The 144,179-nt window shown below is 42.9% G+C and overlaps 3 protein-coding genes across 5 annotated transcripts; 2 read left to right on the top strand and 1 right to left on the bottom strand.

The window, feature by feature from the left end:
• Window positions 1-36,887: 36,887 nt before the first annotated feature.
• Window positions 36,888-88,364, bottom strand: PTDSS1 (phosphatidylserine synthase 1). The gene is made up of 13 exons (XM_067536864.1): window positions 88,173-88,364; window positions 83,096-83,187; window positions 73,529-73,573; window positions 65,505-65,629; window positions 63,247-63,405; window positions 59,339-59,490; window positions 57,766-57,907; window positions 55,915-56,027; window positions 53,802-53,867; window positions 46,557-46,656; window positions 45,083-45,148; window positions 44,586-44,655; window positions 36,888-42,600 (listed from the first exon to the last, which is right to left on the bottom strand). Exons 1-13 carry the CDS (start codon window positions 88,349-88,351, stop codon window positions 42,491-42,493), a joined length of 1,419 nt encoding a protein of 472 aa, XP_067392965.1. The 5' UTR covers window positions 88,352-88,364; the 3' UTR covers window positions 36,888-42,490.
• A 289-nt stretch (window positions 88,365-88,653) lies between these two features.
• On the top strand, window positions 88,654-123,625 carry MTERF3 (mitochondrial transcription termination factor 3). Of its 3 annotated transcripts, none has more exons than XM_067536874.1 (8): window positions 88,654-88,782; window positions 90,278-90,629; window positions 98,001-98,153; window positions 99,571-99,760; window positions 109,151-109,298; window positions 110,577-110,648; window positions 118,769-118,930; window positions 123,085-123,625. In XM_067536874.1, the coding sequence occupies exons 2-8, from the start codon at window positions 90,299-90,301 to the stop codon at window positions 123,277-123,279; spliced, it is 1,251 nt and encodes a 416-aa protein (XP_067392975.1). In that variant the 5' UTR covers window positions 88,654-88,782; window positions 90,278-90,298; the 3' UTR covers window positions 123,280-123,625. The 3 variants fall into 3 exon arrangements, with proteins under 3 accessions (XP_067392975.1, XP_067392986.1, XP_067392993.1); XM_067536885.1 differs by having other exon boundaries at window positions 88,695-88,782; window positions 90,275-90,629; XM_067536892.1 differs by lacking the exons at window positions 88,654-88,782; window positions 90,278-90,629 and adding an exon at window positions 92,751-92,915 and having other exon boundaries at window positions 123,085-123,617.
• A 3,260-nt stretch (window positions 123,626-126,885) lies between these two features.
• Window positions 126,886-138,170, top strand: UQCRB (ubiquinol-cytochrome c reductase binding protein). Its single transcript, XM_067536855.1, has 4 exons — window positions 126,886-126,968; window positions 130,354-130,425; window positions 133,195-133,361; window positions 137,937-138,170. The coding sequence occupies exons 1-4, from the start codon at window positions 126,950-126,952 to the stop codon at window positions 138,012-138,014; spliced, it is 336 nt and encodes a 111-aa protein (XP_067392956.1). The 5' UTR covers window positions 126,886-126,949; the 3' UTR covers window positions 138,015-138,170.
• The last annotated feature ends 6,009 nt before the right edge of the window (window positions 138,171-144,179 follow it).

Raw genomic sequence — 144,179 nt, 5'->3', positions numbered from 1 at the left:
ATAGTGCTCACACATCAAAAGCATGGCATTGCAATTACATTTTCATTTCAAGTTTAAGGAGAGAAATGATTTTCATATTCTGATATGTTTAACATTTACAAACGAGTCAATATTCAGCATTGGGTTCACTCAGTAGTAGTTCTTGGAGCCAAAAGAATATTATCCTGGTGATGTTTTCCATACACGAAGTACAATCATATATTTTCAGTCTAAATGACCTATTTTAGATTAAGGGAAAACAGCAACAAACAAGAAAGATGAAGAGTAACATCTCCAGGAAGGAGCCTAGTGTCCTCCCACCCTCCTCAGTAGCATTCTGTGTCTGAACACAAAAGGAAAGTGCCTTTGGGAGACAGCAGACTCATTTTAAAGGTGCTGTTCAAAGAAAACAAGTTCCAGAGGGTAGCCGTGTTAGTCTGTATACAGCAAAAACAATCAGAGTCCTGTAGCCCCTTAAAGACTAATAAATTTCTGCGGGCACAAGCTTTCATGGGCTGCAACCCACTTCGTCAGATGCATGAAGTGGAAATCACAGATAGGAGGTATATACGTACATCCAAGGGTAAGAAACAACAATGGGGAGGGAAAGTGCTAACAAAGTCAATTCAGTTAGTGTAGATGAGGCCTGTTCACAACCGTTATACCCACCACAATCCTGATTTATATAGATCATGCAGAGCTTACTTTTGAGAGAGATATATATATATATAGATATATAGAGATATATATATGTATAAAAGGCACAGTCTCTCCTTACTTAATGGCGTTGTATTAAACTAACTTAGCAAAATAAGTTATTTTTGACATGGCAGCTTTTTATGGCTCATGTGTATTTGAATGGTAAAACCTCCAAAAGACAATGGTCATTCCAATGTCAATTTACCTAAATCCATTTCCTCTTCAAGGACTAAAAAATAGTAACTACTGTTTTCCACTGTATACATTTTCTCCTTCTGATTTTTAAGGGACCTAATCCAAACTCCTGGAGGGAATTTAGCACATGTACAAGTGATTCCAGACATGCCAGAAGTTAGAGGAAATTTCGTTTCCTTCTTGTGGGACTCAGTCATCTAAAATTTCCTAGCTTTAATGGAAGCTGCACATACATATTTTTCAGTCTGTTCCCAGTCTGTTCTGAGCTTCCCATTAACATTCTGGCAGTTGGGAAAGCAAATCAGCTGGGTCAGCAATGAAGAGAAAGAGTCTTTCAGTGAGGCAGTTTTTCCTCCTCATTATTTGGTTTTTGAGGTGTTTTGAGCGCAGTGGTTAAAATTAGAGCCACAAAACCAACATTGCTTTGCATAACCAGAAAAAAAAACACACGACGAGGTGCACCCCAGCACTGTATCAGCTACTAGTAGCACTCTGATTCCTCCCTATCAAGCAACTGTTTTACAGAATTTCCTGTACACTGTGAGACCGACCGGACTTTCCAGGCCCCAGCCTGGCTCAGTGCACCACTCCAGACACCTGTTTGGTGGAAAACAATCAGATTAACTTCTGTCACACACCCTCCTCCGGGGGAACAATTACACTGAACCTTTTTCCAGTGTTTGTGCATCAGCAAAATGCTGAGGTATAGGCACTCACACAGGGAACACTATTCTGGATAGTTAGTGTGACACTTTTCAGGGCTAACCAAAGTATCTGGGTGAATCACTGCCACATCCTTACAGCAGGAGGGAGTCTTGTCTAGGCCCACAGAGGGAAGTTCTCCCTAACAGTGCTGGCTTTACATATTCTGCCGCCCTAGGCAAAATAAAAATGTGCACCCTCCCCAGCAGAAAAATTTGAGCAGGGGATGTCTTTCTTGTCAATTTCACTGCTCTGAGCCTGCCTCCTGGCTGGGAGCAGAAACAGCCCCCCACCTCCCTGCTGGGACCAGGAGGGAGGTAGGCGGCTGCCCCTGTGTCCTGGCTATGCCCCATGACCTGGCGGGAGGTGGGGGGCTGCAACCCAGCAGCCGCCCTTTACTTTTTGCCGCACTAGGCAATTAGCTATTTTGCCTAATGGTAAGGCCGGGCCTGCTCCCTAAGCTACAAGCTGCAGACAACATAAGCACTCCTCTCTACGCTATCAGAAGCCCCGCTTCAGGTTAGCAATTTACTCTCCCCACCTTTTTACACCTGAATGCCCAGTCCCTTGGCTTCTGGACACTTGCAGTATACACCTCAGTTTACTGGCTTCAGCTCAGTTCAACGCCCTCCTTCGCACAAGACGCTTTAGACGTGTCTACAGAAAAACCACATTGAAATTTATTTAACAGAGCTTGAATGAAAGATTCAAATAAAAGCAAGCAAAAGGATTTGGAAACATAAGGTTATAGGTAAAGGAAAAACATACCATGCAATCTATAGACTATACTTAATAAATTACTTTCCTGTCTAATAAGGTATTTAGGTATCACCTAAAAGTCAGTCCATTCCCTGTTCGTCTACCTATCGGAGAGCTGGGATCCACTTTTCATTAGACACTCACCCTAGCATTGTGTCCTCTCCATAAAGGATGCCATCTTGTGCCCCTTTTTCTTCTCTCATACAGACCAGACTTTTGCCTCTTTTTATAATCAGGACATTTCATTAACTTCAGCTAGGTCCTAATGTTCCCCTCTTCAGAGGCTTTCCTTGGGTTCTTTTGTCTTTGTCAATGCCCAAGTCTGGATTTGGTTCAGGCAGTAAACAAAGGCTGGGCTGGGTTGAGGGATGTCAGTTGTTTTCATTGTTGATTAAGTCAGCTCTGAGATCCACCCGGCCCCAAGTGACATTTCGTTTCCAAAAGTTTTTGGAACCCAATGATCTACTTGTTACATAACTCTAAAATGTTTCTCATGCAAACATCCCACAATAACCATGATAACTAGCTAGTTCTTAGCTTTCGATAGACATCCCACACAACCCTCTTCAGTGAAATATTGGGAGGATGGTCAGACACAGGTGTAATACACCTGCCTGGATAATGTACCTGTGTCACAGTTAGTTATAGAGGACTCAGGAGCGAAAAAAAAATGCAGAAATGAGGCAAATCTTTAATATATTTTTGGTTTAAAAAAAGAAAGAGAAAACTAATGAACTTAGCGTAGGTATCAACGTGAAGGGTTTATTAGAGTCAGAATATGGGTCCCTACACTGAGTGGAGAGATGGGCTGGAAAGGAACAGAACTGTGCAGTGAATGGATTCTTAAACTGTAAGTTTTCTGCACTGGGACTGACAGTTTGTTCTGTGCTTGCATAGCACCTAGCACAATGGGGTCCTGATCCATGACTAGGGATCCTAGGTGCAACGGTAATACAAATAAGAATTATAATGTTGGTTCCCAAACCAATAGTAGACAGGGAGTGGAGCCAACATAGCACCCCAGAAAACCCCTCCATGAGACCATATTATGGCTGGACGGCCATGGCTTTTGTGCTGCTATGTTGGGTCAGAAGAAGTTGGAGACCTGGGAGGGCAAGAGAGGCATGTACAGTGGCTATACACAGCATCAGCCATTGGCAATCCCATGGAAATGCCACTGGGCATGAGCATGGCTTATTGCTGCACTAATATCTGCTCCAGGCCCAATGCCCATCTGTCAGAGGAGGTGAGTAGGGTGCATGTGCACATTGAGCAAATGACTGGAGTCTAATTCCTGAATAAGCTATCTTGCCAAAGCTAAGTTCTGTTCTATTCTATCCAGGTATGTATACCACATTCCTCATTGTAGTGTCTGAGCACCTTCCAGTAGTGCATTAAACCATGGGACTAACATCTGTCAGGTGTTTGCTCTCTTATCCTCTCTCCAGGAGGACACCTTAGGGGGGTCCTGGGGAGCAGTGAGGGGGCACAGATCCTGTGTGTGGGTGCCTTATGAATCCTTAGGCTCCATGAAGCCGGACAGCCACATCCCCCTGCTTTCTCTGTGGATCGCAAGGAAAATCCAGAGCAAATCATACAGAGCCTTCCTAGTAAATTTCCCTTCCTTGGTGCATATGGGCTCAGAAGGAGAGACTGGACCCTATATTGTTCAAAGGACACTCGCAAGGTGGGCCTGACTTTCGACATATTTCGTATATTCATTTTCAACAGCTACATAAACTTGTGTGTGGAATTTTTCTTTCTCACAGCATAATGTTTATCTGTGTGTTCCCTAGCATTCACAAATACCCCTCAATAACAAACGAATGGTTGGGTCCTGCTCACATAGACACTTACGTATGTATCTAACTTTACCCAGGTAAGATTATACACATGCTTACATTGCTACAAGATCAGAGCCTAGAGGAATGAAAACAAGAGTGGAAGAAAACAATTCCATGTGATGCTTCCAGGGGACTAGTGTAAAGAATAGCGAGAGGAAATACATCACTGATTATGAACATTTCCTGGGAAGTGGCCTTTCAAAAATAAGATCTTTCTAAAAAAATAACTGGAGCTTTTTCATAACTCTTAAATTCTAATACATCTTTTCATTTGCTAGTTCATGGATTTAATTAATTTTATGACAAAGAAATAAAAAGGTTTGCCTGAAATTCTGGGGTGAAAACTTGTGCACTGAGGATCTGATCTAGCTCCCATTAAATTCCAGAGAAAAACTCCCATTATTATATTAATTATTAGATTGCTATTGTGGTAATATCCACAGGACTCACTCAGAACCAGAGTCCCATTGTACTGGGTACTGTATACACTCATAGGAATGCACAGGGCCAAATTCACTAGTGCTCTACACCTGGAGGAGCCATTTACACTACAGCAAAGTAGATGTAGAACGCTACCATTTTGACTAAATATCATTTAACTCCTAATTTACACAGGAGTAAGGCCCAGATCCCCAAAGGTGTTTAGACACCTAACTCCCAATGGGCCTAAATGACTATTCATGGCAGAGGATAATGGTGAACTGGGCTCACAATCTCTGCCCAGAAACCTTACAATCTAAGGCACTGAATCCTGGTATGAGATCTGCATGGGAGTGTCATTGCTCTATAGAGCTTGTGGAGGAATTACTGCCCAATGGTGCCCCTGGAGGGGCAGTGATCCATCAGTGCAGATCAGATTGCTTTAGCAGGGCCTACTTGACTTTAGTGGGTTGGGCCTCAATGGACAAATGCTGTGAAGTTCCAGTACTTCCTGTGAAGTGCTGAGCATCCCAACCTCCTAGTGACAGCAGGGCAAGACGAGGGCACTCAGCACTTCCAATGATGAAGCTTTACATTTCATCCCAATATGTTGTGTAACGCTCACATTATAAACTCTTATAATGGCACGGCTGGCAGCACTGCTGGATGCCAATGGAGCAGGGAAGCTGCTGCCCTGTGTAAAAATACACTGAAAGAAATACATAGAAGAGGTATCTTTTAATTACGTTCATGAATTTAAGCTACAGAAATAAACATTCCTGGGGATAAAAAGCTCCATGCCAGATGGGATGACATTCTTTACACTCACATCAGATCCCATCCCTAGAGAAAGCATGGCTAGAAAGAGCCCTCACATCTGGAAAACAGCTGATGATAACTCAAGGGACTTAATCCAAATATCCTGGAAGAATTTTTTTTGCCAAAGCACAGACAATATTATTGAGGCACAGCTGGGATCTGATCTCTCTCATGTGAATATGAAATCCACCTCATACTGGGAGCTTTCTTTCCCCTCTGTGTGTGTAAAGAAAAAATGGAAGCAGTAATTCCTCCTTTTTCGGACAATAAAAATAAACGCAAACTAATATCTCCATGTTTAGATAGGTCAGCACATCTCATACTTGGGCGATGGAGTCACACACTTGGCAGCAGTGACCTTTTGTTTGTAGAAACAAAAATAGAATTTGAATAACCCTTGAATTCAATGCTTCCATCAGATGGAACTTGGTAGGAATATAAAAGGACAGCATGATCCAAAGCTCACTGAAGACCACGTTAAAATCAAGCCCTTTAAAAAGATGCAGAAATGACTTGTTTTCAGCATGGGGGGCTCAGTTGTTTTTGCACACCTGCCAAAGGCCTCTGATTTCCTCAGACCCCCTTGCTTTTCAATCCTGCACCTTGGATGGCCCAGGTTACGGCCAATATTCTTCAGCCAAAGGAAGGCTGGAAGGGAATCGCTTTGGAGCCCACCAGCATTGCATCTGTTCAGTCAGAGAGGCTGCTGTTGAATGATATAAGGCTGCACTTCCATTCCCACTCAGGCTGAATGCTAGGGTCTGAATGCTCATTTCTCGCCTTGCAGTGCAAAGCAATAACACTGGGCTGTCTGGCAAAAATAAGTGCATCTTCTATTAGTAGCACAGAGCTCAGCTGTGCCTTTAACAGCCCGGTGCTGAGGAAGGTGTGGAAGTGCCTGCCCCTGGGGGAGCACCACCAGGAGACATTCTGAGTGTTTACCAGAGCTCACTGATGTAAAGGAAGAGGAGGGGGGAATCTCTGCCACTACACCCCTTGACAGAGTGCAGCATGTTCCCTTCCTTTATGCACTAGTCTGACCCTGCAGGCCAAACTGGAGGGGCAGAGATCATGGTGCTGTCTCCTGAGCACTCTCTCCTGCCCTGTTGGAGCACTAGGCATCCACAGGGAAGGACAGAAGTAGCAGCCCTTGCACTGCTCTGAGCAGTGGATGGTCCTTGGATGGGCTGTGCCTGGGTGGAGGAGGCATATGCCTAAGGGCCAGGCCCAATCTAGTTTACAGTGACTATGGAAGGAGGACTGGGCTGAGGAAAGACCTAGGAACTGGGAACCCCAGTGTTCTATTTCCAGCTCTGATCTAGATATTCCCTGTCTTGCCCAAGGACACATTTAACTTAACTACCAAATCTTTCTTAGGAACCTGTATTATCACCAATCACAGCTGTGTGTGTGTGTGTGTGTGTGTGTGTGTGGGGGGGGGGGGGGGAGAGGGAGAGGAGGAAATACTCTCAGTGGGTGGTAGCATTAAGCACAGTGAAGTGTCTGCCCTCATTGGGAGCCTATATTCTTGGCCTTGGGTCACTTGATTGACCTTCAGAAGGTGCAAAGAAACTATCCTTTTTCATGAACAAAATTGGGGCCCCAGCTGGAGACCTACATGTATGGAAGAAGTTCTTTGCAAGGTTCTCATCAAGGTATTCTCCTAAGCCCTGAGTTCTGGTTCTGATAAGGAATAAATCCATCTGAATGGAATGTTGGCTCCTGGCTGGAGATCAATGGGGCACTTTAGGGGCTATGCAGAGTAAAATATCAGCATTCCTTTTATCAAATACATCCGTAAACTCTTGAGATGTTGCAGGGATTAATGAGCCATTGGCTCCTTGAATCTGCTGGACACAGAAGGCAGTGGACATCTCAGTCCTGGTTCATGTTTCTTTGGCCCCTAATTTGGCTAAACATGAATATTAGCAGCAGCTCAACTCAAATCACGTCTCAAGCATCTTCTATGAGATGTTTGGATCATGTATTGAGAACCAGGGAATATCTTGGAGCACGATTGGAAAGTGTGGTGACTTAATTAAATTAAACTGCATTGTCTTTAGGAGATCTTGGATTTCAACCTGGAGAGGTACAGTTTCATGGGTAACTGGTCCAGAAGAGAAGATGCTACCATTAATTGTTTCCACTAGATCTGATGTGGGCTTCCTTTGCACCAGAAGTTGATTAGCCTTAGTGAATCCAGCATCCCTGAAATTACTAGAGGCACCAGAATCCACTATCACAAGCTGGGTGCAATTCACCTCAGGTCTCAGAGAGGAAGCTTTTGATACAGTCTCCCACAGTATTCTTATCAGCAAATTAAAGAAGTATGGGTTGGATGAGTGGACTATAAAATGGATAGTGATCTGGCTAGATCATCGGGCTCTGTTGGTAATGATCAATTGCTCGATGTCTAACTGGAAGCAGGTAACAAGTTGAGTGTCCCAGGGGTCGGTCCTGGGGCTGGTTTTATTCAACATCTTCATTAATGTTCTGGAAGATGGGGTAGATTGCACCCTCAGCAAGTTTGCAGATGACATTAAGCTAGGGGGAGTGGTAGATACCCTGGAAGGTAGGGATAGGATACAGAGTGACCTAGACAAATTGGAGGATTGGGCCAAAAGAAATCTGATGAGGTTCAACAAGGACAAATGCAGAGTCCTGCACTCAGGATGGAAGAATTCCATGCACGGCTACAGACTGGGGACCGAAGGGCTAGGCAGCAGTTCTGCAGAAAAGGACCTGGGTGTTACAGTGGATAAGAAGCTGGATATGAGTCAGCAGTGTGTCCTGGTTGCCAAGAAGGCTAATAGCGTATTGGGCTGCATTAGTAAGGAGCATTGCCAGCAAATCGAGGGAAGTGATTATTCCCCTCTATTCGGCATTGGTGAGGCTGTATTTAGAGTATTGTGTCCAGTTTTGGGCCCCCCACTACAAAAAAGATGTGGACAAGTTGAGTCCAGCGGAGGGCAACAAAAATGATTAGGGTGCTAGAGCACAAGATTTATGAGGAGAGGCTGAGGGAACTAGGCTTGTTTAGTCTGCAAAAGAGAAGAATGAGAGGGGATTTGATAGCAGCCTTTAACTACCTGAAAGGGGGTTCCAGGGAGGATGGAGCTAGGCTGTTCTCAATGGTGGTAGATGACAGAACAAGGAGCAATGATCTCAAGTTTCAGTGGGGTAGGTCTAGATTGGATATTACGAGACTGTTTTTCACTAGGAGGGTGGTGAAGCACTGGAATGGGTTACCTAGGGAGGTGGTTGAATCTCCATCTTTTGAGGTTTTTAAGTTGCAGCTTGACAAAGCCCTGGCTGGGATGATTTAGCTGAGGCTAGTCCTGCTTTCGGCAGGGGGTTGGACTTGATGAGCTCCTGAGGTCCCTTCCAACTCTATGGTTCTATGATTCTATGATAAGAGGGTAGTTGGGATCCTGGAAGGGAGCAAGACCTGCAGGTGTGGCTACCAAGATACATGTGAGCAGAAAAGGGGTCCTGGTTGGAGGACTTGACTCTGATGTTACATCCAGCTGCAAATCCTGTAACGGGGCTGGACATGATCATTTCCCCAGGTCCATCGAGGGTCTGGATTTAAGGGGGCACTCAGTGGCAAAGTGTAGCTGACCAGGACATGGGCAGTTATGCCTACTGGTTTGAGCTGGGTCCAATGTGAGCAAAATCCAGGAAACAAGCTGAGGGTCAGAGGGACAGAAGCCAAATGTCAGAGCTGGAGGGTAATTTGGAGCTGCAAGCCAGTGCCAGGGATTGAAGCCAGTAGTCCAAAGCTGGAGAGGAGCAGGAGCTGGAGCAGAACAGGAGCAGAGATTGGAAGCAGGCTGGAGCAGGATCTGAACAAGGGCTGGAAAAAAGCAAGAGCAGGGACTGAAATGAAGTCAAATGCAGCTGCGGGCATGGTACACATTGAGCAGACACTGATCTGCTATGGGGCCAGGCTTATAAACAGGGCTGTTAAACCAGCGGCTAGTCAGGGTCTGTGGCCACTCTTGTCAGTTCCTAGGCAGTGCAGATGGGCTCATTGGTTGCCTAGCAGTTGAGTTAAGTCAGGAGCAGGTAAGTAGTTGGTCATAGGTGGTCTGGTCCCCGACACAAAGTGGCCCTGGCTCCCCACAGTACAGGCAAAGACCGTTCTGCTGCCAATATGCCTTCTGATCCATGAGAAATCTTCACATCATATCCGTCTGCGTAGGTTCCAGCCCTGGGATAGCTTGAGGGGACGGCTGGAATGAAACAGGACAAGGCTGGAGTTGTGGGTAAGACCTCTTTTCTTGGCGTCATTCAAACAAATGGCTGTCAATCTGGAGGCACAGTTTGATGTATGAGTCCAAACTAGTGGGAGGTTCAACCCGTGCCAATTCATGTTTTGTGTTGTTGATCAGATCCGACTGAAAGAGTAAATCTGTGCTGCCTCGTGCCACGCTGTATTGGCGACGAGGCACTGAAAACAGGTAACATAGGCTGAGACAGGCGGACAGCCTTGCTGGAGAAACAGCAGGCCGGCTTTGGCGGTACAGGTGTGATTCGGACCATCAGATATTATAGAAAAGGCATGGATGAACTTGTCAAAGTTATTGAGAATTGGACTGGCCCATTCCGGGAGCTGCGAGGCCCAGTCCAGGGCATCCCTGGTCAATATACTGATATTAAGCCCCATCTTGGTCTGATCATCGGGATATATCACAGGAGTCATCAGGAATAAAAGGCGACACTGTTTAAGAAAACCATGGAACTCCTGGTGATTTCCATCAAATCTTTCCAGCATTGGAACCTTTGGGCTGGATTCTAATGGTACCATGGTTGGCTGTCCCGGGGTTACCAAGACAGCTGGGATCTGTGGGCGAAGGGAGGGATTCTCCAGATGCAACTTGATCCCGAAGGCTGTGGACCAGATCTGTCATCTCAATAATGGACCTTCCAGGGGTCTCCATCTCCACTACTGGAGCAGGGCAGACTGCTCAATCTATCAGAAACTGAGAAGTGGATTGCCAGCCCTTATGGCTGAAGTACCAGTGGTCACAGGGACCAGAACCAGGGGTCCGAGCAGGAATCAGGAACCAAGAATGGGGTTGGAACAAGGCTGGAGCAGAAAGTAGACATAGTCTGCTAGAACCATCAAGTGGCAGGCGATGCTCCCAATAAGGTAATGACATTGAGCAGACTTAAGTGGCCACGCTCATTGGGAGCCTATATATGGGGGCCCTAGGGTCATTGGGGGTGCTGGGGTCACCTGGTTATACCTTCATCTGTGGATTGGCTGAACCCTGGTTGATTGACATGAAGCCCTCATGTAATCAGGCTCAGGGATGACCGCACAGGCTCAGAGATGACTCATTACAGTAGATGCTTTGAAGCAGTGGTTCTCAACCAAGGGTACGTGTACCATGGGGGTATGCAGATGTCTTCCAGGGGGTGCCTCAACTCATCTAGAGATTTGTCTCGTTTTACAACAGGCTACATAAAAAAGCATTATTGAAGCCAGTACAAATTAAAATTTCATGCAGATAATGACTTGTTTATACTACTCTATATATTCCTAAACCTCAGTTTTCTCTAGCCCTTTTCTTGTATGTTTTCTGGGATATTTGCTCACTTGTTTTAAATTTCAAAAGAGAAAATCAATGGACCCATCAGCTTCAAAATCAATGTTTTTTCTGTGTGATATTTTCCTAATTCATCTTGTGGGAAGCAGCTGCTATTGCCATCTCTTGTGCTCTTCTCCATGGAAGCTTTTTTTCCCTCAAGGTTGTTTTAGTTAAACATAGTCATGGAATTAAGTGCGGTGTTTTCAAGGTGAGTCAGATAATTTCATTTGGTGGCTTGATCTCAGCAGCAGGTGTGCTCAGCTCCACCAATTCCTGGCAAATTAAAACCACCATATTCCAGTTTGTTGGCTCCTTCCCACAGCAGCCCAGGCTCTTTGGATGGCTCTTCCCACAGCCAGACCCTGGTTTCTGGACTGGCCAGGGGGAGGGGCCTCAGGTGAAAGAGGCGGAGCGGGGGTGGAGCCTCATTAGAGGGGATAGCTAAGGCCTACCTCAGTCTCTCCTCTCCCCATCCACCAGGTAGAGGCTGGCTCTACCCCTGAGCAGGCACGGAGTGGCGCTGCAGGGAATCTGTGACAAATGCTGTCCCAGAGTCATTCAGCCTGGGACCAGGACTTGAACTCTGCATTTTGGGACTGTCCCACTCAATTCGAGAGAGGTGTCACCCTAAGCTACATCAGCAAAGCTGTTCTAGAACAGATTAGTGTAAAATAAATAAAATAAGCCCAATTATGCCACCCCAAGATATTAAAGGTCAGTAAATTAGCCTTTAATTGGCACCAGGTAATGTGAATCAATAGGACTTCAGTCTCCAGTGCTGTCTATTATTATTTATTATTTGTTTTAGAGTAATGAGATTGGGGCTCCATTGTTTTAGGCACTGTACAAACCAGCAGTGAAGGATAGTCCTTGTCATGGAGATCTTAAAGTCTAAATTGATAAGACAAACGAGGAGAGGGTAGGTAAATAGAGGCACAGAGAGGCAAATTAACTTGCCCAACGTCATACTGCAGGTCAATGGCAGAGTTGGGAAGAGAGCACAGGTGTTCTCACTAGAGTTGTGTGAATAACAGAGTGTTTTGGTTCGTTGGTAATTCAAAATAAAAATTATTATTATTAAGAATAATTAATAAACTAATTTGTGGCCTAACAAAAAAGTATTTAAAAAAATTTGGAGGAATCAAAAAGTTGAAAAAAAGTTAATTTTGGGTCAACCTGAATGTTTTGTTTTAAAGGCTTTTAACTGTATTTTTAAAAGTAAAATGGAAGGAAATTTTGAAATAAAAGTTGTTTTGAACTGAAAAATGAGAACCCTGATTAAATCAAAAGGCAGTAGGCCTGACTGAAGAAAGCCCAAGGGCTGAGTTAAAACAGAGAAAAGAATCCCACAGAAATAAAGGCAAGTAAATCTAGGATAATATGAATAACTCTGGGCACAGTAAAAAACATGGCTTCACTTTCAGTTTGCATTAATTATTATTAAATGTCAATGGAGCCATTATGGAAATGTGTGTGAGCCACATGAAATACTTATATTGAAAGTTGGTGTGGTAGATTCCAAATGTGTTCTTAATGAATGGACACCTGTGTGTTACTGAAAATGCTTCTGCTGCTGTCCAGGCCTCATTGGCTTTCTACAAGCCTCTACCCTGTAATATACTAACTGGTTTGGAATGGATAAGAATGGAAAGCAAATTTGGAAAATACGCTGCACATTAGAAATACAGTACCTATAATGATTACTAAGGCACTTTTTAAGGGAGAGGAATTTTGAAACACAAGTCTGTATTAATATTTTATTTAAACACTTTAAAAAAAAAAGATTGTTCTCCAAGAAAGTTGTACTAAATTAAGTCTGTTTTAACCAGGTGTGAGGCTAGGCAACTGAAGGCATTCATATTGCATATGGTGCATGCAATAAATATGAAGCAAATATTAAATTCTACAGATAGAAATTACAAGTGGAGGCAGTTTTAGTTTTTTCATAGCCTACGTGTTACCTTCATGTTATACAACAAATGAGAGGCTCCCCTCACACATGGTAGTGACAGGATCACTTTATCATATTTCAGGCTGCTAGCAGGCAGGGAGGGTGGCCCAGTGGTTAAAGCACTAGCCTGAGACCCAGGAGACCTCAGTTCAGTCTCTTGTTCCACTGCAGACTTTTCCTGGGCGGGTCACTTAGCTCTTCTATGCTTGAATTCCCCATCTATAAAATGGGGAAATAGCACTGCCCTGCTTCACAGAAATGTTGTGAGGCTAAACACACTGAAGATTATGAGGTGCTCAGTTATTATGGCAATGGGGGGCCATAACAGTACATCAGATAAAGTAACGGTCCCTTTATGTCATGGGTAGGCCAATGTCATTACAAAAGAGCAGAAAGTGGGTTAAAATGTAAAGCTGACTTTAGTTAACATGAAATATTAGAGCAAGAATTCAAGTGCATTAATTAATTCTTCCAGCTTAATATTTTGAAGTAGAGGATCTTAAAGAAAGTAGCTTCATGAGGCCTAAAATAATAACACGCAAACATTCCGTTTCATAATCTCCACTCATATTTCTTCTCTCTCTAGATAGCAAACATCATCTATCTGTTTTTCTTTGATGTGAACGAGACCATCATTGCCTTGCTACCATTTGTGATAACAAAGTTTGTATTCGGCTCTGCCTTCTGACCAGGTATAGGCCTGGAGATTAGTAAATACATGAACCTGCTAAAATCCCAAGGGCAATGTTACCGGGAGAAATATTGATAAGCCTGTGGCCTTTATCTGGTGAAGGCAAACTTAGACCACTGTGTTAAGTGCTGTTGTGTACTGTTCCCTTATTTCCAGTTAACTTGAGGTCAATTCTCTGTAAAGTCCCTTCTCTTGATTACCCCATTTGTTTGTCATGTGCTCAAAAAGAGTTCCTTTTTAACTCTCGGTAATACTAGGCCAATTGAAAATGTAAAATGTTTTTCAAGGGTAAAATCTGTGTGGGCAGATTCAAAGGGATTAAGGGACCATAGGGATTATGATACAGAGTTTTGAAATCATTCTTTTATTCACATATGGGTATTTCTATGTATTAAATACAACAAAATGGGCATCCCCCACCCCAACAGTTTGTATCCATGAACGAAAATTACAAAAGTCCCTCCAAGTAATGAACTTAAATAGCAATTGAGAGCATTAACTTGATGGTGTCAATGGTTCCTTATGTAAAGGGCATTAATATATAATAATAATAATACAATAATAATACTAATATATGTTATTATATAGTGCTTTACAAGGAAGATCAGTATCATTATCCCCATTTAACAAATGAGAAAACTGAGGCACAGCGGGGATATGAGCAGAGCAGTGGAAGAACTGAGACTAGAACGCAACTCTTTTGAGTTCCACACCAGTGCTCACGCCACTAGGCACTGCTTCCCCCATGCCATTGGTATGTAAAATTAATTAGACACATGAAGATGAAAAAGTATAAACTTAGAAAACCTTATGCCAGCTGCCCAGCTGGTATATATGGCACTGAAGTTCAGGCATGCAGAGATGGCTCACAGTGTGAAATTCAGCTGAGGACTTTCCTAAAATCCCAGGCTGTTTGGCTCTGGAGTTGTGGCTTGGGCTTGCTACACCTAAAAGCAAAAATGTTAAAATTAAATATAGTATTCAATAATATAACAATGTTTTTCTTTAAAGTAAGAGACACAGTAAATCACATTTCTTTGTAGTCAGGTCTGCCTTCACTTCCTGACTGATGGTGGTTTTATTTACGGCTTGGATTGGGAAGAGGATGGAATTTTTCTGTTTCCTGCAGAGTGTTGAAGGACTGAATGGGCAAGAAGAATGAATGTCCATTTCCCCCCTGAAGTTTGGGTCAGGTTTGAGGCACGGTGATGAAGGGAGAGGAATCTTGTACTGCCACTTCCTATTGTCCACCTTATTTCTGTGGCTAGAGGATGCCAGAGTCCTGATTAAAGCTGGCTGTCAAAATTTTTAACTGGAAAATGGCTTTTTGATTAAATGGACATTTGTGGGGAAAAATTAATCTGTTGCTGTTGAAAATTGTCAGGGTTTTCAGTTTTGATGAAAAACTGAAACATTTCAACAAAAATTTTGACAAGAACAAAAAAATCATTTCCCAAATCCTTCTAGTCCTGTTTCCACACTGCCATGCACCTGGTGTAGTCACTTACTGTTGTAAAATGTGGGAACAAAAAACACCCTGAGAGTCAGGCCTCAGGGCTTTTAATCTGATACCTTTCATGAGCACTAGATTGAAAGAATTTAAAAAGATAAAAATAAACTGTCACCTTGGGTCATAATTTACTGCCTTAGAATTTTATTGGATGGCCCTTGGCGTCCATCTTATGCAAAAGAATTATGCGGGGATCATCAGTTCCCACAATTCTCTTCATGATATCAAAAGCCAGTTTCACACTAATGCTTCTCCTTTCTAGAAAATGGCTTGGAATGTATTATTTAAGAAGAGAGTGTATGGTACACAACCTTGCCAGTCAGATGCCACTATGTATTAGAGAAGCAGCTGCAGAAGAAAAAAGCTGCAACAACGATTATGTTTTCCATTGACAACTGAACAGCTAATCACTGAAATTAAAACCAAATGAAGTGAATGAAGGTCTGTTCCCTGCTGCAGAGGAGTTTCAAATGTTCTTGTTAAGTATACCTAGCGGAATTGCAGTCCCTCTATGCCCACAAGAAACAAAAACCCTAATCAAATGCCAAGAAGGCTCAACATTCTGTTCCCGCTCCCCTCTGCCACACCCTGACATTTTCCCTGCATGAGAACAGATCCTCTGGCCAGACTCCTGAAGTCTCTGTTTTCCTACTGTCCTGTATTTCTCAGCCCATTACAAAGCCAAATTGTGATCTCACTTACATTCCCTTCAATCCAGCTGACTGCAGTGGGGAATGAGTGGGGTGTAAGTCAATGTAGAATTTGGACGACAACGTCCATCCTTCATTTCTTTTTGGTTTTACGGAAGTTGTAAATTGCCATTGTCTCAAACTTCTTCTCCTCTTGGCTTCCCTTAGGTTTCAAGCTTCTTTCTGCATCATAGTCTCATTTCCAGAGAATAAATTCGATACCATCTTCAAGTCCTGCTTGACAACTGACCCACAGTTGGAGACAGTCAGAAATAATATTGGCGAACAGTCAAACCATTGGGCATTTTTAATTGCTTTGATAATGCTCAACCAAAGTCTGTAAAAGGATTTAACCGAAAGATCAATGAAAAGATCTGTGCATATTGCAAATCCCGTAATCAGGATAAATTTAGTTTGTTTAAACTTAGGCAAGAGCCAAGGTAAACTCTCTAAAGAAATTGGACAGATTTCTGAGGCTAACAGCAGAGCAACAAATAATAGAAAGATGTACATGGTACCTGTTACAGTAAGAGAACTTAACCTCTGGGTATTGATTTGAGGTGATTCTAGCCTCTGCATGAATAAATGTCTGCAAGTGAATTTATTTATTTTAAAAAAGTTAACTAGAAAGGTATTAAATCCATATAAGAACTGAGATGAAATGGTCATCTGGACTACATTAGGCCAATCTGTGATACAAAGCAAGGAAAGCATGCACCATTTGATCCAATCATGCAGAATTGAAATGAAAGAAAATGAGCAAATCCTACTAAACAATTGGAAAAAGTTTGTAACATGTGTAACTAAGAATGAGCCTGGAACATTGCATTTTGGGAGAGCTTCTACAGCATGTGAACTAAGCATAAAGTTAATTGAGTCTACTTTCTTTTTTAATCACTCATTGGGAGTTATTGGTGCCCAGCAATTCTTACGATCACTACCTTAAGAAGAGGCATATAAACAAATCTGTTCCCTTTTACATCAGAACAATGAGTTCAAAATACCACCATCTCTAGTACCAAGCTTTTTTATGCTTCTAAGACAATCCAGAATTTATCTAGGTTGATAATATGTCCAGGACCCTGTACATGTTGCAAATCCACATATGTGGAATATGTCTCCTACTGCAGAATTGTGCTTCATATTCTATGCTTTGGTTTAAAAAGGAATCATATTTCTAGCCCCCATGGTTGCAAAGTAACTTTAAAAAGGTGAACTGAGGTCTTGTCTATCTGGGAAAATAGAATAGCAATTTTAGAAGTTCTACACTTGTGGATGCTTTAGTCCAGAATAACAGTGATTTTTATCCAAAATAATTATTCCACTATGGAAATGTACTAATCATTCTGGAATAAAGTGATTTTATTTCAGAACAATGTCCACATGGGGAGCAATTGTGCAATAGTTTATTTCAAAATAACTACGCTGGTCAATTTCCTCATGTAGACAAGTCCCAACTGTGAATGGGTGCAGTGATGGCTGAGTCTGCAGACATTGATTCAGAGGGGGAAATGACCCCTTTTCATTCTAATGGAATGTTAGCTCTGCAATCTAACAGTGACAATTCAAACATTAATGTACTCCTAAACTGCCTCCCATGCTTCCCCAGGAACTGGAGACTCCAGCTTCCCACAGCTCTGCTATGATGCAGTCACATGTTGTCGGTAACGACACATCACACTGAAAATGTGGGGACAAGATAAAATAAACTGTGGCTAATATCCAATAATCAACAGAGAGGCTACTGTATTGACCATATTGTTCATTTCCATTGTTAATTTAGAGAAGCCCTCCATTCTTTGAGATTTAAAAGGAAGCTATCATAGAATTTCCCGAGCACTGTGGAAAAGGAGATTCGCTGTACAGGATGCAGGGCCTCGACTAAAGCCAACCATAGAGGTGGCTAGACAGCCAGTGGGAAAGGAAAGAAGGGACCATTATAATTACTTTTAACCCTTAAAGGAAGAGACAGAGATTTAATCTTATCATCCTGAATCACATAACTCATTTGGTTACTATGTAAGGACTTGTCATGGGATTTTCAGAAGCACCTAAGAGTTAGGTGTCTACAGCCCTTTGGCTTTCAAAATTTGGGTGCCTGGATCCCTTAGGCACTTTTGAAAATTTCACCCTTGATTCTGACAGGTATTGAGCACATGCCACCTCCATTGACTTCATGACCCCCATGATCAGGTCCTAAGGCTCTAAAGCAGTAGATGAGAAAATCCCTGTAATCACATTTCTCACCCTAGAGATATGGGTATTGTTCGAGGCTGATGTGCACAACGTTGTCTGCGACCATTTAAGAACACACTTCTAGACTCAGGGCTGGTGTGCAGTAGAGTTAAGTTAGTTTAACTACATCACTGAGGGCTGTCAAAAATGTCATGACCTGTGCAAATTAAGCCAACCTAAGTCCCAGCCTAGAGACCCTTAGGCTGATGGAAGAATTCTTCCATTGACCTAGATACTGCCTCTGAGAGAGGTGGAATTACTACAGCAACAGAAGAACCCCTCCCATAGCTGTAGTGCATGACTATGCTACAGTACTACCACGGCACAGCTGCAGTACTCTGGCTGTGCCGCTGGAGTGTTTCTAGTGTAGACATGCGCTAAGAATCAACAACAAATGGAGGAAAGAAAGATCTCTCCTGTATCCAAACAAATAATTTTTCAACATCCCAGTTAAGTGCCAACTTCTTGAATAGGTTTTCCATTGGTCTAGCTTGTTTCTCAGACTAGACTCTATAGCGTCATTGTGGATGGTTCTCTGAAAACATCTACTCAGACTGCAGCAGCGGTCAAAAAAGCTAACAGAATGTTAGGAACCATTCGGAAAGGGATAGATAATAAGGCAGTAAATATCATTGTACCACTATATAAATCCATGGTATGCCCACACCTTGAATACTGTGTGCAGTTCTGGTTGCCTCATCGCAAAAAAGATACATTAGCAATTGAAAAAGTAGAGTAGGGCTACAAAAATGATTAGGGGATTAATTTGGAAAAGCTTCCATATGTGAAACGATTAAAAAGACTGGGACTGTTCAGCCTGGAAAAAGGATGACTAAGGGGATATGGTGGAAATCTGTAAAATCATGACTGGTCTGGAGAAAGTGAATAAGGAAGTGTGAGTTACCCCTTCACATAACACAAGAACCAGGAGTCAGCCAATGTAATTAATAGGCAGCAGGTTTAAAACAAACAAAAGGAAGTATTTCTTCATGCAATGCACAGTCAACCTGTGGAACTCATTGGCAGGGGATATTGTGAATGCTACACATATAACTGGGTTAAAAAAAAATTAGATAAGTTCATGGTGGACAGATCCATCAATGGCTATTAGTCAAGATGGTCATGGACAAACTCCATTCTTTGGGTTTCCCTAAGCCTCTGACTGCCAGAAGCTGGGACTAGATGACAGGGGTTGGATCACTTAATAATTACCTGCTCTGTTCATGCTCTCTGAATCATCTGGAACCAGCCACTCTGAGCTAGATGGACCATTGGTCTGCCCCAGTAGGGCCATTCTTATGATTAAACCCATGTGTTTAACACAATGAGATTTGGAATCCATAGCCTGTAAAATCAGCTGGTTTTGCATGGGGCAGAGCAGGTTGAATAATATTCTTTGTAAAAATTTTCAACTTCTGATCACAATATTTTTGAATAAATTGTTTTCCAGTTTTTTTAATATTTATGACTATCAACACATTTTTGACATTTCACCATCAAATAATCATCTATAATGTTTTCCCATTTGCCCAGCTCAGACAAAGAGTAGTCTGTATGACCAGTGTTATTCAGTTCACTTGACCATTCTTACACGATATGGAAGATGATTTCAGAAAAGGGGGGGTGCAGTGTGGAGTCTCTATACTAAAAATAATTAGAACCCCATTAATTTTTCTAAATAAATTTTTGGGTTTGATTTTTGCGAATTTCATTTTATTCTCTCTGGTGGGGATGAGTTCTGCCTCCAGGGGCTGGATGGCCGTGGGGTGGGGACAGGAAAGTGAGCCCACCTGGCCCAGGGAGGAGGGGAATCCACAGTGGGGCAGGGCCTGGAGAGTGACTCCAGGTGTTGCGACCTGGTGTGTGGTGTCACAAAGCTACTCAGGTTTGGCCCAGCCAACATTCTGTCATGAAGCAGGGGGTACGGTGGTGTTGCTGGGCCAGAACTGAGCAACGTTGTGGTCCTGTGTACCAGGATGCAATTGCTGGAGAACGGGACTGGGCCCAGGCCTGAAAGTAGGCGCTGCTGCTACAGAGTGAGTGCATTTTATTTCATTTTGATAACTGGTTTTCATTTGATTGTGAGTATTCTGGTATTTATGAGTTTTCATAGATTCTTACCAACAAGTGCAGCGATTTCTAGGATGTTTATAACAATTTAGCTTTTATATACGAAAGCCAAAGGTGTCAGCAACAGCAGCAGCACACAACAGAGCAGAGATGGGGCACCCTTTTAAAGTGGCTGCTGGGTAGGTAGAAAAGTTTCAAGCCAGCGATAAATAGATCTAGACTGATAAATTAGTCAGTCAACTTCCTGGAGCAAGAGCTGGAGGAACAAACTAGGGGCTGTGCTTCCTTGACCTACTGCTCACAAACAGGGAAGATTTGGTAGGGGAAGTAGAAGTGGGTGGGAACCTGGGCAGCAATGACCTTGAGATAGTCAAGCTGAGGATCCTGACAAAAGGAAGAAAGGACAACAGCAGAATATGGATCCTGGACTTCAGAAAAGCAGATTTTGACTCCCTCAGGGAACTGATGGGCAGGATCCCCTGGGAGTCTAATATGAGGGGGAAAGGAGTTCAAGAGAGCTGGCTGTATTTTAAAGAAACCTTACTGAGGGCACAGGAACAGAAAGATGTGCAGAAAGAATAGCAAATACGGCAAGCAACCAGCTTGTCTTAACAGAGAAATCTTTGGTGAGCTTAAGCACAAAAAGGAAGCTTACAAGAAATGGAAGCTTGGACAGATGACTCGGGAGAAGTATAAAAATATTGTTCAAGCATCTAGGAGTGAAATTAGGGAGGCTAAAGCACAATTGGAGTTGTAGCTAGCAAAGAACGTGAATGGTAGCAAGGATTTCTACAGCTATGTTAGCAACAAAAAGGCCAGAAAAGTGTGGGCCCCTTACTGAATAGGGGAGGCAACCTAGTGACAGATGATGTAGAAAAAAATAGGGTTACTTACCAGTAACTGTTGTTCTTCGAGATGTGTTGCTCATATCCATTCCAATATAGGTGAGTGCGCGCCACCGTGCACTGGTTCCTGGAACTTTTTTCCCCTTAGCAAGCCTCAAAGGGTTGGCTTAGGCGCCCCCTGGAGTACCGCGCTCATGCCGTGGTATATGAGGCACCGCCGACCCTGAGGGCCCTCAGTCCCTTCTTTCTGCTGACTCCGGCAGTGGGGATGGAGGGTGGGTGTGGAATGGATATGAGCAACGCATCTTGAAGAACAACAGTTACTGGTAAGTAACCCTGTTTTCTACTTCAAGTGATTGCTCATATCCATTCCAATATAGGTGATTACATAGCCATACCTTGGAGGTGGGCAGGAGTCATTGGCGAGCTGCTCTCAACAGTATGGCCCTGCCGAAGCCCGTGTCCTCTCTTGCCTGCTGCACGATGGCATAGTGGGACATGAAGGTGTGCACCGACAACCAGGTAGCTGCTTTGTAGATATCCTGCAGCGGCACTCTTTCCAGGAAGGCTGCCGACGAGGCCTGGGCTTTGGTTGAGTGCGCTGAAACAGCTCCTGGAAGCGGCACCTTCGCCTGCTCGTAGCAGCACCTGATGCAGGCAGTGATCCAGGCAGAGATGCATTGGGTGGAGACAGGTGAGCCCTTCATCCGGTCTGCCACTGCCACGAACAGCTGTGTCTACTTCCTGAACGGCCGCGTATGCTCGATGTAGTAGGCGGGGGCTCATCTCACGTCCAGCGAGTGCCATCTCCGCTCCTCCTCCGACCCATGCGGTTTAGGAAAGGACATGGGGAGGAAGATATCCTGGTTATAATGAAACTGGGACACCACCTTAGGCAAGAAGGCTGGGTGGGGTCTCAGCCGCACCTTGTCCTTATAGAAAACAGTGTAGGGGGGGCTCTGAGGTTAACGCCCTTATCTCGGACACTCTCCTAGCCGATGTAATGGCCACCAGGAAGGCTACCTTCCATGATAGGACGAGCAGCAGGCATGTAGCCATGGGCTCGAAGGGGGGTCCCGTCAGTCTGGCGAGGACCAGGTTCAAGTCCCAGGGAGGCACCAGGTCACGGACCTGCAGGTATAGCCTCTCCATCCCTTTAAGGAACCTAACTGACATGGGGTGTGATAATAATGACCTCCCTTCCATCGGCTGGTGGAAGGCCGAGATGGCCGCCAGGTGCACCTTTAGGGAGGCCAGCGCTAAACCCTGGAGCTTCAGGTGGAGCAGGTACTCCAGAATCACCTGTATGGGTGAGCAGTTCGGTGGGATGCCGCGGGACTCCGCCCAACAGGTAAACCGCTTCCACTTGGCCCGGTACACCACCTGAGTGGAGGGTTTTCTGCTGCCCAGCAGAACCTGTTGGACCTGCACCTGTAGGCTCTCTCTCCCTCTGTCAGCCACAGAGTCTCCATGGCGTCAGGTGGAGGGAGTCCAGGTCCAGGTGCAGCAGGCAACCCTGGTCCTGGGAGAGCAGGTCATAATGCCTCGGGAGCGGCACTGGCGGGGTGATGGACAGGTCCAGCAACATACTGAAGCACTGCTGTCTCGGCCAGGCTGGGGCGATTAATATGACATCCGCTTTGTCCCTCTTGATCTTCAAGAGGACTTTGGGCAGCCGTGGAATGGGTGGAAATGCATACATCAGGGTCCCTGTCCAGTCTATGAGGAACGTGTCAGAGATGGAGCCCAGCTTGCGATCCCAGAGCGAGCAGGACCTCGGGTATTTCCTGTTCCAGGATGACGCGAACAGGTCCATTTGGGGAACACCCCACTTGCGGAAGATAAAACTTAGCACCTCCGGGTGTAGCGACCAGTCGTGTCAGGGTAGAAACGACCTGCTGAGGCAGACTGCCTCATCGTTCCTGACCCCAGGAGGTGAGAGGCAGATACGTGAAAGTCGTGCCTCACCACAAAATCCCAAAGCCGAATGGCCTCCTGGCAAAGGGCCGAGGAGCACTCTCCCCCCCTGCCTGTTCATATAGAACATGGCCGCCATGTTGTCCGTGAGGACCTGCACCATCCTGCCCCTCAGGAATCTGAGGAACACCCTGTAGGCCAGGCGGACTGCACTGAGCTCTGGGATGTTGATATGGAGGCTCCTCTCCTCCTCCGACAAGAGCCCCTGGGTGCTTAGGTCGCTGCTGATGTGGGTCCCTCACCCCACATCCGAAGCATCCGTAATGAGGGTGACCAATGGGGCCAAGTCTCGGAATGGAACCCCCCTCAGTACTTCTTCAGGAGTCCTCCACCAGTTCAGGGAGGTCAGGACCTGTGTGGGAACCGTGACCACCCTGTTCAAGGAGTGCCTGGCTGGTGCATATACTGAGGTTAACCACGCCTGGAGAGGCCTGAGCTTGAGGCGAGCCAGCCTCACCACATACGTACAGGCCGCCATGTGTCTCAATAGCTGCAGGCAGTGCCTGGCTGTTGTTGTGGGGGACCTGTGGAGATGGTCAATTATGGCGGCCATTGCCTCAAAGCGAGGCTGTGGAAGGAAGGCTCTGGCCTGAGTGGCATCCAGGGTGGCCCCGATAAAGTCTATGCGCTGCATCCAGAAGAGAGTGGACTTCTGCTAATTGATGAGCAGCCCCAGTCTGGTGCATATCGCACAGGTGAGCTCCAGGCTGTTCCTCACGTGGGCCCTGGACCTGCCCCAGATCAGCCAGTCGTCCAGATAGGGGAAGATCTGGACCCCTCTGTGGTGTAGGTGGACCACCACCACTGCCATACATTTTGTGAAGACCCTGGAGGCAGACAGGAGGCCAAAGGGCAGGGCCGAGAATTGGTAGTGGCAGCCAGCTACCATAAACCGGAGGAAGTGCCTGTGTCTGGGAAGGATGGAAATATGAAAATACGCATCCTTTAGGTTGAGGGCAGTGTACCAGTCTCCTGGATCCAGTGCGGGAGTGATGGAGGCTAGGGAAATCATACGGAACCTGAGACGTCTGATGAATTTGTTCAGACGGCGAAGATCTAATATGGGTCTCAGGCCCTCCTTTGCCTTGGGGATGAGGAAATACCTGGAGTAGAATCCCCTCCCTATTTCCTGTGGAGGGACTGCTTCCACAGCCCCGAGGAGGAGGATGGAATTCAGCTCCTGCAACAGGAGTTCCTCGTGAGAGGGGTCCCTGAAGAGGGACGGGGTGTGGGAGGAGTCCGGGGAGAAGGCCGTAAACTGAAGGGCATAACCCCAGAGAACTACGCCGAGGACCCAATGGTCTGATGTAATCCTTTGCCACTCGGTGTAGTAGGGCCTGAGCCTTTCTGAAAACGGAAGGGACGGATCCAGGTGAAGGGTAACTGGCGCTTATTGTTGTTGGGCCCCTTGGCTGGACCCTGTTGGGAGGCCGCAGATGTCCCTGATCGGTAGCAGTGGTCAAAGCCTCTGTTTCTGTCACGGCCCCTCCGGGGCTGGAAGGACCTGGGCAGCAGCCTGGGGTGTGGCTGGGTCTGGAGCTGTGGCCGAGACTGGCGCCTCGAGGCCTGCGGGGTGTACAGCCCCAGTGATCTGAGGGTGGCCCTAGGGTCCTTCAGGGCATGCAGTTTTTCGTCAGTCTTATCCGAAAAGAGGCCTGCCCCATCAAAGGGCAGGTCCTGGATAGACTGCTGTACTTCCTGGGATAACCCAGACGACTGCAGCCATGAACACCTCCACATGGCAATAGCCGAGGCCATGGCTTTGCTGGCGGTGTCCGCGGCGTCACTAGCAGTCTCTAAGGCCACCCCTGCCACAGCAGTGCCCTCCTCTAGGACCATTGTAAAGTCCGCTGCCTGGTCCTGGGACAGCCCCTCTGCGAACCTCTGCACGGAGGTCCAGAGGTTGAGGTTGTAGCAGCCGAGGAGCACCTGGTAGTTTGCGATCCTCAGTTGCAGGGCCCCAGTAGAGTAGACCTTGCGGCCGAACAGGTCCAGTTTTTTATTGTCTTTATTTTTGGGCGTGTTGCCTGGGCCGCCCTGTCTGTCCCGCTGGTTGGCCGCGTCCACCACTAGGGTCCCGGGGGCTGGGTGGGTGTACAGGAACTCAAACCCCTCTGAGGGGACATAGTACTTTTTCTTGGCGCCCTTCGAGGTGGGGGCAACCGAGGCAGGGGTTTGCCAGAGAGCCTTGGCCAGCTTTAGTACTCTCTCGTGCACAGGCAGGGCCACTCTGGACAGCCCTGCTGACCCAGCCACCCCAAAGAGGGGGTCCTCCTCCTCAGAGAACTCCTTTAGTTCAAGATTGATGTTGCTAGCCACCCCCTTAAGGAGCTCCTAGTGTGCTTTAAAATCTGGCAGGGGCGACCTCTGGTCGCGGGCAGTCGCCTCGTCAGGGGAGGAGGAGGAGAACTGTGGGAGGGACCCAGTGGAGGGTCCCTCCTCAGGGTCCAATTCCTCCTCCAAGGAATGGCCCTTGGCTGGCTGGCTAGGTGGGGGGCGGGGTGCCGGTTGAGCCACTGACGATGGGACAGAGATGGTGCCCTGTCCCATCTGCACCCCCCAGGACCCCCTTGTGGCCATTCCGGTGCCGGCCTGAGTCACTGGAGTGGTGCTGGCAGTGTCTGCAGCTCCTGTCTACCTTCGTAGAGGACCTGCTCCGCGATGATGTTGACGAAGACGAGGAGCGCTGGTGCTGTCACGCATGGTGCCGGGGGGGAGGCATGCGGCTCGATGAGCTGGAGTACGACCTCCATCTCGGTGCCGAGGTTTTGTGCTGAATCCGACTCCGAGGAGCACAAGCGGTGGCATGGTGCTGATGTCTGCGCAGCCGGTGCCGAGTCCTTCGGTACCGGGATCCACGCCGGACTATGGTCCATGGATCGGGGCCAGTGCTGTGTATGTCTCCGTGCTGATGTTGGTGCCGCTTCCTCTGGCACTGGGATCCGCGCTGGACTGCGGTCTGGGGATCGAGACCGGTGCCGTGGCGAGGGACTCAGTGCCAGGGTGCAGAAGCTGCACACCTCGCGCGAGACAAAACTGTAGCAGCATCGCCTCAAGCACGAAACCTCCAGTGCCCTGGACCATCCTCGGTGCTGTGGTGCGGAGGAGCTCGAAGACCCGGAGTCGGAGCTGTGAGGGGAGTCCGCACGCTCTACCCTCTCTGACTGTCTGGGGGAAGACTTGGATTGTGGTCTCGACCACCCACCGGGGGCACCCAGTGCGGATTTACCGAGACGCTGGTCCCTGCACCCTCGGCCAAGGGGGGGACGGAGGTGTGGGCATGGCCATGAGGGCGCATGCTGCATGAAATGCCTGTGGCATCGATGGCCCTTGCAGGGGCGCTCCCGCACCCCCAGGAATCGGGCGAGGCTCCTTGCATGGAGATGCAGGTGCCGGAGTAAACTCAACGGCCTGTGGCTGGTGCATCTCCTGACTCCCCCCAGGCCACGCAGGTGGTGTGGGGAGTCCTGGCGCTCGGTGCCCTGGCGCTTCTTCCTCTTCGGCATCGGTGACTGGTCGACTCTGGTGCCGGAGGAGCGCGGACTCCATCAGGATAGCCTTCAAGCACGCATCTCGTTCTTTCTGTGTCCTCGGCTTGAAGGCCTTGCAGATCCTGCACTTGTCCTTTCTGTGCTGCGGAGGAAGCGGTCATCAGAGTCACCTACTGGAAAGGACTTGCCGCAAGCGGCGCAGGACTTAAACCCAGTTGTGCCAGGCATGGCCCAACCCTAAGCCCTTAAGGGCATCTTATCTAATCTAACGCTAACTACTATATTTACAACTAACAACTATACTTAACTACTTAACTCTAATTAACAACTACAAAGAACAAGAAGAGTTCAAAACGGGGAGTGCTACTTGCTACAGAGCAAGAGGCAGACGTTCCATCAACCATCACGGGCGGAAAGAAGGAACTGAGAGCCCGCTGGGTCGGTGGCGCCTCATATACCACGGCATGAGCGCGGCACTCCAGGCTTGCTAAGGGGAAAAAAGTTCCGGGAACCAGTGCACAGTGGCGTGCACTCACCTATATTGGAATGGATATGAGCAATCACTCGAAGTAGAAGCTGAAGTACTCAATTCTTTTTTTGCCTCTGTCTTCACAGACAAGGTCAGCTCCCAGACTACTGCACTGGGCAGCACAATATGGGAAGAAGATGACCAGACCTCAGTGGTGAAAGAACAGGTTCAGGATTATTTAGAAAAAGCTGGACATGCACAAGTCCCTGGGGCCAGATGCAATGCAGCCAAGGGTGCTAAGGGAGTTGGCTGATGTGGTTGCAGAGCTATTGGCCATTTTCTTTGGAAACTCATGGTGATTGGGGGAGGTCCCAGACGATTGGGAAAAGGCAAATATAGTGCTCATCTTTAAAAAAGGGAAGGAGGAGGATCCGGGGAACTACAGACCAGTCAGCCTCATCTCAGTCCCTGAAAAAATCATGGAGCAGGTCCTCAAGGAATCCATTTTGAATTCCTTGGAGGAGAGGAAGGAGATCAGGAACAGTCAACATGGATTCACCAAGGGCAAGTCATTCTTGATCAACCTGATTGCCTTCTATGATGAGATGACTGGCTCTGTGGATGTGGGGAAAGCATGGACGTGATATACCTTGACTTTAGCAAAGCTTTTGATACAGTCTCCCATAGTATTCTTGCCAACAAGTTACTGAAATGTGGGTTGGATGAATGGACTATAAGATGGATAGAAAACTGACTAGACCATCAGGCTTAACGGGTAGTGATCAAAGACTTGATGTCTAATTGGCAGCCAGTAACAAGTGGAGTTCCCCAGGGGTCAGTGCTGGGGCCAGTTTTGTTGAACATATTCATTAATGATCTGGAGAATGAGGTCAATTGCAGCTCAGCAAGTTTGCAAATGACACTAAGGGATAGGATACAGAGTGACCTTGACAAATTGGAGCATTGGGCCAAAAGAAATCTAATGAGGTTCAACAAGGAGAAGTGCAGAGTCCTGCACTTAAGGAGAAAGGATCCCATGCATTGATACAGACTGGTGACTGACTGGCTAGGCAGCAGTTCTGCAGAAAAGGACCTGGGAGTTACGGTGGACAAGAAGCTGGATATGAGTCAACAGTGTGCCCTTGTGACCAAGACAAATGACATATTGAGCTGCATTATTAGTAGGAGCATTGTCCGCAGATTGAGGGAAGTGATTATTCCCCTCTATTTGGCACTAGTGAGGCCACATCTGGAGTAGTATGTCCAGTTTTGGGGCCCCCACTACAGAAAAGATGTGGAAAAATTGGAGTGAGTCCAGCAGAGGGAAACAAAAATGATTAGGGGGCTGGAGCACATGACATAAGAGGAGACACTGAGGGAACTGGTCTCCTTTCGTCTGTATAAGAGAAGAATGAGGGTGGATTTGATAGTTGCCTTCAACTATCTGAAAGTGGATTCCAGGGAGGATGGAGCTAATCTGTTCTCAGTGGTGGCAGATGACAGAACGAGGACTAAGGGTCTCACACTGCAGTGGGGGGAGGTCTAGGTTGGATATTAGGAAAATCTTTTTCTCTAGGAGGGTGGTGAAGCACTGGAATGGGTTACCTAGGGAGGTGGTGGAAATTCCATCCTTAGAGATTTTCAAGGCCCATCTTGACAAAGCCCTGGCTGGGATGATATAGCTGAGGTTAGTCCTGCTTTGAGCAGGGGGTTGGACTAGATGACCTCCTGAGGTCCCTTCCATCCCATATCTTCTATGATTCTATGATCGTGAATAACCAAAGTCATGTTAGTGCTATTCCAGAATATTCCTTACATCTGACACCATTGATAATCTATTTTTTATCTGTGTGCAGAATCTCTGATTGTTACATAGACGTGAGAATTGCATATTAAATGGAAGTGGAATGATGGATTTATGTTGAGAATGAATTATTACTCTACTGCTTTCTTATAGTATATGCAAAATCTGAGTTTATTAGTATACATGATACTATGGGAGGGTTCCAATCTCTTTTGCAACTACCACATGATAACATCTTCCATGTAGAAGGGGAAAAGATTTAAGATACAATTTTTTTTAACTGCATAATGAAGCAATATATGTTTGTTAATCTTTCTCAGGGATCTAACTATTGCCAGTGCGTGCTGCTTGGGCTAGAAAAGGGTTAAATCATGTCACAATAAAGCAGATAATTTTATCATAGCTAAATAGGATTAATTCTGGCATAATCCCTGTACAAAAGCTACTTGTCTTACAACTCCAGTTCACAAAAATAAATAAAAAAAAAGGATTGGCTCAAAGATATTATTCTCACATCTAATTCTAGAACAATAACCATATTAACTAATTAAAATGTTCACCTTAAAAGTGTGTAAAGAAAGACTGGTGGAAGAGATATGTGAGGTGCTTAATTGTTTACTTTAGTTAATTTACAGTACACCCAGCATGGGATCCTTTAGAATTTTTTAAATTTGAAAATATTTTGTTGCTGTGTAAGTCACAGCAGGTGGACAGAAGTGGGGCAAAGTGGGCAAGGAAGAAAGAAAATGTGATACCTTTTTATTGACTGAACATATGGTATAGTTTATAACAAAGAATTTCAGGAGAAAAAAAAGTGCCTTCTGCAAACACTGCCAGGATTTTGTTTTTTCTTTTATGTGGATTTAAATTTTCTCAATAGGGTGAGTGAACTTTGTGAAACCGTTCTCTAACACTAGTGTTGTTTTTATTGTAAAGCCTAGAAGCCCATTGTGCTAGGCACTGTACAGATATATAACAAAGACAGTCCCTGTTCTGGCGCACTTGCACTCCGAGTATAAAATGAGAGGCAGCAGGTGGATGCAACATTGAGGTCATTTACGATCAACATACCCCTACATATTAGCCTCTCTGGGACTTACCCAAATCTAAGGTTTAGAGTGCGGCAGCTGCAGAGGACTCAGCCTCCTGGAAAATAAATTCTTCATTGCTTTTCCTTTCATAGTGGAACAGCAATGGTATGGCCACTGATGAGTCCATCTCAATATGAAAAGGAATGTGCAGGGACTGATTTTTATTTGCCTTTCCCCTGCTGACTCTTTGTGCACCCCAAATTAGGGGCAGGGTCAGAGTACGTGCACTGCCGGTGGACCCCTTGAGCAGCCCCTAGAAGGGGAATTCCACCTTCATTGGAAGACTCTTGTGTATCAATTAGTGAAGAATTGATGTCTTCTTTGCTTTTGGACAAGAGTCTAATGAAATCCAGTTCCACCTGATCACAAAATAATTAGGGTTGTCAAACAATTAAAAAAATTAATCATGATTAATCGTGCGATTAAAAAAATAGTCACAATAAATTGCAGTTTTAATCACTCAGTTAAACAATTATAACATATCAATTTAAATGTATGTAGTTATTTTATTATTTATTATTATTATTTATTAAATTATATTATATTAATTTAAATAGTTAGGGACGATTTTCTACATTTTCAAATACATTAATATAAATACAACATAGAATACAAAGTGCACAATGCTCACTGTATATTATTTATTATAATAAATATTTGCCCTGTAAAAAAGATAAATAAAAGTCAAAGCATTAAGGGGCATATGAATGTGTAGCATATCTGGCACATAAATACCTTGCAATGCCAGCTACAACAGTGCCATGAGAACACCTGTTCTCACTTTTAGGTGACGTAAATAAGAAGCAGGCACATAATCTCCATTAAATGTAAACAAACTTGTTTGTCTTAGCGATTGTCTGAACAAGAAGTAGGACTGAGTAAACTTGCAGACTCTGAAGTTTTACATGGAAAAAAAATTCTACATTTGTAAATTGCACTTTCACGAGAAAGAGATTACATTACAGTACCTATATAAGGTAAATTGAAAAATACTATTTCTTTTTATCAGTTTTAGAATGCAACTATTTGTAATAAAAAATAATAAAGAGAGCACTGTTCACTTTGTATTGTGTTGTAATTGAAATTAATATATTTGAAAATGTAGAAAAACACCCAAAAATATTTATTAGAAATTTAAATTGCTATTCTATTATTAACAGTGCAATTAAAACTGTGATTAGTAGTCACAACAAATTTTTTAATCAAGTTAATTTGTTTTGAGTTAATCACCTGAGTTAACTGACTATTTGATAGCCCTAAAAATAATCAAAAACTTATTTTTGACTATCTCATAGTTAGAAAAAATAAATACACAGATGTAAGATGTCTGAAGTTAGTTGAATTACACCAAGAATGATTTGTCCCATTAACTTGAAACTTAATTTATTTAACACCAAGACTTCTTAGGCTAATCATGATATATTTACATAGTTATTTTAAAAAAAAATATCTAAAAAGATGCCTACATGGGAGATCGAGGCACCATGAAGCTTACTTTATATTACAGCATAATACCACTGGCTGGATTAATGCTAACATTCAGCAGGAATGGAAAAAAACCAACTCAGTGAGCTACCTGTTGTAGAAAAACTTTCCACCCATCTCCACTTTTGCCCTGCGACATGCCTTCACCCCGCCACAAAAATCTAATAAATTAGATGGCATTTACTGTATGTCCAGAAAGCCACTAATTCAGGCCATTTCTGACCAAGGGAGAGCAAGTACCAGAGCCCAGGGCCTGCCAGAAAACTTCTATCATCAGCCCTCCCCTGTCTTATGATGAGGTGCTTCCAGCAGTATGTGGTACATTCAATGGCACAGTCTTACATGTTTTCCTCTAAAGCAGGAGCTCTCAAACTTTGCCTTAATGGAGACAATTTGTCTTGTGGATCCCATACCTTCCCATTCACCTTCTTCAAACCCTCTTAGTAACGCTATGACGCATTTCACAGAGTTTAAGGCCAGAAGGGACCATCAGATAATCTACTCTGATGTCCTGTGTGTCACAGGCTGTTACATTTCACTCAAATACTCCTGTATTAAACACAAAGACTTCAGTTAGACCAAAGCATTTCAGTTCTCAGGACACTAGGGAATGAACAGAACTGAGCAATTTATTGAGCATTCCACCCCGTCATCCAGTCCCAGCTTCTGGCAGTGAAAGAGGGGGCGGGGAAGAAACTGCTCTTCAGAAGAATTTTTATGAGGTCATGAAAGGATGAAAAAAGTCTCTCAAACTTTTTGACCTCGCAGAGAGTCATCTGGTTCCTCTTTGCCTCAATTAACTTAGCTGTATTGTTAGGTAAATGGAAGACACCAGGAAAGATCATATGGTGCATGAGGTCAGATCAGCTGATTAATTAAAAAAAAATAGAAAGCCAAGAAACATGGAAGGTCTTAAATAATTTGTATTTATGGTGGAGGCACGATTGTGGCCCGACTGTAGACAGATGCATAGTTTACTGTAAGCAGACACTAGAAGAAAATGTGTTCCCATGCATACAAAATCAAACATAATTCTGCAAACAGGATGCACATCTCTGTGACATGATGGAGTTGGTTGTAAAAGGGGAATAATTCATGCAGTTTTTAAAACACAATGGCCAGAATCCAGGAGATCCTTAGCTTTGAGGTCTGAGATTAAAATGGCTTTTTAGGAGTGGCAAACGCAGTTCCAGTGCTCTACATTATTTGTGGGATTGTATTTACCAAGTTAGTAGTTATCCAGAAGTGCTGTGTAACATGGGCCAAGGAGTCATGGTACCGCAGCACAAAAAAGAGAGAAAAGAAAGGAAAAAAAAAGAGCATGATGGCAGTGACTGTCTTTTTGTTCTGTTTGCACAAGGAGGTCCTGGTACGTGGCTAAGGCTCCTAGGCGCTATGGTAACATAAAATGAGAACAAAAAATTGGCTGGAAGGGAATATCAGGCTCTGCTGAAATCAGGATCCAAGCAGCAGGAAAGAGATATAGGAGGAGCCTGTTGGGGCCTTGCTGACTCACCTAAGCATGGTGTCTTCTCTCAGAAAGGCTCTTTGGAGTCAGGCTGGAGAATGAAGTCGGAGGGTCAAGCAGGTAAAAATCATAGAGCTAGTTGAGACCACCAGGCAGGCTCAAAGCAGGAGTGAGGGTCCTAGCAGGGAGGACGCTCCAGTCAATCGTGAGACAAAAGGGAGCTGGGTGGTTTTGGCTCTGCCAAACTGGTGACAGAGGAAAGCAGACGTGAATTAACTCAAACCCCAAGAATTGAGGTTATGAGCATTTCCACGGAGGCTAAGCCTGAGAATAGAGTTGTTGTAGAGTTGTATTATTGTCTTATTGTTTCCTTTGTCCCCTCTCCCACCCGTCTGTATCCATCTGTTGTGTCTTGTCTTATACTTAGATGGTAAGCTCTTTGGGGCAGGGACAGTCCTTTTGTTCTGCATTTGTGCAGTGCCTCATACAATGGGATCCTGGTCCATGAAGGAGACTCCAAGCACTGCGGTAATATGAATAAATAATAATACTAATAAAATACAAATGAAAAGTTTGCAGGGTAGGACATCTATTCATGCAGGCATATAGGTAAGCAGTGAGGAACACAGGAGACTGAAAAAAAAGTGTGGAAATTTAAAGTTCCAAATTACTGTTTTTCAGGTATTTGGGATTCATAGTGGATATTACACATCAAAAGGGATAAGATTTCTGTATGAAGCTGTTTCAGACTCAAAAGCATCGTAAGAATCCTACCACCAGACTCCAGATGATGTTAATTCTGTAGCACTGATTCACAGTCAGTAGCCTTTAGAAAGGTTGAGCTATGAAAAACTCGCAAGAATGCTGGTACAATCTTCTCATCTTTGCAGTCTGCTTGCTTAGAATCGAGGGAAGTCCAAGTATCCCAGTTCCATGGTTTTTCTCATTAAAACGTTTAGAACGCCTACACTTTATTCAGAGAGACGGTGATCTGACACGCTTTATGGGAATGAAAAAGTGCAAATCATTCTGAAAAGGCAAGATGACAGGGATAACCATCTTCTAGCTAGAAGAAAGGATGCTTAAAACAGAATCTGACATTCTCTCTCCTTCCCTCCCCAGATCTAAGCTGACCAGATACCTTTATAAAGTCATTAATCATTTTAAAACAATATAAATTAAGTGCACATGGAAGTTAATTGACACAACCTTGCTTAATACAACTGACTGAATTGGGAAAATAATCTGGTGGGCACCTCTCTCCCTCCTTCCTTTTTAGATATTGCAAGATGTTTCTGTTTTAGTATTAAATAGAAGCAAACAATACTCCTTTGTTTTCTTTAAAAGGGTTAAAAAAATAAGTCCCAAGATGGTCTTGTGGTTCAAGCATGGGATATGGGGGCCCTGGATTCTATTCCTCTCTCTGCTTCCGGCTTCCGTTGCTACCTTAGTCCTACTTTCCAATCTATCAATATATTACTCACCAACATTGCAGAGCTAGTTGTGAGGCCTAATTCATTTGTTTCGGGGTAAAATGCTTCAAGATCCTCAGATGGAAGGTCTGTATAAAAGTGCACTTTATTGCATTAAAAAGCAATTTCATTATTCACAATGGCATTGCCTGGAAAAGCAAGACTATACATTTAATTACATAGTGCTTTGCAGGCTCACATTTTGATGTATGTACTACATGAAGTATGGATCTTTTGTACATTTAAAAAGTGGAATACCAAGACTGGTGGGGTATTCTGGGGTAATTGAAACTGGCTGCAGAGCATAATCTCCGTGAGATTGATACAAAGATAGAGGAAAACAGAGGAAAAACATTGTGTTGCGGCTCATTCATTCCTCATCCTCCAATCTCCTCCTCACACGCCCCCCAAAAAGATTATCCAAGCAACTGCAAACCTACCAGCATCATTTTTTTTTATCACAACTGCAGTATTTCTATTGCTCCTCAGCTTTTTCCAATCTGTTTCCCTGCGACTCTTTAAACTTATTCTAAATGTGGGCAAATGGAATGCGCTGATCCCAGCAAACTTGTGATACAAATGTGGCAAAACAAGCTGACATGCAGAACTAAATATATATAAACATTTAATGGCAACATTCTGTGGTTCGGGACACCTACTGTTCTTCCAGCACCATATAGAGGAAAGAAACCACATAATCTTAACTAATTTAATAAAAGGTACATCCAGTTTTGGCAGAGCACTTTTTTGGTTAACAAAAATATACCTTCGTTAGTTCCTTCAACTGAGCTTTTTTTCTCCTCCATGCGGGGCTCTGTGAGAATAAATGCCGAAAGCCAGGTTAAAACCAAAATGGAACACTATACGTTTTCGGCTATGATGTAGCAATATAGAACAATTAGGGACAATGCGGTCCTGGTTTTCCTTTTCTCAGAACCGTGAGCTACTGATTCTTTAGTCAGCTTATGAAATACCTGACCATCTATCAATCATAACTGGAATGGATTTCTAAACTGCTAGGATCATCTAGACATTAATAGTGGACTTGCTGTGATACTAGCTCCATGGCATACTCCCCCACAAGGGGGAGGGAGGGAGAGGGGACACTTGTATTTAAAGAAAAGTTATCCAACTATATTCTAACTATACTCAAACTACTAACAAAAACATTTATTTTCTTTTCTCTTTCTCTAGCTATGCAGGTTTGAAGGAGGAGAAGAGGGACGTTCCAACTCTAGCCATGGGGCGGTAAGAGGAAAACTGAGGGAGTGCCAGGAGCCTGCAGCGGATCATGTGGATCTCAGAAGGCACACGGGTTAACGAGCACGGTTCCTAACAGTTCTGGCTCTGGTGCATGGCATGCATGTGCACCCACGATGGAATCTACATAGGGACCCTCACTCAAAGCAGCAGCAGCTGTCATTGATAACAACTACCCATGTTGAGGTCTCTATTATAAATAGCATTTTCAAAATCTTTAACAAACTTCAACACATCTTGGCTTTTGCTGGAAAAAATAGATATTATTTAGCAGCGTGAGAAGATCTAAATGTTGCTAGGATGTAGTGACTTCTCACCCAACTTCACAGCACATAATAGAGGAAGAAATAATATCTTGTATTTAATTGTCTCAATTTCCCCAACAAGACCAGAGATGTGAGAATAAGAGAGGGATTTGAGCAAACAAGCTTGCAGCCTCATTACCACATCTGGAGACGCAGGCTCCTGTGAAAGAGCACAAGGCATTGTGGGTGATGGCATGGCACAGTATGGAGAATAGGCCTTGTGGGAGTTTACCTCAGCAAAACTGAATAGCCTTTTCAAACAGCGGTCATCCCCATAGCTCCACATCCCACCCAGGGAGTGCTGGTAATGGAAGGGAAGTCAGGACTCTGCCCACAGATCCCCTCCCAAAGGGCTGCTGGAGTGATCTGTATTCCCTTCCAACAGGAAAGATATTTGGACAACAAACTGGTGGTTGTGGCGGAGTTCTGGAAACTCAGTAGAAGTCTCTCTCCAAAGACTATTTTTAAGCCATCAAGGCCAAAACTACCATTTAATGTTTTAATTAAAATGCTTCCAAAAGCTATTCATTTGTGTGGGTTTTACATTTGTTCTTTTTCAGTAAGCAGAACATTCTTTGAGAACAGTAATAATTTGTAGGTTTGTGTGTACAGTACACGTAACTGAAGTCAATGGGAGCTGCCGATTCCTCTGACACATCAGGATGGGGGGCGGCGGCGGGGGGGAAGAGGGAGGAGGGTGAATGAAGTTGGCCACCCAAAATTATAAAGCAACTTTTGAAAATTCAGGCCTTATTTTGTGTTATGACATCACTGAGAGGCCCCACCCGAGACTGGAGCCCCCTTGTGCCAGGCACCATTCATTTACACAGAAGGGATACCATGCCCTTGAAGAGCCAACAATTCAAGCTGGTATCAAGCATTTTGATAAAATGGGATATTTAGATGAAATTATGCAGAGTTTATCAGTTTGTCAAGTCACCAAGCACTTAAACTCCTCCCCCCCACACCTGATTTAATATCTGTTTACACAATGAGCTTTAGATAAATTCCATACAAGTACTGTGGCTTTAAAAAACAAAAACAGAATGCCCACACAAAATAAGTCACCAGGACATTTTATTTTTATCCGTAACCTTAGAAGTATGAAAAAATACTAAAATTAAATCCATATGTACACTGCCATATAGTCTGGCGCTTGCATTATTGCTGATTATAGGAATTCAGTGTTTATAATTTGCATTCTTTCCCAGGCTTTTCCTTTTTTTGAAGTGAAGAGCTGAGGTTTATGCCTATGCCAGGTCATAAATCAGACTCTAGAACACACTGGGAGCTAAAGACTGCCCCCTTGTGTGAGCAGTCATGTTCCCAAGCTTGAGGAGACCAGGCCAGCAGCCTGAGGACAGAATCACTAAGATAAGGTCCACAATGGAGAACAAAAGCCTATGACAAAGGGATCTTGAAACACCTTAAAAGATCATGCAACTGAGTTCAACATGGAACCGCATTCTATGTATTAAAGTATAAGGAAATTCAGGATTTATTACACAAATACTATTGAGAATGAATCCAGTTGTCAGTAAAGAACCAACATTTGAAGAACAGTGAAAATACCAGTGCAACCATCTAAACGAAACAGAGCTGAGCTCACTAGAGTGTATTGCTTTCAAGAAGGGAATGGAAGAATCAAGTTAAAAATAAGTTTCCTCTCCAATTTCCAGTGAATGTGCCTATAAAATATAGAATCAGTCCACAGTACAAGCTGTGAAAGTGGAGAGGATGTACCAAAATGTCCATTGTTCTAGAGATTATTCAGTAAGGGCCAAATCCTCCTCCCACTGGAGTCAATGGCATCCATTACCCATTTTGCGGTGAACTGAGTGGTTTTATGTTTTGAAATCTTTTGGGGGCAGTGCTCTGAGCCCCTTCTGACCTGTTATTAACGTATTATAAAAGCATTTTACATATCTGAGAATGCAACTCTTTTTGCTTTTCTACTTTTAAATATTTACTTCTTTTTAGCATTGAAAACCTCTCCTGTTCCTGAGAAAAGACACACAGTTAAACCAGCAGAGCTGCACATATTGTTTGTATTCACTATCCGGAAGCAGCAGCGCACATGGCTGGTTGTAAATTACAGGTCCTGTCTCACATGTAAAACAGGCCATGGTTTGCAGACCATGAATATCAGCATTACAAGTATGTTTTTGAGAAAGCTTCTCATGATAGAACATAGGCTTCAATTTGTGGCTGCAAATGTCTAGACCAGAGGTCCACAAACTGTGGGGCACACTTCCTAGGGGGGCACAGAGGAACATTCGGGGGGGGCATGGTGGGGCCTGGGTCTGCCCCAGGGAATAAAGAAGTGAAGAGCTTCCCACTCCCGCTCTGCCTCTGAGCCTTGGGGCTGCAGCTCTGGCCGTGGCACCCCGGTTTCCAGCTCAGGCCATGGCCCTGCTCCTGCCCCAAGCACCTGGACTGCAGCTCCAGCCATGGCTCGGGCTTCTGGCCCCATGTTTGGCCACTGCCTCGCTCTGGGCCTCTGGCCCTAGCTGGAGCTTGGCGCTGAACTCCCGGTCCTGGTCACGGCCCCTGACCATGGCTTTGGCCCCACTCCTGGCCTGGGGTGTGGACCAGGTAAGAGCGAGGCATGACGCAAAAAGTTTGGGGACCACTGGTCTAGACATTTTGCTGCCTGGTGTTTTTAGCGTATTTCAATAGCAAATAAAAACTACATTTAACACTCAGATTTTACACAGTATAAGAACAGTGCAGCTGCAGCAACTACATCAGCTGGGAAAGCTAACCCTAAGTATTCCTGTTATCCAAATGTTGCTCTTGTACTTCGCTGATAGTTGTATGAGCATAAGCGCACCTGCTAATAACCTATGTCTTCCGCTTCCTCTACGAGAAAAACTTTCTGTTTGCCTTTGAAGGTCTGCAATCAAAGCCACTTTAGAACAACAGTTCTTCCATATCTACATGGTCTGCAATAATAGAAAACATATCCAAAATGCAAAATGAATAGCTAGATTTACTAGAACTGCGATAAACCTGAGAAGTAGTGTCAGAAGCAATAGAAAGCTGTGATATTACTTATGTAGTTTAAAAGTCTGCTCTCCTTCCAAGTGGCAGATTGCAGTGAGACCAAAGAGTGCTAGCGCCTTGGATGATTCTGTGATGGAAGTGGATGAATGTGTCAGTCTGCAATTAGTAGTATAAAAATTAATAGCTTCTAACAAGTGATCACATGCTGTGCTCTGTTGTATATAAATGACAAACACATAGTGGTGACATGGGTTGTTTTACTGTGCTACTGCAAAATTCGATACTTTGCAATCAGTATAGAGCAATTCTATTGAAAACAATGCTAAATACACGGTAATTCCTGTGTCATCTTCTGATAAATGTAACAAATACCAAGGCTTTAACAGATGAAACAGCAAACTATTCTCTTCACAAATGGGTTACAAAAGAACAGCAGAAATCAAACTCCTTCCTGTATTTGATTTACACAGCTCCCCACCCAGCTTTAATACTGGCAGCTAGTAGTCAGGTTCAGTTCTGGTGGCTTCTGGTTCATTTTATGCCCTCCTGGCATTCTCCATTTTGAAAACTGTCTATTGCTATTAAATCCACTCAATGTTGTAAAGTGTTGCCACTACCCTCTGCTTATGCCATGCTGTACTGAATTCGCCCCCCTTCAATGACTGACATTAAGTACCGTCTCTGGAGGGCAAATTCAGTCCTTTCAATGGCAGAGGATAGCTTATAATAAAATAAAAACTGGTGGATAGAATAATAGGAGAAAAGAATAAAAAGAAGGTGAGATGAGAAGACATGGAAGGACAAAAAATAGTTAAAAAGGGACAGTGCATTTATAATAGTAACAAATACTGACTATTCAAGCAGCAGAGTTCTTGATACAAGGAAGTTAGTTAATATAACAACTCAAGTTATTCGTCACTTACTGGCCACTGCACACGAATTGTATATGGAGTTCAGCAGTAAGGGGGGAAATGATAATTACTTCAGATTTACAGCAGTGATCAATCCTATTTGTGCCAATCCAAGGGCCATTGCCATGGAAAATGGAGTAGAAATGGCACTTGTCAACCAGCGTATGAATTGTCAGAACACTTGTCAGTCGCAGCCAGGATTGCTGGCAGAGTGCAGAAAGTGCCATTTTTCAAACACTTAAAAGAATCTACTTAATTTCCCCCGCTTTCCCCTTTAGTTTTTAAAGAAGTAAAAACAAAAACATTAGGGGAAACACATAAAAAATGTTTTTCTGGACATTTCCTTTTTCACAGACATTATGAGTTGAAGGTCCTGACATGTTTTACGGGTCTGACCTGTGCTCTTATAACAGAATACAGAAGTCATGAACTTTCAACAGATGACTTTCTTCACATTCCCTTTTTAAATTTTTAGGGTCCAATTCACAAATGTGAGCACCAAATCTGCACTTGAAAAATGTTTGCATACACCCACTGTGTGGGGAAATGGGTAACTGTATACACAAGTACCAGTTACACAAGCAAAGGTGAGTTTTATATGTACAATGCAAGTGTGCACATATTTTGCAAGTACAAAACAGGTTCTCACTTTGAAAACTGTGTTTCTTAAAATTAAAACAATACATCTAAAATACAAAATGTAAATACAATGTTAAACGTCAACTTCTTGCTTTGGTATTGAATCAATAGGAAAAACAATTCACAATGCCATTCTCAGTCTTTCAGTGACAATTATAAACCAGCGAAACATAAAAGCAACAGATTTGAATAGCCAAACAAACTTGCAAATACATTCAGCAATATGCATGCTAAGAACAAACAGAGATGCCACAGACCACAGCACTGGTAATATAAATGAAAACAGAATGTTTGTAGAAAAATCCAAGTCTTCCAGACATTTTTTCCTGTAAAATTTAACAGTTACAGCAAAAATGATATAGCCACTTTCAATACTAATTAGGTCTTAAGTTGTACATTTGTGTTCAATTGAGAAAATAAAAAGGGCTTCCAATGAGTTAGGCAGCAACATAAGTGCATTCAAAATGTTGATAATCTGTGGCACATAAGGAGTCATGGAAAACATAGGATGGTTTTCCTATTTATAGTATCATACACTTGTATGATGAAGTCTTTATAGCATTTTATAGTACATAACCTGTGGCAAATCATAGTAACATTTCTCAGAAATTAAATCTTAGTTATTATAAGGCCTAGTGGCTCATAGATGTTATTTATTTTTCTTAACCTGTCTGCTTTGCTGAGCTCTCCAGAGTTATATGCTCCACAACCCAGTTGGCGCGCGCGCACGCGCACACGCGCACACACACACACCTGATAATTTAGTACAGGAATGGATTGATCTTGCAGGTTTACTTAAAGATGAATCATTATGCTAGCTGCAGTTTGAGGGAATCACCCACTCTGAGGTCATAATTAGAATGGATGTTTCAAATATGTGGCTTATTTGCTGTTTGCTATTTGGTAGCATGTTAGGAAATAGCAAAACATTGCATAAACACAAAAATATTGTGTTACTCCTTCGACTCTGAGGAACACATTGAGTCTTTACAAATGATTGTAAACCCCCACCCCAGTAAGCTACAGTACTTCCTGAAGAAGCTGCCTTATCACCAGAGTGGGTGGGTATCAAAGCCTTCAAGAAGCCTCTTACATGAATCTTATTTAAAACTTGAGATAATCTGGTTACATTTGAAATGTAGACAAATCAAGGGGCAAGTATTTTACGAAGTATGACACAAAAAGAGCAACGCCGACTGGTATTCTACACATAACACTACATGCAGCTAATGGCCATGAATACACAGTGGTAAAAAGTGGGGGGTAAACTGAACTACACTACATCTGTCCCTGGAGTCAGCAGGTACAGCTCTTTCGACTGTGTAACAGGTTTCATAAATGCATTTGAAGTAGACTAGAACAAAAGAGATAGGGAACAGAATCAGAAACAAGGAAACATATTTAAAATTAACTCTGCAACCTTTATAAGAAAACTGGACATGTTCCCCAGTTGGTAAAACCCTGCCACTGAGTGGTGGAGTGTCATTAAATAAAAATAAGCAACTGGATACAAGTATGGAATTTTTTTAAACACTTTTTAAGAAAACAAACATTAACATGGAAAAATTTAGTTGTCAGATTAAGAATGAAGGGCAGAGTTGCTTTTAATCAAAAGATTGCATATGTTTCGAAACAAAGAAACTAATCAAAACAAAGACAAAAACAACCAACCAACCTCCCAACCCACTCTCCTCCCTGCTGCCATAAGCAAAACCCCCAAAACATCTGGTTATCATCCATTAACCTTTGGGTTAATGTTCTCCACTAAGAAAGATATTAAAAATGCAAATCATGATACCTGAACATAAACCATCACATGCCTGCCAAGAGCAAACTATTTTTCCTTTTAACATTACTACTACTTGTTTCTGAGTGCCAAGTGCTGAAGAAATTAGACAAAGTCAGTGAATGGCACGTGGCAACAGGCAATGATGTGCAATACACAGATGGCTATATCTTAAAAGGTACTAGACCCTTCGGTTGCTGCAAACGTTTTCCCACATCTTCCTTCTGTTTTCTTATTAACCTTCTAATAGGGAATTCAGAACCAGGTCCAGTTTTCCTTCTCATTTCTAGGCACACTCTGGAACAGATTTAGAGACTGATCTTATTTCTTGCCAATTCCATTGGTTACTTTTGTTTTGGAATGACGATTCCTTCTTCTAGTTGAATGGCTCTCGATGTTGCCTGAATGTTTTGGTGGACTATCTTCAGTACCTACAAAGAAATCAAAATTCATTTGAGATTTGGAGCTGACTATTGAAAGCGGTTCTTCATATTTTAGTGTTTAAGGTTTCCTAGGGTATGTCTATACTAACAGTGGCAAAGTCGCCACCACCAGATCGATCTTTTTGGATCGACTGAGCAGTCGCAGTGTAGACCCGCTCAATCGATCAGGAAGTCGACTGAGTAAATCCACCCCCTCAAGTAGCGTAGCACTGCATTGATGGGAACGCTGTTCCCGTCGGTGCTGTGCAGTGAACACGGCGCGCAGAAGAGAAGCACAGCAGTTGACGTGAGTTACGCAAGCTACACTGCGTAGTTTGCGTAACTCACGTCGACGGCTGCCAAATCTCAGATAAGTGTAGACCAGGGCCTAGAGATGTAACATTTAAACTAATTATTTCAGGCTGATCCGATGTTTTTGATACTAGTACTCCATCTAGTGGCCAAATTAAAACATTTATTCTGCCAGTTTCCACAAGAAAACATCTTTCTCCAGACAACAATTTTGTCAAAAATGTAACAAATGAAAATGTGATAATGAAGTGTCCCTCAATTAAACTAACGTCATTCATTTCAATCCACATTTAAATTTGGCATACCTTCATTCATGCGGTTTTCAATTATTTACATTAGAAAATAAAAACCGTGAAACTGAGGTTCCAGAGAGCTATGGAATGAATCCTCACATTACCAGTTTCCTGCTTGTCCATTATCTCTCATTTTGGATCTCTGTCTCACACTGTCCCACATTGGACCCATGCAGATGGAGAGGTCTGATGATGAAATACCCACTGACATTAACCTCTTGCACACTTTGCTCTAGCAGAAAGTTTGCTACTGAACAGATCATTCTGCTAAAGTCAGAGGACACAGTCAAAATTGTCAGACCAACAATTAGAGTTTTTTCTCTTTATACGCTTGAAAAATCTATTTGAATGTATGTATTTTTTAAATAAATCAATCTAATGCACTTCTTTAAATAATAAACCAAGAAGAAATGAACACCAGTAACCTAAGAAATCTGTGCATGCAATTGAAGAAAAACATGTGTAAGTGCTTTAAATGTCAGGACTCCAGGAAGTTATAATGAACAGAAAATATTGTTTTAATGATGTAAATACACCTGAAGTGTAACCTCTGAGTGGTAGTTTCCAGATGCTAGTCTTGTCCTTTTCCACAGGAAGGTCCTCACTGAAGTGTCAGGAGGAGAAAAGAGGATCCCTAGTTGACCCTCATTGCAGTAAAAAGGAAAAGAGGAAAACTGGCTGACGAGGCTCAAGACATAGATGAATGTCTGCTATCAGCTCTGCACTGACTAGGGGCTCGTCTACATGAACAGTACATTTGTGGCACGCTGTCGTATGAATCTACCTCACACTAACCTGCTGACTAACTGTCCACGTAGCACCTGCTGATGCATATTAATTCCATTACTGTGCTTTGATCTAGTTCTCTTTCGAACAAAATGCACGTCATTAGAGTCCACATGGACAGCTAGCCCGTGGCAGACTGGCACTCCAATTTGCCATGAAAGAAATGTTCATATAGTCAATTCCTGGGTAAATGTCAGTAGGAACATAAGCTCCTGGGCACATTCCTCCCTGCTTACTAACAAGCAGGCATAAAAGCACACTTCACATTCAGATGATCACTTGAAGCCATAGAGGGGATGTTCAGAAAACCTGCTCAACCAGGTTATGAAATGCATGAAATTCTCCAATCTTAAACATTCATGGTCAGGAAGGAATAGATCAGCAACAGGAGGAGGAGCCATTTGTTCACATTCTAACAAAACAAAGAAAATCAGTGGGGAAAAATAAAAGTGGCTTTGCAGCCTATTTCTATGTGCACCTGAATTTTGGGGGTGAGAGAGTAAATCAAATAATCTGTACTACAGGCTTCTCAAGCCACATTTGTTAGGACTGAGCTGATTTCCCCGTGATGCAATACTGAATGTACGAGCAAAGCAGCAATACCTTTAGTGAATTTAGAATGAAGCCATGAGGCATCTGGGCTGTATGGGCTGTCCTCACTTTCTGACAAGGTCTGTAAAAACAAGAGGGACACATGTCATTGGGATGCTGAATCAATGTTTCTCTTTTCCACTACATTTTCTGTTAGGACTTGTAGCATTAAAGCTCCTAGGTGGTCTGTCCTTTAACAAAGCTCTCCTCAATATTTTTAATATTCTACTGGCAGTGGTGACATTAGTTATTTATTATTCCAGTGTTCGATAAAGTTCTAGCCCTATTTCACATGGCTATGATTACAGTGCTCCTTGGAGACTACAATGCACTTTGGGCTGGCTCCAAAGTCTACTGCCTTCAATGGAAGTTTTTCCACTTGACTTCAAAGGACTCTGGATCATGCCCTTGATTCCTGTGTCAGAGTTCTCTTTACAAGAACTTATACACGTGGCTGTTTTGCAGTTTAATTCCGGTTTAAAATAAAAATTGAGTTCCCACCAAAGTACCTTTTCTCGGCCATAGTGGTCTGCATACCAAACCATTCCATATAAACACAGGAAAGTCGTAAAAGCCTACAAGGGGTGGAAAAAACAACATAAAAAACTGTTTACAGAACTTTGGGCCAAACTCTCTACTGGTTTAATTACACTGAGTCAATGCAGCTACTCCATTTGAGAGAGTTTGGCCCTTTGTTTCTTAGAATATTAGTAATCCAATTTGTTTTTTAAAGAAAAAAGTATTTACAAATGCATAGTACCGTCAATAATTTTAAGAGTCTTAAGGGCCCACATCTGCAACACTTACTGGGTTACGTAGTTTTTGTTTAATGAATTCAGCAGGAGTTCTTGTATATGTACAGACTACTCGTGTACATAAGGTTTGCATGATCGAGGCCTCAATATAGTAATTTTTTCCTCTGCAGTATTGTATGAGGAGCAGTCAGGACTGGGAAGAAGAATTAGGGCTGGATCGTGTGTTTCATTTTGAGTTGCTATGGGCCCCAGTTCAGCAAAACTCTTAAAAACATGTGCTTCAGTTCCACTGAAATCAATAGGAATTACACATGTGCTTAAGTGCTTTGCTGAACGGGGGGGCCTTTGTAAATCAAACCAAACTCTGAGAATGGAGTAAGCTGGACTCCGAACCTATTTGGGTAACCTGTTTTTATAGCAAGATTCTGCCCACAGCACTATTAAAAATGTCATATTTCACACAGGTTGTATCAAAAAACATATAGGTTTGCCATCATACCTGTGAATTACAAGTTAGTCAAGGCAAGCACACATTTGATGTCAAAATGGTTATTTAAAGCTGCACTTGCACTGATCCATATAGAAAGACAGAAAGTTGCTGGATGACCAAGTGTGACTATTGAAAATGATTTTAACCTTCACTGTGCAATAGTATACATTATTTATTACTACTATTCATTTGAGGCTGTTTCAGTGCAAACTTAGGAACCATCAGAGAGATCTCTCACACACAGTTACTGACATTTTCACTTATAAAGAGGGAAAAAATAAAACTGGTGCCTGATTCACAGCTACCTTCTAAAGTGTTAATGGCATGGATATATTCTATATGTCACAGACTGAATAAAAGATTAGTCCAGCCTTTCAGAAATAAATTTTATATTATCTCACATTTACTCCGCCTTGGACTCTTCCTCACTGCAGAGCTCTTCACCACCCTTTTCCCCACACCCTGATTCCCTTAAGCATCTGCCTTTGCACAGAGGGGTTGTGTGGCAGGAAGCAGGTAGGGTTATCACCTACACTTTTTATAACATGCCCCATGATGTCTAAGTAATGAGGAGGTATCATCCTGTCAATTTCAGCCAAATCTGTGAAGTTTCATGCTTTGAGTGAGATGCGTGTCAGATTCAACATTCTTTAAGGTAGCTTTTAGTGTGTGAGATTATTTCAAGGCTGTCAAGACATTGCTAGGCATTGTGTTTCATGAAGGAGAATTCTCACTTACCACACAAAGAAACCAAAACACAACATACAATATTTGTGTTTTGGAGAAGAGCTCTTGACCAAACTTTATGCACACAATAGCTTCAAGGAAACCAATGACCCTGTGGGCAGAGAAAGAAAAAAGGTGAGGTTATAAACACTGATGAGGTGAAGGGTCTGGACTCCGTCAGCTCTAAATAAGCAGTAGCTTTGGCCATATCTCTGCTGAGCACACCTTCTTTTTCAGCAGTGTTAGTGCAGAATACATGAAGAATGCTGGGCTGACAGCCCTCAGGGCTGAAATTCTCTGCTTATCCATGGAATGGGCACAAAAGGTTCAATGGCAATGAAAGCTTCCCGACACTCTCTGCTAATGCGTCTCAGTCTTCACATAGAGGGATAAGATGATCATTCCATTTCTATGTCCATTCAACCCATGGGTTCTCTGTTGAGACAGTCAACAACGAGGCAACTGTAATGTGGACACCTGTCTACTCTATACTGGACTGACACCACCAACTCATTTCATGTAGGCCAAACAGCCATTAGATGATAGATGGTAGCTACTTTACTGCCCCAGAATGGTTTCAGCTGGGGAGTCATTCCCCCAATTGCCTGAGCCACCCTTTCACTCTGGGTGAGTTCCAGGGGTGCTGCTCCAGTTGTTAGGTTTGATAGACATGTGAAGGTTCTGGTGCCTCCCTCAAATTCTCCTCCGAGCAGTAATATGGAAGAGAAGGGGAGATGGAGTAGAAGGGGTAGACCTGCCTGTCACTCAGCCAGCCAGCCTCCCTCACAGCTAATATGCATTGGTACATGAGCAGTAGCCACACACAGCTGAGAATATGCCTTCCTGGCAGAAGGAGAGAGTCCAGAATTTTGGACGCAAGTGCGCACATGAAAGACATTTAATATTATGGGTCAGATCCTCAATAAATCAGTGCAGTTCCACTGCAGTCAAGAGAGCTGTACTCATTTATAACACATGAAGAGCTGGTCCTGTAAGTTTGAAAATACAGAGAAACAACCGTAATTTTATAAATGTGAAGAGATTGGCTCTTATATTTATGATAAAACAGACATATTTAGACATCCCAGGAAACAGAGCTTCCATACTTGCTAAGTAACAGGTGCACAGTATCACTGGCATACATGACTAATTCATGGATTAGGCCCTAATGTGAAAGAATATTGGGGCACTAAGACAGCACGAGGTAAAGTAAATTTGAAGACAGAAAACAGAGCTTTGAAAAGGTGATTTTTTTTTGTTTGTTCTTTACTGGAACATACCATGTAGGTGAATATGAAAGCTGTAGGACAACAATGCAATATTTAATTTTATACCTTGGGGTGCAATTTTTCTTTTGAGAACTCTTATAATAATTTGCATGTATAATTCGCAGCACTTTACACATGTAAAATATTGTTTAATCCAAGCTAAACTGAATATTTTACATTTATAAATACAAATCCAATTTAGGCACAGCAATAAACCCATGTACTTTGTTATAAGTCAAAGGATCAAGTACTGACTGTATCAGACATAATGAAACATACTTTTAAAAGGCTGCAGGAACAAAGACTTTTTCAAGTACCATTCTTATACAAAAATATTCTTCACAAAGGCTGTGAATTTAAAATAGGTGACTAATTATCAAAGACATCTATTTTAGTCAGTTTATAATTAAATCTTTAAAAGCTCATGGGAACTTGCTGAGAAACTACTGTGACCTGTCTGTGCCTAGGGTAGACCACCTGAAAATGCCAAGGTGAGGGCAGGCTGCAAAAGGAGAGCAGATTCTTTCATCACTAGTTGATGACACTGAAGTCAGACTTCCCAACCAGCCACAAACAATGCTTCTGATTCCCCACACTGGTTATCAAGAAGCTAAAACAAAAATAAACACAGCCCCCTATACTGCATTTCAGTCTCTTGCTCCCAATCAGCCACTAGGTCCAGTAAAAAGACCAGTTATTTAAAACTCTATGCTCTTTAACAAAAAGGTTCTTCTGACCCCAAAGGGTCAGCCACATTACCAGATCAATATAAGTTTGGATCTTACCCAAAATACCACTCTGCCAGCCAATCCTTTAGTAACTAAAACTAAAAGTTTATTATAAAAGGAAAGAAACAAACTATAAGAGAAATGTTAAATGATTAAAGCAATCAGATACATACAAATGATTGGAAAGTTCATATATATCAGGTTTCCAGTAGAATTGTGGAGTTTGCAGGCTTGTATAGTCCCTCTGCTGTACATCCAGTACCTGGATGAGTCTCAGTCCTTTGCTTCACAGCTTCAGTGGTAGATGAAAAGTTCCAGAGAGGTAGCTCATGTTAGTCTGTATACAGCAAAAACAGCAAGAGTCCTGTAGCACTTTAAAGACTAACAAATTTCTGCAGGCATAAGCTTTCTTGGGCTGCAACCCACGAAATGCAACTGACGAAGTGGGATGCAGCCCATGAAAGCTTATGCCTGCAGAAATTTGTTAGTCTTTAAAGTTGTAGATAAGTAGTTGATCCAGAGGTAGGTGAAGACTGAAGACAAAATGGATGTGGGTGGTGCTGGTATAGCTGCCTTTTATGTCCCTTGGCCTTTGCCATGCTGCTTGTGGAAATTTACAGGAATAAGATGGAGTCCATGGTCACATGAGTAAGTCCTGGTAACTCATCAGGTGTATCCCTGGCTACTCCCACTGGGCCCACTGTACCTATCAGTTTCCATTAAGCAGACTAGGGCTGCAGCCATCCTGTCTGGGGTGTTGCCCAGAAACACAGGAGAAATTGAAATACAGATACATCGAACATATCTATAACTTCCAACACAATATGACACATACACATAAACAATATCACCACATTTAGCAAATTTTAACCTTTCTAAGGGTACCTGACATGGCCTATCTCATATGAATTATTTGTAATTTTGACATATTGATGTTAAATCACATTATAAATGGTCCCCCTAATCCAGCAGGCGTCACAACTACTGTAAGGGGTATATCAACATCTTCATTAATGATCTAGATGATGGGGTGGATTGCACCCTCAGCAAGTTTGCAGATGATACTAAGCTGGGGGTGGTGGTAGATATGCTGGATGATAGGGATAGGATGCAAAATGATCTAGACAAATTGAAGGAGTGGGCTAAAAGAAATTGGATGAGGTTCAACAAGGACAAGTGCAGAGTTCTGCATTTAGGATGAAAGAATCCCATGCACCACTACAGACTGGGGACCAACTGACTAGGCAGCAGTTCTGCAGAAAAGGACCAGGGGGTTACAGTGGATAAGAAGCTGGATAAGAGTCAACAGCATGCCCTTATTGCCAAGAAGGTTAACGGCATATTGGGTTGCATTAGTAGGACCATTGCCAGCAGATTGAGGGAAGTGATTATTCCCCTCTATTCAGCACTGGTGAGGCCACATCTGGAGTATTGTGTCCAGTTTTGGGCCCCCCAGTACAGAAAGGATGTGGACAAATAGGAGAGAGTCCAACAGGGGGCAACAAAAATTATTAGGGGGCTGGAACACATGACTTATGAGGAGAGGCTAAGGGAACTGAGCTTAGTCAGTCTGCAGAAGAGAAGAGTGAGGGGGGATTTGATAGCAGCCTTCAACTACCTGAAGGGAGATTCCAGGGAGAATGGAGCTAGGCTGTTCTCAATGGTAGCAGATGACAGAACAAGGAGCAAATGTCTCAAGTTACAGTGGGGGAACTCTAGTTTGATATTAGGAAAATCTTTTTCACTAGGAGGGTGGTGAAGCACTGGAATGGGTTACCTAGGGAGGTGGAGGAATCTCTATCCTTAGAGGTTTTTAAGGTGTGGCTTGACAAAGCTTTGGCTGGGATGATTTAGTTGGGATTGGTCCTGCTTTGAGCAGGGGGTTGGACTAGATGACCTCCTGAGGTCCCTTCTTGCCCTAATCATCTATGATTCAATGATCCAACTTCAGTTTGAGAATTACCTAAAGAATTGGGGGCGGAGAGGAAGAAGGCCCACATTAGGGTTGATCCCTAATTCAAAGGGAAGGCATCAATTAATGAGTTAATGAGCCTGAACTGAGACCCATTCGAGAGCAAAATCGACTGCATTTCTTGTTGTCTTTTGTTGCAAACAAGTTGATCATCGGAATGTCCCATTCTCTGAAAACGGACCTCAGCACACTGTTGTTCATGGCCACTCATGACTTCAGGAGAAACATCTACTGAGTTGATCGGCCAGCCAGTTCTGAGGCCTTGGTAACTGTACAGCTATGGGAATGTCTTCCTTGATGCAAAAGTGCCAAAACTTTATTGCTTCCTTACAAAGCTGGTTGGAGCAGGCTCTTCCCTGCTGTTCACATAATACATTGGGGTGATATTGCTGGTAAGTATGTGAACCACTGTGCCCCGATCTGATCCCAAAACGATCAACACCGTAAATGGCTTGCGAATCCAGGATGTTGATATGAAAGGATGCTTCCTGTTCCAACCACAAACCCTGAATTTTCCATTATTCCTAAAGTAGCTCTTCAACCTATTGTGTAGGCATCAGTGACTACAATCCTGGTTGGTGGAGGACAAGCAAAGGGTGCAGTCTGGCATGCACTGATCTGTTTTGTCCACCACCTTATAGAGTCCAGAATTGCTGAAGGCATTCAGACAAGAATGTCCAATGACTGACAATTCAGATGTTAGACCAGCTTCAACAATGATTGAAGAGGACAAGACACAATCTTGCATGCTGGACTATATAAGAACATGCAGTCATATGGCCTAGTAACTTCAGATACACATGGACCGTGATTGAAGATTGAGATTGGAAGTCCAGACATTGGTGTCAAATTGCTTAGAATCGCTCATGCAGAAGATAAACCCTACAACTCAGAGTCTAGTAGAGCCCCAATTAACTTGATTTTTTATTTTCCTTTGACTTTGTTTTGACAATGTTCTGATTTTGTTTTGTTCAAAATCAACCCTAGTCAATTGACGATATCCAGTGTGAACTGAAAGTGTGACTGAGGACTGGTTCTTCAGATCTGCCCCTCACTAACCAATCATCTAAGTATGGGAAAACATTAACTCCCCTCCTCCTGAGATAAGGTATCATCACTGACATGCATTTGGTAAAGACACGTGGGGTTGATGACAAGCAAAAGGGGAGAAATGTATACTGATAATGCTCACCTCCAACCAGGAATCTCAGACACTTCCTGTGGCTTGGGAAAACTAGCAAATGGGAATAGGCACCTTGGAGACTGCGAGCAGCAAACCAGTCGTGATTCAAGCTACAGGAAGGAGGAATGGATAGAAATTGGATGGCGTAACCCAACTGCACAGTGCTCAGGACCCACCCGTCTGAGGTTACTGAACCTCAAGCTTGGCGGAAGAGGGACAGCCTACCCAAGGTAATTTCCACACCATTTGTGAAGTTGATGACTGGTGTCTTGCCTTTGAAGGGACGGTCAAATTGGCTGCTTGCTACTAGTTGATGGGTAAAGTGCCGGCTGGCTGAAGTTCTCTCTCCTGTGCAACTTCTGTCTCCTCTTGGAGAAGTCCTGTTATCTTGCAGGACAAGCGAGCAGCCTGAAATACTGTTGGGAGTACTGGTGGAATTGTTGCTAATCCCCATAACATCTTTTAACTGTTGGGGTATAAACCCCAAAGGACCGTAAAGTGGCCCTGGAGTCCTTAAAAGAATGTAATGTCTCATCAGTCTTTTCAGAAAACAAAGATATAGCCAAGTCTGTAGCCAAGAAGCTCTTCTCATTGTTACAGCTGAAGCCATAATCCTAGATGGGGTGTCTGCCACATCGAATGCTGATTGCAGTGACTTCTTAGCCACTAGTTGGCTCTCTGCCAGAAAAGCCTTAAATTCTTCCTTGGCATCTTCAGGCAATTTATCTGCATATTGTGTCCCAATTTACAAAGTCATATTTAGATAAAAGCATCTGCTGATTAGCAACACGCATATGTAAGGCAGACATAGAATAAACTTCTCCCCTCATTAAATCCAATCTCTTGGCCTCTTTTTCTTTAGGCATGCACTATCTGTCCTGTCACATTCTCTCATTGCGGCAGTCACTGCAAGCAAATCAGGAAGTGGATGCAAGTAGAAACTCAAATCCTTGCATGGGGACATATTATCGCTTGTTGATTCACTTGGGAGCAGGAGGCAAGGATGTTGGCATGTGTCATAGGGATTTTGCAAGCTCCAAGACAGCATCATTTACAGGAAGGACTACCCTTCCCAAGGCTGAAGGTTGCAGAATGTCCATTAATTTATGGGCATTCTCTTGGACAAATTCAGGTTGAGTTCCCAGGGCTGCAGCCATCCTCCTTAAAGATCTAGGCAAGACAAAGTCTTCCGGAACAGGAGAAGCTGAGTCTGAGACAGTACAATCAGCCAGTGAAGAAGATTACGAAGGTGGTGGAGCAAGAACCTCGTTCTGAGGCAAAACTTGCTCCTGTTGCTGTATTGTAGATTCAGTAGGAACAATATCAGTTTGTCTCTCCCATCTAAATAAGGCGGGAGGTGAAACAACTGGAGAATTCAGTGATCTCTGTTTAGAATGGGCAGTTGACTGGGATCTTGAAGAATGTGGGACACTCCACAGATTCCAAGGAGGCCAGTGTGGAAAGGAATATGGTACCAGAGACCAGGAAGTTCCAGCCCAAGCACTTGCGTCCCCTGATCAAACTTGGTATTGATGTCAGTTGTCCATAGGAGGTCTAGCTGAGTTGCCAGGCCAGCCCCGGTAAGGAGACTAGGAGGAAGAAGTTGACCCTGAACTTGAGAATGAGTCATCCCCCAAATAGTCTATATGTAACAGAGGGACTAAACCTGCTGGAGCTACCACATACCCTGATCTGTCAGAAATCCAGTGCTGCATCAACATTGCAGACAGTACCATACATGGTGACGACGCAGGCTGAAAGCTTGAAGCTGTGCTAAAATTTGGTACCAGCACTGGTACTAGGGTTGAAGTTGGTACTAGAGTCGATGTCAATAACAGAGCACACATTGTTCCTTTCTTTAACCGGTAGCACCTATAACACTCCCTCCCCGTCTCCACCCCCCCAAGTTAAGATTTTGTTCTCCTCTTGGGCTTCCCTTAAGGAAACTTTTTTGTGCCTGTCTTTTAGACTGAAAGCAATTTGGGACAAGGACTGGCTTCATAGCATCCCTAGTACCGCACTGAGCACACTGCCAACACCTAAAAAACAACAAAAACAGAACATAACCTCATGTTTGTAAAATTTCCAACAGATGAGAACACTTACCCGAACACCCAGCACTGAGTTCCTACTCTTTTGCACTGTGTGTCTGTGAGATAGGCGTAGTATTGCCTGGAAAGAGAAACAACAAATGAAAATTATTTAATGCAGTCCAAAGCTTCTGAAATACATTTATACTTTTAAGGAATGATTAACATTCTGTTCTCTATAGTAAAAGTGGAGCATTTGGGCTTACATCGTGCATTAAGTTAAAACATGATGAAGGCCTACTGGATGGCTTCAGTTTTACTAGGACTAATCATCACATGGGGAAAAATCAACCAGAGGCTAAAAAAGTCTTAGAAGAGCAAATGTGATTAAAAAAATTATCTATGCTCTAAGGTTTAAAGTTATTTTTCATTTTAAGTTTTTGTAGTTCCTGAGTGTGCACTTAGATCCTGGGAGGTGCCATTTGACAGTCTTGGTGAAAAAACAGTCTAAGGAAACGAAGGCTCCCTTTCGGATGTTGGTCTAAGTGGGAATGGAACATAGTTTACATGACTATACTGACAGCCCTGGTGACTGTTATCCTCCATTCACAGAACACACACAGCACAGGCAGCAGCATAATGCAAGGTTTCTCATAATCTGCCAACCTGTATCAGCACTGACCTGGAGAGATCATTGCTAGGGGTGGGGGATAATTCAGTTTCCAAGCCATTCAATTCATGGGTTTTCTGCAGAGACTGCCAACAAAGGATACTAGTTGTGACAGTATTTGTATTTTGAGGGTAGCACATTAACAGCTATTTAATGTGACTGGAAGGTAGAGCAATATCTGTGATATGATAATTAGGGAAGATGCCATTTGCCAGCATAGTGGGGAACACAATATCAAAATTATTTTCTTTCTATCCTTTCACAAATACAAAGGAAATGAAATGGAAAAGTCTTATGTTGCTGAAACATCAGGGTTGAGAATTTAAACAGAGGAAGATAACGGGGAAGGATGGTCCAGTGATTTGGGGTGTTAAGCTGCAACTCTGGAGACCTAGATTCAATTCCCTGCTTTGCCCCAGACTTCCTGTGTGACTTTGGACAAGTCAAGTATAGTATGCTCCAGCCCAAGTGGGAACGTCTACACTGCTATTTTTAACCCACTAGCACGAGCCCCACAAGACCAAGTCAATTGACCCGGGCTCTGAGACTCGCTGCCATGGGCTTTTTTTTTTTTTTTTTTTTTTTTTTTTTTTTTTTTGCAGTGTAGACATACCCTTTGTTTCTTTGTGTTTCTGTTCCCCATCAGTAAAAGGAGGATAATAGCACTTCCCTACTCACAAGAGTGTTATGAGGATAAATACACTAATGACCGTTAGGCACACAGATACTATGGTAATGGGGTCCATATAAGTACCTAAGAGAGACAGAACACACAATATTGAAAAGTTATGGTTCCTACACAAACAATTTTCACATACAAACTAATATATATATTTACCAGAACTCCACCCAAAAAACAACCAGCCAAACTCAAATACAATATATGCTGATGGAATCTTGACTTTTCAATTTGGATGTAAACAGAACCTGGTGCAAGACATTCTGGTTGCTTCAATAAATTTAATAGAATAATTTTGTGAGGTGACTGTGGATTGATTAGTCCTCAAGTCTGGTCATAATTCATATTTTGTAGCTCCACTAATTATTTAAAACAAGGACCTAGCACTTTTCCTTATAATACATTGTGGTACATGGGTATAAATAGGTAGCTAAAGGCAGGTGTCGTGGAAAGATTCACAGGTGTAAATTTCCTAACCTGCATGCTGTCATGATCATATGGCTCTTGTCACAACAAAAGAACCTTACATGAAATTACAGATGACTGCATCTGGGTCTAAACCACCCAACATAGGCAAATGCTGTGCAATCAAGAGAGAGAATGATGGATTCTTATCAAATGCAGATTTCCACACAAATCTCACCATTAAGTAGCATACACCCAGACTGCTAATTTTATCCTTAGTCTTATGCTTAGTAATGTAAAAATAATATGTTTGCCCTTTTTGGAGACTTAAATTTTTTTCACATATCGTACATATTTATAAAGTCTGCACACTATTTTATGGTGTCTCTAAGGGTCAGACCTACGGTACAATTAGAAAAAAATACAATAAGTTACCTGACAGTGGGTGCCGTGATAATTCCAATGAAGAGAATTCTACCCCAGCTTAAAGGATGGCTTGCTTGGAACACAAAGATATGTTTCAAAAAGAATGTGTTCAACTCAGTCAGCTGGAAATAAAAAAGTCAAGTTAATAAGGTTCTATTTTATACGACAGACACATGCACATGTAACTCTTCTCAGAGACAGAGACAGAAAAATGTTGTTACAATTAATACAATAATTAAAATGCACAAGAAGGAATGATTTATGGTTTACTGCAGCTCAGTCACTAGCTCTGCTGCTTGAATTAAGAACTAAAAGCTCCTAAAATACCTTCTTCAGAACAGGCAAAGTTGCATACCAAGTCAACAAACCAAAAAGTTCCCCATTTGTACCTGTTTAGTTTAAAAAGTTGTGTTTCAAACTAAATCACTTAAAAAGATCTAAAGTTAGTGTAAATTTAGGGCAAGTGGCTGAAATATGCACAAACATGTTCATACCAGCATATTTATGCTCTTACCTCCATCCTCAACAAAACCACAAATGATGAAACTAGTCTATCACTTTTAAAAAAATAGCTGACGTCGTGCATGAAAATCTGGTATTGGAGGTGCTCCCTTGAAACAGGTACTACTCCTCTTTAACCTTATTGAACTTTTTAATCCCTTAAGAATTCTCATCAGTGAAAAATGAAGTGAGGATATGACTACTCTGTGTGATCATTTGTTATTTTAGATAGTGTCCCCTACACTGTATTGTACCAAAGTAAGGATTGTCGGATTGTTGTCCCACTGGGACCCACAACAAAACAAGATGCATCTCTCAGAAAGGAAGTGAATTAAGAAACTTGCAAGTGAATTGCATGCTATCTTGGGGGTGAATTTTCTAAAATGCTAGAATAATTATATTCAAACATCTTTGTGGACATTGCAGAAATTATTCTTTTCCCATAAAACCTAGGCTTCCTTCTACCCCCTTTTACATTCACGGCATTTGTTCCCTTCTTTTTTGCATTGAAGTAAAAGCCTTTGGCGGCAGCAATATGACTGGAGCCAGCCACCAATGACTGTAAGTAGTTTGCAATAGCTCAGTAATGCAATGCTTTCTTGCTGTATCTCCTTCTGACCAAGAATAGTTTAATTTCAACCAGTAATTCCCAAGCTTTCAGGGCAACTATACCAGTTTAACAGAGTTGCATGAGGCAGTGCTTGCTAACTCAGGCAGATTACAGACTGCACCACTGAATGAGAGGCAGGTAGCAGTAGCACATAAGTGCCCAGAAAACAGGGCCATTACTAAGGGCTATGTCATTAAGGGCTATTATGGGCTTCTCTTAAGCAAAATCGCCACTTGTATTAAATTTTGCCTGACTGGGCACAGATTAAGGGCAATGGGATTAGATTCCTAAAGCAGAGAGCATATCCCTGAGTACCATGACAAACAATTTAAGGTATTTCCGCAAATGCCTAACTTTAAGCACAAGTAATCCCATTAAAGTCATACGCACTTAGTTAGGCACGTGTTGAAGAACCTTGGTGAATTGGGGACTGAATTCTGAATATCCCACCTGTGCATGCACCTGCAGCTGGGAACAACCTACCCATCCGTTTCTTCAGTTCTTATAATTACCCATTCTGTACAGTAACCTCACACCTTGTACATCAATCTGCAGCCACTTGCTTCTTTCAGATACTGTAATTTCACTCCTAAACTGTAGTCCAGATGAGTAGCAGTGTCCAGATGAGTTTGTGGTATCAGTTCATTTAATTGACAGACTAAGATAAGAATGTAATTCTTCTAACCAAACTCAGCCAGTAAGTAAACTGAGTTGATATTAGCTTTGATTTCAAAAAAGTTATTTCTTACCTGCCAGATGATCATGAAAAGGTATATTCCAGCCACTCTTTGAAATGAAGACTTGGGGTCAAACCAGCGAACATAGGTCCAACTTGCTGGAGTGAACTGTAATACAGCTCTTTTGATTTTCCCTGTGGTAGTATGAATGTCCCTGAAAGAAAAGAAGGTTGCATTAAAGACAAGGAAGAGATTTGGGGGAAGGAGAGAGGAAGTGATACTGCATTTTATTTTTTCTATAACAAATCACTATACAGTGCTCTTTCCCATAAATCTGTACTTGAAGGCCATGGGTTGTGTGTATGTGTGTTACAGTGAAGGCTGTGTTTAAGAGGCAGAATTTATTGAATGTTTCAGTGAAGAGTCAAACAGCTATTATTAGAAATAGCCTTATTGTAGCAGGGCTATATATAGGACTTCAGTCTGTAGCAAAAGAGCAAAAACTAGAAAACACTGAAATCAAATTCCCAGTGCTATCCAAAGTATAGTTATTCAGTTTGAGTTTCAAAGCATTATTTTTTTCCCTGAAGGAAAAAAGATCAAGAGGAATGGTGTTCTGCAGGTTCCACAGAAACCTCATTATCTCCTTATTTTAGAGCTTAACTGTCCTTATTAAGGAGGTGCAGATAGAGATACTCTTCTATAGATCATCAACGCCACTCCCTAAAAGACCAGTCAGATTTCACTATTTAGAAAGGGGGTGGGCAGTAATTTTCACAGAGGGACCACTTCACGAATTTTGGTAAGTTGTCACGGGTCAGTCTTCCTGGTTCTGGTCACTGAAGTTCGGGAAAGTCACCAGCCAAGAAACTAAGCTGCCCGACGCTCTAGTTGCCAAGGGCAACTTAGTGATTATCAGCTGGTCGCTTCCCGAACTTCCTGCTTCTGGTCACATGGCCGGAAACAGGACGTTTGCTGTGCACCTGTGTGGAGGAAGATTAGTTTCCTCAATTGCCAGGAGTCATGGTGGGCCAGACGCAAATGTTAGACAGGCCGGATCCAGCCTGCGGGCCGTATTTTGCCCACCCCTAATTTAGTAATACGGAACTCCTACTAACTTATTCTGCAATTGCGTCCACTGATATTAACGGAACCACCTGTGGAGTAAGGTATTACACAACACAAGTTTATCAGAACCTGGTCTTATATATCTGTTAGGTATTGTTAGTATTATTATTGGGTCACCACACTAGAGCATAACAGTCTCAACCCAAAGGATTTAATGAGACAAACAGTTCAGATGTATTTGTGTATTTGGTTCCTTTTTTCTTCAAACAATGATTTGCTGTCATGAATTAAAAAAGATTAAAAATGCAAATATCATTTCCTTATGCTATTTTGTACTCTATTCTTAAAAATTCAATTACAATCTGGAACACAATTCATACAAAAGTATTGACACAAGATGGTGCCCTAATGTTATTAATCATATTTATAGCACTGTAAATGTACAAGGATTACACTCTATTTCTATAGCACATGTATTTTGCATACATAAAGACATTTCCCAAGGAGCTAATAATTCAGAATTTTACACTGCAATATTTTAAACATAAAAGGTTATTGGCTTTTACTATAGACCTACTTGAAACTTGCCCAGTGATAGGTCCTCATCTCCAAGAAACGACAAACTACCATGCCCAACCAGATGCCACCCCCGTTACATAGCAGGATGTCCAAAATCACTTGATCCCACCAGCATTCAGCAAAATTAGGCAGAAGATGCATGAAGAACAGCTACAGAATACAGCAAAAAGATTATGGGTGAGGAACAACACAGAATTCATACATTTCAGTGTATAGTAGAGCGTTATAAACAAGGCATTGTCTGTATGAAATTTTAGTTTGTACTGACTTTGCTAGTGCTTTTTATGTAGCTTGTTGTAAAACCAGGCTAATATCTAGATGAGCTGATGTACCCCATGAGGTACACAGGTCTTCCAGGAGGTACATGTACCCCTGGTTGAGAATCACTGCTCTAGTGGACTTTGGATCAGGTCCTACAAGGCTTCAGAGGTTTTCTTACTCTCACCTTATCCCTCTGGTGCTATATTATCTATAGGAATCAAGTGCAGAGTTTTGACCCCTCAGACATAATTCAATGTTATAACATAGGACCCTGGCAAAAATGCAGTGAGCATACAGAACAACTGCATTTCTTTGAGGGAATGGAAGGTGGTTTTGTGCTTGTCTAAAATCTGCTACATTTTAAAGGGAACCTTCTTTGTTATTTAGTATTAAACTGTCTGTTCTATGAACAATCAACAATACGGAATCAGCAGATGGTGTTTACTTCTTAATCATGAGCATCAATAATAAAGCAAGTTGAAATGTGTCATTTTTAAGACTTCTAACTTAACACATTTCAGGAACTTAATTTTTTTTGTTAATGACATTTTTGGGGAATTTACTGCTTATAAAAGGTTATAGGGCTGACAACCTATAAGATGCAATTTTTCTATTCATGGATAGATACAGCTCAGACAGCGGAAGTGCAAGCTTTAACCTATCAAACAGTCTTCACCCTTGACCTGGAGGGGCCTAGGAGAAAGAGGATATTTCACTCTCCATGTGCATTCAATCCCTTACCTCTCTGCTAACTGCCAACTGAGAAAATGCTTTTATGGTGCTATTATAAAGAAGACTGAGACCAGCAACTTATTTCACAGAGGGCAGAAAAGATAATAATGACTTTCAATCACTCTCAATACACCATATTGAGTGAGAGAGGCAGAATGGTGGGACTGAAACATTTTAAGTAAAACACAAATCTGACTCATTCAGGACTAGAAATAGACTGCTCCACTTAAGTGAAAACAAATTTTGATCTCCATTACAACTTCTCTCCCCCTACCCAAAGGCTTGAAATTGGGTAACATTTAACAATTCATCAAACAAGATGCATGTTAAGCAGTCCCTGTGGTATGTTCAAGATGGTGCGAAGTAAAACAGATAATCCTCACAGTATTCTATATTTTATTCTATTAAACGCTCACAAATGCAAAAGCAATTGTCTTGTGTAATCTCCTGTATGCTACCAGAATTTCACTTGAAAACATCTTTTCATTGCCAGAAGCATGCAGAAAAATGTTATAGGTAGTGTGAGGGAGGGGCAAGGAGTGCCTCATGGACAGAGGAAGAAAGAATGCTGGTCATTGTTAAAGGAGTTACAGTGCTCTATATTGATAGTGATGCCTTCCCTCCAGGATAACTGCAGAAACAGAACTGTTTAAACAACTTTATTTTCCCTGCACTAAAGCTGTGGGCCAGTTTTAATATGAAAACAAATAACTTTAAATTCTTCTCCAGAACCAAAGTTGAATACCTGATTTATACTTTAATAGTGGTTTAAAATCAATCATCTTACTTTGTAAAGTTTTTGGATAAGTCTAGTGTGAAATGGGCATTATATCCATTTCTCGTATTGTGTTTAACTCTCTTAAGTATTTGATAGTCTTATGTACTGCAGTATATTTGCCCAAACACACTTCAGATTACAGCTGAAGTGGCAGAGTGTAAACAGAGTAAAGATGTTTGCATACTAACAATTTTAGTATCGGTGGTGCTCAGCACATAGAATCAAAGATACATTTGAATCCCAACTTTAAGAAGATAGTATTCAGCATGTGTGAACATCCAGTTTTGGTATGAGGATTTAGCCAGCTGACATCCATCAATGTTAACAGGAGAGGCACAACAACTAGATCCCTAAATAACTTCCCTGATAACTACTGCGGGTTTCTAATGACTCTTCTGAATTACTTAATACACTAAAAATCCATTTGAGTGGCAACAACCTACCTATACGGTAAGCTTTCCCCTAAACACATTGTCTGTTCCAATACTCTGCCCTTCACTAACAGGGAATACCGATCATATGATGTCAAGTTGTGCATGGTGGCTTTGTAATGATCATTAGGGATGATAAGAGTCACTTTAATTTGTGAGCTGAGTCAGGATTTCAACCTGCTCTCCAAAAGTGAAGACTAGTGCATTAACTCACTGTGCCATCTAATGCCCATGAGAATTGAAATTCACTTTTAATTTTAAATAATACAGTTGTAAGAGGGGTCTGGAAAAAGTAGAACCCATGAATACCTAAGAATAACAGCACACATTAGTAGAAGGAGATGTTAGGGCCAATATTTTCAAACTGAAGGTTCTTAAATCCGTACTTAGTTTCTAAAACATGTAGATTGATTTTCATAAGGCCCAAGCATCCTCAAAGTCCAATGAAGTCAAGAAGATCTGCTGCTTTAAAAATTAGGCCACTAAGTTGAGTGTCCTAAATATGGATTTAAGAACCTAAATTTAGATATCCAAGTCTCCAAATTTTGTCCTAAATCTTTTTGGCTTGTAAAAACTAGAGCTTTCCTTGTCTGAATTGCTCAATAACTGAAAGCAAGTTTCAGAAAGTCTCTCCCATTGTAGCTTCTAGAACATCAGCTTCCTCGCAACTGGCATACTCCATACCATGATCATTCAGGTGTTATAAAACTGAATTAATTTTTTTACAGAAACATGGCCTCAGGAGTTTAGGTAGGTAACATTCTACTAATTAAATTATAGGTTAGATAAGATAAAAGTTGGATAAAATGAGGTTATTTGGGGTAACGAGTATTCAACTTAATCATCACAACACATCTAACAATAGGCTACTGCACAGACTGCTCTCCCTACTGGCCAACTCAACCTAAATGACAGCAAGCACATGTGTTATCAAGCACAAAGAGGGCTTGAGAATGAGAGTCAGGCTGCAGAAGTGAGCTAGTGTGTGCGTGCGCCCACATACAGAGAGAATTCATTTAATGTCATAGGACAGAGATTAGTCAGTTATCCTTAAAGTAATATGACAATGTTTTAAGATAACAATTCAAAACACTGCTGTAGGCTGGGGTAATATTATGTAGGTTACTGTTGCATATGTGGAAAAGTATGGGCAAGCACTGCAGAACTAGTCTAACCTAAGGCTTTGTCTATGCTACAGAATAGTTCCCACCTGGCAACTGGTGCCCAGCAATTCGTGCTGATCCCTTACTGTGGACAGGGGCAAGCCCGGGTTTGCACCAGTTGAGTTGATGGAGGTTTACTGGTGCTTGAAATAGTAGTAAACTATGACAAATATAATTGCAAGCAACAGTAAACCTCCAACTCAACTGGTGCAAACCCTGGCTTGCCTGTCCCCTTTAAGAATCAGTGCTAGGGCACCTGCACCAATTACTGAGGTGGAGAAATATCCAAAGTATAGACTGAACTGCTAGGACTAAATAGAAGGACTAAATATCTATTCTCACAGTCTAATTTTATTTGGTGTAGCCTATTTGGTCTTCACATTCCTTCTTGAAATTATTATAGCATATGCTTTTTGTAATTTACTTTGTATGCCTACTGGTATTTAGTTACTGCTGAAGTAAAATTGCCGATCCTCTTTCCTGTACGCTCTGAGCAATACACAGTACCATCAGCCTGCTCAAGGTTAACACATTAACCTACCTCAGTGAGCTCCCAGGTGATGCTAATAGTCCAACATAGCCCATAGCTGCGGATCAACAAGGCCTTCATTGCCCAGCCCCAGAAATGCCCAAAAGCAAATATGTCAAAATGGCTGAGGATTCTCTCCCAGGTGATAACATGGCAGTTCACAGCATATTCCTGTTAACAAAACAAAAACAGATCCTTAGCGAGGCTTTACATCTGGAAACACCAGAACAGAAGGACATTTTTAGCTCAGCATAAACCGAAAGACCAAAACTAAAAGATATTTTGGATTTGGAATCCATGTTACTATTCCCACCAACATTAGAAATGCCCTCTTCCTTCTTCTCTGAGCCCAGGCAATTAGGTTAGAAAAAGGGTCACTGGGAGACTGAACAGTGAACACGAATACAGAAAGGATTTTGCTCCATCAGCTGTGCATCTCTATTATTTTTTATTTCTTTAAGCAGAAGCTGATTGTTATAATTTCTGGTAATTATGGGGCAAATTCGGTCCTCAGTGCATAGCCTCAAGTACATACATTGTATGCTGGTTTTATGCAGGGTGTGGACTGGGCGCAGAATGCCCTTCTTGGGCCATAGAGCTATCCAGAATGGATTCACTGTACCCTGCTCCCTATCTGTACAGAACTGCACCAATGCTGCTGCAATCAGGACCTCACATGCAAGGGAGAGAGGACTGGACACTATGTGAAAGTTTATATTTTGCCACCTCTTTTTTTTTAATTAATCAAAAAGATGGAAGCAAATATGTTGTGCTCTTCCATAAACAATAAATCTGAGATGGACAGTAGAACAGGGACAGAGAGAAGAAATCTAAAGAAATAGCTATGTGAAATAATGTTTCTGCCCATCCCTCAATGCTCTTTCCCATGTTTTATCCGTAACGCTGGAGTAATCAAGAATAGGATAATACTGATATTATCATGGTACAACTGAATTTAAAAGGGGTGGAGATAGCCTTTGCAGCCTTCGGAGTGAATGCTGCACATATGACTAAAGGACAGAAGTAGCAGTAAAGAGAAAAAAATATGGAAAATACATGTTAAATGCCAGTACAGCAGATCAAGGAAAAAAAAAAAAAGCTATATATAAGGGATCATGGTTCTCTTGCTTTAATGTTGTCCTGAAGGTCTGGTTTTCAGAGGAGCTCGACAGTGATACATCCTCAGTACAATGCTGGAAGTTGTTTCACAGACAAGTTGCAGATCTAACTCCCATTGACTTCCAATGCAAACAAAACAATCAGAATATCTACTTAGTTCTTTAATTGTTGACCACAGATGGGTATCCATCCTAGGGCATACCCTAAACTCTTCCCAGTTCTGGCCACAGAAGACCTGAGGTGTATGAGCTTTATGGGTTTTTGGGAGAAGACCAAAGAGGGAGAATACAGTTGCCTTCTGCTTTGCTACTTCTTTTTCTACATACATATATGCAGAAAACAGGGTCCAAATTGAAGCCACAAAGCTGTAAAGTTAAATTAAGTTGATTTCCCAATTTGTATAATGACCTACATGCATATGCAATTTTTATAACTATTCTGTTTTATTTCTTGAACAAAAACATAAAATGAATTGTTTGTCTAAAGGAGATTGTAAATTCCTAACAAGGGCAGGGTGTTGTAGTTTTGAATATTGTAGGCACAATGATAATACTCAAATAAATTATTAAACGCACAAGACTTTCCCGGCAGCAGGATTCTCCAGAAAGAGGTCTTATTGTTCCTGGAACTGCAACTGCAGCTCTGCCACCTAGCAGCGGGTGCCACTTGCACTCTCCTTTGTGTCAAGAGGAGATAGAGCCATAGCTCTGGATTTAGCTATGCATTTGTTCAAACAAGTCACCTACTATAGCTATTTGTAAGTGAGATGAGAGAAATTAAGTCTGTGCAAAAGCACAAAAGGAACAAAGTTCCATTGCTTCATACTGTCATGAGAATTCCCATATTCCCCATTAAATTTGGTCTGATAGCAATGGTAGACCTCCCTATTCTGACTTGATTCCCAGTTGCTCAGATATGGTCCAGATACGACAACGATGGATATCCTTCAGATATCTAGTATCACTTCCATGATTAACAAAACCCAAAACCACAACACAAATATTTCTAATATGCCCATTAGATCAATTTTTACGACCTTCAATCAGAAAGAATAATAAAAAAGAACTTATTTGCTGGTTAATTCAAATGTAGAGATCTGAGAGTTAACACCAAGTAGCTGTAACTTGCACTGAGGTGCTAAGTATACATACCATGATGTCTGCTTCCCTTGTGGCATATCGAAGATTAGGATCTAGCCAATACATCACTGCTTTGACCTGCTCCAAGTTAAGGAACAGCACGAACACCAGAAACAGGAAATAGAGAACGCTGAGACCTATTGGAGGTAGAATCATATTCATATGCAATGTTTACTGAGGAAATTCCTTGGGCCAAATAGTCAAAAGTTGGTTCCAAAGTGGTGCCCCAAAACCTGTCCACACAGTGCTTAATTGCACACAGAAGTGGCAATTTACACACATGTAGGTTCTATGCAAACAATAGCTGTACATAAAAATTTTGCAACCACAAATCATGTGGCAATCTTTGAAAAAAAAAAACCCAGCCTTTCATACCACTGTCTATTTCACATTATATTACGTAGACATGACTGAGCAAACAGAACACCTAAAACAGAGACACTGGGACTGGACTCTCCCTGCTCCCATTTCATGCTCTCCTGTTCTCACTAATATAGCCTTCTAAACCAGCGGTTCTCAACCGGTGGTACGCGTACCACCGGTGGTACTTACGAGAAGGCTGGGTGGTATGCGAGCCGTACCGCGCCGCCGAATCCGCCGCCGGGAGTGCCCTCCCGCCCGCCCTTGCGAAACTTTGCCGCCGAAAATGGGCAAACGGCGGAAGGGTTTCGGCAGCGGGTATTGTTTCCCCCATGTCTCTCCCCGCCGCTGCGAAACCCCGCCGCTGCCGCACGTCCCCTCCCTTTTTTTCCTGAGTGGTACTCGGGTCGGGTACAGTCAGGTCAAGTGGTACTTGACCTGACTGTACCTGTCCCGAGTGGTACTCGGGAAAAGAAGGTTGAGAACCGCTGTTCTAAACCAATAATTACATATTAAGGGACAGATTCACCTGCTTTGGGTGCTTTGATCTGCTCTGGAAATGCAAAGGTAGCTGCAATCCTAGCTTAACTGGTTAGTGCACTGTAGCTGCTTTAATGTGCTGGAGATTGTCATTAAAAGTTTAATTCTAAAAAAAAAACCTAAGGAAATTCAAAGCCACAAAACTCCATTAAGATGCAGTTAAGACTGAGAGTACATATCAATAACGTAAGGATAAAAAAACATTATAGGGATGTTTTAATGCTTGATTTTTGGCATAATTACAATTCCAGGAAATTCAGTTACACTTAAGAGAAATCTAAACATGTCAAGGTAAGAAATAAACAGTTAGATGCTCGGACAACCTTAACTCTATCTTCTAGCAATGCCACGAGGGTGAAAAAAATATGGACATCATCTTAATTTGCCTTTAAAATCAGTTTAATTTGGACAAACACTAATATGCCTTAACCATAATAATGGGGTTATTGCATGATGTAACTATATATTAAGAACCAAATCCCGTCCAGAGGTATAGAACAGGGGTCCCCAAACCACGGCCCGCATCCTTCCCGCCGACACATTTTGACCAGTCCAGTCAGTGTAGTGGCATTACAATTACGTGAAGCCCTTCATAACATAACACAGGGGTTGGCAACTTTTCACAAGTGGCATGCCAAGTCTTCGTTCCCCTCTCCCAGCCCTGCCCCTTCCCCCCCAGCCCCACCCCTCTCCTATGTGATGTGCGCCCAGCACCCTGGCCAGGAGCTGCTCCCGGCCATAAGCAGCGCCACACAGCAGCCGCTATTCCCCCTCCCCCGTCCCTCTCCCATGTGATGTGAGCCCAGCACCCTGGCCAGGAGGATATGCTCCAACCCAACATAAGAGCAAGACTGAATGATGTGGCCCTGGCAGCTGAAAGTTTGGGGACCCCTGGTATAGAATGTGGGGAGTGGAAGACGTGCAGAGAGCCTCCCTTCCCCAGGGCACCTGTGCAACATCAAGGCAAGATAGATACCCATCTAGTTACTAGACAAGGTGTGGTCCACTGATCAGGAGCTGGGATGAAATATATGCTTCCTGACTATGGGTGAGACTCCATTTTGGAGCTGCAGTTAGGTGCACCCCTCAGAGACATCCTGCTCTATCTGCATCTACTGAAGAGCTCTAAGACTTTAAATGTAGTCATGCCAGGGGAAGCAGAATCACACTAGAGCAGGATTATGCCCTAATTATGCATACACACTCTCTCTCCAATAGTACAGTGGGTCAAGTTCTGGGCCTGTCAACTTTGAGAGCATCCTCTGAACTTTTAACCATTGTATCCCAAGACTGTACAGCAAAAGTCAGGTTATCCAAGCTTCTCAGTTAGCTGAATTCTCAAACTTTTATAGCTAATCAGAAGTGCCCCCTTAATGTCAACAGATGAATAATCAGCTACTTTGGGAAGCTGGATATTTTTAGCTACATAAAAAAACCCAACAGAGGCATGGTCAGTATCTTTTGAACTGATTTATTCTTATCAGACTCAATTCTATAAAACTATTTTCAAGATCTGATTTATGCTCCATGAACCTCCAAGTACTTTGAGTTGAATTTTGCATATTTTTGCCATGTATTTCATATTGTTTTAAGGAATAGAATTTCACTGAGTAATTCCTGCAGTGGACGGCATTATTCAGCCTGGCTATGTAAGTGAATACTATTCCGATCAATTTACGTACTCGGGTTAAAAGTTTTTCAATTAGACACCACATTTAGATACCACACTGAAGGTCAAAAATACTTAGATAAAATTATGCTGGCACATGTGATTTAATGGGACCCAAACTGCTTCCCAATAATGCAAGTGTGAAATAGGAGTGGCTTCAACTGCACCCCCAGAAATCACGAAACCCAGGGTGCAAAACCAGGCAAACACACACTTCTCCTGGCCTGGTGCACAGGGGAGACCTGGGGAAGGGATTTGGGTTTGAGAGCAAGCCCGCCCTGCACTTACCTCACAGTGGCAGCTCCTATCCCTCAGGTTTGGGCCCAACTGTCTGCTACAGGCATTGTGACCTGGTGCACTGGGTCACAGTGCCACTCAGATCTGGTCTGGATGCAGATGCTGCAACCCTCATGCAACAGATCATGCCACTCAATCAAATTTGGTCCAGCTGCCTCTCTGTCATGATGAAGAGGCAGCCAGGCCAATCCCAATTGATTTTGTGACCACATGCACAGGTCACAATGCCTGGAACAGGGCGTTGGGCCTAGTCCCATGGGACAGGAGCCACCATTGTGGGTGAATCCAGTGTAGGGTCGCTCTCTAGCCACTTCCCGGCACCGCCAGGCCCGGGATTATGGTTGTGGTGCCAGGGTGGTCAGTGCTCCCTCAGCAGTTCAGTATAGTGCATCCATTGCATCAGCTGCTACAACCGCCCCGGTGTGAAAACAGGAGGAAATTCATTGTCTACCACAACGGATTGTGAACTTCACATTCTACATACATATATGTAACATATTACTTAATTAACGGAAAACGCTGTTTTGAAGATTTATGACGAGGCAGCAGTTCACTTCCCACATGGCACTATCCAGTTGTCTCATTTTTGTCATCTTGTAACTAAATGGGCAACTTTCAAATTACATGTAACACTTTTTCTGTGTGTTACAATGAGAATTTCCCATTCTGAATTTTTACGTTTATTTCTCAGCAAATTAAGATACTCTTTAGAAGTAAAATGTTTTAAAATATTTGAAAACTGCTTTTCTTGAAACATGAAAATGTTTTTTTCTCGCAGCCCCCAGGCTTCCAGAATGAATGCGCAGTGTCTGGGAGAGATCTTAAATTCATCAGCCTCCTTAACAAATGACTTATAAATAAGCAAAGCTTCTAAATTTGCGGTTCTTTTCAGTATATATTTCCTAAAAACCTATTCTCAGTTTTTTGCTTCAGTGGAATTGATCATTTTAAGCAAAACTTGAAGTGCTAACTGTAAAACATTTTGGAATACTACAGATCATCCCTGCATCTGTAAAAACAGAGCAGCATCCCCCCACACCCTGCCAGGTTAGAGTACAGGAACAATGCCTAAATAAAATATTTGTCAATGAATTAATGAAAAAAATACACAAAACAGCTTATACCAGGAATAAAACAATTACTAAGACTGCTATTTTCTTAGGGAGCTTACTTATTAGCTTGAAAATGAAATTTAGTTGGCTCTCCCAGGCTCCTGGCTCTACAGAGGGAGCCTGGGAATCCCAGAGAGCCTCTGTGGGTTTCAGGCTCTGGGTCCATGACTGGGAGATCTACGAAGAAAGGCAGCCAACAGGGAAGTTTCAGAGTGAACTGAGAGGAGGGAATGTAAGAGGCTTTTCTTCCAGGTTCAGCACTACGTGTGATATCAAGATGCCCAGCAATGGGACAGTTGTGTTGACTTGTAATGGATGTACCATGTTCTCTTTCTTGCCTGAAGACAGAAGGGATTTCATGTGCATTAAGTGCAAGTTGGTCGCTGTGCTGGAAGAAAAGATTCTTGGCTTGGAGGAGCAAGAAGAGATGTTACTGAGAATCAGAGAAGCTGAGGAGTTCCTAAAGAGCCAGGTTCAGGAAACACCAGTATCCCAGATTCAAGGAAGAATGGAGCTAGCTACAAATGAATCAAAGAGAGAAAGTCACAGAGGAGGCCTGGCAAGTTCATAACCACCAAAGGCAAGAATCATGGTGGCATTTTACATGGCTGGAGACAGATGAGGATGGGCAGGCTGTGGCCACGAAAGAGAAGAGGATTGGGAGGAATACCACACAGCTCGAAATTTCATATCAATACCAGATCCTCAATGTGGAAACTTTGGAAGACATCTCTCAAGATCCACCAAATCCAAGGGAATGGAGAGATTAAGGGACACACATGTGGCTTGCAGGTCAGCCCAACATTTAAGAAAATCAAGCAAAGAGTTCTCCAATCATTCAACGAAGACAGAGGATCCTTGTTGGAGTTTTAACACTCAGAAGAATCAAAAGAACATTCTGCAAGCAACAAGCAGACAGCAGGACGGTGTGCTGCCTTCCTGGCGCCAAGACACAAGATGTCACTAAGACTAGATAGATTTCTGAAACTGACAGGCAAGGATTGGTGCTGGTTCATATTGACACTATTGAAACTATGTTGCAGAATATCTCACAGATAATCGATAACTTCAGGGAACTCGGAAATGTGCTGAAAAAGAATGTCCATGCAATCTTATCGGAGGGTATGCCTACACTGCCAGGGCTGCATGGATCGATGTAGTGGGATCGAATCAGTGCTCAGTGGAGACCTGTTCAACTGATCCCAGAAGTGCTCTCCGGTTGACGCAATAAATCCACACCCCGGAAAGGAGTAAGGCTGCTTCAACGGGAGGGCATCTCCCATCAACGCAGTGCAGTGGAGATGCCACGGTACAGCAACGTAAGTGAGTTGATGGGAGACAGCTTGCGTATCTCCTGTCAACGATCCTGCAGCAGTGTAAACCAGGCCTGAGCTTCTTCCTGTCCCATGAGCTGCATAATCCCAGGGCATTTCAATCTGAATGACATATGCTGGAGGTCGTACGCTGCCAATACTAAAACATCCTTGGAATTTCTAACCATTATAGATGATAATTTTCAATACAAAAAGTGCTGCAGTAAACATGGAGAAATTCTTTATTAAACCTTGTCCTTACAAATAAAGAGGAACTGATCACAAAGTAAAAATTAACAGTCAAGTGATTGCGACAATCACATTTATAATGTGCAAGCAAAATAAAATCCAGACTAATAATAGGTTTTTAATAGGGCCAATTTCACAAAGTTAAAAACAGTTACGAGCCAAATCAACTGGGAGGAAGAATTTAATCAGAAAAGTGTGAATCATAATTGGGATTAATTTAAGAACACCTTACTAGATGCCCAAAAAGCCATAAACCCACAACTGAGGAAGAAGACTGCGCTGTTTAAAAAAAATGATCTGGTTTAGAGGGGAAGTGAAGGCAGATATAAAATTTTGGTTTATATATATATAAATAAAATGGAAGAAAAGGGAAGCTGATAGTAATGAATATAAATCAGAAATCAATTTTCTGCAATTCCTGAGAAGGGAAGAAAAGGGGCACAAGGAGAAATCTACGGCCAGCAGAGTTAAGGACTACAATGATTTTTTAAAATATTTTAAGAATAAAAAGAATCCTGACAACAGTATTTGTCCCCTACTAGATGATAAATCTACTGTTTCCAAGAGTAATGCAAAAAGGCAGAAGTGTTCAAAAATATTTCTGTTGTGTATTTGAGGAAAAACATATATGTTCTCATCATATGGTGATAACACTCTTTCCATTCCACTAGTATCTCTGGAGGATGTTAAAGAGAAGCAACAAAAGTTAGACATTTTTAAATCAGCAGGTCCAGATAACTAGCCTCCAAAAGTTTTAAAAGAGCTGGCTAAGTTGCTCACTGGACCATTAATGTTGATTTTCAGTAAGTTTTGGAGCACTGGAGAAGTTGCAAAAGACTGGAAGAAAGCTAATGTTGTGTCAATTTTTAAAAAGGGTAAACGGGATGACACAGGTAATTATAGTGCTGTCAGCCTGACATCAATCCGTTTCAAGATAATGGAGTGGCTGATGCAGGACTCGATTAATAAAGAATTAAAGAAGGGTAATGAATTAATGCAAATCAACACAGGTTTATGGAAAACAGATCCTGTCAAACAAACTATGTCTTTTTTTTTTTTAAAACGAGATTACAAGTTTGGTTGATAAAGGTAATAGCGTTGGCATAATATACTTAGACTTCTCTAAGGCATTTGACTTGGTACCACACAACATTTTGATTAAGACATCAGAAAGATATAACACTAACATGGCACACTCTACATGGATTAAAAACTTGCTAACTGATAGATCTCAAAATGTAATTATAAACAGGGAATCGTCATCGAGCAGACCTGTTTCCAGCAGGATGCTACAGGGATTGGTTCTTGGCCCTAAGGTATTTAACATTTTTATCAATCTCTTGGGAAGAAAACTTAAAATCATCACTGACAAAGGTGGCAGATGACCCAAAAATTGGGGGAGTGGTAAACAATGAAGAGGACAGGTCACTGATTCAGGGTGATCTGTATTGCTTGGTACTGGGCACATGCAAACAATATGTATTTTAATACAGCTAAATGTAAATGTATACATCTGGGAACAAAGAATGTAGGCCATACTAACAGGATGGGGAACCCTATCCTAGAAAGCAGTAACTCTAAAAAAAGATTTGGGGTCATGGTGGATAATGAACTGAACATGAGCTCCCAGGGTGATGCTGTGGCCAAGAGAACTAATGTGACCCTGGGATGCATAAACAGAGGAATCTTGAGTAGGAGCTGAGAGGTTATTTTATCTCCGCATGTGGCACTGGTGCAACCTCTGCTGGAATACTGTGTCCAGTTCTGGTGCCCACAATTCCAGAAGAATGTTGGTTAATTGGAGAGGATTCAGAGAAGATCCATGAGTATAAGCAAAGAATTAGAAAACATGCCTTACAGCGAGGAACTCAAAGAGCTCAATCCAACTAGCTTAACAAAGAGATGGTTATGGGGTGACTTGATTAGAGTCTATATGTACCTACGTGGGGAACAAATATTTAATAATAGGGCTCTTCAATCTAGCAGAGAAAGGCAAAACATGATCCAATGGTTGGAAATTTAAGTTCAACAAATTCAGATTGGAAATAAAGTGTAAATTTCTAACAGTGGGAGTTGCAACATTTTACCAAGGGTCATGGAGAACTCTCCATCACTGACAATTTGGATACTGGATGTTTTTCTAAAAGATATGCCCTAGGAATTATTCTGGGAAAGTTCTATAGCTTGTGTTATACAGGAATCTCAGACTAGATGATCACAATGGTCCCTTCAGCCCTTGGAATCTATTAACCTTGCCATGGTGGGACTCTCCAGGAGCTGCAGATCATGCCAGCATTAGGCCTGTTGGCCCGTGGCAGACAGCATGGCAGGGCTGCCTAGCCACGCACCAGGCAAGCTGGCAGGGAGTCTAGCATGTGATTTGGTGAAGTTTGTTGAACCCAGTTTGCTTTCTTGAAAAATCTCAGGGTCAGTGAACCAATATTTTCCAATGAAACTGAATACAAAAAACAAACAAACAAACAAAAAATAACTTACCAAAAACCATCCGCCATATCGCTGGATGTGGGCGAGTAAAAGGCCCTGCGAATAGAAATGTTTGTTAGATGATAGTGAATTGATTACAAAGAGTAAAACCACAGCATATTATTTCTAAGACTTGGTTCAGGGGGATATCAAGCATCAGTAAAAGTTAAGAAGCAAAGATCAGTTTTCCTTCATGCTTTCTAATATACTTGAATGTATGGCTTGCAGCCTCTGTTGTATTTAAAAAAAACAAGTTCACTGTTAATTGATTCAAGGATTTGAAAAAATTTTGGTGATTACTGGGGCATAGAAGAAATATACAATTACTTTTCATTGACATTCTCTGTAGGAAGGTAAGAAGATGGCGGGTATTTTGGATGCGTATTGCTGAGGTGTCAGCTGCTGCTATTTTTAACAGGCTGATTTCTTGATTTGCTTTATAGAATACATTTGTTCTGTGTCTTTTTACAGTTGCAGGTATGTTTCATTTTGGGAATGAAAAAGGAATCAAGTACAAGTTTCTGCAGGTTAGCAATGAAACTGGGGGTACCGACTCTCCAGAATGCCATCAAACGTTACCAGGCAGGACCCCTAAAACTTCTAACAGACTTAGTATCAGATAGCACCCATGATATCAGGCATGTGTCACACAGAGGTTGGATTTGTGTGGGGGAAAAAATCAGCCCTTCTGGTACAAAATTGAAATCTTTAAAAAAAACCACTAAGATCAAAAACAAATCCTGATTAAACACATAGCTTACAAGGGCTTAACTTCAAGATATTTCAGGACTTCTTTAAAGATCTCAAGAGCCTGGATTCCTGAGAATGTGTCCCCTCTTTTTATGGCTTCTGTTTTAGATTTATTTATTTTGCAGCTAGAGATTGACTTCCTTTATTAGATTAAAATGCCATGCTAGAGCAAAACAAGTAGTGGAGATAAGGGCCACCTTTGTCTAGTAGAGCTGAAAAGTGTCTAAATATAAGCCATCATTCTAGACTGCAGGAAAAGGCTGAAAACATAGGTCTTTAATACACATTATGGATTGCTCTTTGAAACCCATATGTAAATAGCTATGCTTATTTCACTGTATAAGGGTTTTTTTCTACATCCATAATAGAACAATAGTCATCTGCAGAGTTTGTGATTTGGGTGATTACATCAAGCAACCTTCTTAGCATATCCAAATTTGTTCTTCCCAGTAGGAAATCTGTTTGGTCTGTGTGTGATACATAATTCGTAGGGAAAGGGAGATTACCTTGATGAGATTTTATAGCATGTACCCATGGAACAGGCACACTGGGTTAAACCCTTGCCTTCTTTTGTCAACAGCATGATCGTGGCTGATGCTAATTTGGAGGGAGTTATTTTGAAATTAAGTTTTGTGTGAGTAATCCCTGTATTTGTAAGGAGAGATGTATTTGCTCCAGAAAGATTTGGGAAAAATTTAAAACCACTTATGGATTATGAATCAGAGTTTTCTATGAGATTTAATGAAAGTTAACATAGTCACTCAAGCCCCCCGCCCCCTTCCTAGCACTCCAATCTTTCTGTTATCTAAGCAAACTTAAAAATACTTAGTTCCATCCATAATTTTTCAATAAATGCATTAAGGTCATAGCTCCTATCAGGAAACTCACATCAGCAACATTTTTATTAGAAAGATATACTGTAGGTCAAAAGGAATTATTTGGGGGAGGAGGCAGGGGAGTTCAATGGCATGTGTTACACAAGAGATCAGACAAGATGCTCACAGTGGTCCCTTTTGGCCTTGGAATCTATGAAGCTGTTTTTTGGCAGCCTTTACATCTGATGAGAGGAGACATGATCTTTAATGTATCTAATCATACTCTTGTGTGTCCCTTCAAGACTGAAGAAACATTTGCTGCTGAAGACAGAGTTGATCACCAGGAGTTTATGCTCCTTTTCGTGCCAGAAGTTTTGACATTTATATTTGAGATGAGTGTGGTGGCATCAGGACTTCTCGAATCAGGTGCTGAATAAAAAACAGCTGCCTCATCCAGAATGCACTATTCATATTGTGCCATTGTGCACTCCAAAATAAAAACTTTCATGGAGATGTTGATATGTGTAATACAACTTGGAAATCAGTTTCTTGCACATACACACTTGTCAATTAAAAGTCCCATGTCACCAAAAAAAAACAAAACTACATACTATAAAAAACTAAAAATTGTATCCTATAGGTGCTGGAAGCATACGAATATAGAGCCATGTCAGAAACCAATGGGAGGTTTAGGGGTCTATTGAAAATATGAAAGCTAGAGATACTTGCACAAACTTCCTGCATTTTCCATCTCTCCATCCAATTAATCATTTCTGAGAGCATGTTATGAAAACTACCCATAACTGAAGTTCAAGGAGGAGCTAGATAGCATCATAAGACAAAGCTCTAGTGAGTCCTTTTAAAATGTTCCCCTTTAAAGCTGCAAAATTTGTCCTGATCAGAACTATTGCTCATCTATTGCTGAACAGAGACAGCCTGGCAACATTTGAAATGGGAGAAGGCAAAACTGGCCAATAAATGTATGGTCAAAGCCAGTCTACAGCAGCAAACAAAAATCACACAATATCTAACTTAAAACAGGGTAACACTTCCCCTGCAGTCTCCAGTGTCACCAAAGCATTATTCTTTTCAACTTCCATCATTAGTAGAACATGGCAATACAAATATTTTGAATCACTTCACAGCCCCACTTGCAATCATTGAAAAACTCTTTCTAGTTTCTTTTTTTTATGGTTTGGAGATGAAGTAGAACTACTCTACTGTTACGTAACAGCAAAGGTTAGATTTGGGTCTAGGCCCAGCTCTGCCACTAGCCTGATGTGTGACCTTCAGCAAGTCACTTCCCTTCCCTGAATCTGTTTTCCCATCTATGAAGTGTGGCTAATATTGACCTCCTTTGCAAAGGACTTTGACATTTACTGAAGTAAAGCACTATATAAGAGCCAGGTATTATTATGAACCAATTTAAACCCTAGATATGCTGAAAAAGCTGACATTTCCATTTTCAGTGGCCTATGGTTCTCCAGTGAGACCATGCAAAACATAAATAACCTGTATTTTGTTGGTATTTCAGCTCAATGATATTACAATTGATTTATACACTTGCTTAATTTAATGCAAAGACAGTAAATAATGTCTAAATTTAAATGCAGTTTAAATTTAACCATCTCAGAAGGTGCATGGTTGTGACAAAGCTCTTCCTCTACCTTGGTGGGTGCAGCGCTTCCTTCTAGTGGTAGGTCAGGGAATTGCGTCACCCTTTAGTGTTCTTCCACCCTCTAGTGGTGGGGGAGGGCAATACAGCCTCCCTAAGATGGCTGCTCCCTGCTGGCTCCCAATCCTGTCTCTGGTTCTCACAAGCCCTTGTCTCTTCACTGGGGCTCTTGCCCCTCCAGTGAATGGCGGGTGGGGTCCCACCCTTGACTCCAAGCCCCAACCCAGGGACCCTACAAGTAGCAGCCTCGCACTGTGGCTTCAAGAAAGCTGCTAGCTTCCCCAGGTTACTTCCCTATGCCCCTTAACTTAATATCCATACCCTGCTCGGACAGGGGTCCTTCCTGGCCTCCTTGCCAGGAAAGGCTCTTGACCCCTGACAGCCCCACGGGCATGGTAGTGCCAAATCAAATGTTCAGTTCTATCTTTCTCTTCTGGCAGGGTCTCTTCCCTTAGGCCTCCAGGCCTGGGAAAGGTCCTTTGCCCTCTTCGGGCAGCGCTTTTCCCTGCCCCAGTCTTTGTACCTATAGGGCTCTCCTCTGCCAGGGTTCTGCTCCTTCTCCTAAACCCTCCTGGCTCCTGACAGCATCTTGCCTGCTCACACTCCCTGGTAGCTCACCTCGCTGTCAACTCCAGCCACACCCTTTCTCTGGAGGGGAGATTTTTAACAAGTCCTAGGCGGACCTTGATTGGCTCCAGGTGTGTTAATTAGCCTGGAATAACCCCTCCTTACCTACCAGCAAAAAGGGACTTGCTGCTCCTGGTACGGATACACTGGCCCTCGAGCTAGCACTCTTGTGGGGGCCAGCTCCCCTGCACTCCTTCTTGCTGCTGCTGTTGGGGGGCCCTGCTCACCTGTCTCTCACTAGGGAACGAGTGGCCCCACCATTGCTGCCACCACCTGTGTGGGGCCCTACCTGGCTGGCTAGTCTCTGCTGCTGCTGCCACCTGGGAGCTTGTTGCTGCTCTTGCTGCTGCCTGTGCGGAGAAGGAAGACCACCGCTGCTGGGGGAGTGCTCAGGACTGCTCCAGGATGCACGCTGTAGAGGCGGTTTGCTCATTGTTGGACTGAGTGACTGTACTATCTCTGGTCTTGTGGTGGTGGGGGAAGTTGCTGTTGTTGTAGGGAGAGGGGGGAGCGGCGTGGTGCCCTCCCCTCCTGCTGATCCACCTACTCCCCACCCCAGCACCACCGCCACCCCCTCCATCACAGCCAGCTACCATCTACACTGCCTTCTCACCTCTCAACTCAGCCGCTCGTTCCATGTATCATCTGGACTGTTGCTGCAGCAGCTAGGACTTTACCACCACCCAGGCACACGTACAGTTCTCCCCCGCCCCCTCGGGACCTTCCCCTCCTCCCCTCCCCTCCCCAGCTACATTTGGCCAGAGGTCTCCCCTCACCCTCCACTTTGCCCTCCAGCCATCCACTTTACCCCCTCCTTTCTCCTTACAGCCTGCCCCACCCGCCCCTTGCCGCCCACTGTGTCCCCCCACCTATTGTTCCCTGGGTTCCTTTAGAGTTTGTTTAGTCTCCTGCCCTGCCACAGCCTCTGAGTGTTTATTGCTTTCCCTGCCCCACTCCCGTGCCTGGGAGCTCTCCGTCTCTCCCTACCCCACCCTTGGCTAGTGTCAGACCGGCTTCTGGCAAGGTGGCCCCCGTGGTGGCGGAGGACGACTCTGGCTCCATCTTTGAGAAGATCGAATCCCTGGGTCTGAACCAGGTCACCCCCTGCCCGCCACTGTGGCTATGGGCACCGAGTTCACCATGGTACCTGGGCTTAGCGTCAGCGAAGGCTCTTCCCATATCCATGCCCAACCCGTGATGGGTCAAATGGTGCCGCACCCCGGTGGCTTGACTACTGGGACTCCTGATCCCAACCCCGCCCCAGCCTCTATCCCTGCCACTGCCTTGCCCCGATCCCAATCCCACCCTTGATAAGACCCCCCGTCCCTTCCCTGTCCACCCCTTGTACTGCTGCTGCCTCTGGGACCCAGCCAGAGGACAGCTGGGATTCTTTGACCCCAGACCCACTTGCACTGTGGGACGAGCTGCGCGCTTTCCTGGTCAACATCCATGGGGCTAGGGATAGGGTGCGGCTCGCCCTGCAGCGCTGGGTGGACTTCCACCTCCTCCTCCAGACCATGAGGACTATACTGAGGGAGGGCAAAGGGACTGGGAGGCAGGACGCCGCATCCTACCAGTGGGGGCTGCCGGTGCTCCTGCCCGTGAGGATCCTCCCCAGCCCTCATCATGGCCCCAATCATCTTTGCCACTTTAAACGCCTGGGGCTGTAGGATGGGTCTCTGCAGGTGCCAGGTGCTCTCCTTCCTTCGGGAGGGAGAGTACTCTGTGGTGCTCCTGCAAGGGACCCAAATGGATCCAGCCGCCAAGGCCAGCCGGCAGCTGGAGTGGGGGGGACAGGGTGTTTTTAGTCATCTCTCCGCCCATGTGGGCGGAATGGCCACCTTGTTCTCCCCCGACCTACAGCCCAAGGTGCTGGGGATTGCTGAGGTTGCGCCAGGTCACCTGCTGCACCTCCAGGTCCACATGGAGGGGCTAGTATTGAATCTGGTCAATGTCTACACCCTGAGTATGGGCCCAGAGTGGGTGCATTTCTTTCTGCAGGCATCCACCTTCCTCGGCACCTTGGATCCTCACGAATGACTTGTCCTGGGTGGGGACTTTACCACTACCCTCGAGGAATGGGATCGCACAGGACCCGAGCAGTGCCAGGCCGCCATAGATGACCTCTGGGAGATCATCAACCATCACTCCCTTGTGGACAATTGGCGCAACCACCACCTGGACGATGTCTCCACCTTCACCTTTGTCCGGGTACAGGAAGATCAGTCGCGCCACCCCCGGTTGGACCAAATCTATTTCTCCCGTCACCATCTCTCGCGGGCCCACTCCTCCAGCATCTGGCCGGCCCCATTCTTGGATCACCATATGGTGACCGTGACAGCCTCTCTTACTGCGGAGTGGCCAGGGCCGGCCTACTGGCATTTCAACAATAGCTTGCTGGAGGACGTGGGCTTCATGGCATCCCTCCGGGAGTTCTGGCTGGCCTGGCAGGGGCAGAGGTGCGCCCTTCCCTCAGCACGGCGCTAGTGAGATGTGGGGAAGATGCGTGCCCGGCTCTTCTGCTGCGACTACACTCAGGGGGCCAGCCGGCGGAGGGATGCAGGGACAGAGCAGCTGGATTGGGAGGTCTTAGAGCTGGAGAGGCATCTCGCTGCCAGCCCCGAGGATCCATCCCTCTGCAGAGCATGCCGGAAGAAGCAGGAGGAGCTCCAGGCCCTGGAAGAGCTTCAAGCTCAGGGCACCTTTGTTCAATCCTGCATCCGTCTCCTTTGGGAGATGGATCACGACTCCCGTTTCTTCTATGCCCTGGAGAAACGGAGGGGGCTAAAAAGCATATCACCTGACTTTTGGAAGAAGACAGCACCCCACTCATGGATCCGGCAAAGATGCATGAAAGGGCCAGGGCCTTCTACATTAGCCTCTTCTCCCCATATCCAACCAAAGTCACTGCCTGGAGGGTGCTCTGGAATGAGCTTCTCATGGTCAGCAGGGTGACCGGGACCGGCTGGAGCTACCACTCACTCTGGCTGAGTTCTTGGAAGCCTTCTGTCTTATGCTCACCAATCAATCTCCAGGCATGGACGGGATGACCGTGGAGTTCTACTGTATGTTCTGGGCCACCAGCTGGGCTGAGTCCAAAGGCAGCGGAGTGCCCCCCCTCTCGTGCCGGCGAACCATGCTTGCCTTGCTGCTGAAGAAGGGGGACCTCCATGACCTTCAGAACTGGCGTCCCGTCTCGCTTCTCCAAACGGACTATAAAATCATAGCCAAGGCCATCTCGCTGAGGCTGAGGTCCGTGCTGAAGGACGTGGTCTATCCCCACCAGAACTACACCATCCCAGGCCATACCATTTTCAACAACCTCTATTTGGTCTGGAATTTCTTGGAGCTTGGGTGTAGGGATGGTCTGTTGTTCGTCCTCCTGGCCCTGGGCCAGGAGAAGGCATTCGACCAGACGGACCACGGGTATTTCCTGGGCACCCTGCAGGCGTTCGGCTTCGGGCCCCGTTTCGTGGGCCTTCTCTAGGTGCTGTACGCCTTCGCAGAGTGTCTGGTCAGGCTCAACTGGATCCTGACCAAACCGGTCAGCTTCGGGTGAGAAGTGGGTCAAGGCTGTCCGCTCTCAGGCCAGCTGTACGCTCTGGCCATCGAGCCCTTCCTCTGTCTCCTCCGCCAGAAGTTGACGGGGTTGGTGCTCCACGAGCTAGAGCTGAGGCTGGTCCTGTCAGCTTATGCTGACCATGTACTCCTCGTGGTCCACGACCCAGGCGACCTGGCGTGGTTGGAGGCCTGCCAGGCTGTCTACTCAGCAGCCTCCTCCACCTGAGTCAACTGGGTCAAGAGCTCTGGCTTAATGGTAGGGGCCGGGTGGCAGACGAGCTCCCTCCCACCAGCGCTTCAAGCCATCCACTGAAGCGCAGGTCTGCTGCTCTATCTGGGCATTTACCTTTCTGCCACCCATCCCCCGCCGGCAGAGAACTGGCACGATTTAGAAGGCAGGGTGCCTGAGCAGCTGCGGAAGTGGACAGGACTACTCCGGTACCTTTCCCTTCGGGGGAGGGCACCATGCTCAACCAGCTAGTCCTGTCCATGCTCTGGCACCGGCTCAACACCCTGGTCCTGCCCCCAAGGTTCCTGGCCTATCTCCAAAAGACAATTCTGGAGTTCTTTTGGCCAGGACTGCACTGGGTCTCTGCAGGGATCCTGAATCTCCTCCTGGAGGAAGGAGGGCAGGGTCTGTGCTGCCTCCACAGCCAGGTCCACACCTTCTGTCTCCACACCCTGCAGAGACTCCTTTATAGTGCAAGTAGTCTGGTGTGGAGCCACTTGGCGCACACCTTCTCTGCCGTCTCCGAAGGCTCTGATATGACTAGCAGTTCTTCTATCTCCATCCGAGAGGTGTTCTGCGAGACCTTTCCAAGCTGCCAGTTTTCTACCAGGACCTCCTCTGGACCTGGAGGCTGGTCTCATCTTCCAGGCCCATCGCAGTCGCCAAGGGGAAGGACCTCCTTGCGGAGCCTCTGCTACACAACCCTCAACTCCATGTGCAGGTGACGGAGGCCCCCGCGGTGCGATGGAGGATGGTCCTGGCAGGTGTCACCAGGATCAGAGACTTCCTGGACTACGACGGGGGAGGGGAGACGGGGCGGGGGGACTGGGTGGATCCCCAGGTGCTGGCTTGGCACATGGGGCTCTCCAGCCTTTGAACCCCCCAGTGCATACTCCAGGAGGTGAGGACAGCCTTGCCCCCCGCTGGTTGGGTTTACCTTGAGTGGGTCCTGCGAGAGGATGCTCCCCACCCCTCAGTCCTAGCTCTCTGGAGCTTTTCATCAGGTCCTGGCCTTGCGTGGCCCCCCAGCCGCCCTCTCCCCATACACCGAGCTGGCCCGCACCCAGGGACCATCTGTACATACTCATGCTCCATATCCTCCATTTGCTCGCCCTTGTGTCCCTCCCAGACACCACATGGCTGTACCTGATACCAACTGTGGAGGGCGAGGACCCCCGGTGAGCCAGTCTCTATTCCACCCTGACCCCGCAGCCCCCAGGGGACATCAGTTGGCAGCTCCTTCACGGAGCTGTGAGCATGGGCGCGTACTTGGCACGGTTCACCCCTCGTCCCAAAACCTGTCCCTTCCGCAGTGTGAGGCAGACCCTGGTGCACATCTACCTTGAGTAAAACAGGCTGCAGCCCGTTCCAGCTCCTCCAGAACCTCCTGCTGAGGTCTGGCTGCACTTCTCCCCACACCTGTTCCTCTATGCACACCCCATCTGGGGCCCCACAAAGCCAAGGGACTTTCTTGTCAACCTCCTCCTAGCGCTGACTAGGGTGGCCATCTATACTACCAGGGAGAGGAGACTGGCTGAGGGGGTGCTCTGCTACTGTGGGGCCTATTTTTGTTCCTCCATCTGGACAGAGTTCCTCTGGGCAGCATCCGCTGGCTCCCTAGACGCCTTCCGGGAGCAGTGGGCGCTGTCCAGGGTTCTCTGCTTGGTGCCCTCTTCGTTTGACCCTTTGACCCTCACACCCCTTCTTGTTTTCTCATTAGTTGTCCCCCAAAATCAATTGAGTCCCGGATCCAGTGGCTCCTCCCCTTAGGCTGGGAGAGGGGCCTTTAGCAGTGGGCGGGCGCAAACCGGAATCTTAAATAGTAGCACTCTCTGGTAGCTGTCTAGTCTGACCCTGTCACAATGGCAACAAGTGAGAAGAAATATGCACATGAAATAAAGGTAAAGCAAAAATATACCTACCATTTGGAAAAGCTAGAACACTAATGATTAGAAAGAAGAAAACCACGGAGAGGATACCCTTCCAAATATTATCTTCTGGCACAGAATCATTCCTGAAAAGACAGGCATCATCAAGTTAGTAACATGACTTTTGGGAGGACAATGACAAAAGGCTCTCTAGGTGCCAGGTTAATGAAATACATTTGGAAATAAGCACTGGAAATCAATGGTGGTTCACAACCAATAAGGGATGTAACTTAGTAATGTCACTGAATGGTTTCATTGGACACCTTTGCACATCCATTTATACAAGACCAAAGTGAAACATAAAACCAGCATACACAGACCATGAGCACAGTTTCTAGTCACTGTCAGAACTGACTGCAAAATTAAAATAATGCTTAAAGTATTTCTCTTTTAGGAAAGGTTGTTATATTATAGCCAAAGGAGAGACCTAAACATCCAGTACAAATATCTAGACAGGAAATCCTGGTAAGCCTGATGTATCTGTTTTTCCTTCTCAGATAGAGAGTAAACCATCTAGTTTACATGGGAGATCCACCCGTTTCAGAATAGATTTGGCTTTTGAAAATAAGTTCTTTTCTTCAGTAAGCTTCTAGCAGCCTTAAACAACAAAATCATTATGTGAAACCACCAGTTATGAGCAACTCAAATACAAGCATAGTTGACATAGCATATCTAAATCAGCACTATTAAGATTAAAATCATATTGCTTATATCTAATTATTTTTAATGTATTCATCATGAACTTATCTAGGTACCAATATACAATGCACAGTAATATATTCCATTATTTCTTCCCTTCCTTTTGGTGTCAAATTTTTTATTTTAGTTTTACAATGGACTAAGCTATGCACAGTGGAGTAAGGGTACCTTATTTCAGAATGGCTCAAAAATGAATGTGCAGCAGTATAGTTTGTTCCACATTAATTGCCATGATGGGATCAGCGAGGAAATTGTACTGTACGTTGGAGTTTGCACTAAAATATGGCCTCAGACGGATGATAACAACATAGGACATATAATTTTCCCTCTTTCTAAAGTGCTGCATAATCTCCTACTTAGATTGTAAATTCTTTGGGGCAGGAAGCATCTTTTTGTTTTGTATACCAGACTTAGCACATTAGGGTCTTGGTCTAGGACTATGGCTCCTAAGTGCAATGGTAATACAAATAAATAATTATAATAATACATTGCATCATAATGGAGCTCCATAGCAGCCTTTCCTACCCATGAAGCTTCTAAGCCCTGGAGAGAAGTTCAGGTCTACTACACTGGATGGGAAGGCTGTTGCCATGTGAAGCTCCCAAGCTGCATAGGAGTAAAACTCTCACCAACAGAAGTTGGTTCGATAAAAGACATTACCTCATCCACCTTGTCTCTCTAAAGCGCTTCATGGCAGTGACCTGTCTCTAATCCTCCCCCTATTCCATTCAGTTTCCCTAGTGTCAGTTTCCTGGATACAGTGCCACCTATGCATATCTTAGACTCATTCCATGACTAGCTAAAGAACAGTTCCAGAGGGTAGCCACGTTAGTCTGCATACAGCAAAAACAACAAGAGTCCTGTAGCACCTTAAAGACTCACACATTTCTCCGGGCATAAGCTTCAGTGTCAGACGAAGTGGGTTGCAGCCCACGAAAGCTTATTCCTCACAGAAATGTGTTAGTCTTTAAGGTGCTACAGGACTCTCATTGTTTTAGCTAAAGAACAGGAATTCCACCCTAGCATCGGGCTCCCTGGGCGGGCTCCTCCAGGAGCTCCACCTTGACCAGAGCTGCTGCCCTATCTCTTCCAGCCAACCCACAGGTTCACAGTGGCTCAGCATGCAGAGGTGGTATTCCTTTGCTACAATACACATAGTAGAGTATATTTATTATTTTCACTTAGTAATGCCTGGTGGAATGTTTTCCATTAAAATGAAAGCTACTGAATGATTTAATAATCAAGTGACATTGCAGCATAATTCAATGCAAGTCAGCCACATACGTTAAAGAAGAGTGGACCAAGTCACATAAGTTAGGCCTAATGTAGCAGAAAATATATTTGGCTTTGTACACATCAAGATTTCTGAATGCCTTATAGAACATTTTGTTTGCTTTTTGGGTCACTACATGAATAGACCAGCTTCTTCCAGAGACCCTTCTGAGACCCTAAGTATTGTGGTTAATCTTTAACATTTTTCTCTCTGTACGTCCTCTTTACTTATTTGCCTACTAGATAGTCAGTCTTATTTAAAATAGCCAAAAGTTACAGCTTAGTTAGTTCATTTTGGGATTAATACAGTGACACTTTAAAAATGATGTTTATCCTGTCCTCTTGCCAGAGGCAAGTAAAAAGAAATGTGAGTCACAGCTTAGTTAGTGCTTCTGAGCTAGAAGACAGACTATAGCATTTGCTCAGAAGAGGTGTTGCTGGGAATCTGTAGATGAAGGTGCAGCCACAGGGAAAATGACTGTCGGGTGACAAGGGTCATTACAACAAAACATAATCAAGAAAACGTGGTTAATCATATTAAGTCAATGAAAATCTGCAGCCTTAGGGACTTCTGTGCTGACTCTGAAAGCTAGTAACTGCACTCTCACTTTGTGAGAGTTTAATGCCTGTGTATTGGAAATGAATTTCCTCTATTTACACACATTTTCTTGCCACCTTCTCAAGACCACAGCCTAAATGAACAGAAAGACAGAACAGAAGCGTAAATTCCATCCTCTTCACGGCCCAATGTAAAACATTACAAAACTGTCCAAAAACAAATCAATGCAAGTTACTGAATTGCAATTATAATGAGGAAAGCTGAGGTTACTTTGACTTTGAACTAAAAAAGCAGCTGTAACCTCATACAAAACCAAAACAGGAACCCAGATGTAGGATGCCCCAGATATGTTGGTTTAACCAGCAGTGTTCCACTGTTTTGAGGGGGTGGAAATGTTTTAAGTGGGTGGAGGTAGTGGGAGAACACAGTGCTACATTCTATTCCTGCTTTATTAAAACACCCTTGGAGCTCCCAGCCTGTCACTTCCATTAGTGCTGTTACGTGTGCTTCAAGCAGCCATCCCTCAGCTGCTATTTGCTGCCTTGCTGGTTGCCTCTCAACTAACTGAAAGCCGTAACCTCCTCCCCAAAGGAGGAAAGGGAAACAGTGGGGCACAGTCAACAGGAATCCCAGCTATAGCAATAGATTTGGAGCTGGGAATCCAGAGACCAGCTTATCCAACAAGTAAAACAAGGCAGCTGCAGCAGTTGCCCTGAATATTTGGTTGACAGATACATTAGAAAAGCCTAAAATAGGCAAATTAGGCAATTAAACACACATTCAAATGTACTTTGTTGGCTTTCCACATTGAAGCCCCTCTCTGAAGTCTAGCTCAACCCCAGTCTGCCAACTGCAGGACTGTGACCTCTGTCTCCTGAGAGACCCTAATGAAGAACCACTACCAGGTTCCCAAAACTGAGGATGGATCTGGCTGCTGAATCCAACAGAAGATCTTTTCCTTGGTTCATCTGAGATCCTTAAATTTCTGGCATAGAAGGAATGGTGGAAGAGGCAAAAGAGAGGCTTTCCAGGGTTGAGACAGCCCATCTTGGTCTTAAAAATAAACTTGAACTAATAATCACACTATTAAGTGTATCCGACAACATTCCTGAATTTTGGGTTACCTGCGTGCATTGCACATGGGAATTTGTCAAGGCCTAAGCCTTCACATTACCAGTGGGGTCTCTATAAATGACTGCATGAAACAATGGTGTTCAATAAGCAAAAGATGTGATACTATACAGGAAATGGCCTAGCTGATTACTTTTTTATTTAATAAAAACAAGTCCCAGATGACTGCTTGAGAAATATGTTGACTTCGATGAAGATTTCAATTGAGGATCACAAAATGATCACAAAACTAATACTGACAAAAATCACACAGATTTAGACTTCACGATATTGAGAACAAGCTTTTTTGTTTGTTTTTGAAAAAAAGATATCAATCATTTCTAGTGCCTGATATTCTATATCTTGCTAGATATAATACTTTCTAAAACTCACTGTATTTTGATTAAGCTCTTTGAAAAAGCCAAAACAAAGTTTTACTTGACACTACTGCTAGACCAAATTCTGATGACACAGCTGTGGTTTGATAAGATCTGTTAAAACTCACTTTCCCTAACCCTGAAGAAATTTACCAGTGAGTATGGTAACAAAACAACCCCTCACTGTACACTACCTTCTCCATCAAGAAATAGGAAAAAGAAATGTACAACTGACTTAACAACACAGTCTTCTGTCATTACAAAAGGACTGATATCACTACCACCAGAGATGCCTTCTCTTTAGCTACAGTATCAGCACTTAAAATAATCTGAATTTGAGAGGTTGACACAAAATATGTATCCAGTAATGAAGATCTCAGGTACATAACCAATCATACAGCGCACCCAAATGATTGCACTTCAGAATTACACCATGCATAATAAACACCAGGCAAAGTGAATGAATGCCAGTTTGAATAAAGCCCTAGCATGATGGTGTAGGCTGCATCCTCCTGCTGCAGTCTGGTGCTTTCAAAGGCAAAAAATAGTTCGTCTTCATGGGTACTTTTACAAGCCCAGAACAGAAGTAATCCTTGGTAGGGATGCCTTGAGAGCATCCAGAGTGGGGGACAAACGCCAGCAGTGGTGCAGAACCCCAAGCCCTCTGGCCATGTTCAAAATAACAGCTCAATTTTAAAAATAAAACCCTGCGCACGGTGGGGACACACCCATCTAGGTGTGACTGTCCCCCAGCTGGGCTGCACCTCCACAAGCCATAGAGCTACTGGCCTGTCGCCTAGCCTGGCAACCTTCACGCCTAGCCAGGTAACCTTCCTGGCTTTCTCTTCATTGCCTTCCCTCCCATCTCTCCCCCAGTTCATTCTGCCCTTCTCCTTCCTGCCCTCCAGCCCCACCTCCCTCAAGTCATCTGCACCGCTCCTCGTCCCCCCCATTCATTCTGGTCCTCTGCTCCCTCCCTCCCACGCACCCACCGTCCGCCTCCCCATCCCCCTCATTCATTCTGGACCCCCCACTTGCCCCCAGCCCCGCGCACCGGGTGAAGGCGAAGGCCATGAGGCTGAGGGTGGTGAAGCTCAGCAGGGTGATGGTGTGAGGCCGGTAGAAGAACTCCAGGGTGATGTCCTCCACCTGCTGCTCATTGATCATGCGGAAGTGCAGCCGGTAATTCACGTCGTCCTTGCTCAGGGTCCGGCTCCCCACGCAGGACGCCATCTCCCCGCGCAGCGCAGCGCGGCCCGGCCCAGGCGGCCCCGGCCGCTGCTCCGCTCCGCTCCGCTCCTCCCTCGAGTGACTGGCCGCCCGCCCGGCCGGCCAGGCAGGCAGGCGCGCGCTGAGGCAGGCGCAGGGAGTGGTTGTGGTGTGGGGGCAGCTCTCCTCCGAGGGGGGCGGAATGGAAGCTGCAGGCCGGGCCGGGCCGCCCCCGAGGGGGGAGAAAGCGTCACCCGCCGCTGGTCTGGCCCCGGCAGGAAGCAGCAGCGCCGCCGCCGCCTCTGCAACAAGCCGAGGGAGGGGGCGGGGCAGCTCGCTCGTCGCTGAGCTGCGTGCGTGCGTGTCGCAGACAGACAGACAGACAGAGACGGCGGGAGGTGGCGACGGCGCGGGAACCGCGCGACAGGAGCCGAGCGGCACCAGCCAGGCTTCAGGTGAGGGAGAGCGGGTAAGACGCGCCCCGCCCTGCCCCGCGGTTGGAGCTCAGCGACCTCCCGGTCGGCGGGAAGGGGCGGGCTATGGGCTCTGGGAGCGGGGCAGGCTGCGGGCCCGCGGCCGGGGTCAGTGCCGGGCCCAGGCTGTGCTGCGTCGGTTCCCTCCGCCCAGGGCTTCTTCCGGCGGGGCCGCCTTAAACTGCCCCACTTCGGTCCTTCCGACGCCCAGCGCCGCCGGAGCTGTGTCGGGGGGCGGGCCAGCAGTGCCTCCCGTCAGCCCAGCACCTCGCAGGGATAGGCTCACGGGGGGAGGGCAGCCCTTCTTCCCCTCCAAGGCATGGTCCTCAGGGTCTCGCTCCCCCCACCCCCAGTCCTAGGGTGTTTTGGCTTTTAATTACTTGTATGAAGCCTTTTGTCTCACCTAAAAGCAGCGACAATAACTATAATGAGCGAACAGTTGCGCGTGATTCTGTAATAAAAGAAATCGTGAATTGTCTGATTCCTGTGCATGGCAATTTACTTTGACTGGGGTTATGTTAGACCCCTGGCTTTTTTCAGACCACTTTAAGCGCTGCATTATTTTTAGGCCTGCTGGGTACTCCTGGTTCTTGTGTCCCTGGGGGCCGAGTGTCCTTGGCATGGTCTTAGCTCCGGGATCGCTCTGAGTGCAGCAGCACAGAGTGTAGTGTGTCGCACTCTATGGCTGTGTCTACCCTACCAATTACATTGCTCAGGAGTGTGAATAAGCCACCCCTGAGTAACATAAATTAAACCGATTTAAGCGCTGGTCTGGACAGCACTATGTCTGTGGAAGAGCTTCCTCCTCCTACATAGCTGCCATTGCTCCTTGGGGTGGATTAAGTAAGTCAATGGGTCCCATCAGTTTAGAGAGCTCCAGTAGAGCGTTTACAGCGGCACAGCTGCATCCGTGCAGCTTCACCACTGTAAGCTCTCTAGTGGTGCCATAGCTGAAGAGAGCAATGTATCTGTTGGTCTAGAGGGGGTTGGGGTGCCTTTCAAGATACAATATTTCTAGAATGCTCATAATCAGACCAAATATGTGGCTATTATAATTAATTTATATGTATTAGCATAGCATCTAGGACGCTAGTTGTAGACCTGGACCCCCCTATGCTAGGTGCTGTACAAACACAGAACCAAAGGAAGGTCTGTCAGTATCCCATCAAGAGACTTGACATTGTGGTGCCCTGATTCTCTCTCTCTTTCATGAACAGATTATTAAGAATTAACACACTTAATGCAAACAATTTCAGTTCAAGATTTTTAAATACTTTTTATTGTGTTCAGTTATGTTTTCTATGATATCACATGTGTAAATTCCCAAGGCAGCTGAATAACATTAACAATAACTTCTGCTTTAATTTTGACAAAGCTGATTCCTAAACTTTCTACCTAGTGTGTGTGAACAGTGAGATGCATTGATTTATTCCTGACAGATTTCTCTCTATAATTAAATGCTCTTTTTCCTCAGCAGGGAACTCTATTTATGTAGAAGATGGCTTTTTGGGCTCGGCAGATATGTGTATGGTGCTCATCAGTGAAAACATGTAGTGTTGCTAATTCTATTCAGCGACTGAGAAAAACTCACAGAACGTGGATGCAGTTGCATCAGCATTCAGCTCTATCTTTGCTGTGCTCTGATAATCACTTCCTTCAATGTGGACTGAAGACCAACAGATCTGTATCTTTGGGGAGCCATTTGCAGTCCACCAACTCAAGTAATGGACAAATACGTTCTTCAGAAAATAACTTACTTTCTCCTGTTAACGACTGCCAGCAGCAAGCAGAAATAATACCCAGCTCAGATACAAAAACATTGTATGAAGGTAAGAAACTTTAACTGCAACTTGTCCCATCAGTCGGGAACATAGCTCTTTGTCTCCAAGCATTCTTGTCAGTTGCGTCTAACAAGCTGACACCAATTTTCTTCATGTCCTCCTTCAGCATCTCAGATCACCTTTTTCTAGGTTCTCCTCATGTCCCACAGCTACTAGTTCATATGCTCTCTAGCCAACATATCCCACATCTTGTCTCACATGACCCGGTCATCTCAGTTGATACTTCCCCCACTTTTCCTTAATGACGGCTCATACCGTTTCGTTGTGTAGCCTGTCAGCTCTCTTACCTGTCGTCCACCTAAGCATTCTCATTTTGGCAGTATGATGTAGGAACTTCCCTTGTTCTGTACTGAAAATCCTGCTTTGAACATTACTTTTGGCTTTTAACTCATTCAATCCTGCTCATGCTGGCGTATTTGGACTGTCTTTACACATTTTACTCAGTTTGAACCCTACCATTAATATAGGGTTTCTGTAATATGAAACAAGTATTTGCTCCCATAAACCTTGCTGGTTGCTTTTAAATCTAAGTAGTGTAGTCTACTTATCAGAATATCAGACTTGTAGTAGGGAGACCTGGATTCTCTTCTCCATTGTGCCACAAACTCATTGTGTGACTTTGGGCAAGCCACTGAAACTCTGTACCCTAAATTTTAAATAACCATAAAAATATCAACCTCCAAAAAGGACTTTTAATATATATGGAGGAAAATTGCTATAGAAATAGAGTATTAGAATTACTAGTACTTAAGTATTAGAATTTTATACTTAATTCTTAATAGCATTTGCCTGCATCTGTGAAATAAGATATTGGAGATTAAGACCTCTAACACTTGATATTACTCATAACAATGTATATTTAAACTATTGTTTAAACACTGATCATTTAAATTGTTTTAGATACTGTTTACAGGCCTTTCTTCCACAGTACCAGGAGCCAGGAAACTGAGTTTTAGTCTGGTTCTGGCAAAGACTCCTCCTGTGTCCTTCGGCAAACCATTTTCCCCTTCCACAAATGGGGGATGCTAGAAAAAGTTTTGAACAGTGATTTTCCTAAACATTGTTGATCATGACTTTTCTGGCCTACATTTACAGCTAATCCCATGTACAACTAAGAAAGGCAGGTCCTCTGTGACTGTAGTATAAAGTGGGTGTAAATCTGGTTTAGATGAGTTGGTCTGAATCCAGACAAAGTATATTAAAGCAGATTTTGCAATCAGAGATGCAAATAGGTGGAAGTGTAGGAAGCTGTGTAGTGACGCATACAATGTGCAACTCACATATGTGTTCTCAAGCAACAGGTAATTTTTTTAGTGTAGACCAAGGTTGTGTATTTTGTAGACATTTAATTAAGCCTTACAACCCTTCTGTGAGGTACTCCAACTTCCATGGAGTTTTGTCTGCTTATGCCAGGGCTGAACTGGTCCCAGAAGTGCAGACTAGTGTATTATGATGAATTGGAGAAGAGAGAAACTTCTGCTGGAAAATCATCTAAAACTTTATAACACTGACAGCTCTGTATAGATTCTGGAATAGAAATATTAGAGGCCATGTCTCAACTTTTAGGGCATTTAAAACTAGATTCTACAAAGTATGGGAAAACATGAGGAACAATTTTGCTGTGACAGTGGCAGATGGATGATGTGAATTTTACTGTATCCAGCCACACTGGATATGTACAGTACCTGGATGTTTCTGCTAAACTGTCAGTATTGAAAAATCAAAATGGTGATATATAAACCCTTGTTAGAGGGTGTAACATGCTGTATCCCCATGTACATCCTTATGGAGTGATTGTGTATAATTCATGTTCACCCTTATAGAGCAACTGTGCATTGTTTAATGCAAAGTATGTCATGTAAGGTGTGTTTGGAATGCTCATGACATGCTGAACATTATTGTTATGATAGCATGCTTCTTGCTGTGTCACATGCGTGGTTATGAAGCTCTGTTATGGAATATTCCCAAATGTGTGTCTCACATGGCTTGAATAGATCCAGGCAAACACAAAGCAGAGTGAGATTTCACGCCTTGCTGAGGCATGCATACAGGAACAATGGACTGGCCTGAGCATCTGATAAGACGATGCTCATTTGATTCAAGTGGAGGAAGCCATGCTGGACATTGCCGGTCACCTGAATCCCTTAAAATGAGAGGCATTTTGGTGTCAGGAGCTCTCTTGCATTCCAAGTGCGTTACAAAACAACACCAAGCAACTGAAAGACAGTTCACAGGGAAAGGGCCTGTCTGAAGGAATCCGCCAGGAATCTTATGGTAAGATAACGTCAAAGACTGTAAAGCTACTGAAGTGTTAAGTTTAGTTTAGAATGCTATTTGCTTTAACTTCTTCATGATCAAATCTGATTTATATTATTCTGGTTTAGAATCACTTAAAATCTTTCTGTACTTACTAAACTTATTTGTTTATCTAAATCAGTGTATGTGGTTTGAGTGTGTGTAGAGACCTCATTTAGAGAGACAGAGCTGGTGCATATCAATTTCTTTGGTAAATTGACTAACCAATGAGCTTGCAGAGTCCAGTGGGCAGCATTGAACTTTGTAAGATGGCAGTTCCTAGGGTTGCATCTGGGACTGGGGATATTGGGTGCGTGGGGAGGGTCACACCATTGCATAATCACATGAGTGGCTAGCCAGAGGCTCTCACTCACTAAGGTAAGAGACACTGGCTTGCAGGAGGCTGTGCGTGAGCTGACCCAGGAGTGGGTTGTTCACACAGAGGAGCAAATGCTAGTCGGGCTCTGGGAGTGAGGGATTGGGGTGACAGCAATATGCCAGTCCAGATTGCAGAGGGGAATGTCACAGAGGGACACCGTCAACTTCATATCTAGTAAATTAATTTTTTTTTAAAGATACAATTTCTGGGACTTCATCTGTCCTGAGTGTTCCAGCCAGTTTTTGTGGCTTTTTAATTTTCCTTTAAAAACAAACAAAGAAATTTCTCTCTTACTGCTGTGTGAAAGACTCTCACAACTGGGGAAACTTTGAAACGGAGTATGTGGGAAATGCTGATGAGTACAAAATGGAAAAAGGAGAAAAAAAGTGTGTTTCTAACCTGTTTCAGTGCAACCCCAAAGTAACAAGTAGGTTTTAAAAAAAATCAGACAGAAGTGAGGAAGATTGTCTTGTGGTTACGGCAATAGCCTGGGAATCAAGAGGTACAGGTTAGTTCCAGTTGTGCTATAGACTTTCTGTGCAGTCTTGGGCAAGTCACTATTTCTGTATCTAAGTTCCTGATTTGTTAAGCAGAGATGATAGTATTTCTCTACCTTACAGGGCTGTTGCAAAGAGATGTGCTAATATTCTTCAGGTCTTTATCAAATTTAAATGTCTCAATTGATGTGGCTTTCACCACATCCCTTGTATGACTACTACATAACTCAATAGATCTCACTATTAGGAAGCTTTTTGGTGATATTGATACAGCAGCATCAATCTAAGGACCTCAAAGGTACATTCCAGCTATTAATTGTGCTTCACCAGCTAGGGATCTGGTATTATCCCCATTTGATGGGGAAACTGAAGCAAAGATTGAGGGTATGTCTACACTGCGGAGTGAAGTCAATTTATTTTAAATCAACTTTCACCCACCAAACTTTAAAAGTCGGAGGAGCGTGATCACACCACACTCATTGCATCGGGGGATTGCGTCCTCACTAACCATGCTTGGGTCGACAATCAAAGCACTGCACCATGGGTCACTATCCCACAGTGCAACTAGCCACAGAGGCTTTTGGGAAGGTAGTCCTTCTATGATGCAACGTCCTCCCTCCCCCTCCCTTCTTGTCCCAAACAGACTAACACTTTTTTGCGCCATTTTTCTAAACCCGTCAGTCGCTGCCGTGTGCACGCCATTGCTGGAGAGGCATGGAGCCCGCTCAGGTCTGCACTATCTTTGTGAGCATCACAAACACTTCATGTTTTATCCTGCAGTATTTTCAAGGGTGAGACGGGCCGCAGCGCTGAAAATTGTGATGTTACTCAAGACGCCCTACTACAAGCCATAGAACAAAACAATTCCCATGTGCTGCTGGCTGTCATGCACCATCTACAGTTGGTGGAGCGTGCTTCTGATCCTGGGAAACAATCAGTGACTGGTGGGATTGCATCGTTATGAAGGTGTGAGACGATGAGCAGTGGCTGCAGAACTTCTGTATGCGAAAGGCCACTTTCTTTGAACTCTGTGCAGAGCTGTCTCGAGCTCTGAAATGCATGAACATTCACTTGAGACCAGCTCTGACAGTGGAGAAGCAGGTGGCCATCGCTCTGTGGAAACTAGCAACACCAGACTGCTACCGGTCAGTTGGGAATCAATTTGGAGTTGGTAAATCCACCGTGGGAGCTGCTGTAATACAAGTTTGCCAGGCTGTTAACAGACTTCTGCTAAGAACAGTAGTGACTTCGGGAAACATGCAGGACATAGTGGATGGGTTTTCCGCAATGGGGTTCCCAAACTGGAAGGTGTGGGGGGCAATAGGGATATGTGTACCATCTATCTTAGCACTGGACCACCTAGCCACAGAGTACATTAATTGAAAGGGATACTTCTCAATGGTGTTGCAGGCCCATGTGAATCACAAGGGATGCTTCACCAACATCTGTGTGGGGTAGTCTGGATCCTTGGAGACACTGTGTACCCATTGCTCCCCTGGCTGATGAAGCTGTACACCAGGACAGTGAGAAGGAGCGGTTCAATAAAAGGCTCGGCAAGTGCAGAGAAGGTCATGGAATGTGCATTTGGATGTTTAAAGGCTTGCTGGTGCAGTTTATTCACTAGGGTAGACCTCAGTGGAAAAAAAATCCCAGCAGTTATCTCTGCATGCTGTGTGCTCCATAATGTCTTTGAGACAAAGGGGGAGAAGTTCCCTTTGGGTTGGGTTGTGGAGGCAGATAGGCTGGCTACCAATTTTGAGCAGCCAGAGAGCATCTCGTCCTGTGCAGCATCTCGTCCTGCATTGCATGCTCACATTCTTGGCCGCCTTCCTTTTCTCCATGTCCATGTCCGTTTTCTCCAATTATGAAATCCTCCAGACTCTTAGCTCTGTCAGCAGCCACAGAGGCGTTCGTTATCTCAGTGAACATGTCATCCCAAGTTTGTCTTTTTTTTCGCCTTCTAATCTGTGACAGGCAATCAGTGGGAGTAGTAGATGCTGAGCTGAAGGCTGCGCTGTCCACTGAAAGGCAAGCATATCACAAGGTATCCATTGTTAGCCGGCTCCATGGATGAAAAGCAATGTTACAATGTAAAAATAACTCACCTTTATATTCCCAAGGGAACGGCAGACCGGCATACCGATAGCAATACCAATACCAGCCATGGTAAGTAAGGGGCTGGTGCATCCATTTCAGAGAAATCCCCATAGTGCATGCTGCATAAGTCCATAGTTCCCCAACCAACAGGATTGTTGTGCCCCCCTGACCCGCCCAAAAATTGTTTTTTGAAAAGGCGGTTCAGAGGGTGTGTGGGCAGGGGGTGGGGTGGAATTCCCCTGGGCGAAACCATATGTGGGCACCTGTCTTGCAACCCCTAAGATTCATTGCAGTCACATGCTGTCTTGTAACTTGCTGTTTATGTATCCCAAAAAATCTCCCATGACAGAGGGGGAAAAAAAACGATTGTATGGAGCGGGTACTGCAAATTTATGCCATCTTCCCTAGGTGACCATGAGTGATATCAGTCTCCTGAGGGCAACAGAGGTGGAAAGGGAGGATTTACTGCAAGCATCTGGGTACAGGCCTGGCCCTTATGCTGCTATGCTGTATTCCACAATGATGCCTGCACAATTAATAAAAGAGTAGCAGAGGAAAATGTCCTATCGCGGTGGAAGAAATAAGGCTGCTCTCCCAGAAACTTTCTGCAAAGGATCACAGAGTACCTAAATGAAAGTTTCCTGGAGATATCCATGGAGGATTCTCGGAGCATCCCTGTACACATAAACATTCTTTTGCTTAGGTGAACTAACAACAAGGAAGCCCATCCTCCCCCACCACACTATTTTTTTCCCTGTTATGACAAGAAGCTGGACTGGGGAGATAACCATAGAAATGAGATTTGCAGTACATACTCACCAGATGTGCCTTCCCCAGCATCTTGGTTGCTCACGCTGTCCTGCATCCAGCTGAGCTGTTCTGGGGTTACAAACAGCTCCTGGCTTTCAGGGAGAATGGATTCTCCAGTCATCTGGCCCCTGTTCTCCTCCTCCTCATCCACAGCGTCCTCCTCGTTCATCCTGGATTCCCCTGAGGTATCCATGCTGCGCAGTGGTACAGTGGTGGGGTCACTGTGGAGAATCACATGCAGCGCCTCATAAAATCGGCATGTCTTTGGTGAGGAGCCAGAATGACTGTTCACCTCCCGAGTTTTCTGATACGCTTGCCTCAGCTCTTTGATTTTAACGCAGCACTGCTGCGTGTCCCTCCTGTGCCCCTTTTCCAACGTGCCGCGCGATATCTATTTAACTTCTTTTTGCTGGCTCGGAGCTCAGCCGGAACAGACTCTTCATCCCACAGACCAATGAGATCCAAGACCTCAGGTCAACTCCAGGCTGGAGCCTGTTTGGGGCATGCAATTACCATGATCAGTTCTGCCGGCAAGCTCTATCCACACTGACAAAACAGGAAATGGGAATTCACAATTTCCTGGGCCTTGAGGGGAAGGGCTGTTTCCTGTGTACATGGCCACAGTGCCGCAGAGTGTGAACGTGTAGAGCGATCACAGCAGAGCATTGTGGGATAACTCACGGAGGCCAATTACATTGAATTACACTGTGCTCTGCCTACACTGCCGCTCATTCGACCCAAACAATTCGATTTCAGTGATATGCCAAGGTTTGCGAAGGTGGTTTTATTACGTCAAATTTTCCTGCTATTTAAGTCAACGGAACTGACCAGCCAGTAAAGATGCATACATTACCGCATTCCGTCGACCTACCTTTGCAGTGTAGACCAGGCCTGAGTGACTTGCCCTATGTTGCACAGTCAAGTCCGAGTCCTGCAAACATTTGAACACATGCTTAGTTAGTTTTAAGCACATGACTTTACCACTTGGGTATTTAAAGTTAAGCATGTATGAAAGCTTTTGCAGGATTAGCAGGAAATCCTGGCAGAGCTAGGGAAAGAATCAGTCCTTTGATTTCATCACATTACAGCTAATTAATTTTGCTGTTGCCTGGTAATCGTTGCCTCACAGAAGAAACAGCCTAAACAAGTGAAAAAATATTAGTAAATCATATTTTGAAAATACTTTAACTTCTAGTTCTTGAGACAAGCTGGAAAAAGAGGCTGGAAAGTCTAGCAGTCTGTCAAGAAAATCAATTACATTTCCATATTAATGACTTTTAGATTGGGAAGATACACCGCCTTCATCTGCTTTGGAGGAGATCTCTGAGGAAGAAGCTGTGCAGATTGTAGCTGAACCACCCCTTCCCCTTGAGTCTTTCACACTTCGAGATTATGTTGATCGTTCAGAAACTCTGAGCAAATTAGTGCTTTTGGGTAAGTGTAATGATGTTTATGCAGATTATTTGTGCCTGGTGTGTTGAATATTCTTTAGTTTATATTTTGATCTTATTGACTTTGCAGTAAACTTGCAAAGGATAATTTTATATGAGTTAGCAACACACAATCCAAGATAGAGGAGAGAGGTGCAGGACAGACGAATATAAGGAGCAGAGGCTGTTTATGTGGTTTACCAGCAATGTATGTTTGCTTGGGACAAAGTCTGTTGATATAGTACAGACTAGGATGAGCACTGAGAGGGCATCCCCTGCAACTCTGGGGTAAGGGAACTCCTTGCTGTACTCTAGCAGCCTCCATCTCTCTGGGCTGACTGAAGAAATGTTAACTAGCTGTGGAGAAGCTGCAACTTTTTCTTAGTAAGAAGGAAAGTTGCCATCATGCAGGGCCCAAGCATTGGGAAAAATTAAAAAAGGCTGGGAGAGAGAAATGGGGAGAATCCTGGCTTTCTCAAAGAAGACTTCAAACTGAAAAAGGACAAGGTGCTCTCTTTCCTCCCTTCCTCCCAACCTCCTTTAAGTGCAAGAGTTGCATGGTATACAAAAATGACTTATGGGAGAGGATATCCAAAGAGACTTGGGACGTGTCTACACCATACCAGACAGTTGTAAATTTTAGTCCTCACTAGCGTGTCGTGCTAACTGGTCTGTGTGGGCCCTGCTACCACACACTAAAATTTTTCTAGTGTGTATTAACATAGTACTGTTTGAAATGGGACTTACCTCAGAGCATGCTAGGAAACTTTTAGCATGTGCCGGCAAGGTCCACATGGGTCAGTTAGTGTGCGATACAGTAGCGCAGACTAAAATGTTACCCCTCTAGTGTGGAATAAAGCCCAGAGAAAGAAGTGAATTGCTTGATTGTTGGGGCAGGTGGATTTTACATTAAAATTGCCTTTGGTTAACAATCTAATAATGAGAGCTATTTGGCTTGGTAACCAAAGACACTTTGCAATAAAATTTTCCTCTCATTCAGTATGCCCATATAAGATCCCCACCTCCTCATACCTGTGGGCAAACAAAATGAGACTTCTGCACATTGACAGCTCAGCATGTGATGTGAAATACATCTTACTGTGTTTAACTTTTCTCATTGCCATATTGAAACCCCATGTCTCTTTCTTCCAAAAATAAACTATCTGAATTTTGCTACCAAAATTTGGGTTAGAAGAATTTGGGTTTGAGCTTGTTTTATCTGGTTTCTCTTCTGAATATACAAGCTGTTGTGACCGTAATATCTTGAGCAATCAAAATATTCTGGCTATATGCACAAAAATCATATTCAACACTTCATACATGCAATGAAGCATGTACTTATGTTTCTTATGAATATCTTCTTCATAATTCATTTAACTAAGCATTCAGCTAAAGTAGTGTCTGTGATTTATTTACTGCAGGAGTTGATTTGTCCAAAATAGAAAAGCGTCCAAATGCAGGCCAACTCCTACTGAGAATGGATTTTGAAAAAGATATAAGAAAAAGACTTTTGTTTCTTAAGGATGTGGGTGTAGAAGATAATCAGCTGGGGCCATTCCTGACCAAAAATCCTTTCATTCTTGCTGTAGACATGGAGGCTCTAGAGACAAGGTAAGTCTTTCATGAAATAACTAGCCCTAGACCAGTTAACTATAATCACATAAACCAGTCTCTTCTTCCTCAATTTACCCATCTGTAAAACAGGTAAAATATTACAGTGCGGATTTTGTTAGTCTAATATGTAAATCTCAAATGCGGGGCTGCTGTTAGGTGTGGAAATCCACACGAAATGCCTCCCTTCCCACCTATAGCCGCACCATCTCTGTGCACCTGTGTTACAAACCTGTTGATTGCCCCATGCCTTTCTGTGCCCCCACCATTCCCATTTTTCAAATTTCCTTCTGCCTCCCCAACTGTTTGGGGGGATCTGCACCTGCTGATGTCTGCCTCTTCTACACGAACCAGGAAGTAAGAAGGCAGTGAAGAAGTGCCGCTTTCTAAACAGGGAGCAGAGAGATGCAATTAGAACTGGTTCTTTGCTGGGGGCTGCTGTTGCCAGAGTCAGACCAGACTATGGAGGGCAATTGGAATTGTGGGGTCTAGGTGCGGGGCCTCTGGGAGTTGGAATCCCACAGTCACATAGATCTAAGTCTGCCACTGCTCAGGAGGGTAGAATAAAAATGCAAACAGATTTATTAGACTGGGAACCCTACACTTAGGACACTTAGGTATGTAGGAGCATGCACTTGAAATTACTCTGAGAATGAGAAACTGTAGTTAAGTCACAACAAAGTTCTTCTAGCTGGCTGTTTTCTGGGAGAGAGTCTGACTAGCAAAGGACAGGAAATAAATGAAGAAGCTGGAAAGGTTTGGGCTACTTACATCCTTTTCCAGGAGTCTGATTTCTATGTCTTGCCCTCCTGCTAAGACAGTTTACTCAATTCTCTAGACTGATGTAGCTAAACCTAGCAGAACTGCCATTTACTGGCAAGGGGAAATTCTGACTATTATTATATTGGTAGTGTCTACTAGCATAAGGTAATTTTTAAGACAGAAACTGAATAGTAGAAGTGCTACATTGTTGTCAGGAATCAGGGCCTGTAGCAGAGCTAGTCTCCAGGCAGCCTTATTGTGCTCATATTTGAAATTATGTAGATTCAATTGTGAGTCTTTAGAGAACTGACTTTAGAAAATGCTGCATTAGTTAATTTTCCGTTTTGCCAAAATTAGAATTGAAGTGGTAGATTGAATGTTTGTGCATATGTTATTGGAGAAGTACAATAATCATGCAGCATAAGACTTTAGATGCCTATTAAAATCAATGGACTGTGGATTGGCCTTATATAGTATTACCTGCTTACTCTGTTCTTGTGTCTCTGTCCACAGTGAGGCAGACTTCACTTTTATGATCATTTTTCTATTAAATGTCTGTTAGTAATGAAAGATACTTATATTTATGGTGGTTGATGCATCTTAGTAAAGTCTTTTCATAAAACCCCAACCTAGTAAGCAAAGGGTGGTAAGCCAGAGTAAGTTACATGGGAGACTGGACAGGTGCATTGCCAGCCTGGATCGGGGGAGCACAAAGACTCTCTATTTCCCTTACCAAGTTGTCCTGTGCAGCTCCTGGCCATAGCTGAAGACATGTCTTAGGCGTCATCTACGCTACAAAGTTAGGTCAATGTAAGCCACCTTGTGTCAACCCACTTAAATTTGTCTCCCACCCATGTAAGCACCCTGTTAAGCTGTCATAGTAATACCACTTCCCATGAAGCCTGAAGTCAACATACTGAGGTTGATGCAGTGTGACTGTAGGCACCGCATTACTAAAGTTGACCCTAACAGTCCATTCTCCAGCAGCTGTCCCACAATGCCTGACACTGACTGCTCTAGTCACAGTTATGAACTCCACTACCCAGGGGTCACCAAGAAGAGGCCTCCCTCCCTTTTAAAGCCACGTGAATTTTTTTAAATGCCTTTTCCTGATTTGACCAGCTTGGCGAGCACACTTAGCAGCTATCTGTTGGGTGCAACTGCCCAGCTGACCGTGCTGGCTGCACACTCCGGCTTGGAGTAGACAGGAGATACTGGATCTCTTGGGCCAGTGGGAAAAAGAGGCTGTGCAAGCACAGCTACAGACCAGTTATAGAAACGTCAACATCTATGAGCAATGCCTCATGAAAGCGAAGGAACAGCAGCAGGCATACCAGAAGATCAGAGAGGTCAACAATCAATCCAGTGCCAAGCTGCAGACCAGCTGCTCTTACAAGGAGTTGCATGCCATACGTGGTGGAGATGCCACCTCCACCCCACAAACCACCTTCAGTACCTCTGAGGAGCCTGAGCCACAGGCCTCTGCTGTGAACAGCGAGGAGGAAGGGGGACATGCAACCGGGGGGATCCAGCTGTGCTGCGAGCTAGGACGTGTGAGATTCCACCACAGTCCAGTCAGTCCCGGCAGTCGAGCACAGACAAGCCTGATCCAGGGGAAGAATCCTGGGGTAAGTGTGTAAATTTATTTCCCATTACAGTGATGGTACCCCCCAATTCAACAGGACACAGCTGTCGACTTTTCATTAATTTACTCATAGTAGAAGAGGTAGTGGTATGAGACAGAGAGGTAGAGTTATCCACTTTTCGTTGCCCTGTACAGTTGGGGCAGGGGCATGTGGAGCAGTTTGTTTATGTATGCAGGGCTGTCCCTTGAATCCTCCTGAGAAATCTTGATGAAGTTTTCATGGAGGTACACTGCAATCTTTTGAAGATTTCTAGGGATGACAGCCTTATTTCTTCCTTCACCATAGGACACTTTCCCCATGTCAGTCAGGGATAACTTTGGCAGGCATCATTGCAGTACACAGGCTAGCAGCATATGGGCCCGGGCAGCTTCGGGACATCAGCAGTAGCTGTGCTCTTTTTGCCTTTGTTACTCTGCAGAGAGAGATCAGCTAAAATCACCACCATCTGTGGAAAATGGTATCAATATTCAGTGCCATTTCCCTATACTCATAATTTCATTCAATTAAGTAATTCCCTTCTCATTTCCCTCACCCCGGTGGGCTATACTCACCCTGGCTGGTATTGTGAGTGGCACCATGAACAAGCAGTCCCAAGCAGAAGTGTCAGTGAGCATGTCTTGTTTAAATCTTTAGGGGAGCAAAGGAAGTTCTGAATCATAAGTTTTGCTTTCTGTTGTGACAATACGGACAATGGTACCACTGTGTGTTTTATCTGCAGCTGCTGCTGTTGCAGCCTTGAAAGGTTCCCCCTCCACGCCTGTGGAATGCCTGAGCCAGATGAGGAGAAAGAAGAGACTCAGGATGACATGTCTGATGAGATCCTGGAAGTCAGTGCTGCATCAGGTGGTGAGCACAGGGCATGGAGAGTGAGCACTGCAGACAGCCTGGAGAAGGAAAGAGTGGAGAGGAGAGAGGCTCAAGAGTCCCAGCAGGAAAAGGAGAGGGAGTTGCACCAGGTCATAATCGGGCTCTTCCAGAAGCAAACACAGATGTTGCAGACTCTTGTGGACCTACAGGTTCAATACGCCTGGGTTTGCCTCCCTTTGCAGTCCATGGAAAACTCGATTGCAGCACCTCCTTATACCCCCGTCAATATTCCATGTGGCATATGGGGCTCCACTCCACCTTGGGAGACATTAATGACAACCACAGCTTTACATACACTGACATGTGAAAGCCATGGTTGGTGTATGTGTAGTTAAAAGGGATATGAATGTTGTTTTCCTTTCATAAATTCTGTTACATGAAAATCTTAATAAATTAGTAGATCTGCTTTAAAATAGTACAGATTTTTATTTCACTGATTTTGTCTCAGAAACATATTCTATTATTTGGAACATAATTCATCTTTATTAATTCACAACGCCTGCTTCAGAATGCCTGACAGTTCTGAAAGCAACTAATTACATGTTCCGTACAGTGTGACACAACTCATAGGATTGGTGACTAACAAAATTAACAGGTACATTGACAATGTTATAATCATACATGTACATACCTCACAATTCCTAACTGGCCCCAAAACAGCAGGGCCAGGTAGAGTATAGTGCATCACAACGCATGACTGTAGCTTTCTGTTAAAGTGCTCTTTAAAAGCCCCCTGAGCCATATAGCTCCATATTGTGCTCTTTTAATAGCAGTTGTGTTTGGCTGTTCAAATTCAGCAGAAAGCTGCTCTACCTCCAGCCCAGCAGCAGAAACTTTTTCCCTTTGTTCCACAGATATTAGCAGGAGACAGCAGGCAGCTATAATCATTGGGATATTTTTCTCAATGAGATCCAGTCTTGTGATTAAACAATGCCAGCGTCCCTTTAATCTACCAAAAGCACATTAAATTGTCATTCTACATTTGCTGAGCTGGTAGTTGAAGTTTTCCTTGGTGCTGTTGAGGTGGTCAGAGTATAGCTTCATGAGCCAGAGGAGCAAGGGGTAGACTGGGTCCCCCAGGATCTCTGTTGGCATTTCAACATTCCCAATGGTAATCCGCCAGTTAGGAAAGAAAGTCTCTGCTTGTAGCTTTCTGAAAACTCCTGTGTTCTTAAAGATGTAAATGTCATGCACCTTCCCTGACCAGTCCAGGTTGATGTCATGAAGCATCCCCAGTGATTGATCAATGCTTGCATAACCATAGAAAGGCAGCCTCTTCTGTTGATGTGCTCTGGCAAGGTGGTTTAGTGTCAAAATAAGGATGTGTGCTGCCAATTTCTCCACCAGAGTTCAGGAATCCATAGCGCAAATCTGTCTATGATGTCCTTAACGTTGCTGAGAGTCACAGTCCTACATAGCAGGAGGCAATTAATGGCCCTGCATACTTGCATGACAGTGGCCCCTGCGATGAATTTCCCAGCTCCAAATTGATTCCCAACTTACCCGTAGCAATCTGGTGGTGTGTTTCCACAGTGTGATTGCCACTCACTTTTTCACTGTCAGTGCAGCTCTCATTTTGGTGTCCCTGAGCTGGAGAGGTAGGGCAAGGTCAGGCACAGATGCAGGAATGTGGTCGTGTGCATCTGGAAGTTCTGCTACCATTGCTCATCATCCCAAACCTGCATTATGATGCGATGTAACTTGTCAGTGCTCATTTCTTGGGCCCAGAAGCGGTGCTTCACCATCCACAGCTGCTCAGTGAATGCCACCAACAACCTTGAATTGGTTCTTGTTATGTCCCATAGGAAACTGTCCTCCAATAAGTCGTCATGTTCCCCACTGATTTAGCTCTTGCGGCTCTGCAAATATGGAAGGATCAAGTGTCACGTGCTTGCAACACTCATGACAATAGTGCAGAGCAGTGCAGGCTCCATGCTTCTGTCAGAAATGGTGGACAGTGAGGAGGGCCACGTGTGTGTGTGATTTTGAAAAAAGGCATGAAAATTATGTGATATAGACATTATAGGATGGGACAGTTGCACACTGGAAAGTTGACCCCCTTGACTCCCAGTCACCCTTGCACAGCTTGTTTCTGCCCCACCATGTGTTGCCAAAATTTCCCAAAAGACAATGTGCTGAACGGTGGCAGGTTGCACATGGAGATACCTATCCATGGTGCACCACACTGCATCAATATAAGCACCCCTGATAAGTGTGCACAGCACTGATGCAAGGAGCTTAGTATGCACCTGCACAAGCAACATAGCAAGTGCCGTGGCTTTATGCTGACGTAATTTGCGTCAACCAGAGTTTATAGTGTAGACATGGCCTTAATTTTCTTGACCCAATTTATGCAATTTCTTTACTGTGGTGAGGCCCTTACACTTGGACACTAAAATAACTAGTCAGTTTCACTTTCTGGCCAAATTCACCAAACCCAGTGCTTGGTTTGTGCAAGTACTGCAGTAAAAGGGCTTTAAAAAAAGGGGGGGGGGGCCCAGAGGAGAATTTTCTATAGATATGGGAGTCAGCTTTTTACAAAAATCTAACTTTGCATTGTCTTTGCTTGCCTTGATTCTTCACATAGCAAATCTGTCTGTCCAAGAGAGAGATTCCTGAGAGCTAGCATTTAGACTAGAAATGCTATAATGACAGCACTCTTGCTAGCTGTCACAAGATTAATACACTTTTTCCCATGGAGCAGCAAAATGTCACTCCAGAAAAGATATCTGTATTACATCAAATATGAAACCAATATTTACAGGTAAAGTTGTGCTGCAGTATGCTTTCTTTGGAGTGTCTGAAGCTGCTTAGTATCTTGAGAAGATTATCTCTTTAGGTTGATAAAGTCAACCTAGCTCAGCTGTGAAGTCAGACATTCATTTTGGTGAATATGTAATGCCATCTGGCTTGCAAATTGTGTGTGTGTGTGTGTGTGTGTTTGTGTGTGTGTGTGTGTGTGTGTGTGTGTGAGAAAGTACACTCCGATTCATTTTGAATATACTAAAGTTTCATTTGAATAAGTTTATCCTTTATTCAGCATTCATAAACGCGTGAATGCCACTTTTAAAATAAGTTTATAGTGCAGAGGCTATAGCAAGCTGTATGTTGAATAAATATCTAATGTATCCTTTGAATTAAAGGAGAAACATCACCTGTGCCTAAACACTTAAATACAGATGGACACAATGGTTACATCACTCTCTGGAATGTTTTATTGCTACAGTGTTGCCAGGAAACAAAACAAAAGTTTCAATAGATTTGGCATTTATGACTTGAGATAAACGCTGTAAAAGTCAAAACATTCCATAATTCATAACCATTCTGACAGTTGCAAATCAGTGTCGGTAGTGCAGCTGCACCAGATATGTTTACTTTGAAATACTGTTAATGGTGACTTGACTCTTTAACATGCTTTATACAACTGCTGATCTCTCTCTTAGAATTGGAGTTTAAGGGTTGCCAACTCTCACAAGATTATCATGAGTCTTGTGATATTTGGGGTCTGTCTTAAAAGTCCCAGATCTTGATATCAGGTGACCACATGAAAAAAGTCAGCTGTACTTTTAAAAAAAAATTTTTAAAGAAAGTTTCCAGCTCTCATGTTTTGTAGAAAAAGCTTTAAAATGTGAAATCTAATGACTCACCAAAGAGAAAGCAAAGAAAAAGAACCCAAAAATTCTTTGACTTGCATAATATTTCACAATCTTGTGTTTTTAGAATGTCTGGGATTGGCAATTCTGGGTATATGATACATTTAAACTGAGCTTGAACAATCGAGTTACTAGGGGTAAATAGGAGACTTCCTCTGAAAATGGGAGATCTCTGCTATCAGTTTCTGCAGAATTTTAGGTTTCATTTCAAGGAATTGAGTATCTACCAAATTTGAATGGAAGAAGTGCAGCAGAGAAAAATTGTTACAAATTGAGTATCTTTTTAGAACACTGTTGACACCAAACTGACAAGAATTAGATCAGTTTCACTTTGTTGCTTGGGGAAGCTCTGAGCTGCAGAAGCATTATTGTTGGAACTATACATTGGAGGGTGGGGGGCGGATCCAAAAAATTGAAGGCTATATATGGGGTAGGATAGCAGAGGCCCTTCTTTCTTCTAATAGCCACTTGATTGTGGGAAGGAAACTAGTGGTTGCCCCACTATTCCCACCGCCACAATGACTAGGCTCTGGGAGAGGAAAGTAGGAGAGTTCTGAGGTGGGGTCTTCAGAGTTCGGACACCTACTGTCAAGTAGCTACGGTGAAAGATGACTACACCCTTCCTCCTGGGTCAAGGGATATTATCCAGTAGAAATCCTTGCAAAGTTTCTGTTTCTAACTGGAGACTGTACTTCTCATCAGGGATGTAGCCCTGGCTTAGACCTTGATGGGCCTCCTATATATAAATCTTGTATCTGCTTTGTCTTTTGGCTAGAATGTATCTATGTTTTCTTCAAGCCTTGATTTAAATCTTTTTTGACAAAAGCAGATTTATTTTGCTAGATCAAGGCTTCCATGGAGTGTTCTGCAATCCACTCTGGATATTATTTTCAGATAAGACTTATTCTTGTATATATTGAGTTCACCTACCAGCCAGGCACTTTTGTTGCTCTGTTTCCTTATGACTACTTTTTTTTTTTTTTTTTTTTTTTTTTTTTTTTATGGTAAATGATAGAATATCAGCTAATTATCTTTCTTCTTGCACTATGTTCCCTCTCTTTCTGGGAGCCATGGCAATAATCTGTTGCAGGTAATATTTGAAATAAAACTTCATTTTCACTCACTTTAACAGACTTTGTGGGGGGAGGAGCTGGAGATTAAATAAACCTCTGTTAAACTTAAAAATGTTACTCATAGACTTTAAGGTCAGAAGAGACCATCATGATCATCTGGTCTGACCTCCTGCATGCTGCAGGCCACAGAACCTCACCCACCCTCTCCTATGATAGATCCCCTAACCTCTAGTTGAGTTACAGAAGTTCTCAAAGTGTGATTCAAAGACTTCAAGTTATAGAGAATCCACCATTTACATTAGTTTAAACCTGTAAGTGACCCATGACTCATATTGCAGATGAAGGCGAAAACCCCCGTGTCTCTGCCAGTCTGACCTGGGGGAAAATTCCTTCCCAACCCTAAATATGGAGATCAGTTAGACCCTGAGAGATGATGGCGAAAACCCCCTGTGTCTCTGCCAGTCTGACCTGGGGGAAAATTCCTTCCCAACCCTAAATATGGAGATCAGTTAGACCCTGAGCATGTGGGCAAGACACCTGGCAAAGAATTCGCTGTAATATCTTGGAGCCCTCCCCATCTAGTGTCCTGTCACTGGCTGATGGAGATACTTGTTACCAGCAGTCGCAGATTGGCTACATGCCATTGTAGGCAGTTTTGTCATACCATTCCCTCCATAAATTTATCAAGCTCAGTCTTGAAGCCAGTTAGATGTTTTGCCACCCACTGCTCCCCTTGGAAGTCTGTTGATCTGTGTTCTGACAACCAGATGTTTTATAACTAAAGCTTGAGGCTAATGACCAAAAGTAGAGATCTGTTATAACAAAGGTAACTTCAGGTGATCTCAAAATGTCTAATTTACCTTTTTGTGGAAGGTTTCTCCATACGTGGCATTGTATGGTATTTCTATTTCTGTGATATTGGCTTAATAGGACTGTGCAAGGGAAGATGGTAATGAGCTTCTTGTTATGTTTGACCAAAGCAATGGACATGGATTTCATTAAAATAAGCAGAAGGCAATATATATTGTCATATCCGTGCACTCTGATATGCATTAGTGCATTCTTAATCTGTGAGACAGGCTGGCACTCAAGCAGATAACTATTTGAACCTGTATTTTTAGTAAAGCTGGAAAGAATTAAAATCTGTCTTCAGTACTGATGCACTCTGATGTTATTTTACTTGTAATTAAATGGAAGGGATGGTATTTTGCTTTTATGATAACTGCAGACTCCTTCCTCCTGCCCCCCCAATTATTTTTGGCAGGTTTATATGTTAATATTAAAACATCAGTCTGTTTGCAAGATAGCACTGAGGAATTTGAGCAACTAGATGAATAAATGGAGGCAATAAAATGTTCATCACTGGATTTTTTTTTTTTTCTTTCCTAGAGTGGCTTACCTAAAATCAAAAAAATTTGGTAAGGAAGCAATTGCACTGATGGTCTCAGGAGCTCCGTTTTTACTGTCTTTTTCAGTGGAAAGATTGGATAATAGGCTGGGTTTCTTCCAAAAAGAACTTGGACTAAGTGTGCAAAAGGTAAATGTACCCCCTACATACTTTGGTCTTTTGTTAGTGAAAGTAGGCTAGACATGAAATATAGATGCCCATAGATTACCTCAAAATACTCATATAGTGTACATGCAATGTCACTCTCATGCTGTTGCTGAAAGACATGACTTTCACCTCACAGGTAGGTAGCATTAATCTTTAACATTAAGGATCCCAATATACTGCCTCTGAAGGCAATATATCTGAGAACGGTGTCAAATGTGTATACAGCTTTATTGTCTGTTGCAGTATCAAAGGAGTCATCCTACTTGCTAAAACAATAAATATATTAATTCCAAGAAAGACAACTGACTTCATACTTTTTTTAAATGCTGCAATATAAGGAGGGTCTTAGAAAGAAGTACTTCATATAGTGTACGAATACCATACTAGCGTAAACTCCCAACACTCTGCTCATCCCAGAAATCTATTGAATGTATTCTGTATGGCCATGCAGGAAACCAGATTAGATGCTTGGTCCCTTGCTTTATGGTCTTCAAGGCATTAGCAGTCCTTTCAATCTTCTGAAGTGTGTAGGAGTTGAGTTAGTTACTTCATTCAACAGCTACTCCTTAATTATCAGTCTCCAAACGGTGTCCTGTGCTCTTTGGCTATAAAAATAATTGGTATAGAGCCTTAAAAGTGATGGGAAGGGAAAGAGTGGTGGGAAGAAAATCCAAATATCATCATGGTTTTGTACTGTCACACGTCTCTGATTGGTGGTTAAATCCTTATTTTGGTTTCATGATAACAGCATAGAAAGAGGATAGATGCGCTGCTAAAAGTCTTTAGGAGACTCAGGTGGAGAAATAAAGTGCGCCAGTTGATAAAGTTCATATGGCTATCAGCACCTTAACAATTCAAAACTGACTGGCTATCTTAACAAAAGAACAACTCTTAAGAACAGTTAAAGGATGCGGGTTCAAAATGCCTTTGTCCGTAGGCCTCTTTTAATCCCATCTTCCTGCTCTTTCACCAGACCTTTCAATCGCATCCTTTTACAAATGGTGAAATTTGACTCCAGCTATTTATTGATACCTTTTCGTCTTACATTTTTTCCCTTCTCTTCAGACTCTCTAATCCTTGTGCTGGAGATATCATAATAAATTTTCAAATGAAAGAATTAATTTCCTCAGACAAGAATTTAAATTCAAGAAAGTATGTAAAAATCCAACAAAACATTTGTGAATGTAAAATATATATCTGATTTACATGGATGGATTTCTAACAGTTGTGCTTTCAATAATGCCCATTTTTAAATTACAGACTAGGGATTTAGTAGTTCGTCTTCCAAGGCTACTGACTGGAAGTCTTGAGCCTATAAAAGAAAATTTGCAGGTAAGCTTAAAAAGTATCTAATAATAAGTCAAAATATTGTATAGCCATGCTAATTTGAAATACACAGATTTAAAATTCCTTAGATGTAAATTCCATGCAGGAGGTCATGTATTTATACATACACATAGAACAACTTTAAGGATCTTCCTAGTAAAACACTGGTTTTGGTCTTTAACACTGAGGTGTCAGAGCACACATGCAATAGCACATTGTTTTGTTTCTTAAAATTTTGGATTTAGAGAATTCTCTGGGCCTAATTTACTGAGTCAAAAGTCTTGTTGACATCAATAGGTATCATTTTCTGAGTAAACAGTGGAAGATTGAGCTGCTATCTTTTCTTAATTACTATATTTTTTGCCAGCTTGGGTTGTCCCTGAGGATTTAGGAGCAAGAAATATGCAGCTGATTATCTTCTCTTGGCAGGAAGTTGAGCTGCCAAAAAGTGGATTTGACACCTATTGTCTGATAGCAGATGGACATTATTAACAATTGTTGGATAAATAACTTGCAATTCTATAAGGACTTCTTTCCCTTTGAAAATGTAAGTGTGTATTGCTTTGATTATTGTGCTGTCACACCAGCTAGGCCAACAGCATGATGTGCAGTAACTCAATTTGAGAAATCCTATTACCTTATAATCCATAAATGAATAAAAATGTATTGTTTTCAGATGAAATAGCTGCTCTGAAACTCCTGACCATTGGAAATCTGCCAATCTGGAAGGAGTGTGGTGAGGGAGGAGGTTTGGAAAGGAGCAGATTGTTTCAATTAATAGCACTTTCTTTTTAATGAACTGAATCCCCAGTCTGTGCAAGTAATATATCACAATGACTGTTTTTGAAAAGCCTACATTTTGTGTGTCTGTCTAGTGAAGTACTGTGTGTTCCCATCTTCCATTTGTGGATGAGAAGAAATAGTTCTGATTAGTCACTAATTAAATCTAGTAATACTTCGGAGATAACAGTCCCCTGAAAGCTAGATAATTCAGGGACTGCAAGTAAGAGTCTTTAATCTTGTAAACTTGATTACAGTCTATAGGCACCTAAATATTTGCTCCACATATAATAATAGGCTTTTCAGACTAACAGAGAGGTATAACACAATCCAGTGGCTTGAAGCCAGACAAATTCAGACTGGAAATAAGGCATACATGTTTAATGGTGGTAGTAATTAACCATTGGAACAATTTAGTAAGAGTTGTGATGGATTCTCCATCACTGACAATTTTGAAATCAAGATTGGATGTTTTTCCAAAAGATATACTCTAGGAATTTTTTTTGGGGGGAGTTCTATGGCCTGTGTTATACAGGAGTTCAAACCAGAGGAACACAATGGTCCCTTCTGGCTTTAGAATCTATGAAACTCTAGATCAGTGGTTCAAATCCAGCCTAGGTTGGTAGTGGACAAGAGTTGTTACTATAGGACAGTTGTTAGATGGTGGTCAGGTTGTGTGATGGTTGTGAGAGTCACCCTGTTACCCCCTGCCTCCACCATGAGGGAATCTTGCCTGTGCCTGTCAGCTCCCTAGTACCACCAACCTTTTAACAACTCAAGCACTCTACTCTGGGCTATGCCAGCCGTGTTTTTGCCTTGCAGGTTTGGTGCATCTGAGTCCCAGAGTCTGAAGCATTCACCTGTGGTATCCAGCTCATGACACTGGTTAATCACAGAAATGCCAGGTGTAACCCAGTTTACTAGTTTTACCTTAAATCACTGCTTCTGTATAACACCCAGCACTTGTAGTAAAACAACAGAAGGTTTATTTAAGAAAGGATAGAGCTTCTGCTAGAAACTAGAGGGAGTGATGGAAACAAAACTATAAGTGTGGAGAAAAAATAAAATCATAAGTGTGAACCTTGGTGTATATTTATTAGCAGTTACCTTTCCTGTCTAATAAAGTAGGTTTTCCCCCCAAAGTTCCATCTGTTGCAGAGCTGGCTGGCTTCACTGGAATGAGGAGGATCTAGTTTTTCATGAGAACACCCCCCTCCCCCCCCACTCCTTAAGATGTCTCCTCAGTAAGGACTTTTCTACATTGCAGCTGCACCACTATAGCATTTTAGTGAAGATGCTACTATGCTGACAGGAGAGCTTCTCCTGTCATCAATTAATCTACCTCCCCAAGAGGCAATAGCTTCTCCTGTCAACATAATACTGTCTACACAGGGGGTTAGACTCATAGACTTTAAGATCAGAAGGGACCATTCTGATCATCTAATCTTACCTCTTGCACATTGCAGGCCATAGAACCTCACCCATTCACTCCTATAATAGACCCCTCACCTCTGGCTGAGTTACTGAAGGCCTCAAATCATGGTTTAAAGACTTCAAGTTACAGAGAATCTGCCATTTACATTAGTTTAAACCTGTAAGTGACCCATGCCCCATGCTGTTGAGGAAGGTGAAAAAAAACCCTGGTCAGATTGGCAGGACTTTAGGTGGGAAGGCTATGACAGTCACAGAAGCAGCAGTGGTAGTGATCCAAGCAATGGAAGAGACAATGAAGATGACCAGATGTGGAAGCTGTGGGATGTACATGATCCTGGAACAGGTATCTGAAAATATCTTAATTTTTACAATGTGCTGCCTTATAGAGCTGAGGCAAGAGAAATTTTGAGGTTTGGAGATGCAGGTGGAAATTATGGTTGTGTTTCAAAGGGGATCCGAGCAGATGATGGAGAGAAGGTAAAAGGAGGCTGAAGGGAAAAGTCAAGACTTGCAGATGCAAGCTGGACTGAAGAACTCTAAGGAGGGACCAGTGGGTGAGGAAAGTGGCCAGTGGAAGCATGTGACTACGAGGAGAGGAAAAGATCAGTTAATGAAGAAGGAATAGATCTCAGGAACAGGTTTGACGTGCTGAAGAATGAAGAAGGGGCATAGTAGGCAGTAACTGAAGGTAGGAAAGCTAGGAAGAAGAGAAGAGTGGCTAGACCTATAAGAAGAATGGAAGAGTCAGTGGAGATACCCAGAGTTCAGATCCCCAGGAAGATAAAGGATGACTTGCAGAAGGTTGCAAGGGAGAATAAAAGACAAGAAGACTTGCAGCCAGAAAGAACAGGAGGAAGGTGGCCAGAGGATCACAGCATCACCAGGAAAAGGCAGGTCTATGAGATTGGGGACTCCCTTGACTCTTCCTCTACTAAGTAGACAGGCCTGTAACTAGAGCTGATCCAGGGAACAGAAGGGTGTGCTGTCTGCTGGGAGCTAAGATAAGGGATGTGAACCTGAGGCTGAAGATGATCCTAATGGGAGCAGGAAAGAATCCATTGAATGTCCTTCATGTGGGAACAAATGATACAGCTAGATTCTCACTGGAACATATCAAGGGAGACTATGCCAAGCTGGGGAAGACACTTAAGGAAATGGAGACTCAGGTGATCTTCAGTGGGATTCTGCCTCTCCCTAGAGGAGGAGAACAAAGGTGAGACAACATCATGATGATCAACAGAGGGCTCAGGCAGTGGTGCTATAATCGGGCTTTGGGATGGTTTGACCACTGGGAGGCATTCATGGACAGTGGACTGTTTTCATGAGAAGGAAATAGACTTCTGGGATGGAGGTTGGCACAGCTGATTAAAAGAGCTTTAAACTAGAAACTCGAGGGAACATGGCTGGGAGATGCTCATGTAATCTCCACGCCCGATTTTAACATTGAGAGGAAGGAAAATCAAGAAAGAAAGAATACAGCAATGGAGAAAGGAACAATGGTGAATAGGGGAGTGGACATTAAGAAAAAAGATAGTGCCAATACTAATGAAGCTACCACTCAGATAGGTGATACTGGCAGTAGAATGACTGTACCCAGTTGGGCAAGGAGTGTGGGCGAAGCCAAACAGTGACAGTTAAGATGTTTGTACACCAATACAAGGAGCCTGGGTAACAACATGGAGGAACTAGAACTACTAGTGCAAGAAGTGAAACCAAATATTATAGGGATAACAGAAACATGGTGAAATAGTAGTCATGATTGGAGTATGGGTATTGAAGGGTATGTGCTTTTTAGGAAAGACAGAAATAAAGGCAAAGACATTGTATATTAATGATGAGGTCATTAGAAATTAGAAGTGATGGAATGGATAAAACAGGGTCTGTTTGGGGGGAAGAAAGCTACTAGAGGTCCCCATAGGCTAGTGCTTGGGGTATGCTGCAGACCCCCAGGATCCGATTTGGATATGGATAAAGATCTCTTTACTGTTTTTAATGAAATAAATACTACTGAGAATTTGTAATTATGGGAGACTTTAACTTCTCAGGTATAGATTGGAGGACAAGTACTACTAATAATAGTAGGGCCCAGATTTTTCTGGATGTGAGAGCTGACAGATTTCTTCCACAAATAGTTGTTGAGCCAACAAGAGGTGATGCCATTTTAGATTTGGAATTGGTGAGTGGTGAGGACCTCTTAGTGGAGCTGGTTTTAGGGAACAATAGTTTGAGTGATCATGAGCTAATTTAGTTTAAATTAAATGGGAGGATAAATAAACAAAAGTAGATCTGTAACTAGGGTTCTTGCTTTCAGAAGAGCTAATTTTAAAAAATTAAGAGAATTAGAGAAGTGGACTGGACCAAAGAACTCAAATATATGAATGTGGAGGGGGCTTGGAATTGCTTTAAATTAAATTGCTTTAAGTTGCAGAAATTATTGGAAGCCTACATCTCAAGCAAAGGGAAAAAAATTCATAGGGAAGGGTTGCAGATCAACCTAGATCAGCAAGCATCTCAAACAGGTGATTGAGAAAGCAGAAAGCCTACAAGGAATGGAAGGTGGGATGGATCAGCATGGAAAGCTAGCTACCTCTTGGAGGTCAGAAAGTGTAGGGATAAAGTGAGAACTGCCAAAAGCCAAACAGAATTGAATCTTGCTAAAAAGATTAAAATCAATAGTAAAAGGTTCAATAGCCATATAAATAAAAAGAAAACAAGGAAAGAAGAAGTAGAATCATTAGCCACTGAGGATAGGGTGGAGATTAAAGATAATCTAGGTATGGCCCAACACCTAAACAAATTCTTTTAATATTCTTGGATGGAGATTATCTGGGATTGAGGCAAAGAACAGTCACATGAAATTACAAACCCCCGATAGCAAGGATTTTTAATGAATCTGTAAACTCAGGGGTTGTAACCTTTAACTGGAGAATAGCTTAATATAATATCTATCTTTAAGGAAAGGAAAAACGGGATGTGGGAAACTACAGGCCTGTTAGTTTGAGCTCAGTTGCATACAAGGTCTTGAAACAAATTTTGAAAGTAGTTAAGGATATAGAGGTGAATGATAATTGAGAGAAATACAACATTGTCGTGGAAAAGAATCACACTGCTACATTTTAGAGTTGGATTGGGTGAGCTTTAATTGTGACACACACAATCACATAACCATAGCTATGGGGAATACTATAGCCATAGGGAAAACCCAGGTGGCTATAGGGAAGTCAAGCAGCATGTCTGGATGCTGGGCAAATGTACTTCAACTGGCTACCAGATACAAAAGACTTATATAGGGGTTGCTTAGGTTCATTTACATGTTGATCATATAGTGGAATTCGATTAACAGTTTATAGTTAACAGGAAAGACAATCACAATGCACAGTGGGGCACACCAGACGCCCTCACAGGAACGCCCAATGAGTTACTTGAGTGTACAATGTAGTTTTCAGGGACCCTGGCTAACACCCGAAGATGGGTGGTTACACAATACCTGTTCAAATGCTAATTTGTATGGAGTGAGTTTCTATGGGGCCGGTAAGACAAAGGGGGGCAGGTACTGGTACTTATCAAAACAGATGAAGTCTGTTCACAGACTTCAATAAGGCTTAAGGCTCATAACAGAGACTTGCCTCTCAGGTGTGGTTCGGAGATCTCTTGTGGTATTCTAACATCTTTATCCTAATTTCAGTTGAGGCATTCTGTTAATGGTTTAGCCTGGGGCTTCTATTTCAGTTTCAGGCTACAACTTCAGGCCAGGCCTTCTATGACCAGTTTCAGACCAGGCATTCTATTAATCAATTTTATGATTAATTCTTTGATTCCACAACATGATTTTACAAAAGGTAGATCGTGCCAGACCAACCTGATCTCCTTTAAGAAAATAACTGATTTTTTTAGACAAAGGAAATGCAGTAGATATAATCTACCTGGATTTCAACCTTTTGATAAACCCCAATCTGACCCAGGGGTTAGGTCGATACAACTGCATTGTTCAGGGGTGTGGATTTTTCACACCTCTGAGTGATGTAGTTATATCAGCGTAAGTCTGTAAGCCTAAAGAAATTCAATATGCTTCTCACCCTCTGTGTTATAGTGAAATAGTCTTTTGTCTTTATTCATAGGCAGGGTGATTCTCTGTGGATGCTATGTTTCTTTTTTTTTTTAATTTTGATTGTTTGCAACTAAGTTGTCTGATGGTTTCCAACTTCCATTGATGGAGCCAGGCCAGACAGTTGAGCTTGGCATTACATCACCAGCTAAATCAGAGCGGGGTGACAACTGCATCCTGCTTGAATGGGCCATCACCGAAACCTGTTATCCTCTGGTGACAAACTTGTCCTCCAAGTGCATAAAGCATACATTCAGTATAATTGTATGTCTTAAATGTTACCCTTACATATCACAATGATTATGAATCGTGACAGGTTAAGAGCTTTTTGTAGACACCTTACATTTTACTCTTCATGGATAAATATCCTGCAAGACATGTTTGGTGTAGCAACTTTGTCAAGTCTGAAGTGAGAGTTGTTTGCAAAGAACAGGGGACCCTTTGCCAAAGAAATGAATTGGTGGTCTCTTCAGTTCCTAGTGGATCAGTGTCACCATCCTAAAACAACTGCCATAATTGGTACAAAAATGGCATGGCATTATTGCTAATGTGAGATGCCACATGTGGATTACAAGGGTTGGAGACTGAACTATCCATCCCTAAAAGCGATCTCACCAAGCCAAAGTGAAGATCCATTGGCAAGGTAAGTGGGAAAGCTTGCATAGCTATTGCTTATCTATTTCTATTTAGATAAATACAGGAGTAAAGTCTTTCAGGTGTGACACATTCATAAACTTTAAACACACTTGAAAAAAATTAGTCTTCTGCATGTTCTCTGATATAACTGGGGTAGGCAGGACTGCTGTGAATGCCAGTTATCATCCAGTTTTCATTCAACTTATTGGAGGAATGCAAAAAGCAACTGGAGGTCTGTGTCTATATGTGAAGTAATTACATCCTAAAGACTTCTTCTGTAGTTATCTAATTATTACATAATTTCTGATAATTTAGCATATCTCTTACAAATTTTATGTAATACAAATTTTACAGATTGTTTTGATTGTGAAGCTGTTTTAATAACTTAAAAACATAAAATTCAACAGTCAATTTTTAGCTTGGGAATTCTGCTTCTGGGCCAGTGGAGGTGGTTATATTGTGCAGGGATAGTGTTTCTGGAAGTAAGTCTGACCATCTCCCTCTATTTTCGTTCACCCCTTGTCACTTGACCGATAACCTTTTCAGGCTATCAGAAGAAATACTATTTCTTGTGTTTCCTTTGGTTTGTTGTTTCTGGTGTCATCAACCATTAATCAGATGGAGGTGGAGGCATAAAAGGATGCCTCTTCATGAAATTGTGGGTCATAGGCCTGGGATGGCAGAGGTATTTAATATAATTTGAAAAATACATTCTCAGTTTCAGTATGAATACAGTTAAATTACATGGGATGTTTACTTGGCTCTGCAATGGACTTATTGTTTGACCTTGGGCAAATCTTTTGATCTTTCTGCGCTTAGTTTCCTCATCTGTGAAATGGACATAATTCCCCTACGTGAAATGAGTTAAGATTAAACTTATTTAGGTTTGTAAAGTGCTTTGAGATCCTCAGTTTGATTGCACTGCAGTGTGAAAGTGCAAAAGCTTTTTTTATTCAGCAACCTACAAGATCACATGTTTATGTGCATATTTGTTGAACACCATCAGTGTTCATAGTGGTCTATAACATAAAGCAACTCAGTCTCTGCCCCTATGTGACCAGTGTTTGGAATATCTAAGTAGTACAGATAACTTACTTTAAAAAAATATATAACAAGTTTCAGTGATATGTTAAGAAAAATCAAATTATCATAGCTAATTTTTTTTCTTCAGTTGTGCCGGATTGAACTTGGTTTTCGACATAACGAAATTCAGCATATTGTATCTAAAGTCCCCAAGATTTTAACTGCAAATAAAAGGAAACTTACAGAGACTTTTGACTACCTGCACAATGTAATGGGCATTCCCCACCACATCCTTACTAAATTCCCTCAGGTAAGAGATTTAAGAATTGTGGGTTAAAGAGTAATTGCTATCAAAACAAGCAGTTTGATTTCCTTCAGTGGGCCAGCACTGAGGGCAAAATTATACAACCTCCAGAACCTACATGGATTCTTCAAGTGATATCTGACAGCAAAAAGTAGTTTTGGGCTTTTGGTTAAATTAGAACAATTTTTATTAGTAATGATTCATGCAGACTAATCCAGTGGAGCAACAGGCAGCTGTGCTAAAGATTTCAATTTGGGAGCTCATTTAGCACATTTTTTCTTCCTTGGTCCAGTGACTGTAATAATCTTGTTTTCTATACTTATGGTAGGGGTGACCTCTACTGGCTGATCTACAATATAGATAAGTGCCTGCTACACAGAAACGTGTTTGTTGGAGCCTTCATCATCTGTACCAGTGACACTCAGATTGAGGCTTCGGAGCTGCAAGTGGTTCTTTGCAACACATGATATTAAAACATGGTGTAATTTAATTATTAACCAATCAGGATGCTTTTACTATTAACCAATTGTAGAATACTTATTCTCACAACAAAATGACTGACCAATATCTATCTATCTAAATAGTAAATGAAACAATGAATTCACACTACTGTGGCTCTTTTGGGTATTGTTGATAGCTAATTTGACTCCTGCACCACTGAGGTCTGAGTATCAGTAGATCTAAGGTTTTCATGTCAGTTGAGGAGGAAAATAGGAAGGACACTGGAGAAAGTTCATTCTAAACTATTGGAAAATCCAATCCAAAACTCTTTCAACAGGCATTTAACCAGTTCTAAAAATGTAGTTTTCGCAATGACTTCTTTCAGATTTCCCAGATTATAAGTTAAATATTTCAGCTGGCAGAAGTTTAATATCATAAAATAGCTTAAATGTAATTTCTTTTATTGCTTTTAGAATGTTTTTGGCACGCAACAAGCTCTTTACACAATAGTGTATTTCTTAGACTTTTTAAAATCTTCACTGAAGTATTGCAGTTATGAGTTTCTGATAATTAACTTTTTTCTACTACCTTGTTTAAATTATTGTAGACCTTACATTTATCACCTTTCACCCTAAAAGTAAACAGTATATTTAGGGGTTACTTTCCCCTTTGCTGAAATGCAGTCACTTCTGAGTGGAACATGACAACTCTTTACAAGAAAAATATGTGCAATTTAAAACTGTAAGGGGCATTTTAAGAAGGAATGAAATGATTGTAGCCAGGACACTGAGTCTAACCTTCTAAATCTTGAGGTAAAAGTCATCGGATAACTAATCTTAAGTCGTCAAGACCAAACAAAAAGGTCAACTAACAGATAGTTGGGGAGGACTCTCTCTCTGCTCAGGATCCTGAGGACCTTTTTCCCCCTAAGGAAAATGGCAAAATCTGGTGTGACCTATCACTACCCATCTCTCTCTCCTTCCTTCTCAACATTCTCTAACACTCAGTCCAATGGCCTCAGTGACTATCTCCCATATTCATCTTCATTGACCAGTTTGTTGCCTTTGGTACTATTCAGATCATCCCTTGAGTTCATGACTCTCTTAGAATGGCTAGAGATGTAGTTAGGAGAAGAACTTTCTGCATATGTTTTGAAGGCGCTTTGTCTGTTATGGATTTCTGAAAGCTCAGTTCTTGGGCTCATCAACTTTTCTGCCTGTGCTCTATCCTTGGTGAGGCCCAGGCACTCACTAGGATCTATTGTCTTTATGCTGATGATTCACAAATATAAACTCTTCTCCAGCAGCTGAGTTTCATCTTTGTCTCTCCAGCATCTCATCTTGGATAATGGATCATCATCATGTCAAGTCTGTGAACACACAGACTTTCTTACAAGCCCACTTAGTTACCTCTTTTCATAACAATTGATGCAACCATCCTCCCTGCCACCTAGGATTGTAACCAGGGGGTCATCTTTGACTCCTTCTCTTTCCCTGTCCCCCAACAACATCTAGGTTATGTACAAAAATCTGCTCTTTCTGCCCTGATAACCAGATTTGTCCAAATCCCTAATTAGCTCCTGGCTTGACTACTACAGTCTCCTTCTCTCAGATCTTTTTAGCACCAACCTTGCCTACCTTCATTCCATCCAAAATCCTTTCTCTCACTCATTGCTTCCACCACATCATGCCCCTCTTAAGATGCTTCACATTCTCCCCATTATGCTGCACATGTTTAAGTGACACGTCTTTGCTTTTAAGGCCTTTCATCATGCATCCATGATGCATCTCTAGGGATGCATCTTCACATGGTCCTACCTGTTAAATGCTTCAGCATGACCAGAACCATCAACATAGGGACCGAATGGTCATTGACAGCCTCATGGTCTAAAAAGCAACTCAAGCTACCTTCTCAAGTGAAATGGGCCTTTTCAGGGCAAACATCGAAACATAGGCCTGTATCTATGTCTATGCCAACTCAGTGCAGAAGGGGCCTCTCTCCTGCAAAATGTGATTACCTGACCAACCTACTATGCGAACAGAAGATTGATGTCCTCATGCTACAAGAGACTCACTTATCTGATAACAAAAAATAATTGAAATGCCATATGAAAGAAGACACATATCTGAACTGGTCTCTCTTCATGTCTTTGCCAATATCATCAGCTGAATGATCCTCTGAAGCATGAGGAATTGTATTCCTCCCAAAACTCTTGGGTTTGTTTTAATCCTTACTGCCATAACTCTGGCTACCAGACCATATAAATGTCCAGTCCCTATTTGAATCCTAGCAAGCTCTTGACCTCAGTGTTATTTTGTGAAAATGAGTTCCACAAGCTAATTGTGTACTATAGGAAAAAAAAACTGTATCAGTTTAAAATTGTTGCCTTTCAGTTTCATTGGATATCCCATTGGTTTTGTATTATAAAAGGTAAATAGCTGGTCCTAAACTACCACCACTCTACCATTCATGATTTTGTACTGTATCATATCCTCATCCCCTCTTGTTGCTTTTCTAAGACACAATCCTAGTCTGAATCTTTTCATATGGAAGCTTGTATTTGCCTGCAATTATTCTTGCTGCCTATCCCCCCCCTTCTATTTGAGCTATATTCTTTTTGAGATAAGGTGACTAGAGCTGAACACAGTATTCCAGGTTAGAAAGTAGCATTTTTATGTATTATCATATATAATGGATACTGCTTAATAGCAATCTTGATGTTAACAATTTTCAGTTAACGGGAGCTGATTCCATTCCATTACCTTTAATGTTCATGGGATTTGGATATTGGCAACAGGCATGCTGCTTACAAACCATTTTTTTTTAATAAGGGCTCCATCCACAGGCAGGTTTGCAGGGCTGCAGACAGGGAAGGAAGTCCTAGGGCTGCATGGTACCTCTCCCTGTGCTCTCCGGGGTGTGTCCTGCCTTGGCATTGGGCGCCCAGGCTCAGCACATCAGAGAGCTTCCTTCCCTAGCTGCAGCCTCACCCACCTGCCTGTGGCCAGGGACCCTTTGCTATCACAGGAGCTAACTGTTTGGGGTTCCCCCATCCCTGCCCACGGGGAAGCCCCTGCCAGAGTCCTGGTGCTGCAGGCTGGACAGTAGTGGGAAGGGAGGTTACAGCTCAAATACTTGGGTTTTCCATGGGAGTGAAGGCACATGGGGGCTGGCCCATTGGGAGGCATTGGTACCTTTCCATTTGCTGTCTGGGCTGCATCCTGCCCTACCACCAGGGACCTGCACTCAGCATGTTCCAGTGCTTCCTGTCCTGGCAAATGCCATGCACCAGCTGCAGACAGGCATGAAATGCTGAAGGCAGAGAAGCACATCCCAGCAGTTTCTTCCCTGGCTTCAGCTCTGCAAACCTGCCTTCTGCTTATTGGCAACTGCCAGATAATAGCAACTTTTTACTGGGAACCGGGAGATTATTAATAAATGGAATTCACTGTGTGAAGTTACTTTCTAGAGATTTATCATCACTTATTGATTCTTTATTTAATTCCTAACAGTATTAATTTTTTAAAAAAATCCTGGTGTAGCGTAGGATCTGGCTCATATGCTTAATGAGAAAGGGTTTAAAAATGGGAGGGAGGGAGAGATGCAAAACTTATTTTTATTTATAACTTTATATTCTTTAGTTGCAAAATTTTTAGTTTTAGATGTATTTATATAGCCTGAAGCTTATAAAACTCAACCTTTTTTTTTTTCTTCCCTAGGTTTTCAATTCAAAGCTATTACAAGTCAAAGAAAGACATATGTTTCTTACATTTTTGGGAAGAGCACAGTATGACCCAGCACAGCCCAACTACATCTCTCTGGACAAACTAGTATCCATGCCCGATGAGGTGTTTTGTACAGAGATTGCCAAGGCTTCAGTACAGGACTTAGAAAAATTCTTAAAAACACTTTAATTAGGAACACATGTAAAAAGGGATAGAATGTTATGAAATAAATGTATTTTACAAAAACTGCTCTCTCTTCTCTTAACTGCTCATTTACTGGTTTAAAAAGTTACTGCTTATGAAATTACTGCAGTGTGTTAGGCTAAAGACTAACTATACATTTTAAATTGATTTAAAATATGGATTTCTTAATGGAAAAGGGTTTAAGCAAATGCATGTATAATTAATGATGTAACTCTTGAAATGAAATCCTAATTTTCATTCATGATGGGCAATATAGCCAACTAATAATACAAATTTATAACGCACGTTAAAATTGACTTGCTACTTTTTTCTCCTATAATTTGTTTCAGTATATTGTGAGATGCAAACCTAACTAGCTATTTATTCTCTTTTAGCTTGCTTGGATGGACACAGTTGTAGCTTTTGAATGAGAGAGAGAATGCTGGAGTAGCAAGATTATTATTCTTTACTTACCAGTGTTAGTGGTTGATTCAATTCTATTCCATCACTTATACAGTTGGAATAAATTCCAGACCAACCAACCATTGCTCTGACATGGTGGTTCTCACATCAAAGGGACTTTTAACACCTTCCAATTAACATGCATCTTTTTTAAGATGTACACTGGTTACTCTACCAGTAGCTAGACAGATAAGCAAATCTGTTCTGTAAAAAATATCAAAGTACCATAATCATTAAAGGACAGTGAGTTGAAATTTAGTCCACTTACAAAATAGTTAGAAATACTTTACTTCACCTGCCAATAATCACGCTGCTGCCAATCCTTTAATAGCTAAAATCTAAAGGTTTATTCATAAGAGAAAAGAGAGTTAAAATGGGTAAGGAAATCATCTACATATAAGTGATTGCCAAGTTCTTGTATCAGGTTCGAAGTAGTGATGCAATAAACTGCTAGTTTGCAAAAAAATCTCTGGAAATTACCCAAACAGCTTGGGGGTCATCAGTCCTTGTTTAGAGCTTTCTTGTTAGAAATCCAGCCAGAGAAATTAAGCAGGAAATGAAAACAAAATGGAGATATTTCCAGGATCTTTTTTATACCCTTTCCTATGTCAAACATTTCATATATCAGAGGTATTGAGAATTTTCTCTGAACTGGAAAAGGTCATGTGCATTACTAAAGGCTGACCAGTTTACTTAAGCACTTTAATTCACAGGCTGGGAATACAAAGAACTTGAGAAAGCCACTATGAAACAAGTTTGAAAAAAGAAGCACACTTAAAATATCTTTTCCTACCTCTGTATGGAGACTCCCTACTTCAGTACTGATCCTAAGATCTGCTCTACAATAGAAAATTAGGTCAGTTTAATGACATGGCTGAGTGGCATGAAAAATCCACATCCCGAGCGGCATAGTTAAGCTGAACTAAGTCCCCAAGTAGCTAGCAATAGGTCAATGGAAGAATTCTTCTGTCAACCTAGCTACTGCCACTTAGGGAGGTAGATTATGTATGCCAACAGGATAATCCCTCCTGTTGGCATAGATAGTGTCTACACTGAAGCGTTGCAGTGGCACAGCTGTGCCCCTGTAGCATTTTAAGGCCTTGTCTACACTAAAAAAAATAAGTTGACCTAACATAGGTCGATTTACAGCCACTGCAATAATTACTGCAGTGGTTAATGTCCACGCTACCTTCCTTGAGTCAGTGGAGTGCATCTTCATCAGGAGCACTTCCACCAACCTGAAGAAGGGCAATGTGGGGAACTGAGAGCTGCTGGGAGCTCTACAGGCTCCCAGGTTCCCAGTGGGCTGTCCCGCCTCCCTCATTCTCCACTGGGAGCCAGCCCTGGATGTCTTCCCTCCCCATTCCCTGTCATGAGCTGGAGAAAGTTGCCCAGGGCTTCTCCGTTCCTCGCTCCCCACTAGAAACCATACAGCCATATTCATTTCATGGTGAGTTTGGACGGAATGGGGGTGACTTCGCTTCAGAGTGGACCCACCCACACAACACCACGCAACTCCTGGAGAAGCACATCGGCTGCCACTGGACATGAGGCAAAGATTGTCAGGAACTGGGAGTCCTGGTGCTGCACCACCAAGAATACCATAATTGTAATTTTAAAAAATGGCTAATAACTCACATTGGTGATATCCTAATATTTTATGTATTGTATTGGGAGCTAGTATAACAAGAACCAATGATGGAATTAGCTATGGTTTGCATAGTCTCTTGCACAATTTATAAAGATAAGGTATTTTTAAGGCCCGAAGGAACTGTTATGATCACCTAGACCAGTAGTTCTCAAGCATTTTGGGCTGCATATGTGGCCCACAAGGTGTTATGTGGGCTGCATCCAGTACTACCTGTATGGCCCTGAGGATGTCACATGGGCCACAGCTGTGTGCTGATTGGCCCACCACAAATTGAGAACCACTGGTCTGGAATAATCTGCACAACATGCCATAGCATTTCACCAGTTCTTGCATGAAGCCTGTAACTTCTGGCACAGTATAAATCTATCCCAGGATTATGAACCTAGAACCTCTGCCATTAAAAGCCAAGGGCTATTCACCTTAGGCCATCATACACTTTCCTGCCACGTATTTAAGTGAAATGTTCAAATGAGTCCAAAACACAGGCGCACCCCCTCCCCGGTGTAGCCACACTCCTGCCACCACCAGGATCTATTTGATAACATTTGATCACTCTCTGCTTTTGTACAGACTTTAACCCCTCACTGACAGTATGAACATAGAGGTGACTTTTAAGCACAGTAAAAGGTCAGCTGCCAGCCAGGCTTTTTTTCCTCCCCCAACATTTCCTAGCATGAGAGCCACAAGCCTCAGAGGTAACAAGCACTCCCCCTTGTGCATCAGTCGTCAGGCTGGGGGTTTGCGGCAGTTGCTCAGATTCAGGCTCTTTGGGGCAGGGACCGCTCTGCTTTCTGGTACAGAGCCGAGGGGACGCCTTTAAGCGCTGCTGCAGTACAAGCAAAGCGGTGGGGGAAATGGTCATTGACCGCACTCGGCCCAGGACCCCAGCGCCGGCGTGTCCCTTGGGTTCCCACGGCTGCAACCTGCCCCCCCTCGCGGGAGCGCTGCAGGCGGCGGCGGGCCTGAGGAACGAGCCGATGAAGCCGGCGTGTGAAGCGCCTCAGCCCCCGCGCGAAACTAACTGAGGCGCTGCCCTGGTCTGCGCGCGGGCCGAGTCTCCCTCCCCAGCGATGCCTCCTAGCGCGCTTCTGCTTTCAGCTCGCCCGGGAAGGCGCCTTCCAGAGGCGAGCGGCCGGGGCGTGCGGTGCGAGCCCCGTTAACGAGGAGCCGGACTGCGGCTGCCGCTGCTAAACCTAGCGCGGGCCAGGCAGGGTAGGGCAGCGCAGCGCCGGGCGCGGGCCCGAGAAGGACCGGGGGGAGGAAGGGGGACAGCTCCCCGTGGTAATTAGCGAAGGACGCTCCGCAGGAGCAGCACAGCACGCGCCTGTCGCGAAACGATGTCGGGAGGAACAAATAACAAAGGCAACGCGCGCAAACCCTGCGCACGGCACCGCAGTTCCCCAATTTGTGCGTGCGTGCGCGCGCACCCTGCTGCGCATGCGGGAAAGCGCCCGCACTGGTCACGTGAGCGCACCCGATTTCCCCCCCCCCACGTGACGTATAACTGTAGGAAATCGGCAGTTTACCCAGAAGCCCGCGCGCTTGCGCCTCTTCGAGGTCAAGATGGCGGCGAGGGCACCAGGTGAGGAGGAGGCAGGGATGAAGTGGCTGTTCCCGGGAGCCGCGCGTCCTTTCTGGGTGCCGGGGCTCTGAGGACGCGGCGGCGCCGCGATCTGCGCGCTGAGGGGGCGCGCCGGTCCTGGCCGCTGTTGGGTGGTTGTGCCCGACGGTGAGGGGCGGCTCCTTTCTAGTCCGCACCTGGCCCCATCCGCAGCCTTCTGGGGTCTGCCCTGCCTCGTTAGTCCCGAGCAGGCGGATGTGCGGGGCGCGAGGAGGGCGGACGTTGGGTGGGTTGGGGCGGGGCCCATTAGGAGTTCGGGGGGCGGGTAGTTAAATTGCGGAATTGGGATGCAAAGTAAATTCAGTTCTGCAACGTTTTGCTGCTTTGTGAAGTTTGGGTAATTTGTTTTTTTGGGTTTTTTTAAACCGAGAGTATTTGTGAGCTGGCTTAACATCCCCAGTTGTTGTAGGCTGGCTGACCTAGCAGGACTGGTTCGTCCTCTCCTAAGATTCTTTTTTGCAGTGTTTTCATAGGCAGTCTAAAATGTAGGGCTGGAAGGGACCTGGAGAGTTCATCAGCTCCATCTCCTGCACTGAGGCAGGACCATACCTAGTGTCCTAGACCATCCCAGACAGGTATTTGTCAACTGTAACCTGATCTTAAAATTCACGTCTCCTGGAAGCCTATTCTGGAATTAACTACCCTTCTAGTTAGATTTTCCTAATAACCCAACCTAAATCTTCCTTGTTGCAGAATAAGCTCAGTGCTCTTTTGCTATCTTCAGTGGACATGAAGAACAATTAATTGATCACTGTCTCTTTATAACAGCCTTTAATATAGTTGAAGAATATTATCAGGTCACTTCGTTTCCCCCTTCCCATTGCCTTTTTCACAGTTGTCTTCCTTATCTTACATATGAAACTGTTAACAAATCCTGGAGTATTAGCCTTTTTTGCAGCTGCATCATCTTGTTGACTTGGTTTTGTGATCCATTATAGTTCTTGGTCCTTTTCAGCAGTACTACTGCTGAGCTTGATAGTCCCCAATTTATGGTTGTGTATTTGATTGGTTTTTTCCCTTTTTAGTGTAAAACTTTGCACTTGTCTTTATTGAATTTCATCTGGTTGATGAAATATTGTTTTCCTCCTGTTGTAGGCTCTCTCTTACAGAGTACTTGCAAATTAAGTGGCAGGGTGGGGGAAATCACTATCTTTCTGCCTTCCTCTGCTGGTGAACTCAGCTGGTTAACTGCCATAGTATGCTTGCTACCTTTCTATTATTTATGGGTTCTCCAAAACTGCTCATTCATACTCCAACATATGTTTCATGCATTTTAAGGCACTCAGCAGCATTCTCTCTCTCCTTCTTTGCCTACTCCATACAAACTTAACTTCTTTGGAAACCTCTTTATTGCCATGTTATAGGTAAGAATCTTCTAGGAACTTAAGTCCCATGATTACTTTATCTCAACAATTAGAGAAATATTTTCTATTTGTTTACTTTGTCTATTTGGTTTTCCCTTTTTCAGGTGGGTCTTTGAACAGAGAAGTAATAGGAGAGAGAAACACTCAAAAAATGATGTGCATGTGTGATTGTAAAATCACAGAAATTTGCAGGGAATGTCAGGGGGTAGATGTAGAACCTGAAACTGTTTTTAAGTCCTTTTGTGAAACTGGCTAAGTTTCAAGTTCATAGTGGCCCTTTAAGTACTAAAATCTTTCCATTGAGCAAGGCCAGAAAGATTAATTTATATAAATGAGATACAGGTATAGTATGTAAAACTAATCTATAATAATACCACTTACTGTGATCCTTGTTAGTGTTCTTTCTGATAATTGGCTCAGGAACACACACACCCCTCTCACTCCTTGGAGGAGGATGAGAACAAACATGAGACGGATGTTAGTAAATGCTTAATGCACTACAGGAAGATGCTAAATGATGAGCATGGTATGAGAAGCTATAACAAATAGTATAGGAACAGAGTTCTAGAAAAAAAATCTTACTGCTGGAAAAATACTTGTACTGATCCACCAGTGCCTAATTTAATCATTTTCTTCATATATTACAGGGTGGCCAAACTTACTGACCCTCTGAGCATACGATAGTCTTCAGAAGTTTGAGAGCTGGGCGCACCTGCCGGGGCTCAAGGCTTCAGCCCTAGGAGAAGCCCACCCACACCTCCCACAGGGCTGAATCCCTGAGCCCTGGCAGGTGCCTCCTGTGGAGCTGAAAATCCTAGCCCCACTACCCTGCTACAGGGCAGAAGCCCTGAGGTCTTGCTTCCCTCCTCTCCCCGTGCCTAGTAGGCAGAGAATAGGTGGAATGTGCGGGGCTCTGTGAGCCACACTTCAACTGTAAAAGAACCACATGCAGCTTGCAAGACATGGTTTGGCCACCTCTAACACATTGAAATGTGCAGTGTTAACTTTGTGCAAAAATACCCGGCCCCCCAAACTCTGTTAAGCAAAATTTAAATTAACATTGACCTTCATAGTGGTTCACTTTCCCAGTGCAATCTGAAGCTGTCAATTTCCATTCTGCAGTTTGGTTTTCTTCTGGAGTCAAGGGGAGCAATGGTTGCCCAATTTTACTAAGCATGGAAAATAATTTATTTTGTTCTCTAGTAAGCATCACTTAAACTGGTCTACATAGAAATCCTAATTTTGTTATCTTCTAGTGGGTTGCAAAAACTCAGTTAAATTTCTTGATAATATTAATGCTCTAAAACATCAAATTATGTCTGTTTCAGTTATGCTATAATGTTCACCAACTTGTATGTCACAATAATAGCTAGACAAATGCTGTAAATTGAAAGCTGGGGTTAAAGTCCAGAGATTTTTAACTAGTGCTGCTTGTGGAAACAGACACTAAAATAATATTGTACTTAAGTGTGGGGGGAGGAAAAAAGATAGCAACCAAACTGGCATAACTTCAGGGTCAAATACCTCATAGCATAAGGTCATGGGGAAATACACAAATATAAACAAATAATATTGAAAAACAATGCATCTTTGCTTCTTAGTGGTAGAGAGTATATTTTTATTCCTAGTGTGTTGTGAGATGATGGACCTTAAAATTGTTGTTTTTTCCCAGTGAGGGTTTTTTTGGTACTAGTCCAGGACTTGGACCAATATAACTTTCAACCCCTGTTTAATGAGACAGATGTCAAAATGAGTATTGCAGAAGTACTATAATGTTATGTGCGCAGCATCATTTAAAAAATACTGAAGAGCATATGAAAACAAAACTAGATATGGTGTAATCTAGATTAATGGCCTAATGTTATGTTAACATATATGCATAGCAAAATAGATATTAACTAGCAGTGGGTTAAATGTGCAAATATTTTATCTACCAATGATGCGTGTTGTCTTACTCTTGAACTAATAATGATCACTCTCAGTTTCAGCAAGTAGTCGACTGTTAGAAGGCTTTCGCAAATGGTATTACAATGCAGCTGGATTCAACAAACTTGGTAGGTGTCTTAATTTTTTTAAGAGTTAAAAACTGAACATTTATGTGCATCCATTGTATATGTAAAGAACCTTTCTCGATGTTTAAAGTTAATTTAAGAACTAATGGGTTTATTTTCAATTTAAAGAAGGTATTGTGTATCAAAGTTAGCCACATCTTTCTATGGCAGTTGTGAAAATGTTTGTAGTAACATAGAATCATAGAGTTGGAAGGGACCTCAGGAGGTCAGCTAGTCCAACCCCCTGCTCAAAGCAGGACTAACCTCAGCTAAATAATCCCAGCCAGGGCTTTGTCAAGCCACAGCTTAAAAACCTCCAAAAATGGAGATTCCAGCCTCCCGAGGTAACATGAGTGCTGATACATTGCAGAAGATGCAAATTGTTCATCACTAGTTTGTAAGTATTATGGTAGCTACTATAATTTGCTTCTCTACAACTAAGAGCCCAAGTATAAACTAAAGGAAGCTGGAAGAAGAAGCTTCATGAAAACAGCCCCAATGATCTAGAACACTATCTCAAAGGGGATCAAGAGTCCAATCCTCATTATCTTCAGATCTTACTGTAAAATTCACCTCTTCAAGGTTCTTATCTGATTCCTGTTGATGACTGAGATCACCAAGAATTTATCCATGAGAACTGGACTTGGTCACAATAAGGTTTGCCAAAAAACAAAGCAACAGAAGCTGGAAATATGCTCTAAATTAACTGCAGCTCACTTGCAGTTATGGTGTTATGAACTGTAGAAATAGGAAAGGAAGTTGAAAGAAAATGTTATTGGGTGATGATGTGATTCTCCAGTGCTTATGAGGAAACAGCATTGCTACATTTCTTTCATCCATAAAAACAGGACATTGCATAGGTAGCATTTCCTTACATTTTTTTCAGTATTAGTCCATATGAACTCTGTACCAACTAATCCAGTTGCTGAATGGCTCATGTTTATTCACTGATAACTTCCGACTATGCAGATTCTCTTTTAATGCCGTTTTATTTGACACTGAGTCAATTTGTTTATGAAAGGTGAAAGAGTAAAGTTGTCCATTTTTCCACAGAAAAGAAAGAGTGGCTGTACAAGCTCTCAAGTACTATTTCTGTTTTCCCTCTAGAGGTGAGATGTTTGTTCAGAGTTTTTAGGCCTGTTCTCACTTCTGCTGAAACTGTTAACAGGTATTCCTACTAGTTTTGTTAGTAGTATTTTATGGTGGACATAGTTCCACTAGGAACTGGAGTGGAATACCTCATTTCATATTGGTCACCAAACAGCCATCATGGGAACTGTCATGACATAAGGGTGAAAACTATCTGGTAAAAAGATAGGAAACAAAGGGTAGGAATAAATGGTAAGTTTTCAGAATGGATGGAGGTAAATAGCAGTCTCCCCCACGAGTCTGTACTGGTCCCAGTACTGAACCCTGGGAGACGAGATGGTAATTCAGCACCATCCCAACAGTGATTTATGGTAATTCAGCACCATCCCAACTCCAGTATTGTTCAATATATTCATAAATTATCTGGAAAAGGGTAAACAAAGGTGGCAACATTTGCAGATGATACAAAACTACTGAAGATAGTTGAGTCCAAAGCTGACTGTGAAGAGTTAAAAGGCACCTGACAAAACTGGTTGACTGGGCCACAAAATGGCAGATGAAATTCAGTGTTGATAAATGCTAAGTAACGCACACTGGAAAACAATCTCAACTATACATATAAAATGATGGGGTCTAAATTAACTTTTACCACTCAAGAAAGAGATTTTGGAGTCATTGTGGATAGTTCTCTAAAAACATCCACTGAAGGTGCAATGGAAATAAAAAACAAAAAAAAAACTGAACAATATTGGGAATCATTATGAAAGGGATAGATAAGACAGAAAACATTGCCTCTCTATAAATTCATGGTATGCCCACATCTATAGCATGCAGATCTGGTTGCCCCATCACAAAAAAGATATATTGGAAAAGACACAGAAAACGGCAACTAAAATGATTAGGGGTATGGAAAAGCTTCCATATGAGGAGAGATTAATAAGAGTGGGGCTTTTCAGCTTGAAAAAGAGACACCTAAGAGGGGGATATGATAGAAGTCTATAAAATCATGACTGGTGTGGAGAAAGTAAATAAGTTGTTTACTCCTCATAACACAAGAATTAGGGGTCCCCAAATGAAATTAATAGGCAGCAAGTTTAAAATGAACAAAAGAAGTTCAAAAGAAGATGTTGTGGAGGTGAAGACTTTAACGGGGTTAAAAAAAAAAAAAAAACAAGTAGATCAGTTCATGGAGGATAGGTCCAGCAACAGCTATTAGCCAGATGGGCAGGGATTGCTGTTTGCCAGAAGCTGGGAATGGACGACAAGGGATGGATCACTTGATGATTACCTGTTCTGCTCACTCCCTTTGAACCACCTGGCATTGGCCACTGTTGGAAGACAGGATACTGGGCTAGATGGACCATGGTCCGTCCCAGTATAGCTGTTCTTGTATTCAAAGTTTGCACACAGAAGGGAATAATTGAATCAAGCTGAAATGCTGCTTTTTGTTATGATCTGAGCATGTAGGTTAGTGTTCAATAACTTGCTCTGTAAAAAAATGATTACTATTTGTATGGAGTACTAAAAGGCAACTCAAACTTATACTGTTAAGTATTAATGTTTGTACAGTGCATTCTAAGTGCAAATCGCTATTTAAATATTAACTAAAATTAAGATTTTTGACAGCTGTTAACACTAGGACTGGCAAATCAATGATGCTATTGAAAAATGTTACTGTTACAGGATTAATGCGAGAGGATACACTATATGAAGATGATGATATAAAAGAAGCACTGAAGAGGCTTCCAGAAGATGTTTATTATGAACGACTATTTCGCATCAAGAGAGCCCTTGATTTGAGTATGAAACACCAAATCCTTCCTGAAGAACAGTGGGTGAAATATGAAGAGGTATGTGGATGATGATATTGGTTACTGACAAGAATAAATTACACTGCCTATATTAAAAAAAAAAGTGATCTGTTCTCATCTTAAAATGTTATGTGATTATAGTCCTGGTATACAAGTTTGGTTATGTTCTGTTCAGTGAAAATAATGAATCCTTATCTGACAGCAGACAGCCTACTAAACCTCGATCCTGAAAAGACTCTTCCATGTGCTTAATTTCATGCATGTGCACAGTCCCAGTGGAGTCTATAGACTACTCACATGAGTAAAGTTGAGCAAGTATATAACTGTTTGTGAAATACTTAGAATTTGCACTTGTATCTTACAGGATGCATTTAATGAACAGTATTTTAATTTTGGTCAGCGTACTAAAATTTTGTATCTTTTTTAAAAATGGAAGTTCCATTTACAACACACTGCACAGAAGCTTGAGTATCTTTAACTACAATTATAAACATGGAATTTTTACTGCTGTGGAGTAAAGAAGAAAATGCCATCTTCCAAACAAGGCATAATGTTGTATATTGTAAAAATCTCCAAATAACACTAGCATATCTTGATCTTTTGACGAGCCCCATTAATTTTGCAGAAAACTATTCTGAGCTAAAGATTTTATTCTTAAAATCGGCTTGAGAGATTGGAGTTCTCCTTTAAACAGTTTTCTCTTCCAATGTAATATGAGAGATTCCAGTTGTAAAGTAAAGAACTTTGAAAACTCTATACCTAGGTATGACTAAAATATCTGATTACCATGGAATTTTCCTTTTTAAGTGTCCTAAATGGGTCACACTTAAAGTCTAACAGTGCTTTGTGACTGCTATGTGTAATAGCCACTCATGTAAATAGGCTATACTAAGTTACTGTAAATTCAATGATCTGTCACGTAGTGAACTTTCCTGTTACATGATTAATACAGATTACAGATATCAGAGCTTACCTAAAGTGTAACTGCTCTGAAATTGCAATCCAGCTACTTTGTAATTACAATGTGATAACATTTATTTATAGTAAACTACATTAAAAGAAAATCATTTGAGTTGCAAAGTTAAGCACTTGAAAGAATGCCATATTTACATTGGCTGTGCAAACTTAATTCTGCTCCCCAGTGTGCACATGCATTCTGATAGTCTTCAATCAGATTATATTGGGATTTTTTTCAACAGGACCCCTGCCTCGTGTACTGAATGAATTTGAATAATTGTTTAATGTATTTTTGGTATACTTTTAACCCTTTTATAAAAGGAAAGGTAAACGCAAATACTTGTTAAAACTGTAACATCCATCACAATCCTGTTTCAGGGTTTGAATCTTGAGCTTTCAGCTCTGCTGCATGCTTGACCTATAGGACTAACTACATTAGCAGACAGCAGGAGAAGGCGATTCTCATAGACTCTAAGGTCAGAAGGGACCGTCATGATCATCTATTCTAGTCTAACCTCCTGCACACTGCAGGCCACAGAACCTCACCCACCCACTCCGAATAGACCTTTAACCTCTGGCTGAGTTACTGAAGTCCTCAAATCATGATTTAAGGATGATTTATTCCAAAGGGTAGAAAGGAATGGGCTGCTGGCACCATATGGTATATCTGGGAGAACTTGGCCAGGCTCCCGCCGCCGCCGCCCCCCCCCCCCCCCCCCCCCCCCCAGCCACTGTCCCCCATGTAGTGCAACATGGGTGGAGGGATGGGCTGCTGATACCATATGCTGGGCCTGGAGGTATAGTGGCTGGTGGCCAGAGTGAGTGTGGAGTGGCTTTCCTTTTATCCCTGGTGCTACATCTGCTCTGACAGTTCCTATATATCAGCATTGTTGCTGGCCTTTAGAATGTTCATGTTAAGTTGTTATTTTAGCGTGTTGCCCACATTTTCCTGAGGAATGCAAACAAAAAAAGTGATTTAAAAAATTTTTTTTTTCAAGTTTATAACTTAGATAAACTTGAATGAAATTTCATGGGGAAAAGGCGCTTATCTAGACAGAGGACTTTCTTGCTATTGAGTTTAAAAAGCCTGTTGCAAACAATGTAGATGTTACAGCTTCTCAAAGTCACAAGAATCTTGTATTGTAAAGTTGCTATTTGCTCCCCCTGTACTGAAGAATTAGCAGTCAGAAAACTTCCAGTATTAAGAGTCAAAGAGTAAGGCTGCAAGAATTTCTGCATTTGAAAGTGGTGGAAATCAGTTTCAGGTTCTGAAAAATAAGTTGTTTGATCCTTTTTTAAATGCAGAATTTACTTTGCAGTGAAGCTAGGCTAAGCTAAGGTTTTCAGCTTCATCCTGTTTTGCACACCGGACTTTCATGTGTCCCTATCCACATCACATGGTATAGGTAAGGCAGAATTTACAGGGTAGAGTCATATCCCTTCATAGAATCCCATAAGGCTAGATGACTGGCCATTGAATTAAGCGGAGGTGTAACATCATGTCCCAGTTGGCACTGAGTTACCATTCCAGTTCTGCAGGATTCTGTCAGTTGGAGCATAGAGGAAAATGCAGTGATGGGCTTAATTTTTCAAGCCTGATGATTGCACAATGAATTTGATGCCTTCAAGGCAATGACAGGTATTTCGGGAAACTGTTCTGAAAATTCTTTTCTATGTATGTACTTAGTAATTAGCACAATTAATATAACTGCATTCTGGAATTTTCCAAACATCCCAAAATCCTTAACAGAAGATAAAAAAAAAAAAAAAATGCCTGCAGAACTCTGAATTTAATATTTTGTCTTCCACCAAGTGCAAATGATTTGAAACATGATTGTTTGTTTGCTGTAGAAGAAAAGTCCTTGCCCAAAGCTGCCTGCAGTCTAAATGAGCAAACAAATGCATACATTGATACAAGTTAACATTATGCATGTGATCTTTGAATCTATAGCTTGTGCTTGGTATTGGTAATTACTGAAAGGTCATATTGCCAAGTTCTTCAATTAACAATATAAACACACATGGTCTATATAACTATCACTGTGTCCACAGCATTTTTACCACCTTGTGCTGTAATCCTGTTTACGATCACAAGCTAATATGGGTCAGTACTTGAATGAGAGACACTGATTTAATGGTGACTTGCTGCTTGTCCTTGTTAAATTTCAATTTAAATTTGTATTCTGGCTACCAAAATTTTCCTTCAAGTTTCAATTGGATATGTATTCTTCACTTTCAGTTCTAAATACTTATGTGTTTTACCAGAAGTCTGCAGCTTCTCTTTAGTGGAGAACAGTGACTAGTGTAATAATTCTTAGCACTTAACTTGACTCTCCATTTGCAAACTATAAAATGTTTTATGAAGTATCTTGTATGAATTTGGGTCGCAAGGTGTTACATTTTGCATGGTGGTTTTACTTTTGTACATAAATAATCTCATGAAACCTGGTACCATCTCCTACACTGTACTGGATGAGATATTTGTTGGCTAAAAATGTAAAAACCTTAATTGTTGAAGCCAAATCAACTGGCATACTTACAAAATACAAAAAGGAGTGTTCATTGTACAAGATTGTGTTTTATGATCTAGTTAGGATAATTTATTCCATAACAAGAAACTGGCCGTGAAACCAGAGTTAGTTATCCTAAAGCTGGTGGGACTTTTAAATGTAAAAAAAAATTGCCCTCCTCAAATGGCAATGGATCACAACGGTTCCTTCCGGCCTTGGAATCTGACATTAAGAGTAGGAGATGGGCAGGTCTTTCATGATCTGCTTTTAAGTGTTTGGGAACTTCTACCAGGAACAGAACGGATTAAGGCAAACTGAGTAGCCAAGTATTGGAAAGGTGGTGTGCAAGACTGACCACAGTTGTACTGACTAGAGAAGTAGCTATCCAAAAAGAGAATAACTTGGGGTATAGGAGAAAGGAAGACTAGAATCCACTTATGGACCAGATTAGTACATTTTAAATTCATAGGATCCTATAGATAACGAATTGCTCAAGTGACTAAACATAGTTGGACAGATTCACAACAGTTACATATAGTTGCAGAACTACTTTTTGGACACTGCTTCTGCAGCTCAAGAATGGATTGGAAGAAACTGAGGCATTTAATGCTAAAATACAAAGAAATTATATTCCATATATGCAATAACAAGAGCTTAGTTCAACCATTTCAATTGGCCTTTGAATTGTTCATCACATGGAACTCAAGCTCATCCATAAAATTGCCAAAACCATCTGAATAAGGAGGGAGTCTAAAATGTGGGAGGATGATGAAAGCCTGACTATGTCACCAGAGCACTTTGGGCATTGAGCAATGAGATGAAAAACTCCTGACACTTGGCTGTGGAAGTCTTGCAAGAGGGCATAACTTGAAGATGGAGTTGCGCATGTGTAACTGAAAGCATGATTTGGCCTGTTAATGGTGGTGTGGTGTGAGATGGTAGAACACAACTTGTCAATCACATGGCAGGTTGAATTTGCAGGAATTGCAGCTAGAAAATTCATCCTTTTACTCTTAAAGTAGGCAAGGTTTTATATGAATTTGAGGAAAAAAGAACCCTGGTGTCATTTTCAGTTGCACTTTCAGAATTAGAGCAGCACTTAATGTGAAATTTCTTGTATATTTAAAAAAAATCTGTTCTATTTTAGGATAAAAAGTACCTTGAGCCATACCTGAAAGAGGTAGTCCGTGAACGACTTGAAAGAGAAGAGTGGAATAAGAAGTAACTGCTGGGGAGATACATCATGCAAACTGCTGCATTTCTTTCTAACGAATATTTTAAAGTTATGGTAAAAATCTGTTGGGAGGAAAATCTGAGGCTGAAGAAACACTTTGTTCACAGAATTTCAGTCCAATTCAAATAAATACGTCGAAGTACAAAATCTAGTTGGAGACTTTTTTTGTAAATTGTAACAAACCAGTGTTCAGACCTTTCCTACAATCAGATACATTGCATATCACCACATGAGTATGTAGTCTTCATTCCAGCCTCTTGATTCATACTCTTGTCATTGTACAGCTGCTTCCTGCAGCTGGGAGGGTAGGAAAGCAAAAGTCTTTGGGTGTTTATGCCAGCTCCTCTAGTTAATTTATAAAGGGATACTTATGCACAGAGCGATAGGCTTACACCCTTCAACGCCTCTCTTCCCAGGAGACAGGAATACTGTGATGCATGCTTGATTACTTATTCAACAACATTATGTAACTCTGTGTGTGAACCCAAGCACACGGAATACTACAATAATGGAATGGAATTTCAGTGATTTGTTAATCACAGTCTAAAGAAAATTGTCTCAGTTTTATTAATATCCTAGTTACTCGCTTCATGTACTAAATGCTGAAGTATACTTTAGAATAGCCATCTTCTGTGATTGGAATGAGAGCCACCCATTGTTAGCAGATTCTTGAAATTTTACAATGTGTTGCAGGGTTACAGTGGATTACTCTGATTCTCTTTCTAGAAACTAATTTTAAAAATTGCATATGTCCTTCCTCCTCCTCCTGCCCAAAGTAAGTCTTGGTGCAGGCTATCTGATCTCAAGTACAAATATCCAGTTGTTTAATACATAGACTCATAGGACTGGAAGGGACCTCAAAATGTCATCTAATCCAATCCCCTGCATTTATGGCAGGACTCAATATTATCTAGACAAGTGGTTCTCAATCTTTTTACCATTGTGGGCTGCATATGCAGCTCTGTCACATGGGTCACATCCACACAATATATACACTTCCTGTGTGCTGACTGGGCTGCAGATTGTTGGCCTACCAACTAGAGCAATGGGCTGAGACTTAGGAGTCCTAGGTTCTATTCCCAAATCGGTCACACAACAGCCCAGTCGCATTGAGCAAGTCGTGTTACCTCTGTTCCTCAGTTTCCCCAACTGTAAAATACGGATCATGCTCCTTTGTAAAGTGCTTTTGAGCTCTATGGATGAAAAACGCTAAATAAGAGCTAAGTATTCTTTCAAAATGGTGTGACACAGCAACCATTTCAGTGGGATGTATCAGTGACCCACATAGTTTACAGATGGATGGTGGCCATCATCTCAGACTCAGTTGCTTATTGTTTAGCTAAACTAATTCATGGGGCTGAAATTTTCCACTGTATGTCTGCCTCAGGTTGAAGTATTTTGGAAAGTTTCAGCTAAAATTGTTCAGCTGTCTCAGAATGATGTTAGAGGAAAAATACAATCTGCCCATTCTTAAAAAATTCTTCTAGTCGTTTATCTTAGAACCTCTCCTACCTTCCATGCTGTGGAGTAATTCTTTGAAATTTGGCAAAGATGTTTCATTGCTATAAGAGCCGTGCCTTGTACTGTCTCCATAAAAACTTGTGCAAATTTGGCCAAGTTATGTGCCTTTGGGAGCATAGAAGTGGAAGATAGAAGCAGAAAGGGATGGAAGCAGGATAGAGAACAGGTGGGGAATGGACAGTCTGGCAGCTTGGAAGTAGAATGGTCACTAACCACTAAAAACTTTCTTCTTCAAAACCTGAAATTGAACCCAGGATTCTTAAGTGTGTATTTGCTAACTGAGAAACCCAGTGGTAATGTGTCTGTTTCTTGCCCTCTAATGCCTAGTCCATACAGGATAATAGCCTACTAGTGCTACCAATTACTGTTAGCTCAAGTATAGAGGTCTGCATTGCTGATGACCCAAGATGGGGATCAATATGGCTCTACATGATGGAATTTGGGGTTTTTTTAATTAGGTTTTTTTAATGTAATTTCCTATATTTAAAGAATACTAAGGTTGCAAAGTCAAGCATTCAGAAGTTAGGAAACATCAGTTTTATGGTTGCCCATAAATAAACCTTAATTCAATCCCCTTCTGTGTATGCATTATGATAATCTTTAATTACATGATCACATACCATTTTTCCACAAGGTCCCTCATTCAGTGCCTGAGCTCGATGGTGCTCTGGAGATGAATCATCGTTGTGTAGTGATGAGGCTGCTGTCTGTAGGACCTTTGCCTCATTCGTTGTAGACATTAGCAGGTGTGTAATGTATGAGGCTGGGGATTATGGGGAAAAAAGAGGATGGTCCCGTGGCTAAGGCAGTTGAATGCTGTCCTGGCAAATTGGATTCTCTCCCTGTTTGTGCTACAGAGTTCCTGTGTGATGCTGGGCAAGTCACTTAAACCGAAGTGTTCACAGCTGCTTTGTTTGTTTTCTCATTTTCTTGCAATTAAGTTGTTTTGTCAGTTAAAGATAGCCTAAATTAATGCAGTTCTGCAGTGTAATGGTATTTAACTTGAATTCATTTTTCACACTCAAGTCAACCTGCTCTTCACTTGAAGTCCTTGTATTAAGTATATAATGAAATGTTGTGACGTGCCTAAATTGCTTAACACATTTGTTATAGCAGATTAATTTCTTTCACTAAATTTTGAAACAGTAAAGCCAGAAACAATGGATTTTTTTTTTACTGCTCTGTAACCAGAAACAAATGTTTGTTTTAAATCCAACTTCCACCCTAATGAAAACTAAAACAGATATAACCCCCTTAAGAGTTTTGATAAAATATCCATGGTTGTTGTCATGGAGCTGCTGAATGTTGGGATTCCTTCTGTGACCTTTTCTGCATGGTTTATGCAAAACACCTTGTCCAGTTCTGGGAGGACACTTTGACCAGTTCTCTGGGATCCAGAAACTGAGTGTGATGCCTACTCATCTTTCATGTTCCTTCATTATGTATGTACCAGCTCTATGCCCACAGGGTCCAGGCCCAGACGCAGGGGCGTTAGGTACAGGGTGATACCAAAATTCCAAATCATGCCCCATTATGCAGTTTATATATAAATCTTTCCTAGCTGCTAATATCTATACTTGAATCTAATTGGTTTGGACATCATACAAATCATGTAAGGACCATTCGCTTATGTTTGTACCATATCTTTACATCAAGCTTATCAGTTCAGGGTGTTTCCACTTTTTTTCAGCTAGCCCAAAAACAGTCTCCAGCACCCAGCCTGTCACACGCTTGTTTATAGTTTAACCTTGCACTCAAATCAAGCTATATGCAAGTTTACTCATGCCCAGCAAGCTCTGTGCCTGCACTAAATATAAATGTGATAGACTCTGATTTAAAGCATTTTATCTCTAGATATGTATTGGCTTTTGCTGTCCTACAGATTCCACCACTCAAGCTTCGAGCACTCTAGAATCTTCATGAAAGAGAACATGGGCTGAATCCTTTGACCTGCCAAGGCAACCAACGATTCCCCTTACCCTAGGGAAGCCTTGGATAATGCAAAGCATGAGCAAACTGCATAGTTGAGCCCAGTATCATCAAAATATTAGACAGAAACCTCCTCCTTTCCTCCCCAAGTAGCACACAGGACCTCATTTGAGAGGCTTCAATTAACAGTGGTGAGGCTTTGTTCCCACTTAACATAGGCCCAGACCTGTGAGGTAGTAAAAGCCTTCAACTCCTGTTGCAGACTAACAGCTTGCAGTCTGAAAATAAGGCAAAAGCCCTTCGGTATTCAGAATCCCAAACTTACCTCTCTTCAGTGCATGTTCAAGTTCTGTTGGCAGAACCTCTGATTTTGATGGCAGCCCTTTTAAAAAAAACAAACAAACCAAAACCTATAATGGAATTCAAACCACAGATAGACATTATGCTGCATGTGGCCTGTTTTCTTCAGTTTAGTTAATGAAAAGTGTCCAGATACTGGAAGGTTACTGAACATGGCCCAGCCTATCTGTCTGAACTACTGAGAATGTCCCAGCAGTGTGATTGCCTCAGAAAGTGGCATATTCATTGCTGCTAGATAGTCTGATGACTGGTGTAAAACTGATCTGGACACTGAAAAAGCTGAGCAGCTACAGGGGGAAGATGGGGAAATATTTTAGAGATGTACCAATGCTGCCACGTCTATCCATGATGCCAATTTGTAACCAAAGACAAATCAGAGTACAAGTCTGCATCCCGCAACAGAACCATAGCTGTTTGCAGGGTTCTCCTCCCACACATCTCACTTCCATTGTGTTTTTAGGGGGAAGAAATATTTTTTTACTTCAGAAGAACAATTACCTTGCGCAGCAGCTGCTGTCCACTTTGTTGGCATTGTTTGTGTCTATAACTAAGATAAATGTTTAGCACATAGTGTGGTATTTATACATGCAATGGCCCAAATTTACCTCAGCTAGCATGAGGTAGTATTTATCTTTATCCCATCCTTTGCCCTTGACTCGGGGTTCCTGCCCAAGAGATGGCAGGTGCTGACTTTCTTCCTCTGGATTTTTAAGCGTGGAGAACAGCGTTAGAGTAGTCAGGCCTCCTTGGAGCCCTGCTGTCAGTAGTTGCACAATCCCTGCATGGTCCCACACCACCACACAGCCTAATCGTGTAGTGGTTCTAGATGCCTGCATGTTTCCTAGAAGGAGGGGAGGCTGTGACCTTTTTCTACCACTACTACAGGAGTTTGGGATCAGTGTGTCTTTATGGTTTTTTGTTATTGTTTGTTTAATTTATGTGCTCCTCCATGGACCTTCTGCTGCTAGGCACCTCCGCCAGGTTCAGCAACTGGGATCTTGTTCTATTTTAGTGACACAATGGGATATTTTAAATATCTCTCACAAGAGTTTAGTTTTAGCTGAAAAGGAAAACTGTGTCTCAGTTGCTGTATCCAACAGCTTAAATGCTTGCAGGGTAACAGTAAAGCCATTTTTGCCTGTCTCTGGGGGTTGGCCCCTAATAAATGAACCATGTCCAGTGCCCCTGTGGCAGAGCAGGTGCTCCCACTTTAGCCAAATAAGAAGGTGGGGCAGCACCTGGGGGGCTGTAAAAGGTCAAGGAGAGACCCAGGCATGGAGGAGTTCTGGTGAGAATTAGGAAAAGTGAGATATCCAGGGGAAATTTCAGAAAACTGTAGTCCTTCCTGGAAAGAGAAATAATCAGGAAGCCAGGGGAGGGGCTGGCTGGCCTGCTGAGCTTCCTCAGTCAAAGCCAGAGCTGGGAGACTGAAAAGGGCTGAGAGCTAAGATGCCAAGGGAGGGGCTAGCCTGCTGAGCTTCCTGAGCTAGAGAGCCAAAAGAAGCCCAGAGAAGGTTGGAGAGGGCTGAAGGCTGAGAGCAGCAGAGGGAGATACCTGCTGGCTCTCGGAGCTGAAGCTAGAGAACTGTCCTTGTCCAAGGACAATGCTGGAGCTATATGGTGCATGCATTGTTTGGACTATGCTGGTGGAATTCTGGACTGTGGTTGTGGAGCTTTTCTTATGATTTACGTGCACAGGGCTCTTGTAATAAATGAACACAAGGGCTATATTTGTACTTAGCAAGATGCTTTGTACTATTTCTGGATCGTCTGAAGAAAGGAAAATGAGGCAGCTGCACCTGTCACACAGTGGTCTGCAGCAGGAGGGTGCTCCAGCTGCGATGGTCCTATGACATTGCCATCAATAAATTTTCCGATGTGTTTTTGTTGAACATTTCCTCTAAAGCACTACAACTGCATGTAAGAAACATCATAGACCATCCCCCAAACAACAAAAGAAACAAAATTACACCAGGATAACTGAGATAAGAATCTGCCTCAGAATCTCAGAACCATTAGAAATGGAACAGCTGTCACTTGGTACCACAATATAATGAGATGCTGTTAGATGGGATAAAGAAATCACACATGAGGGAAAATGAATCTATAAAGTCTTTGGGAAAATCAAATAAGATTCACCAGTTAAACCTATCCTGATGTATAGATCCAGTCAGAGAAGGACTAAATAGGGCAGCTGTTTAGTCTACCCTTGCCATTCGGGACACAAGAATCTCACTGGATTTACTGTAGTGACTCAGCAACAATCAACCCTGATTCTCCAATGGAGTTTCTTCTTACCCCGTTCCCCACCCCAAGAGGGTGTCCCTGTTTCTGTTCAGTCCTGTA

The sequence above is a fragment of the Emydura macquarii genome, unplaced genomic scaffold (genome assembly GCF_026122565.2).
Source record: "Emydura macquarii macquarii isolate MOO-44397 ecotype Brisbane River unplaced genomic scaffold, CSIRO-AGI_Emac_v2 contig_383, whole genome shotgun sequence".
NCBI classification, from domain to species: Eukaryota; Metazoa; Chordata; order Testudines; family Chelidae; genus Emydura; species Emydura macquarii.
The sequence above is the reverse complement of the archived record's forward strand: the minus strand, read 5'-3'. Positions and strand labels throughout refer to the sequence as shown.

What these genes read in the sequence shown, in the direction of transcription:
- MTERF3 (XM_067536874.1), top strand. Translation starts at nt 90,299, where the DNA reads ATGGCTTTTTGGGCTCGGCAGATATGTGTATGGTGCTCATCAGTGAAA. An exon ending in GAGCAAATTAGTGCTTTTGG is followed by an intron (nt 98,154 to 99,570) that starts GTAAGTGTAATG and finishes TATTTACTGCAG; the next exon opens with GAGTTGATTTGTCCAAAATA. An exon ending in TTGGACTAAGTGTGCAAAAG is followed by an intron (nt 109,299 to 110,576) that starts GTAAATGTACCC and finishes TTTAAATTACAG; the next exon opens with ACTAGGGATTTAGTAGTTCG.
- PTDSS1 (XM_067536864.1), bottom strand. Translation starts at nt 88,351, where the DNA reads ATGGCGTCCTGCGTGGGGAGCCGGACCCTGAGCAAGGACGACGTGAAT. An exon ending in TGTTCTAGCTTTTCCAAATG is followed by an intron (nt 73,574 to 83,095) that starts GTAGGTATATTT and finishes TTCTATTCGCAG; the next exon opens with GGCCTTTTACTCGCCCACAT. An exon ending in TTTTCATGATCATCTGGCAG is followed by an intron (nt 56,028 to 57,765) that starts GTAAGAAATAAC and finishes TTTTATTTCCAG; the next exon opens with CTGACTGAGTTGAACACATT.
- UQCRB (XM_067536855.1), top strand. An exon ending in AGCTGGATTCAACAAACTTG is followed by an intron (nt 130,426 to 133,194) that starts GTAGGTGTCTTA and finishes TTACTGTTACAG; the next exon opens with GATTAATGCGAGAGGATACA. An exon ending in AGTGGGTGAAATATGAAGAG is followed by an intron (nt 133,362 to 137,936) that starts GTATGTGGATGA and finishes GTTCTATTTTAG; the next exon opens with GATAAAAAGTACCTTGAGCC.